General features: G+C 29.7%; 1 protein-coding gene across 1 annotated transcript; it reads left to right on the forward strand.

Moving 5' to 3' along the window:
• The first annotated feature begins 35,646 nt into the window (after nucleotides 1–35,646).
• LOC129963905 (uncharacterized) lies at nucleotides 35,647–118,160 on the forward strand. Its single transcript, XM_056078494.1, has 3 exons — nucleotides 35,647–36,183; nucleotides 103,927–104,071; nucleotides 117,187–118,160. Exons 1-3 carry the CDS (start codon nucleotides 36,045–36,047, stop codon nucleotides 117,545–117,547), a joined length of 645 nt encoding a protein of 214 aa, XP_055934469.1. The 5' UTR covers nucleotides 35,647–36,044; the 3' UTR covers nucleotides 117,548–118,160.
• Nucleotides 118,161–121,896: the final 3,736 nt, after the last annotated feature.

Genomic DNA, 121,896 nt, shown 5'->3' on the forward strand with positions numbered 1-121,896 from the left:
GATTGTTTGTAATTGTCAGACAAAATAGGAATAGAATGTTCTCGGTTACAAGCGTAATAAAGAGAACCTTCATAATCGTTGTATTCGTATTCATCTTCACCTTCCGGCTCTTCACTTGAAACATTTATTTCGACTTCAGCTTCAGTTATTTCTCTATGTTTATATAACACATCAGTAACTGCTAAGTGGATGGCATGTGAAATGCATATTTGATTAATTATATATGATAATTTGCCAAATTTTTTCATTACGGCAGCACCATTATTTGTTGCTGCAACTATATCAGTTCTAGATTCAAGTTACGTCATTTTTACCAAATATAACAACTTTATCTTTTTGTTTCCACTTTTCACTGTAAGAGAACCTGTCGTGACTCGTGACGGATTGCACATATATATATATATATGTGCTAACATAACATAAATATGTTAAGAATATCTTTTCCGCATATCTTTAAGCATATCTTTTCCATTGTGCCCAAGCACTGGCCAACAAAACTCGCAACGTTGAAAAAAATGTGTTTACTACCCTTTGAATAGAACGAATAGCAAATCAAATAAGTTAAAAATTATTTTTTACAAAATAATATGAATTATTTAAACCGGTTTTCTTAATTTAAAATCGGTTTCCAAATGTGACAAATTTACTTTAAAAACCGTTTAAATTTAAAACCGGGTTTGAAAAACCGTCAAACCCTAATACTAATTAAGAATAATATTTTATTAAACAGATTTTGCTTTAGGATTTAGATATAGATTTGAATAAGATATTGGATGGTCAGAATTTTATCCTTTTTTTTTATCCTAACTTATAGGAATTATATCTTGATTAATAAAAAATCTTGCGAAACTTACTAAAGTTATATGCCCTTTATTTTCGGTTAGTAGATGAAAGAGTAAGGGCGATTTTTCTAATAATATTATTCCTGAACAAGAGAATGGGACTTTCATTCGAGAGTACGCAAGAAACGCCCAAGAAGGCTACTCCTGTCGGTGTATATCGGTCTTGTTGATGTAAAAATTTAAAAACATGAAAACAATTTATTTATTTATTTTACATTATTCCTTACCATTAAAAAAATAACTTTGCGCCTTTTTTTCTAATTTTTTTCAAATCTTTCTTTAAAATTTTCTTAAATATTGAACCAATTCCTGAAAATCTCGCAAATTTCGAACATTTAAATTAAAATGCTCTTGTTATTCATATAAACAATGATTAAAAAAATATATATACATCCTTAAAACACATTATATTTAACTGAAATATTCCTGCCTCGACTTGTTATTATTACTCAAGGGAATTATGCAATTACTTGTTTAATTTACTTCCCAATTAACTCAAACAAAAAACTAATTGTGATTTCATATTTTCTTTTCTTATGGTTCTCGTTATGATATTATAAAAGCAAATTAATGATACATGTACCAAACTGACTTAAAAACTAGACAAAATTTATTTGATTGTCAAGTTAGTTAAAACAAATTGCATTCATTTCTAGCAAGTTAGTAATTAAAGTACTGCAATTAAAACGAATCTCAGGAGAGTTAAATACCAAAATATTATTTTGTGTTACTTTTTTTCTTGCAATTCCGTGCTAGAAAACTTTTCTTTTTAATATATTTTTCTTTCAAATACAGAGCATCAATTTTGCAAAAAAATCGTTTGAAATATTTTTTTACTCATTTAGAAATTAAAAATAATCCTCTTGTATCGTTGTCCTAATGATTTTGAAAATAATGTTTAAATTCTCATTGGCCTTTATCAAAGTTTATACAAGCGATGTATTGTTATTTAATACATTTATTGGTTTCTTTGTCTTGCATTTAAAGTTGCAGTTAATTACCTGTTTCGAAATATATTGATTTTATTATCATGTGCAAACATGATGTTGTTTTGCTTGGGGGGTGAAGCTCTAAATCATGTAGGCAATGAATATTGAAGCTTGAAATCTCGTAGGCAATGAATAAAGAATAAATGGCAATTTTCATCATCTTTATCGCATATATTTTTACCTGCTTTTACTAGTACAGTAGACTCCCGATTATCCGCGGGCGGTTTATCCGCGGTGCGCATTAACCGCGCCTGCCGCACGAAGTTTTTTTTTTTTTTTGACTGATTTTTTCAAAAAGGTGCAGTATTGCAGTTATGCTTTTGTAATTACATAATACATTACAGTATTAAAACAGTACATATGTATTAATTTTTCTGTGTATCCTTGACGCCTCTCGTAAATACAAAGCACTTTTCTGTTTTCATTAACAAAATGCAATTTAGGTTATTTTTGAGTGATATACTAAAATATTAAGCGTTAGTGAAACATTTCCTGCTGTTTATTATACGTTTTATTGTACATAAAACGATTTTTCAAAGTTGGAATGACTGTTTTCTCTTTTGCTATACCCGTTTTTAGCTTTTTTTTTCGGATTATCCGCGATTTTTGTTATCCGCGGCGGCCGCGCCACCCAATTCCGCGGATAATCGGGAGTGTACTGTATTGCATTATTATTATGTATGCTTCTTTGAAAGCAGATGCGTTTTTAAAAGGTTGACGAAGAACTAGGACATCATAGCTCTTATAAATATATATATATATATATATATATATATATATATATATATATATATATATATATATATATATATATATATATATATATATATATATATATATATATATATATATATATATATATATATATATATATATACGAGGGCAATTCAGAAACTAACCTCCGATTGGTCACAGTGCGGGTAGTGGGGGGAGTAGCGCGCCATCTGTGCATTCACACGCTCAGCAGGTCAGTCGGCATCAAGCCGTAGTCGAGTGAACATCGTACCTGCGCTAGTTTAGTTTTTGTGGCAGTTTGAAATGTGTGCTGCAATAGAAAATCCCGCCAAATGTGAAGTGCGTGCTGTTATAAGGTTTTTTACAGCCAAAGGATACTCTGCAGCAGCTATTCATCGTGAGCTTTGTGCCGTGTACGGACCAAAAGTTATGAGTGAAGGAGTTGTCCGTGAATGGGTACGTTTATTTAAAAGTGGACGAGAAAACGTTCATGATGAAGAGAGGAGTGGTAGACCATCCTTGGTGACTGACGAACTCGTTCAGACAGTTGATGCAAAAGTTCGTGAAAATCGACGTTTCACAATGGCGGAGTTGTCTACTGATTTTCCACAGATTTCTAAGACTCTTTTGTACGAGATAGTGACAGCAAGATTGGGTTACCGTAAGTTCTGTGCACGATGGGTGCCCAAAATTCTTACCGACCACCACAAAAGTCAAAGAATGGCCTCTGCATTAGACTTTCTGTCACGTTATGAGGACGAAGGAGAACCATTGTTAAACAGAATCGTGACCGGTGACGAAACCTGGATTAAGTACGTGAACCCTGAGACAAAAGAACAATCAAAGATGTGGGCACATTCAGATTCGCCTACCAAACCAAAAAAAGCCCGGCAAGATTTTTCTGCCAGAAAACTGATGGCAACGGTGTTTTGGGATGCCAAAGGGGTGTTGTTGGTTGAATTCATGGAACGTGGGACGACCATTAATCAAGACGTGTACTGTGAAAAACTAAAAACATTACGACGGGCTATACAGAACAAACGCCGTGGTATGCTGACTTCCGGTATCGTTTTTTTGCACGATAACGCCCGTCCTCACTCTGCTCGCAGAACAACAGCCCTTCTTGAGTCCTTCAAGTGGGACGTTTTCAACCATCCACCTTACAGCCCAGATCTGGCGCCAAGCGATTATCACCTCTTCATGCGTATGAAGAAATGGCTCGGGTCCCAGCGGTTTGATGACGACGAAGAGCTCAAAGATGCGGTCACAGGCTGGCTCAAGGCACAAGCGGGTGATTTTTATGCAGAAGGAATTTCAAAGCTTGTGAAGAGATACGATAAGTGCCTCAATCGTTATGGAGACTATGTCGAAAAATAGTGCAAAGATGTAGTTGTAAGATGTATATATTAAAATATTTTTACTTAACTTGGTGTATTTTTTTCAATCAACCGGAGGTTAGTTTCTGAATTGCCCTCGTATATATATATATATATATATATATATATATATACAGAGAGAGCGAAATAGAGACCGATAATGAAGTCTCGTGATTGTTTCTAACCGGTTTAAAGTGGTTAATGATTTAAATTAATTAAGACAAATAATGACTTAAGAATTATAATGTTCTCACATGATAATAAAAAATTTACGATCGTAGGTTTTATTTTAATTTTTTACATTTTAACTTCATAATGATGGAATAAGATTTGAAAGTGAAATGAAGATTATTTCTAACGTTGCATTCACTGTTTTTTTTAATTACTTATTTAAGTCAGGATTAATCAACTTCCTGTTTTAAATAAGCATTAGGATTTTTTTTTGTTGCTAAGTTCTTCATAAGGCATAGTAACATATCACTAACAGATCAATTAACTCAGTTTTCAATGACATTATTTTGAGACTTAAGTCATAAATTTCATAGGTTGTCATATGGCATCATTATTTGATTAGCGAAGCGTTTTTAAAACTAATCTCATAAATATAATGGCATAAAATATCTCATTTTAAAACTAAAAGAAGATAGATTTTCTATTTATTTCTTACGCCTTTATCATATAGCAAAATATCTGCTTTTCTGTGTGACATATATTGTCCATTAAAACCCGAATTTTATATGCGTACGTTCCATTAAACGAAACATGGACATGTTGGCATTCATTAGTTATTTATTTTGCTGAAACAGTTTAATTTTCTAATGAACCTTAATTATCTAGGAAAAATATTAGAGGATATTCATTACAAAGACAGGAAATTTATTCTATGACGAAGCGATCAATAGAATTTCTAGATTTACAGCAATTTTAATAATTTAAATATCTTTTCCAATGAAAATTTCAATATATTCTTAAAATATACAACATCATTTGTATTTTAACCTAAAATCCATATAAACTTTCAAACAATTTGAATGATTACAAATTATGATTACAAATTCATTACCGGAAATTAATCTCGTAGAATTGTTCTTCATGTTTACAGACGTATAATCTCAGAAATATGAAGCTAACTAAAAGACCATCTTTTGGTATTTCATATTTCAAAATTCCTTTATAGTATGCAAAAATAATTTATTTATTTTAAACTATGTAATCATTCTCAAATTGGCAGAAAATAGTTTACTGAAAAAATACAAAGTATATTATATGCGTCTGGAAAGCTTGTTAAATATGTGGACAGTTTATTTTTGAATAACTCAAAAATCTTTAGTTAATGATGGAAAATGGATTTTAAATTAAAACTTTTTTGGATTTCTTGGAATTGTTGTTCAATGTCTAGACTATAATTGCTTCAACAGAAGCACAGATCAGAATATAATTATTTAGTGATTCGTTTTCTATACTAGTCTTAAAGAATTTAAATTTAAATGTAATTAGTTTAAACGTCAAAAAATTAATCTTATTTCCTTCCTTACTTAAAGCAATAATTTAAGACGTATTTTCAAATTCTAGATTGAAATATTTCCCTAATAATTGTTGAAAAATGATTTATCTAGTTGCTTACTTATGAGATGTCTTTTTTCTGTTTCCATCAAGTATTTGCTTCGATTTCTGCTAATCAGTAAATAACTAAAGGGCCTGAACAACTTTGATAATTACTAAGAAAATATCAAGATCTCCTAAGAATTTACTGTTGTTTGGCTACTGAATTTAAAATTAATATTTTTATTATTTAATTGGGATCAATTTTCGCTTATTTTTAATGCACTTCATTTTACATTATTTAATTACTCTTATTTATATTGTTTAATTTAATGTGAGACTTTTCTCACTTACTTGTCTCAATTAGTCTCGCTTGTTTATCAGTTTATTTGCGTTTACGTATTATTTTGTGAAATCACTTTCTGTTGTATATAATTGGTAAAATTAAAAACATTCTGATTATAAAAGAATGTTGACTCTTAACTTTTATTAATATTCAGTAATTGCTGTGCCGAGCTCCTGAAGTAGTGGTAGATTAAGACAATTTCCGACCTAAAAGAATGTTTATTATAAGAACCATCTTTAAATAAACCGATAATTTTAGAAGTTAATCGACATGTTAATGATTTATTTAGAATTTCTATTGTTATTTTATTAGTTTCGCAAAAATGCATTTTCTTTTTTATTTATAAGGAATATCGATTGCACGGCATTCACATATCTACCTTATATATTATTTAAACAGATGTTCGTTTTCAATAAAAAATTCTAATATATTAAAAAAGTGAACGAAACGGAACAGATATAAATTCGATCAATTATACAAGACAAAGTATAAATATTATCCTAATATTTAATAATCCATAGCATTTGTAGTTTTAACAAATGTATTTGCTTGGCAACGAGGTTAACAACATCTTTTGATCGAACTGCCAGGTGCTCGATTCATCCTAAGTAATTGCTTAGTCTACTTAGTCAAAAATTCGTCCCTGGCCTGGTGACACTTTCTGGCATTCATTTCTCTACATCTCAGGGGTGAATTAGAACTTTAAGTATTTAGAACAGGAGATAATTTTTATTTTATTTTCTAAGACAGAAGAATAGTTCATAATACATAATCTTAATACCCTTTTCCTTAAGGTTAAGAAGCAAAGACTAGAGCTTTTAAATTTGTCAACTGTAAAACGAAACTCTCATATAATAACAGTCTTTAATTACTTTTCAGACAGTTCATAGTTCTCTTTGGGGGGGGGGAGAAGGGTATATTTTCTAGTGTCTCCTATTTCCACTTATGGAGTTTGATTAGTGGTTGTAAATCTGAAATCAGATCTTCCATTTGTTTGTCACTTTTAAAGCGCTTATGTGCAATTTTAGCTAGAGTTTTGAGTTTAAAAAAAATATTATCTCATGAAAAATAGCTTTTTTAAAGTGATTGATAATACCTAATTAAGTGATGATAATACCTAAATTTTTTATTTAAGTAAAAAAATCATAAAATACGTTCACAAAGACTTGATTTTCTTTTGTTCTAATCAGTAAGCTGATTCTAAGTGCAAAGTAAGATTGTAAAAGACGCTTAACTGAAATGCATGCCAGGAAATATTTTCCCGATTTCATGAAGGTAAAAGCTAAAAAAAAGATGCGAAATTTTTTTTACACAAATAAAAAGCCTCAATTTATTTGCAATCAATGCTTATTTTAAATCAGTAATTCTTAGAAAAAAAGAGGGAGTGTGTTTTTAGGATATTTCATGCATTTCTCTAATAAAATTATAAAATCTCTAATAAAATCACATATTCTCCAATAAAATTGTCATTCCGCGGCATAGAAACTTTGAACATTTGTCATGACCACAAGTCCTCATATTTTAATTTTCACATACCATGTATGAGAGTTTTGTAATTCTTAGTATGATGCTACGATAATTATAATTTAGATTCATATATTTTCCTTATTTGATTTTTTAAAATATATTCTGTAAATTTTGATTTAACAGTACACAACAATTACTATGCTACCATGTTCTATGTTTTTATTAAATTTCTTTTTACAAAATAATTATTATTGGACACCATTTAATGTGTAGTTAAAGGTTTACTTAGGACTTTTATACAAATTTTGAAATATTCACACATTTTATGAATTTAACTAATATTCAATTGATTTATTTAAAATAGTAGGAAAGAAAATCCAATACACATTTTCGAAGCTTTCACTGTTTAAGATTAAAACTAAAATTGGACACAAAACTAAAGCTTGTGAAAACCATATCAAATTTCATTTACCTAAATTACTGAGTTTTTTAACTATCGCATTTACATACTTTCGATTGCACAGAGCGGCAGGCTGTCAACTCGTTGATTGATTTCATTGAAAGATTCATAGGTGTGCCACCGTCCTTGCATAAGGGTAGCGCATCTTCCCCGTGATCTGGGCGTCCCGAGTTCGAATCCCATTTCGGGCATAGTTGTTCTTCATTTGTATTTTATCTGTGAGGTGTGTGAATGTGCCCCCCTGTAAAAATGGATTGTGCAAGCGAATGTGTGTGTTTCATCTTCATATAAGCTAGAAGTCAGACTTCTGTCCTCGGGTGCTCAGAGGCCTTTACCCTCAGAAGCTATTGCACCCCCTTTCCGTGGTAACGCGGACAAGACATCATCATCATCATTCATAAAGGTTTACATTTTAAATGATAAAATTATATACCAAAGTTTTCCATATAACTTTTTATGTTTAATAGATATCCTGTTAACCTGTTCTCAGACAAATTTTAAATGGATTTAGTTTAAAATTTAACATAAATTTACAATATCGGTACATAAACCACATTCGAAATTTCAACCATTTAGCTCAAAGCATTTTAGAATTATCTTTTTCACATACAGACGGATTTATTTTTAAAAATACATCAATTCATCTTCCCATCTCCAGGATGTCTGAAAAGTGTAGATTGTCAAAACCTAAAAATCAAATATATTGATGATAACAATATTTTTCCTTTGTTTCTTCTATTAAAAAATGATGTGTGTAACAAATTGAAATCACTTTGTCATATTATTGTTAAGTAGTTTTTCTGTTTAAATTATTTTTTTTAAATTGCCCATTTCTCTTTATTGCACAGTTCTCTGCTATCAATAAAACTAAATCATACTTTTTTTCTTCACTGTCAAAGTAACGAAAGTAACATAAACTTCCGTGAATTTAAATGCCTTTGAAAACTGTTTAGAATGCATATTTATGCTGCCTCTAAATTTATCGAAAAACAACCGACAAAACTTTCATATTATTCTCCCCTCTCGGCATTAAGCAACGCGTGAAAGAAATGTTTGCTGACACTTTAGAAGGTTCACTGTTGAAATAAAGTGAAAACAAATTCAGTGCTTTTTTTATTTCTCTTCTGCAAGTAATAAATTATTTTGTATATGTAGAAAATACCTGTTCTGCTTGTTTTATTTTATGGGAATAAACCCTTGAATATTTTAAAAGTTGATGTTTGTTTTAAGTGAAAAAATAATGTTATTTTATGTGTATGGATGTTTTTACCTGCTTTTGAAATGTTTTTTTCCTTGGAATGTAAAAGAAATTGTAGAAATAATCATTCGGACGATAAGACAAAAAAGAAGAAATCGAGATTTATTCAATACATAGTTTCATAGAGCTGCCACCTATATTACAAAAATAAGACAAAAAAATTATTATTATTAAAACTGAAAGACAAATAAATACAGAGTAATAAATCTGAGGAAGTAGTCTCACCAATTTTTTCTCTCACACTCATTAATAAAGGTGCTGCCCCAGACAATACCTTGCATAGCATTGTTGTATAATAGTTACGAAATATTTTTGGTAGTGAATTAAGTATTTTTACTGAATATATAGTATCATCCTTGGCGAGATTCTTGGCAATTAATCCCTGACATGCGGTTAATAGTATCCGAAAATAGAATGTGTGTTTTAGATGTATTTTTACCATCCGTTCGAAATAAAAATTTGACACAAAATTACACTTATAGTCACAAAATCTCGAGCCAAATTTTATATATTTAAGTCACTGAGTTTTTGAGTTATCGCGTTTAAGCAGAGACCGACAGACAATCAACACCTTGTAGGATTTTGCTTAAAATTTGATAGGTATAGATGTTAATTCTATGTACTGAATTTAATTCATCTAGTTCTTTTCGTTTTGTAGTTATCATGTTAATTTATATTCGAACGGCCGTATAGAAAGAGTTGCTCTGAAGGACTTTGCTCAAATTTTGACAGCATTCTTCAAATTTGATGTAAAGATCGTATACCAAATTTCGTCCATCCAGCCCAAAGCGTTTTTAAGTTACCTTTGTCACAGATAAACGCATGGACATTTTTCACAAATATATTTTTCGAACTCAAGGAGATCTGAAACATGGAGATTCGTAGAAATGTTCAGTTCAAATATTTTGACTATTTCTACACTTTCTCTATACTAGGTATAAGAGAGAGTAAAAGTTCAAAGATTTCAATATTAATTTGATAAATAATTTACCTCCTTTGGAAAATGAAAAATTATTCTGCATATAGAAATATACATTTACTTTCTCGCCTACGATTATTAATTTCCATACTTTTCATGTGATTAGAAATTCAAGAGATTTTCTCTATGTTATGGTCTTATATGACTATTCCACCTTTGTTATTCAAAGGTATTTTAAATATCTAATTTCGAAATAAATATCTTTTTTATTTACAAAACTGAATAAAATTTCTGTTACTTAATTTCGTTAAATTAAATATAACCATTGTGATAAAAATGATAATTCAATTACTATTTCCATTAATACAAAGAGCATTGTTTTCCGTTTTACTAATTAACCTTCCCTTTATAATTTTATAACTACATTTAAATCTCTTATATTGACAGACTAAAACAATGTTGTTTTCAGAAGATAAATAATAAATGTAAATAAACATAAATAATGCAGTGTTCTTTGTTTAGCTATTTACTGAACATGGCTGAAATTAAATGCTTCAATAAACATTAAACATATATGTATAATAACTGTAAATATAAAGTCTTGTAATTCAATTATAAGATAATAATCTTATAATTGAATTACAATACTTTATATTTACGGAAAATTTCTTCTAAATATTCTCATATAGATATCATTCAAAGCAGGCTTTAAATTGAGTAAACGACCTTGCACTCTTTTAAATCGTGTAAATTATGCCTTAGCAGAATATTAAGATTTAAGGTTTTAGTTACATTAACGTTCCGTTTTAAAGCAACACTAGAGCTATTTGGGGACTGACCTCGTAATTTTGAACCCCGGTCAGTTAACAAGGACGATGTCTGAGGTGGCACCCTCCTCTTCACACCACACCTGTGGGAGGACGTTTGGCCCGGACGGTTTAACTTGCACCAGACCCGCTTACACGACGGTTCTTCGGTGGAATCGGGTATCGAAGCTGAAACCCTTCGGTTCCGAAGCCGAGACCTTATCACTAAGCCACCGCGCCCGAGCAGAATATTAATCGGATTAAATTAGAGTACGGCAACAATATATAGTAATAGAAATTGATGAAAAACCTAATTTATTTTCTATTTAACTATATTATTTCACAACATAATTGTGAAAGAGAAGAAAATTCTGTAAAAGGCAATACTAGAGATGGAAAACTCATTTCTCTCATAGACATTAAATAAAAAAAATCGAACTACTCCAAACATTTTTTTTTTCATTTTTTGGAGCAACATTTTTTGATACTAATACAAGTACTCCTTCCCTTTAATTTTCCTATAGACACCAGAGAAGGGACTTTGGACCTCAAACGATTTCATTTGTCTCACGCCCTAACATATGGCAGTGTTCTGAAAATCGTCCGATGATTGTATATTGACAAAACCAACAAGCTCATTAATGAATAATAACGCTTTTTTCCACCAGAAAACACCAATTTTATAATAATCGCTTATTATATAATATGCTGCACAAGAAATTCTGCATAAAATAACTGGAGAGATCGCTGTGCGAACAACACTCTAGACTACATTGACTCGCTGAAGCCATTCGAATTTACAAGATATCAGGTTCTCTGACAAGGCTTAGAATATCGAATCTTAATAGAAATACAACCATAATTATTGAGTTTTCGGAAATCTTCATTTTTTAATCAAATTTTTCGCCAAAGTCGAGAATCGTTAACCTGGCATAGAATCGATTTCATAAAATACTAGTAGGGCTTAAATACACAATCATTCGGTACTCACGAGGACACTTTAGTATCTTCCAATGTAAGTAAGAGAGCATATTTTTATACTGAAAGAATACAATTATTTGATTTCTTGAATCATTATACCTAAATTTTTAACTCCCAACTCTTTACTAGATTATATCAACGCTATGAAATCTTCATATTCCATAACTTTCTCATGGCGCAGCAAAGAGTTGAGGAGAATTTCAACTTTTCACAACTACAGCTTCTCACAATCCGAAGCAGTGTTAAAGTGATATTTATCATATTACTTTACTCCAAAGAGACACATTGAATTTTACGCCGAGTTTCACTTCAACGTATCATTACTCAGTTGTCTTTCAACACGACGTGGTCGCTGCAAGATACATGGGCGAGCAGCAGATCGTTTCGTGATCTTGCAAGGCAAAGTAACAATGCATTTACTAAAAATAACTAAGAACGCATTAGTTGCTCCGGCTCCATTGAATCTGTGATATTCGTGTTTCATTTATGTACTAACGACACCTGTAGGTAAGCGAATAGATATAAATGGCTTGTGGGCTTGAGGATTAAGTGGCATTGATGGGAGAGGATTAGATGGCGAACAAGGATTTTGTTTGGTACAATGCGTTAGACATTAATACTGGAAGATGAAAACATATTTCGACTTCTTTGATAATTTTGAAGTCAATTGCAGAATTGCAAATTTAAGTTTCTAATAATTTTAAGAAGCTTACATCTTTTTCGGCGAATAATTCGAAAAATATTTATTTTCATATTCATCTTTTTCATTTTATACGATTTCAAGCATACTGTTAATTGGAAAGATGGCTGAATATACTTGTCAGAGTAATTTTTTTTTTGCTATGCAAGATATAATCGCAGCCCTTTTATTAGCAAAAGTTGTCAACTTTCATTCGCCAGTAGATAGTTTGCTGTGGCCTGATGCTAAGGTCTCTACTTATGGGCCGCAATGTGCCTTGTTCGAATACTGATTCTGCCGGAAGAAGGCTACATAAGAGGTTGTGGCCTTTTCTAAATTCGTCGGACCAAAGGTACACACCTTGCGGTTTTGCTTAAATTTGGGAAGTCGCACCGGCTCAAACATTGCCCTCGTTTTTTTATGCTTTTAATTACCAGGATAAAACTTATGTATTGAAATAACAGAAAATTCATTTTATTGAATCTTGGGAAAACTAATAACAGCAGTTGAGCATTTGTTGAATACTTGCAATGAGCATTAAAACAATTGAATTCTTGAACATTTTCTTTCAAATGTTCAAAAACTATTTACTGGTGAATGTGACAATTTTTAAACCTTTACTTTCTATAAGAATATATTTTAAAATAATCATATAATATTTGATAGCCTGATACATCTGACTGAAAAATGCATTTTTTAATCCAATAGTTTTTATAGTAATTCTGGAAATTTGTTTTCTTGTCTTTGCTTGAAATAAATTTGCCTTTGACAGATAATTTCCATAAATTAATGATTTAAAATTAGATCAATATTCCAAATACTCTGGAATTCCCTACATTGTGAAGAACTTTTGTATGTTTATTTCATTGACGAATGCTTCCCGATATGTAACCATAGAAGCAATTCGTGATTCCTCCCTTCATGAAGTATCAGGCTTTCCAAATAAATTACATTACTAGCTCCCAAACACCGCAAACATTACATTCTTGTCCAGCTATGACGTAAATACACAATTGCTCCGCACGTAGCATGTTCAACCGAGAATTAATTCTGATCCGACAAACAGCACGTTATGTGATTCCGCAGGTCAAATGCGGAATGAACAACAGGGAATGCATTAGTTACCGATGCGTCGTTGCGCTGAGGACATAAGGCTGTCATTTATGTATTAGCACCCAGAGGTGAACAGACAAATACGAGCAAAGATTAAATAACCGGGATTGTCAGTGCCTTTCCAATTCGGTGGCATGTATTCTGAAAATTGTATAAGGTGATTATAAATTCAATGCGAGGCATGAATAGGAACAAGCTTATAAAGCAATGGAAATTCATTCCGATATTTTTTTAGTTGTTAATTAAAGTAAAACCAGAGAAATTTACATTTGTTTGTATTTATAATTTTTGAATTTTAGAAATATTTTTGGAATTATTTCATACCTTTTCAATCTATGCATAAAGTTGAAAAATGTGTCTAAAGATTGCAGAAACAAAAGAAAAGGAAATAACAGTAGTCATCAAGGATACGTATTAGTTGCAGATGAATTTGGGTTCTCAATCCTCTCATTTATACAACAAAGAGAGGTATTAAAGTGGCACAGTAGTTCATCCTTCAATAAAGAGGGGATGGGAAATGAAGAAACAAATGTATGATAGATGTCTTTTGCACCACAGAAATGCTTTAAAAAATAATCAAAGGGGTTGTCATAGACTTCGCTGCTTAGCCCACACTAGTAAAGAAGGGTCTTTTTCTCTCTTTAGACGATCTTTCATGTGTGTTAGATTTTGGCACCAATAATTAGAGTTTTTGTATTGGAATATTCAGCAGAATCCAGAGATTTTTCATAGTTCATTGCAGTATGTATATATAAAAGAATAATCAAAAGTTTGGTTCAAATTTGGGATCTTGGAGATTATGCTAAAAGGTAATCATCTTCAATATCCCTAAAAGATTCTGCCGAGTTTAAAAATTATCAAACGAGAAAAATGAAAAGTGCATGTGTTCCCATTACAGATAAGCAAAGTATCAGAATTCCATAATGCTCACTCCATCCTTAAGGATATACCGTATTTTCAAAGAATCACTATAAAAGAGTTCGAGATTCAATTTTTTCTGAAACCGTATGTTATATTTTGTGGTTAGTACGATACGAATCGAGAAATATAATTTTGTAATAGATATTATTCACGAAATGGAACAAAATGTGAGATCCTACCATCCAACCACCGACAATTGTTAGATTTTCACTCTAATAGAATTACTTAAGAATGTATTTCATGTTCATGTAATCAAAATTGGATTAAAACATGGATTTCTTTGCCGAATATATTTTTGCGCAATTTTTATTTTAATTTACTATGTACAATTATTTTTCCCTTTTAAATCGAAAAGTTCACAGACAGCTTAAGTTTAAAAATTCCTTTCGAATCTCAAAGAGTTAAGAGTTATTTAACAACAAATGTGTTTTAATACACTGATATTAATTAACAATGTATGGTTTTAAAACTTTGTTCAGTTTTTATTGCAATCAATCGGTGCTTTTCTTATAAAGAAAGAATAAAACGGTTCTAACACATCAGTCATGAGAGATTAAAAGAAAAATATTGAAAATTGATCAAATCCTCATTGAAAATATGTCTTAAAAGTTTTAATTCAAAATCGAAAATTCATCTGAAATATTCACAAAAAAATTAACACTGATAAAGATCTTTTTTATAAACTATAATTTTGATATAAATATGGTAAAATTGATAACATGGGGCACCAAATTTCAGCATTTTTTTTGTTTAACAGAAATAGTAAAAATATTTTTGTTACTTTTTAGAGTCAAAGTTTATTTTCAAAAGTTAAAATGTATCTACCTTTCTTCTTTTATATTAATATTTCACACTTAAAGAAAGCTTTTCGATAGCCTTATTTCCTTACTAAGTATTTCTGAATTATTCACTACATTATACACAACAGCAACAACTCACCTGACGCGAAGCAATGGCTAACGCAATTTATCTCATTACCTCCCTCCAAATACATTCACGTTCGGAATGTGATTTAAATACATAATTCTCTGTTGCTGTGCTGTACGAAACATGTTCAGATAGGTATTAATGCTGAGTCGAAGAGCAGCCCGTTCATGATCCTGTAAGGCCAATTGCAGATTGCAGAGTGTGCTTTCTAGAAACAACAGACAATGCATTAGTTACTCGAGCTTCATTGCACCCCCGACATTCGGGTCTCATTTATGTATTAGCACCCGCAGGTAAACAGACGGACACGAGCGGTTGGTGTGCCTCGGAGATTAAATGACTCAGAAGGGAGAGGATTAGATGATGAGTGAGTGTTTAGTTTGCTAGGATATTGTTAGGAAATCGGAGTGAAAAATGAATAATTGTGTGCTTCTGCTGCTTCTGACATATTTGCACGGAATCGCTGCAATGTGCAGTATATTTTGTCTTAAGTGTTTTCTTTTTATACGATACCTTGATAGTGAATAAAATAAATCTACAATATTCTATGAAAAGAAATTATTTAAAAATATTAATCATAAATTAATTACTCCGATCCGCCATAAGGGACACGGAAAAAAATGAATGGCCGGATCGCCGCGATAGAAACATTGGCTGGAACTACTTCTGAAACCTAAAGGCTATCACCGGCCCGGTATAATCCTTCCCGTAATAAGTACGTCTCGTCATCGATAAGAGGTAGCTAACCATCCACCATTTCTGTACCCACCAGGGTGGTATACCGGAAGCTTCTCATTCTGATGTCTGAGGTGCCCCCTGGTGGAAAATTTTGAAATGTTGAGAAATAATTTGGTTTCTAAATAAAATTACTTTTTGATGTGGTTGCACTGTTAAATCGAAGTAAAAGAAACTGTGATAATGGGTAGCATTTAAAAAGGCTCTTTATATTAGCATAGTGTTCGTATGATTTTTATATTTTATTATTGTTAAGAAAATCTAAAACAGAAGTTATATCTTCTGTAAATTTGCATATCTCTATTTGTATATCCTTTCCTTAGCTGTTGCGGGACCAGGTAGCTATGTTAAATAATACAACTATCGTTAGTTTCATTTTTCGTTTGCATATTTTAAAACATACGTCTCATAAAACAAATCAATACTCCACATTTGTTCAGACAATTTCAAAATCAAACTTATAAAATAAATTTGTTTTTTTTTGGGGGGGGAGGGGGTATAGTAGAGAGTTGAAACGGATACAAAACCAGACATTATGAATCTTTCAAATAAAACTTCAACAACTATATATAATAAGCAGGACAATCATTCTTAACATGCAAATATTCTAGATTTCTTAGATTTATAACAAATTCAAGTCCACTATATAATGTCAAATCTTTTTTTTTTTCAAATCTTTTCTTTTTTAATTTACATAAAGTTTCACTGCTGGTTAAACACCGTATATGAAACAACATCAATGAATAGATGAATTTCGGTTTCAGCTTATGTTAAGAACAAATTAAGTTAAGAAGCACCTTTAGTGACATACCTTGCCAATTACAGAAATATTTACACGTTTCTAGAATGATTTATAGGCCTTTTAATTAAAGTTTAAATTGTAAATACTATTTTTAAAATGTTTGCTCTCATGACCTTTTATCTGGACTATGAGTCTGAATCGTCATTTTTACGGTAGATATGTTTTTCAGGTCATTTCTAGAGATATTGATTCTCATTCCTTTCCTGTTACTTTCCAAAATCCACCTATTGGGGTGACGTTGGGATTAGAAAGAGCTCTTTTCACTTGACCAAAGACACAACAGTTCATAGTTGAAACATCAAGAGACTTTGCAAGATTATATTCAAAAGGAATATATGAAATACATTTATCAATCTTTTTAAAACATGAGAAATATTGTTCAAAATTTGATTTGTATATTCGTCTTGATGAAGTTTCGCTCTTTCAAAATTATTGTGATAATGAAGTGAAATATTTCATGTGATTATCGGACTTAAATTTTCCTCTTGATGGTTTGTTAATTGATTTCAACATTTTTTCTCGCTTTTCTTGCTTTTCATTTCCCATTGCTTTCCCATGTGATATTAACAAATCTTTTACTAAAATGTCCTTTACTTTAAAGGAACCAAATTAGTACATTTTTTCCTCTTCATTTTCAATGATAAATAGATCGCTTTTCTCACAGTCATGTAGGTAAACTCATACTTCATCAAGTGTTACAATTAATTTATATTCTTATTCTGTTAAATAGTTTTCATATACAGTCATACAAGCTGTTCCTGTGGAATCACAGGCCTTGGTAAGAGCTGGTAAACATTAAGCTTTTAAAGTTTAAGTATAAAGCTTGATATATTATTCTATTTATTGTTTTGACACATTTGTTTAAAGACTGCACTTTATTTCCGCGTCTGCGGTTTTTCTCTTGTTTCTCCTGTTCCATTTTTCATTAAAACTGAAATAATACCTTTTCGGATATTCGTCTAGAATTTTCTTTCCTAGAACAAATAATGATTCACGCCTTTTCCCTTTCTGATTAATAATACTGTTTAGATTGCAATTAAACATTTTAATTCCAAGCATTTCATAAGATATTTGAATTATAGAATAATAGAATAGAGAAGTATCTATATTCCAAAGAGAATACAGATATTTCTCTTCCGAAAGGTCCAAAACATATCTTCAATCCACAGTTTGTTTACATGCGACAATATCATGAAAGAAGAATCACTTTAAAAGCAACAGACGATATTTTTCCTTTCAAATAATGAGATATTGCCAGAACTTTTATGTTTCAAAGAATTTGCTTTTTTAAATTTTTCTGAGTGTTCAAAAAGTCAGTAAATTTCTTCTATATAGAGATTTATGAAATATGAGATTAAAGCCTAAAATACATTATTCTGGGATACATATGTTGCTAAAACTCTAAAAAAACTAAATCAATTGATTAATTATTTTTTTAAATAATTAATAAATTTATTATACTCTTGCAGAAATAACATATCTGCAAGGATATATTTTAGTAATTATTAACTTATTTAAATATATTTTTCGGGATATGAAGTTGAGATTACTACTTACTACTTACGAATGTTTAATCAAATATAAAAGCCGTCTTCAAAATTATTAGAATGCTTTTAACCCTCATTCCATCAGATTATTTTATTACACGATGCTAAATAAATTTTTCTGATATCGACTTTGCTGTTAATGATTCAATATATTTCTTATAGTAACTAAATATTTTTATAAACAAAATAGTCAATAAGAAGAAAATCAGTCATATTGGTGATTCTGCTTAAGAAAGCGACTGGTATAAAAGTGGCTTGTCTTTCATTCATTCGGTTTTCAAAGTTTTATCATAATATTGATAAAACTTATAAAAACCATTATGAATTGTTTTGAATAAAAATATCATACACTTTTCGGCAAGAAAGTTTTCATTTATAAAACATACCGTAAATTTAATCAGATCCGTTTGAAAGGAATAAGTTACATGTCTTATTATGTAGATAAGATATTTTAAATACTTTCGAATGAAAGAAATTTTCACAGAACATGCTTTTTTGCAAAATAGTATAATTCGTCGCCTCAAGATATCTCTTTACTATAACTATCTTAAGGTTAGAGCACCTGTTCGTGACAACCAGATCTACAAGTGAGTAGTTCTACCCATGTATTATGTATAAATTCGATTTCGGCGCACGATGTTTGCATTCAAATTACGATAAGAAAAGTTATGCATAATACATGATTCTACTGTAAGAAACTTCAAATTGTAAATAAGGGCAAACGAGATGTATAAGATGGAAAAGTGAGATGCATGCTTGATGATATACAAGTTAAAAGTCGTTGATAGTTTTGATATCTTACCTTTTTTCAAGTGAAATAGATGCGAAGTACAAATATTTAACTTGTGAAATTCAATTTGAGAAAATCAAGAAAATATCTGATATTTGCAAGAAATGATTTGTGTGAAGAAGTGCATATGCGCCTGAAGATAATTTTCAATTCTCAGCAACATGTGAATATGTCACTACCTGAACACATTATTATATAACACCTGGAAGACCATTTTTAATTTCAAATTCATAAACCTTTTCGCTTTTCCGAATACGGATTGTAGAAATAAAAATACAGTAATAGAAAAATTCGACTTGATATGTAATGAGTCCCTCCGTTTTAGACTGTCCTGTCTCCGAAAAAAACCAGTTTATGAAACTAAATTTGTGATTTAATTATGAACATGTTAAATCAGGAATGCACCACGTTTCATATAAGGATGGAATTTAACATTTGATTTTGTCGCCAGACTTGTCGATCTGCGTCTCCACAAAAGGTTTATTGGCTGATTGACTGCCTCTCTGCTCAAAAGAGGTTATTAAACACATCAAATTAGAGAAAAAAAGTAGCTATGTAATCTTTCTTATTGGCGCAAGATGTGCTATTTATCCACAGTACTGTTTGATATTTTGAATGCCATACAATATTGTTACGGAAAAATCCATCCGTCCAGCGGATGTATAGTCCAACAAATTCAGTTACGAATAATAGATTATTCTATACGAAAACACAAATAATAAATCATAAAACAGATACGAAGAATACATTTGGAAACCATAAACAGTTACTCCTATCCGCTACTAAGGCACACATATAAATCTGATTGATTGGATCACCGTGGCAGCATTACTGGCGAGAACTATGGTTGAATTCTAAGTTTTATCACCGGCCACGGTACAACCTTTCCCATGGAAAGTACACTCCGTCATCAGCAGAAAGTAGCTGTTGTTGTTGTTGTTGTTTATAATGGCACTTGCCATGGACAAGCTCGCTGACGAAGTCAGTGATTTTAAGCCAAGGGAGCGCCTCTTGTTTTAGTAGCGCCAACTAGGGTCAAGAGTACGTCTTAGCTACTCACGCATCACATTCGCTTGCACAACCCCTTTTTACAAGGGGGGCACATTCACACCTCTCACAGATAGAACAGGAAGAACAACCATGCCCGAACCGGGACTCGAACCCAGGACGCCCAGGAAGACGCGCTACCCCTATGCCAGGACGCCGGCAGAAAGTAGCTAACTCCCACTATGTCTCTACCCATCCGGGTTGTGAGAACCAAAGGCCATATAGGAAGCTTCTCATCCTCATCAATATATTCTCATCCGGTGGGAAGAATGCATTTGGAAAACTAAACGATGAACACTCAGAAAATTGTTTTAAACAACCGCAAACAGCACGAAATTTTCAGAGATAATTCACGGGAATTCAACTCTTCAGAGAAAGACTTCGTTCAAATACTCTGTTTCCATTACTTTCTCACTACTGACTCACTCACGTGCAAATGAGGTTGACAGAGCATTTAGCCGAGAAACAACGGTTTATTTCCAATAAATTGCAAGTGAGTAATTGGACTTTGCAGTCAATACAATGGTTTCAGTATTATTATCTTCCTAGGATCCAATTAAGTATCACAGAGTTCATGTCTTCAGTAATGAATCTTGGCAAGTGGGAAACTCCAAACAGATCAGCTGTAGTGTTGAAGGTACAATAAGTAGAAGCAGGGCGAATTGGTATGTTATGCCTGTGCTTTTTACATCACACGTGACAGGACATCGAATGTTTTTGAATACGACAGATGCACTTGAGACTTAATGGAATTATCTCAAAAAAATTTAGGATCTTTCATTTTCATCACCAAGTTCCCATATGGTCACCACAAATTAATTTTTCACCAAGGGCGAGGTCATTGACACGACATCCATCTTAAGCGCTATACGAAAAACTCTCTTCCTTACCATGAAAATAACTGCGTAGAGAAGCAATATTACAGAATTGTTACAGTATTGAAGAAAATAACTTAGCTATTAAGATTAGCACTGAAATAATAAATTAACATCAAGTCTTGGGCGCAATCCACTAAAAGAAAGAGCAATAAAATGTATATTTGATTTTTTTTTAATATTCTACCAACAAAGAGATAACATCATGTTGTATACAAGAATTTAGAGAACAAATTTTTTTTAATTATAATTATTCGAAAAAAAATCATGGTTAATTCATACAGAAATTAAATGCCTATTTTTTTATATTAATGAAGTTTGAGAGACTAAGATAGAATATTTCTCAGTTCCTTAAAAGGTATCTTCTACTACTGATTCAATTACCATTTTCTATTAAGATTTCATTTTCTTAAGCAATAAATATTTTCAAAACTCCACTCACTTTTTATATGAAAAATTAAGAAATTGAAAAAAAAATATTATTTACATATTAAAACATACGGAAAAGAGAAGACAAACGCCAAAATGATTTATTGCGCGTGTATAATGGCGCATTCCGGCATTTTGCGACCATAGCAGCACGCATTATGAGATCCCAAGTTAAAGAAACTAATCAATTCAGTTTCATATTTCAACGCATCTTGTTTCAACAATTCGAGTAAGTATTTTAGAATAATTTTTCATTATTGCAACTTTTAAAAATGTGTATATTTTTATCAATTCATTATTACCCCGTTTTTATCGAACAGTAGATTCGTCAGGCAGAATAGGTGCAGAAAATTTAAATTGAATATTTTGTTTTACTTGATCTTAATTGCTTCCACTAGGGATTGCAATACCGGTATACCGGGATACCGAATACCGGTATTTTGAGCCATTTGTACAATTTTGTAATACCGGTATTCACAAGTTTAAAAACCGGTTTTTTCGGTATTTACTAGAAATTTTTAAAATTGTCTCCACTATATGTTCAGGGATCGCCAACATAGCAAAATAGTATACATTTTTGTTTTTATGTCTCCCTAACGGGCGAAATTAATTAACTAATTAATGGCTTAATTAATTTCTTAAATCTAAATTAGGTAAACATGGATTATCCCTGAAAGAAGAAATTGTATCCATAATGACTGATGGAGCAACAGTTATGAAAAAAAGTTGGAAAGTTGATTGGTGCAAATCAACAATTGTGCTATGCTCATGGAATGCAGTTAGGAATAATAGATGTATTATACCAAAAAAATAAAGCACAGAAGAATCCAAATACTGTGGATATAGAAACTTCGGATTCCAACTTTGAAGAGAATAAGAGTGAGAGTGATATTGACAATGAAGATAATAACAATGTTATTGTTGAAGAAGTTATTACTAATGAGGATGAAATATTAACCCATCAAGAATTGCTTCCTATAATTTATAAAGTTCGAAAAATTGTTAAGATATTTAAACATTTCTCCATAAAAGATGACATATTACTAAAATACATACTAACTGAAAATAAAACAGAATATATGTTAATATTAGATTTTAAAACACGTTGGCACCGTTTATTCCTAACAGCACACATCACTATCTGAAGATTATATATTACATTCAAAAATCGCACAGAAGAAAGGCATATCGAAATAGAAAATGTCAAATGGTATTTACATAATTATAATGATTTTAAAAATGAAAATGAAAAACTAGAAAAGAAGATAACCAATTCAAATCTGTTTAAGTTTATAGTAAATTTTCTTAAAATTTTTTACACACAAACCTATCCACATTCAAAAGAATTCTGTTCAGTTATCGAAGATGATGATGACACTAATGTCGATAGTGAAAAGGAATTGTCTCTTGAACAAAAATTGGAATTAGCGATAAATAAGAAAATTTCAACGAACCAAAATACAATACAGAAATCAACTATATAGAAAAACCATCCGATAAGAAATCGATTTATTTGAAGATGAGGGATTTAGAGGTAAATACTTGGAAAAAGTATATCGCGCATTGCTAACAGTACCACTAACTATTCGTTTAGCGTTTTCGACAGCTAGTAATTTTTGCACAAAATTACTTTTCAAGCTTATGAGAGAACAATCGATGCATTATGTTTTTGATATCGATATTATTTCAAAAATTTGACTTAGTACCACGGACTGAATAATGATAGCTACAATTTTTTTTTGTGATTTAAATAAATAAGTTGTTCCTTTACTTTTTCGTGATTCTTTATATACTGTTATAATTTATAAGTTACAAATTATTTTTTGTCATATTTATTTACCCTTTCTAATAAAACTGGAAAATAAAACAAAGAAACACCTGTGTTTTCTTTCTTTTTCTAAAATTTCTAATACCGGTATTAAAACCGGTATCCCGGTATTAAGGTCTAAAAAATACCGAATACCGGTATTGTGATTTTTGTCCGGTATTGCAATCCCTAGCTTCCACGGAAACATACCTTTTAAACATTAAATTTTTCAGGAAATATAACTCAATCTCAGAAGTCTTACGACATTACATGCATTGTCCTGTATAATAATTCCCTGTTTATATCTTTTTGCATCCAATATCATATAAAAAGCAAAACTGTTTAAAAATGTGCATAATTTAAAAATTAAAGCTTACTTAAAATAAAAATGAGCAGAATCTTCATATCTTGCTATCAACAATGGAAAAAAACCAGGTTTAGATATTAGTACCGAAAATCAAATTAATCTGAGTTTAATTTTGATGGTGAAATATATTGTTGTAAAATAAGCTTAAAAGATTTTTTAATTAATTAAAAATAAAAAATAATAAAGCAAACAATTTAAAAGATATATATATATATTTAATTTTAAGATGATGTATAAATTATTTTCTGCTATAATATTATTTGCAATTATCGCGGGAAAATGCAAAAATTTCGCTCACTGTTTAGTTAACTAAATTCTAATTAGTATCTCAAAAACTTTTTCCGTTGTACATATCCATGGCATAAATTATATATATGGGTCAAATGACCTGTAGAACGCCTGCACGTACAGATACGGGCAAAAACTTAAAAACACACACATTTATCTTTATTATGAGAAAATACGTTTGCTCACAACAACAACAGACCTTTGGTATTTATAAATACTGTAGCAGCTAAGCGAACGTAATAAAATAGGGAATTCGCCAAATAGAAGAACTAAAATAGTTGGCGCCGATACAGCTCAAGGCAGGTGTTTAACCATCTGTTATTTATTTTTCGTTATTTCTCCTCTGGATTGGTTTTGCAAGTTCTTGTTTTTAAGCTTTCCGTTTCAGTATTAGTCAAAAAGAAATAATGCCAATTAAATGTTATAATTTTCTTATTTCCTTTTTATTTTTGTCAGAAAATTGACGTGTAAATTAAGTCTGCGGTTAATATAAAAAAATAATTCCAATAAAGGCTATTACAAGAAAAAAATACATCGCTAATATTAAAGGAATATTGATGGAAACTTTTAATGGTTCAAGCGAAGGAATGTTGCAGTATTCAAAGTATTTCAGTATATAATAATTAAACATTCTATTATATGTCAGTTTTTATGTTTTTTGAACTTTATAAATTTCTTAAATAAATTATTAATTAATTAAAATTAAATTAATTATTAAATTATAAACTAATTAATCTTAAATAAATCATTAAAAAATTCAAAAATAATGTCATAGTTCTTCTAAAAAAAAACTAATATACATAAATATATATTAGTTTTATATTATTATATTCTTCTAAAATACTAACATATATAAATATCTATTAGTTTTATATTATTATATTAGTATGTGATATACATAAATATCACATTTTAACTATTAAAAATTTTGAAAATTTAACGGTTGAAATTGAAATTTTGCAGTTTAAACAAAGTTAATTATAAGTTGCAAATTTTATCTTTTAAATAATAATTTTTTTATCATTTCTCGTTAATGAGCTAATAAATTTCCTAAGATCCAGTCTTTAAGCAATTGAAATATAAGTTAACTCTACTATATAGGCATTGTTACTGAAGAAAGTGTTGAGAATTGAGAAAGCGTTTACGTTTTTAAAAAAATGGTATGAGTGCTTAGGGCCAGTCATTTTGACATTTGATTCACTAATCGCATTATCCGTAAATCAGATTTGAACTAACATCTTTGTCCTCCATTTAGAATTTAAAACCCATACATCTTAGCATTAAAAAGATGTATGAGTACTAAATGAAAATGATCCTTCATTTCATACAGTCAGTTAAACTCTTATCAGAATAAAAATTATATTAAAAATCTAAATAAATGGCTATAATACGCGATTCCCTTCGGCAGCTAAGAAATATCTAGCAATAAAATAGATTTCTTGCATTTGCTCTTTTAAAAAAGTTTGAGCTCAGCCAAGAATAGATCAAATGTTCTCTTTTGAAATAAAGATTCATTTTTCTGAATGCTATATAAAGACAGAATAAACTAGTGCCATTATAGGAATTGTTTCTATTTCTTAGTGGAAATCAAAAAAATTTGGAAGATCAGATTTGTGAATTTATAATGAATTATGAATCGCCTCTAGAAAATGTTCGGTACTTTGCTGAGATAAAGATATAGATCAAGTATTATATATCTTGATACAACATGTGATATTTTAGAGTAAAAAAAATATTACTTCATGGGACATTTGGTATTTGTAATTTTCATAATATATCTTCTTAACTATAAAAAAATTTGCTTTACATTCGGTTTGGAAACTGAACATTGGCGAATATATAAAAACATCTTATTCAGCACAGGTACTAATTTCTTAAATTAGCCATCAGCCTTCTGTACAATTTGTTTCCAGAGATATAATATTAGAATATCTGACTCATTACATGATCTGCTGGTGTCTCAAATGGAATACCAGCAGATCAACATAATCATCTATCGATATAGGAATATCTGAAGAAATTCTGAATGCCATGAAATAAATAGTATCTTCTTTCTTGTTTCAAATCATAATTAGAAAGGCTCAAATCTAAGTACACCGAATTCCATCCTAGTGAGGAAACAATTCAATAAAAACAATTCTTTGGTACCACCAAAGTAGCAGCAGAACTGGTACTGATTCAGATATTCCGCGTCCTTGGAAACAAGCTGTAAAGAACGCTAATGTCTTCATTGAAATACAATAGGAATTATTGGCGAATATTTGTGAATGTTAAGATATTACTAACCACTATTAAATTAAACTAACTAAAAATCAATAATAATCAATGTAGTGAGTGAACAATTCCCAAAGTATCAGCAGAACTGGTACTGATTCAGATATTCCGCAACCTTGGAAACAAGCTGTAAAGAACATTAATGTCTTCATTGAAATACAATAGGAATTATTGGCGAATATTTGTGAATGTTAAGATATTACTAACCACTATTAAATTAAACTAACTAAAAATCAATAATAATCAATGTAGTGAGTGAACAATTCCCAAAGTATCAGCACAACTAGTACTGATTCAGATATTCCGCGTCCTTGGAAACAAGCTGTAAAGAACATTAATGTATTCATTGAAATACAATAGGAATTATTGGCGAATATTTGTGATATGTTAAGATATTACTAGCCACTATTAAATTAAATTAATTAAAAATCAATAATAATCAATATAATGAGTGAACAATTCAATAAAAACAATTCTTTGATATCATCCAAAGTATCAGCAGAACTGGTGCTGATTAAGATGTACCATGTCACTGGAAACAAGTTGTAAAGAACTCTGATGTCTATGCTGAAGTCCCATAGGCTTTACTGACCTGACGAGTATTTGTGATATATCAGATCTTACCACACATTATTAAAATTTTAAAAATCAGTAATAATCAATCCAGTGAGTAAACAATTTGATAAAAAAAAAATATTTGGTATCAAATAAAGAATAAGCAGAATTGGTACTGATTGAGAAATGCCATTTCACTGGAAACAAGTTATAAAGAAGTCTGATATCTATGCCGAAGTACTATAGGCTTTACTGTCATTTGTGATATATTAAATCTTAGCAAATACTATTAATTTTTTTAAATCAGTAGTAATCAAATTATTAAAAATCAGTAGTAATCAAATTATTAAAAATCAGTAGTAATCAAATTAGTAAAAACAATGGTAATCAAATTACTAAATATCAATAGCCACTATTAAACTTTTAGACCTTGTATAAAGCAATATTATACAATTTATATATAATAACATATAATTTATCCCAAAAATTGCAGATAAGCAACTTTATTTCTACAAAATAATTTTCTGTAAAGTGAAAATTTAACCTACAAAGAATTTTAAAAAATATTTATAAAAATGCCCATACCCAAATTTTATGTCTTGTACAGAAAACAATCATATCCAAATCTTATCCTCTCAACAAAACTGAATATCAGTGCAAAAATAACTTCCTAAGATTATGCATAAAATGGTTACATAAAAACACAGGAGTTCAAACGCAATTTCGGTAGCAAGAAAATCTGCAGCATCTGACTTTCTATCGATTCAACGAGTATGGGTCAGTAACGCGAAGTAATCGTTTCGGCTCAAAATAAAATAAAAGAAGAAAGAAGTACGGCCCCTACCCTTCGATAAATGACGCCTCTGTCACGTCCCAGCTGGGGAGCACATTAATAACGTTTTTGCCTTAAACTTTGTTTCATATTTAGGAATTTTAACCCTTATATCTGACAGATCGCTATAATACTACGGTCCCTTTTATTTGGGTGAGACTTTTTATCAAATGTTCAAAAATTGGCTTGAAGTCAAAAAGGGAGTGTATTGCATTATATAAAAATAAAAATGCCAATATAAATAAATTAATAAAACTCTAAAAGTAGAAGTTTTTGAATTGTGAATACTTGAATTCCGATATTTTCTACGAACTTCTGGTTATCCTGGGAATCTGGTGATTCCGTAAAAGCACGGATAGAAAAATATATAGAAAAAGAAGCACGTCATTGCGAAAAGGCTTTTAAATACGGTAGGGAGTTCACACAACCGCAAGAAACAATGGATTTCTGTACTTACAGGTGTGTGTGTTTTTTACATTTTTAGATAAAAATATCGAGCATTAGTTCCTACTTTTTGTGTATCTATGAATCAAAATATCTCTTTTGTTTGTTGTTGATGTTTTCTAAAGGATCTTGATTATGGTTTACTGCTTTTAATTGAGATTACCTCTCAATCACTTTTAGTGAATTTTCGATATTTAGCTAATCTATAAGTTTGAATGGCAACATTTACCAGGATAAATCCTTCCTTTCGTATTTTTTCGTTCCTTATTTGCTGTTTCGCTAGATTTTTTTTCATTTTTCAGAAGCTATAAGGCCTTACAGTTACAGTTTGACTATTGATGAAGCGAGAAATGAAATAAACGACATGTGTGGAAAACGTATATATACATATAGATATCCTAGTTTGAAGGAACATAAGATTTGTTTAGGGACACATGACATAATTTTTAATTTAATCAGTTGCGAATCTATACGTAAACAAAACTATTCCCAGAATCTTTCTCATTGCATTAAGACAACAAATGTGTAAATAAAATGTAAATAAAATATGAAATATTAGCTTTCAAAAAGAATAAATAGATGTCATGCAAACAATGTATGTAACCTTTTTGATGTCAAAGCATAATTATTGTTGCTTGCTATTCAATTCATAAAAAAATGTATTTCTTAACCTTTAAAAATTTTTGAACTTTACCTTAAATTTATAAAGGAAATGAAAGATTGATAAAGTAGCCGCTTGCTTCTGTAACTCAATGCCTTGCTGTTAATTCAGTGGACCTTTTTACTAACAAAAAAGGCCCAATTACACTGTTGCGACATCTTTACGACATTATCCGACATTCAGTGAATATATGATATTGTGTAATACGTATGATAACGCAAATGAGTGAAAACATACAGGTAAGCAAATATATATAAAATTAAAAATTAAATTAATAGTAACTTTCAAATATACTTAGCAACGCGTATATGGAATCATCTATGCAAATATTACGTTTATATTAGAGCTTCATAAAATTGTATGAAAATAAATTAGTGTTTTCTAAAGTGTCTCTTCCGATTGTCTTATTAAGTTCAATATGTCACATGAGTTAACAAGTTTTTTGCAAAAGCCACATAGCAAATTTAATTTATCGGATATGTTGCTTTTTTGAGCTATCGTTTTTAATATCCAGATTGTGAGCATAGCTACCAAAATCAATATCTTCCTTTCAGAATCCTTACAAATCTCTCAAGAATATTTTTTTTCTGGATTATCATGCTTTTTCAATTATTACTTCGTATATGGAAAAAAAAATCTATGTCTGCATGAAAATGAATGCAAGATGCCAAACCGCAAATGGAAACTTATTACCACATACGTAAAGAATGATTACCTTTCTATATTTATTTAAGTAGAATAATGCATTCATTTTCACAGAACGGCAAACATATAATAAAAAAAACCTGTCTAATTTTTTATGTCATATACAATCCATGAATAAAGCATAAAGATGACAAAAAAAACCAAACTCACTGCTAAACAAAATTTATATCCAATTCACCGCTAGAAAGATATCTTTCAACACAATAAATAAATGAAATAACTAAATAAATAAAACCAGAAGCGGCGAAAGGCATGGTGTTATAGGTCATGCGATAAGGTCGTCCGAAAAATTATGAGTAGGATCGATATGAATTCAGAAAGAAAGCTATAAGTCACTCCGAATCAATAAGAGGAGACAAGGAAAAAAAAACGCCACCATCTTCTGTAATTAAGTTCGACAGAAATACTGCTGTCTTTGTCCGGATCGTTTAGATCATTTATTGGATAGCCTCCGTATAAATTTCGAGGTAATCGATCAATATATTTTGCTTTCGCTACACTCTTAAAACTGTAATCCTACTCGATGCAATAAAATTTGCATGATCGAGGTATGAGTTATGGGCAATAAAAGGGTTAATCTTTAAGTGCAGTTTTCGAAGCGGTTTTAATATGTTCTACGGTTTTGGTTCTGAATGTTTGCATTCCTAAGGATCATAAAACGCGAATAAATTCTATTGATTTTAATATCAGCGGTTGCAAACAAATCAGAGAATAGGAATATAATGGAGATCAATAATTTATATTTAGGCCTTTATTAATAATCTTAATTTCGGGATCTTTACGGTTTGGCAATTGAATAAGGTCGATTTCATAATACGTATTGAAAAATAGCGATTTTCTTGGCCACCGGATTCCAATGGCAACGAACTCAGATCCGCCACTCCTTTTACGAATTATGATCTAATCAATGAATGGACTTTTTCTCCTAGGTACTCCATCACGTAATGCTGGGAATATCTTATTTCTAGCCACTTAATAAAATTATGATTAATATAACAAGAATATTTAAGTTTTATACTCTCAGAAAATAAATATAAAAATATAGTAAAAATCCCACCGAACTCCATTTGTTACGAATAAAAATAAAATCTTCACGAAAATAAGAAAAATGTAATTAATCTTAACTCATGCAATAAAACCTAAAAGTAAAGACGGCTCTCGCTCTACAGAACATTCTGACATTCTTTCCTCATTACAATAACAGCACAATTTAACTACAGATCAATTTATCGTGTTTTTTACAATTATTACATACTACAATTCATCATATTGTGTGGCCATGGAGACCGGGTATTAAGGTCTCGTCTTTGGGAACCCAGAGTTCCAGATTTAAGACCTGATTCCACCGAAGAATGGTCAAATAAGAGAGCCTGGTGCACGTTAAAACCGTCGGCCCGCTGGTGTGGTGTGGAAGTTTTGAGAGGTGAGGCATTAGCTCAGGTCTCATCTTCGTCATCTGACCGCTATTCAAGCTTACGAGGTCCGTCCCCAAATAGCCCTCGTATTGCTTTAAAACGGGATGTTAAAAAAACTAAACTAAAATAGTCATCTTATTGTAGATGGGTTAATATATATTTACAAATATTATTAAAGATAATTTTCTCTTAATTTTTTTTTTTCGAACGGTTCGGTTTGTTTGCAAAATGGTACGAATTTATGATAAATGTGGTATAATCGTATAGAACGATTATACCACATCGTTGGTATCGTATAGAACGACATCACTATAACACTGTAACGAAAGGACGATAACTTTCTTACCACACGTTCTTGTACTACATCCGTCAATATAACGGCTTCCATTCTGACACGGAATGATTTGATTATGTTCGAGAAGAGTATTTACAAATAACTTGTATGTATGTAGAAATACCTTGTATGATTGTAAATATTATTTGCATTAAATTCTCATCTGCTTTTTGCATTACAAATTATTCTTGCATAATTTTTAATAGATAATTACTTATGTCCCAAGTCAAATATTCAAGATCATTCCTCATTAATTGAGTGACAGAACTCAAAAATCTATCATCAACGTGAAAAACAGATCAGAATTGGTATTGTTACGAATCTGTAATGCTGCTTCCCAGCATAGTTGGTTCCATCGTCAGAAAGACCGTTTTACAGTCATCTGTATTGGACGGAGTCCGGGTGTCGCGTCGGAGATCCCAGAACTTGGCGACAAACTTGGCGACCATTTGGCGACTTGGCGACGAATTTGGCGACTTTGGCGCCAAAATAGATTATACCCGAAACATCGAGAATTTTCCCGATCCGTCTATTGGGAACCGAGATACGCCTCGAAAGTTCCTGATTGGTTGAGAGGCTTCTAGCCCCGCCTCCTGAGACCTATAAAAGGAGGCAGTCTGCTGCTGCCAGAGGAGATTATTAATGATATCCCCAAGCAATTTAACACTATGTTGTGCATGTACGCTGATGACACTGCAATACTAGCTAGAAACAAAAATCAAAATTTCATTACCATAGCTTTAAACCGACATATTAAATCTCTTGAGGACTGGTTCGTCGAATGGAAAATTGAAATAAATGCTAGTAAAACTGAAGCTATAGTTTTTAATAAAAATAACTGTAAAAAGAATTTCTCCCCAGTTAAAATTAAAAATCAAACTGTCCCGTGGTCTAAGGAATGCAAATATTTAGGCGTTATTCTAGATAGTAAATTAACTTGGAAACCCCACTTTATTTACACAGCTAAAAAGTTTCGAGACCTAACTCGTAAATTTTATCCCTTAATTTCTCGAAACTCCAAAATGAGTAGACAAAATAAAATGCTTATTTACTCTGCCTACTTGCGTCCAGTATTAACTTATGCCTGCCCTGTGTGGGGATATGCTGCCAAGACTAATCTTAGACTTATTGAACGCCAGCAAAATAACTTAATTAGAAATTTCTGCAATATGAAATACTACATGCCCAATACAAATATGTACTTATGCCTAGACTATCCCCCTCTTAAAAAATTCATTCAAAATCTAGCCACTAACTTCTTTAAAAACATGGATAAGAATGAAAATGAAGCAATAGCTAAAATCCCTAAATATAAACCATCTACAAACTCTAGAAGACCCCGTAATATACTACTTTAATTTATCTCAGCCCTTTAGTTTTTCTTCCTTTTATTTTTTCAAACTCAAATTAAACAGTATCTCAATAGCCAATTCTAGCTCACAAGCAGTAAAAACTTACTAAGCCCAACGGCAGCGTACCCCCTCCCCCCCCCCCTCACCCTAATATCAGACAATCACAATGAGTCCTGACACTCGTCATCTCCAAATTTCGTCGAAGACGGCCACGGCAAAGTATAGACAGCAAAGCACTGTGAAGTCTCTCCTTACCGGGGATAAGCCCCTGCCGGGGCTAGGCGCCCCGTCAACCCAACCATCAAGCTGCCAGAGGAGAGTAGTCGGAACCGATGGTGAAGAACGAGTCTTCCAGAGATTAGCAGAGCAGCGACGGAGTCAAGTTAGTGCTGAACTAAGGTGTGCGCTACTGTCTGCAGTAGAGTCTTGTTGTGTGCACGTCTCGGCTGAAAATAATTGTCTTCTCTATGCTGTATATAGTTGTCGTCTTTGTGCTGTCCTGTGTGCTTTCGTGTAAATAGTCGTTGTTTTTTTTCTACTGCCGCCTGCTGATTGAGCTTTCTCCACACCATACAACTTCCACTATCCAAACGAACCCGGAAATTTCGAAACAGTATGTTACAGAATGGAAGGTTCGGCAAAAAAAACATTTTTTCTCGATTTTGATCCATTTAATCATCTGGATTGTGTGCTTTGTTGAATGAGGATGATGAAACAGAAGCTTAGGATATGTAGTCGAAGAACTTATGTGTATTCTAAAAAATATTTCTTGAAAGGAATTGTATTGAAGCTTGCATAGGATAATCATAATTGTCATGTCTATATGTATGAGTGATAAAATAGAATGATGTGACGTGCCAGCCCTCCCTTCTTTGGAATGGCTTGTAGGCATTGTGGATGTTGAGTCCACATGGATAAAGAAAAAATAGAATGATGTGATGTGCCATCACTCCATTGACATGGTTTGGAGTAATAGCAAATGTTCGACCTATATGGATGAGTGGTAAAGTAGAATGATGTGATGTGCCAGCACTCCCTTTGTTTGGCCTGAAGTAATCACAAATGTTCTACCTATATAGATGAGCGAAAGAACGGAATGACGTGATGCGTTGTCCTTGCACTGGCATGGCGCGTGATGATCGTGAATGTCTGGTTATATGAATGAGCCAGAAAATGGTATATGGAATGATGATCGTGTTAACATTCCATTTACGCAGCTTGAAATAAGATTGAGTAACCGGCCTATAGAGACAGAGGAGAAATATATTGCCTTGATAAGCCGCCAAATTAGTGGTCCTGAGTACAGTGATCGTGACAGCCGTCTCGAGAATGAGTGTTCCTTAAATAATGGTCATCACTTTAATTAAAAATAAACGTTATTCTGCTTAGGATACCAATTCGGATGAGTGTTTTCTAGAAATTCAATTCTAAAGGAATCATATGAAATCTTTAATAAAGTTTCCAAATATTTTTAAAAATTCAGAAAATAACATTTAGAAGATAATGTGCGTAAACTCACGATTGTTCATTTAGACTGATATATGGAGCTACAGGAACTTCATAGTAAGTTCTCGGATTCAATAATAATAGCTTTCAAATGCGAAATATGATACTATTGAATATCCACCATGTGTATCAATTCAATAGACAGTGTATTATATGTAACTTCAAATTGTTTTCCATTTCTGTATACAGGAAATTAGGAGTGAAAAGAGGAATATCTTAAATGTCATCTTTTTTTTTTCTTGAATAAATCTAAAATTTATATCTCTCTAAAGCTTTTGTATTATATATTTCTTTTTCCATATAACTGTCATACTGCAAAAGGATTCTAATTTCGGAAAAATTTCCTGGAAGAATATAAATAACATTTACATGATCCAAGAAACTCGTTTCCAAAGTTATGATAAATAGAAACCTACCTATAATATTTCTTTTTTTTTTCAGATTCTGAATTGCAAATATTCACCATGATTTCCGCAACAACCTTCCCGTGAAAGTGTGTCAATCTCTGACAGAAGCAAATCTTCTCCAAGATTACTTTGGATCTTCCATCTACTCTGCTGCGATGATAAAAGCGTAAGAAGAGACATCCAAAAAAACTCCTTGAGTTGAGGAAACTTGAGTCCGATTTCACGAGGAAAAAAATTCTGCAACTAGCATCAAGCAGCACTCGGATAAATCGCTTTTTCTTCTTTTTATGGAATGTCAGTGACGGATATGGAAAAAGTTACTTCTACTTTCCAGAAATGTCACTTCCAATAGTAATAGATCTTTCCGCCATTGAATACACAGGCGTTCCTTTATTGTTGCCATAAAAAGAAAAGAAATTGTCACTGGTATTTTTTTGCACGAAAGGAAAACAAAGTTCTCTGCTAAGCTGATATTTTTTCTTGGTTTAGATACTGGTGATGTGATTAAAGTTTATAAGGCATTCAAGCACGTGGATAAAAAATCTGTCATTTTTTGGAAAATAATCGAATGTCAAAACTATCAAAAAATATGAAAACAATGATACTGCTATTTCTGGCAGTTTAATATTTCTGGTATCAAAGTATGAAGACATAAACTTAAGGTGGCATCGTATTTATTTTCTGAAATTATACTTTTTGGTGTTGTTTGAAAGCTATTCAGACTTGAGAACTCTAAAAGAAACTTGATTTTCTTCATTCAAATTTTAAATTTTCTGCAGTGTTTTCACAATCTGAAGCGTTCATCTCATGTGGGTTAAAAGTTTGAAAATAACTACATTTTCATTAACGCTGAAAAAAGAAATATAATTTCGCAATCTCTTTCACTTTTGAGTTAGGAAATAGTTTTGACTAAAACAATAAGTATTGAAGATCATTTGAAAAATATTAAAATTCTTTGGATGCTAGAAATGAAAACAATGATACTGCCTTTTTTAAATTAAATTTTGTAAGCATAAATTTGTCTTTTTTCTCTTTGATAAGTTGCTAGTTCGAATCTGCTATGAATCAAAATTTTCTAGAATTTACCCATTTTGAAAAAAATTATGGAGGGAAATAATATTTTCTCTATATAATTTTAGTTTTGAAGACATTAAAGAATCTCGATTGATAGCTAAAAACTAAAAGTGGAAAAGGAATTTGAACTTCTGCAGATATAAACATAATCAAGATTCTAGAAATAATCTAGATTCCTAAATAAAGCACAGGATTCTGAAACTAGAGTCTTATACTTCCTGTCTTCCGAGAACTAGTGAATCAGGAAATAAAAATGTGACAGAATTAAGAAATACGAAGAATTTTCAGCAACCCAATACATCGAATACAGTCATCGTATTGATTAATTCATATCCATATCTATGAAAATATAACTCATAAATGCAATCATGTATAGAACTTATAAAAGAGCCAAAGAGAAGAGCGCTCTATGCTAGCGCTAAACTCTATCGACAGAAATGAGTTCCACACCGATTGGCTTCAACGAAAGCACTACGGCGATGACGTATCTGCCCAGTCCTGTTACTATTGGACCATTTGTTCGATACAATAGATCCATGATTCTGGGTGGCAGATTGCTACCACCCAAGCCTACAGGTATGTAAACTTTGCATTAATAGAAATTTTGGTGATTATAATTTTTTTTAAATATTTGTGACAACAAAAGAAAAGCCCTCAATCATGTCTTTTTCAGTAGAATTTTTTAGTTAACAGATATCATGGTACAACTGCTGTACCAGTAAAATGTTTCCTCTATCTATGGTGTGATACAGATGCTGAAATAGTATATGTTTCCTCTACATGTGGACTGATGCAAATGTTCCATCAATAGAGTTTTTTTTAATTGATTGTGTTCTAGAACATTTTAGTTAGTTCTGATGCTGCTATTTTACTCTTTGCAATTATTAGTAGATTGACTGATTTAGTGGCTCAAAAACTATTCTTGATTATGCTACGCCAAACGTATGATATAAGCAATTATCAGTAGAACTATTACTATATATATGGGTTGATATACATGTTATGCTAACTGATAATACCCTTCAATAGTAAGGTAATATTTCAGTAATTATACTTTAAAATGTATAATAAAATCAAATATGATTAATGAACCCTATAGAACTGATCTCTCTATTCTCTAATAATATTATCCTTTATCTAAAGACATCAAAATATCTATAAATAGGGAAGAAGTCGTAAGAGATTTTTGCTTGTTGCATATTTAGTTGATAAAATCTATACGTTTTTAGCTTTTCGAAATCTGATATCTTCTCTTTGTCACTATTCAAAATGGTACCTCATTTTGACGTTTGATTCATTTTTTTCCGTAATTTCGATTATTAAAAATAACTGCCAAAGTTAAGTATAATTACGTGGTTTATAGTTTCTTGCAAAATACAAATTGATTAACTTTTCAAAAAAATTCAACATAAAATAAGTATATATATTACTTTTCGGAGTAATAAACAAGCCCCTGTATTAGGCGAATAATTCTGTATCAAATCACTTATCTAATAACTATACTTTTATTCCTTTCTCATGTTGTCTTACCTCACGTATGATGGTTGTATTTATTTTTATCAACAGAAGGAAAGAATTATGGATATGTAAGCAGGTATATAGGGTTTATTAGTGTAAGATCTATGTTAGACCATGCTGAGACAAGCATAAGGTTTAATCTAAAAGCACATGGATAAAAACCCATTCAATCATAAATAAAATCAACTGAGATAAAAATGCATAAATTATAAGAGGTACAATAATCATTTCACAAAATTCTAAAATTTCGGGATCATATAAGAAAAAAAATTAAAACAATGTAAAATGTGAGATTAATGAAACAACCAGACAACATTTACAGCGACAAACATAAAAAAGTTAACAACAGCTAGATGCAAGTAAAAAGGTGAATATATTTTTTGAATTTAAAAATATTCGGGTTGTATTTCTCACTTACCAGGTCCTGGAAATAATAAGAATGGCACTTGTTTAAAACATGCTTAATGACATATTCGACATTCGATGTTGGTGCTTTTACTCCAACAATCACATGCCTATGACTATGTGAATATGATCAAATGCCTATGAATGTTCTTTATGAAGGCGTATCAACTTGTTATCAACCTCATATATAGGAACTGTGGGCGACATAGAAATTGTCGGCATGGCAGAACTCAATTTATTGTGTATTTAAAAATCTCATGCTTCTTTCCAAGTAGAACGAAAAAAACGCACCAAGGATCACTTGACATCGCAATATTGGACTCCTTATTTTAGGAAAGATTATACAGATTTAGTAGAAAACTCCGTCATTTCATTTCCGCAGATACCATAAAATTTAGCACCCAGAAAGGAAGGAAATATGGATTCCTTGAGTTGTTATAAGAGATAAGAGTGTGTGTGTTTTATCCATTTTTTCTATGTCATGAGAATTTTTTTTCCAACTCTTCGTTAAAAAAGGATATGTTTGCCCATCTGAAAAATATTTCTGTTTCAATATTCAACTTAATTCATTCAGAGTTAAAAATTCAAAAGAAAGTTTTTATGGTGTCTTCAATAAGAAATCCCTCAAAAGGAGTCGAAAGAGTGAAACTTTTACAATTTTTCAAGTAATTATCATAATGAATTCGAATTAATTAATATAGTTGCATAATATTTGTGTCGAAATTTTTAGTTTTCAAAAAAATCACCGAATTTATTCGAATGATTAAAGACATTTTCCGATGGAGATTTCCTATTTCAATCAAAATTCCTTTTAGTTTTTAAGTAAAGATTCAGTCTTTTAAAGCAAAATATTGTCACTCGTGAGAATGATACACGTTGTATGGAAATACTTTTTTCCCAATTCTATTACGCCCAGTTACAATTGCGTGAAATCATCTAAAATAGAATTTCCTACTCTTGATGCAATAGCGGCCAGCTTTAATTGTTATGTCGATAACTTTTCTTCCATTTGGCATTGTATCAGTATGTCTATAAATATTCGATTTTTAATTCATAATATGAAAAAATTAGGCTGTTTTGCAGGCAGAATTTTTAATCATCTATAACAGTAGGAAAGTGGGTTTTTTTTGTTGTTGTTATTTGTTTGTCTTTTTTAAAGGTTGTTTTGTAAAGATATATCTTAAAGAAACGCAAATTAATGAGCACTATAATATTCAATGTCTGGAGAGTTTTTTAAAGATAATTTAAAGAGGGATGATTAAGACATTTCTGTCTATATCCTTTAACATTCGGGGCTGTTAAACCTTAAAAATAATTCTAAATTTAATATTTTTACCAGTAGACAATCATCTATCAAAACTATAAAACTGCTAATCCAGAATCCGAATCTGTTAATAAAATCAAAAATAGTGTTCGTTCATTTGAGTAGATCATGGATATTTACTAGGTAAAATAAATGCCTGCATTTCGAAAATGACCACTTCGCCAAAATAACGAATAGTGCAGGAGAGGAAATAGACATTCTGATTCTATAGTCTTATATCAAATTCAAATTTTAAAGTAATATCAAAGAACGCAGTTAAAATTTGGTGAGGCAGAATTGGGTAAACGGATTAGAGGATTCATTGAGCATATGGATAAGTCTTCACTTCAAAATAAATTTCTTGTATATTTTTTAACAGAACATGGACCATTTTTACAATTTCTGCTTTTATTTTCTTTGATTTATCAATATGTAATTTACAGATCATTGTTTTCCCTACAAAAAAAAAGTCATTGTAATAAATATTCAGTTAATTTTAAGAAAAGCTTAAATACTTGTAAAATCTTACCATATAATAAAACTGCAATTTTTAAACACGAAATCATTAATTCCATATACAAGGGGTATTTTAGTGACTACCACATTTATATTTCATATTTTTCAGAATTTTATCATATACATAGATGTTCTACTTTTCAGAGTTGTATTATATTGTTTTCTATTTTTTAATTATCATATTACTAGCTTCTTTCATCTGTAGGTAAATTTTATTTACAACTTTTATTGTTAAACTTTTAATTTCACTCTCTCGTTACAAACATTACAGTTGTTTCATAAATTTCATTTATTTTATTTAATATGTTATACCATAATGTTTATTTATTATATATAAGTGATGTAGCGTTATGCTTCTTTATTATTATTATTACATATAATTGCTTCAATGTTTATTTATTTTATTATTTATCATTTTCCACAAATGATGGGAAGTGGAGAATGCGTGATTTAAACTTTTTCTTGAAATTCTCAAACTTTGTAGAAAAATGCCGTGCTCTATACCTTTAGGATAAGCTATTTCATCATGTGAAATGAAAAGAAATCGAGCTATAAAAAGTTCTATAATGAAAAAGCTGAAGGGAATTTTCCAAATAATGAAAACAAAAGAACTTTTAACGATTGATATTACAAATATTTATAGGTTTCAAAAATTAAGAATTTCAATTAAAAAAATTAATAGTAACACATTCTAAACAATTTAAATACTTATTTTCTCCTTAAGGTGTATGTATACACTTGAAACTTCGAAAATTGTTCAAAATATTGAATATTTTTTTATTGCTTAATAATGTTGTCTGATCCTTTAGCTTTCAAACGATACCAAGATGTTCTCAATATTCGAAATATTTCTCGAGTTATAATTATTTTTCTTGCGGAGCTTTTATTAAAAACTCTAGTTACGGTGTTTTTAAAACTCATTTTATGAAGAATGGTATTTTTCCACTATGTTGCTTCATTCAAACAATCATAACTCAACAAGAAATGAACCAAATACAGTTATTTATATATCAAAATAATTTGTATGAAATAACGGATGTTTTGTGCCTCAATCAAAGTTATATTTATAGAAATACATTTTTTATAGCTATTTGAAAGTTAAAATGACAGAAAAAATCTCGTTTTTTCTATTTATTGTTGATGACAAAATTGTTTTAAAAAAAACTGTACATTTTTATAACTTGATTGAGGCAGACAACATGAAGACTAATATTAGGCATCATTTCCAACTAGAATTGTGTGTCTGTAATAATTAGAATTTAAGATATCATGTTTAAAAAAATAGGCTATTTAGCTCATTAAATATTAATTAATTAATTAATAATGAGTGTAATATGGTTTTTTCACACTGAAATGAGTTTAAACATATATTAATGACCTACTGTGAAAAAACTGGACTTTTAAAGTTAAAATTAAAAAAAAAATCTTCAAGTGTTTACGTACACCTTAACAAAAAATAATAATAATATCTATTGAAAGCTTTTATTTTCTGACTGAATAAATCTCCCTCCATAAATTATTTCCTCAGACATATATTTAAATAGACATCAACCGCATTCAGTATTATGCTTATTGGGCGAGCATAAACGTGCAGTGCTGGCATTGACAATAAAAGAATGGTTCTGGATTCCCTTAAAAGTTTACGGGGCTGATTCAAGTTCAACGAGGCCCAGATGTTAAGGATCCAGCAAATTAGATGTCGAATTATAATGGAAATTATCCAAGCTTCTTCAGTGTTTTGTCTAATGATTTACTCTTTATGTATAAGCGGCTTTAATTAAAACTTCCGGATTAGAAGAATACTGAAATAATTAAACGCATTGTTGTAAGCATATTTAATTAAAGCAATTTATTTCGTTTATATGAATGAATCAAGTGTGTAAATAGGTTTTCATTGAAAATGGGAATTTTAAATTGCGGATGAGTTGTTGCTTTTAAAATGTGAGATTTCTGTTCTGAAGTAGAAAGAAAAATTCTGAAAAAATAAAAATAAAAAATTAAGCAAACCTAGAATGGGTTTTATTAAATATACATCTGCACATTCTGAACCGGTTGATAAATAATTTGATACAGATACATTTACCCATGTTCATTGCTCTTGAATATTTTGATACAAAATCAACCAGCAACATTCTATATCTTGCATCAAATATTCAAGGATATTTTATGAAGCATAACTCGTCAAGATTTAAGTTAAGGGCTCGTGATATGTACAGCACCTTCTGTTGGTGAAGAGAAATTCGTATATATAGGTTTGCACTAGAGCGAAAAGTCTCAGGTACAAACCCCAGTTCCTTACATTTGAGATAGGTTTCCTTCCTGAATATCTTTCCAGGGAACTGTACCCAATGTGTTTCGTTGGGAACAAAATCAGTAAAATCAGCGCAGATGCTTACCTGGTCAAGGAAGTGCTCGCCGTTGAACCAGTGTTTGAACATATATAATAATAGGTGTAAGGAGAGATAAAATTGAAATCTGCTATCGCAAATTTCAAGATGTCATGTGAGAACATTATTATTTTTATGGGTCATTTTTTGTCTTAATTAATTTAATTCCTTAGCCAGTTTCAACAGGTTTGAAATAATCACGTGTCTATTGTATTGGGCAATCGTCAGCTTTTAGAAAAGCGATCATTTATTTTTTTTATATCAAAATCATTCGCGCTCCAAAACTTTTTTTGCCAGCTAGAAATATTGAATATATATATATATATAGCTTTTGATACCTCCTTTCGCTGTTTTGCGTTCATTTCCATTTTCTTCTCGGTGCTTCTTTGGGAGATAACTTCTTACAATCCTTCCCTTCATTGGCCAGGCAGAAGAATCATGCATGGTGTACATCACGCCAAGTTGTAATTTTTGTTGGCAATAAGTCACCAAATTTGATAACCTTCGTTATCATTTTCTAATAACCCTAGAAGCTCAAAATTCATGCCAAAATTTAAATCTCCAGTTTTCTAAAAGTGCATTTTGTAGCTTCAAACCAAAACAAGTCTGATTCCACCAATGTGTACATGTGTTTAATATATGACCTTGGGGATCTGAGGATCACCAGATGGTATAGTGTAGTAACTATTAGAGGAATGCATGCTTAAGTAGCTATCTGACTTTTATTCGAAATAGTGATCTATTTTAATATAATTTTCGCATTGTTTCAAAATGGTACATTAATACAACCACTTTAAACCTATAAATTTACTTTCTCCGTTCAAAACTTCTCTTCACAAATATACAATGTATCTATATGATTAAATGGATATAAGAAAAGATGTTAAAATATTTTTTTTTTTGAAATGAGAAATTTTTAAAATTTAAGTTAAATATTTCCGTTATGTCAGTTTACCTTTTATATACTTTAGAAGATACATAAAATTCTACTTCTAAGAAAATTAGATGATCCGATTTCAATATTTTTTGCATATTTTTATTTCTATATAAATACTTGCTGAAATATTTGGTTGTGTATCGAAGTTACAGTTTTAAGGTGATTCAAAATATTTATCTCGAATCTAAAGGCAAGTAGAGATGAAGGAAATAAGTGGATTTTATTATATAATAAATGAGTGATAATGATGCTTTAAAGTGGTAGAGAGTGAAGTCGTAAATAATCTTTCATGTTTCTCGTTTCATTCCAAGTGTGAATTTCGAATATTACAAGAACCTTAACTGACATTTTGTGAATGGGATATGTGTTATATTGAAAGATGTTGTACGCGCGGTTATACAGCCAGTGAAACCTTACTCCCACAAGATACTGTACAATATTTTAACTATGTTATTAGATACTTTGAAAGTCATAATTTTTTTTTGAAATAGTAGAACGATAATTTTCTGCGTTTTGTGGCAAAAGAGGATAGAATGTATCAAATATTTTTGTACCACTTCCTTAAGTAAACTCAAAGGCAGGATACTTCCTGTTATGCCTTTGATTTTGTGATACACTAATAATTACAAAATGTGTTTGTTTTAGTCTGCTTTACGTGTTTTAAACCCGTGTTAGATATTTTAGAATCTCTCTGCATTGACAACAATGGCGGGAAGTTATTTAATAAGAATTACAATTTAGAATGTGTATGTCTTTTCTCTTTTGAAAAATTAGTTACCTCAATTTTTTTATTTGATATACTTAAAAAACTTTGAAAATTAATCTATTATTTAAAAGAAATTTCTAGATTTCTCAACAGCAGTTTAATTAACATTTTTGTTTCTTCTGCGTATTCCTTGTTAACATCAGTCTTACTTTACTTAAGAAGGACTTTATAGAATCATACAACATTCAAAATTTTAAACTTACTTAGAGTTCTTTAGACAATTTTCTATGTAAAGCCATGTTTTAAATACGTATCAAATCAACAGGCTCATTTTATCGCTTGCTGTTTGGCTTAAAATGCAAAAAGAGGAATTTTATATCATCCAAAGTTAAATCAATCATTATTTCAAATATCCTTAATGTCTCGGTATCGGTGAAAGGCCTTTCGTTTTGATAAAGAAGTTGCCGAAAACTATCTTCTCCCCGAGCCGCTTTACGACCATCTCGTAGATTATAGGCATAAATCTATGCTCTACTCCTTTACATGATTTCTTAGTGTGCCTGCAAATGGAAAACCCATACCTTTTTATTCTCCATTGCACTCCGGACTGAACCAACATATTTTTATGATATAAATTCTTTGTCTAAATCTTGATTTGTACAAGAAACTAGCAGCCTTTGGTGACTAGTTTGCTCCCTGGGGAAATTGACCTCCTTTTGCTGTTAAACTATTAGTTCATTGATCCAAAATTTCAGTTTGTTTTCCGACAAGACTAAAAAATGAGAATTTGGTGAAACTGTTACAAATTATTGCAAATACAAATTCAAAGGTGTAAATAATTCAAAATAGAACATAAAATGAAAATTCTACTTCGAAGTTAATATCTAAATAAACATTTCTTAAAAAAAAAACTTATTTCTAACGTTTTTAAATGTACCTCATTTAAAGCGTTGTTAGAATAATAAAATTAGTTCAAATTTCATCTGAACAACAAAACCGTTATTTTAGATTTTGCATCAAATTAAACATAGAATAATTATTCAAATCAATGAGAAAATTTTACATAAATAAAATAGTGGTCATTATAAAAGTCTCATTTTGAGTTTTAAGTGCAAAAAGCAAATTGATGAAAAAAAATTTCTGAAAGATAGAACTGAGAAACACCAAGTACTTACTGAATTTTTAATATATATTTTTTTCTTACATTCTTTTTTTTTTTTTGGAAAGTTGAACTACACAATATTTTTATATTTAATAATAATAATATTTCTGCAAAATGGCAGTAGCCTCCATTTTGTTTTGAAGAGAATGTGTGACAAATTTCTTCATGATTTGACAAAACCTATAGATTTTTTGTCCAAAGACTTCAGTTCATTTATCTTTATATAAGAAAACTCAATTAAGCGCATAGTTCGCTTCCCCAAAAATATAGCTTGACCAAGGATAATTCGGGAAAATAATTCTTCGTCAAAATCGGAGCAATTCTTTTCATCTGGAAGACTTAGAAAATTTTGAGGATAATAATAATAACAATCTATAAAGAAAGGAAGTCCTGAAATTGATTCTGAGAATGTCCTATGCAATTATTTTGAACTTAATTTAAAGTATCAGTAAATTTGAGCGATTGTATTAACCCTTATTTATAACTTTAGTCTTTATTTACCTAAACCTAATTATCGCTAGTAAGTGCTACTATGTATATCATTAAATATATAGTTTCAGTTAGATAATATTGTTACAAATTTGTAATTTTGCTACCCGGTACGAATAGTGTCATCCTGGGAAAAACCGTTAAAACCCTTTGTAAGATCTGTCCTGTGCGTCAATGACCTGAGAACTTGGCGGCTATTTGGCGACGAATTTGGCGACTAAATGGATCATACCGGAAAGTTTGAGAAGTTTCATGATCCATCCAGTAGGAACCGAGATACACACAGATACGCCCTGATTGGTCTGAAGATTCTAGTCCCGCCTCCCGGAACTATAAAAGACGGATACTCTGAAGCTGAAGAAATCGTGTGGATCGTCAGAAGTTGTGTGTGAGAGGAGTCGGAGTCGCCGACAAGTAAAGAAACTGGAGGATTAGACAGCAAGCAAGCTGCTGAGCTATAGCGATTAAATGCGTTACATTATTATGATTGATCGATGGTATTTTGCAGAAGAAACGTTTTGTAACAATATTTTTTTGGAGATGAATGTTTTATACGAAAAAAGTATTCATACTAAAAGAGATATCAGGTAAAATCAGACATCTTTTCTAAAAAAAAAAATAATATCTCTTGAAACGTATTCATATTTGGAATGATAAAATAAATGTTGAATTTTCGTCATCATTATCTCGAATCTGCTGCATTAAATATATCAAATACTTAGAGACATAGTTTTTACATCGGAAAAATTTTCCACTTGAGAGTATCCAATCAATAACCCAATAATCTTCATGCAATCAAGGAAACAGATTTAATTTTAATACATTTACTCGCAAGTGCATTGCAAAGAAACCCATCCTCAATCCTTAATAGATGATGATTACTTTTGAGTTCCTTCTTGAGAAGTTACTTAAGAGATTAGAGCACAACTTCAATATTCACAGACGAAAGCTCTCACTGCAATCGACATCCTAAAATATTGATCCGTGTCGCAACTCTTTTCATAGTTTTGTTCTTTTTTTGAAACAGAAACACCGCAGACAATTTCTTAAATAAAGCTGTGGGCAAAATAAATAGATTCTATTGCTTTTTCTCCAGAACGTGATGACTAAATCAATAGATTCTGTGGAAAATACTAAGGGAGTAAGCAGAAACTTAAATTGGCCAAATTTCGTTACAGATATCAAATAAGATCGAGTAGCAGCGTTTTGAACCAATTTTGTAATGCTTTAATTTCGAGTGATTTTAACTGATTTGGATTTCTCTTGAGTGTAATACTAGGTGACATTTCATGGAAAGTATTTCAATTTAAACCCAAACGATTTATGGGAACTTTAAACTTTTTTTCGGTATCATTCTGATTCTTCTTATTTCTATAAAATATTTTTTAGTTTTTAGTCCAAACTTTAATAGCAAAATCGTCTTCAACAATTAAAAAAATAAGCAACATTTCAAAAATTTAATATAATATTTGTGTTGAGATGCCTTTTATCCAGAAAAATTTAGTAAATTTTACTAGTATTTTTATTTAATTTTACCTGCGCAAATTTATTTTTATTTTTGATGTATGTAAAGGGGTATGTAAGAAAGTTATTTTTTTGTAAGAAATGCAAAAAAAAAAATGACATGAAAATTTATTTTCAAAATTAATTTTTAAATTCCCATATCATTTCATCAAAAAGTATTCATTTTTTTTCAAGTATTTTTAATGAAAATTATTTTATATCAAAAATGATTAAGCAATTTATTTTATTAATTATCGATCAAACCATTTGAAATTAAATTAAAACAATCAAACGGTAATGATATAAAATAAAATCGCTAAAATAAATAACATAGAAGCCTCGACTACAAATTTCTATTAACTTAAAAATGAATTCCAATAAATAATATATTTAAGAAATAATCACTGTCGATGTATATGCCAAAATATTTAAAGACTTATAAAAATCTGCAAAAATATCTTTTATTTGAAATAATTAATATTTATTAAATGAATAAATTTAGTTGCAAAATATATCGTATTATTTTCTTTAGAATCTTCATTTACGAAATCAATAGAAAATTTACATTTTTTGACAAAAAGAAAATTTAAAAAAATACACTTACTGATATTTTAATCATGCACACAATTTTAAATATTTATTTTTCATTAGAAGTTTTTTCTAAAACTGATCTTTAGAATTTTTAAAACTTGAAACGATTTTATTAAAAAATTTATCGTTATGTTCTTAGTATCTAAATCTTCGAATAGCAGCTATTGAGTTTTTTTTTTTTAAATGACTCATCTTACAAAGAGGAAGAGCGAAAAATGGCAACAGCAAATATATTCATGCAGTAATTTATTATCTTTTATTTTTTTTCTTCTTCTTTTTTTCAAATTTATTTCTGACTAAATCCTCACAAAGCTCGCATTGTCTTCACTGCAGTGAGCGATAGTGAAAAAAAAAAAGTTTTTAAGTTTTTCTAGCTCTGCATTTCATGAGGTTTTATATCACCTTTCCGTATCCATAAAAAAGGAGTACTTAGAATTTTTACATTATTTTTTCATTTTAGTTTTCGTTGGCACATTTAAAATAGAAACTTCCTTAACATTTAATGAATGTTTTTTAGCGTCCATAATGTAGTGTGTCTATTTTGTCTACATAGTCACAAACATGAAATCTGAATTTGGTTATAGAAACAAGGATGGTACCATTTTAACTGTGGTGTAGTGCAGTATTTTTATCTTTGGTGTATCAACTAGTATATCATATTTAATGTGGAAAAAAATACTGATGACTTATGTCTGAATGTCATGTAGTTGCAAAACTAGTCGTCTATAAAAACTGAAAATTCTTGGTGGTAAAAGTAGATTTTTCGGAGAGATAAATTTTTAAAAAAGAGTAAATAGCCTGTCTAGACACTAGAATTTTTACTATGATTTGATTGTTACCATTTTAACATAAATTTATGTTAAAAGGTTAATATATCTTTTAAAAGTATTATCAATAGCGAACCACGGTGGGAATATGCATGAAATGACATTTGCAGGAATGCGTATTTTATTTGAAGCTTTTTATTTACAGCTTATTTTACAGCTGATAGTTTAAAATGAGTAAACATTTTTAAAAAAGAGTATATATATAAAATATGCAAAATATTTATGGTAATGAAGCAGGAAAAAAGAGTAGTTCTTTGTATGATGTTTTGAAGATTGTCAGGTTTGCAACAATATGTAACTAAATAATTATATCACATTTTATAGATAATGGGAGGTATAAAAATTTGGAAAATCGTAGTAAAAATAAGAGACATATTTTTTTACCATAATTTATAATCCAAATATAAACAAAATCCATTTCTCATAGTCACATCTTCTTCTCCCACAAAATATTTTTTGAGTGACCTGTGTATTTCCTTCTCACCCTTCTTGTCCAAGACCTACTGATTGTAAATGTATCTGTGACGAATCATTTTATAAAAGCTCTTTTTTATTTGGTCCAAAATGCGTTTTAAGTCACTTTTGTACATAACGATGTTTCAAAAAGTTGCAAGTAGCATCCATCAACTCTTAGTTTACTGGTCGTGCTATTTTTTCCTTCCTTCACAAATGATTTGATTTTTCTGTCATCATTCTCGATCGATAAAATGTCTCTTTTTTCGCCAATATTTTATTATTTTGTTTCGTAATGAGAAAGGACTCTTTTTCTGGATGGATTTGAAAGGTCAGCTTCAAGTAGGTATTCTATATCCTGCGAAATAAGATATAGAATACGATTCTTGAAACCTTTTGGGTATTCGTCCTTCCCCAGATGTCTATGAATACATTATTACGAACCAAGTAATTTTTTAATCAATAAGAAAAACCATATAGCTGTCTATTATAATACATCGATAGGTATAAACTTTGTTAACAAATGAAATTTCTTTGGCAGTCGATTTTATTTTTCATTATTTTATTTCGTAGTCGAAAAAAAACGAGACGACGTGATGTTGATATACTATACAAGGTGAAACAAAGATTAATCAATTTCATTGAAGCCAAATAGGCATTTGCTCCTCCTTCAGATGTCTGTGAATATATTACTATTAGTCAAGGAATCTTTTGATCGGAAGGAAAGTTATATAAGTATAGCTATCTTCTATAATGCATTCGCCAGATTTGGAATTCGTCAACAAGTCAAAATCTTTTTTGGCAGTCAAAGTTTAAGGTAAAATAAGTTTTTCTTCTTTTCTTCATGGAAAATAGAGGGAAAAGGTAGCTTGCTTTGTATCTAGTTTGATTCAGTCATAAATGTTCACTTCTTTTTGTCAGGTTTTTTTTTTTCTACTTTTATCTTCTCATTCATTTTCAGAAATTTAGAACAAATATAAACATTAATAAACTGATGCCAATAATGAATGTGGTTTAGAATTTGGTTCTTATATGTCAGAAACTAACTGTGGGTGATTCATTTTGGGTATGAAATTATACATGCATCTCATGCTCTCTATGTTTCGCTCTTAATTGAGGTAACTTCTCAATTGAATTTTAATCCGACATTCAAAAAAATTCTGAATACTTGAACACTTTTATAAAATATAACTACTTTTTTTGTGTGTATGTGTGTGAGGCAGGGTAAAATTTGATTGATCATCAGTTCCTATTGCCCTTTCACTTTTCTGAAGTCAACGGTCTTTCAATAGTAAAATTTTCAGACGCTAGGAAATTTGAAAAATTTTATAAGAATATTTTCTCCTTTTCAGTGTATTTCAAAACTCTTTTAGTATTTATAATATATTTACAGTAATGAAAATCAAATGTATTTCTCATTATTATCATCAATCCATTTCATAATATAATCAAACACATTGATAAATTTAGAATTCATCTTTTTGTTTTTATTGTATCGCATAGTATGATAAAATATTCAGTAGCTTATGAATAATTTCCCAAAGGATTTTTTATAATATATCAAGTGACGTGATATCCTAATTAATATTTTATGTAAAACTTTATGTTTATAATATTTATTTTTAATAGAATCTTGGAAATATTATTATAGATTATATAATGTACTATACTCAGCATTCCGTGGTATTAATAACAATATATAATATCATGCAATTATATAATATTTCTATGTTGCTGAGTTTAGTTTCCATTCCCAGTAGAGTTTTATCTGCATTTCTTGTATTCTACATAACTCAATCTACATTATTCTCAATGACTTTGTGTCTTTTAGTGTACTCATTTTAGTGTAACAATGTACTCATGAAGTTAATGTTTATAAATATGGTTGTTGAGTTATACAAATAATTTGAGGATTGTTCAGTAAAAGTCAGTATCAGTGCAGTTAAGAGAAAGGGTCAGTATACAAACATTTTTTTTTTAATAACATCCAAAGAATCTGCTTTGTTTTGTTGTAGTTAAACGTAAACTATTTTGAAATTTAAATTTTCAAAAGATTTTCCTGTTAAGAATTTAATAGAATTAGGTTTCGGATTTTGGAAATCTTTTTTTTTTTTTTCGAAAATAACAGATTTTTTCATTATTGGTATTTTTTAAAATTCTTCTAAACAATATTTATTAAAATCGATGCCTAATTTTATTTAGGTGATTTTTATGAGTTCATAGAAATAATTGTATATTGTATTAAATTAAATACATTTAACTTTTAGCATTTTATAATAGACACGATCTCAGGAAAAGAAAACTGGGAAAATCGAATTTTCAACCATTTGGATTAAAATTTAGAAATAACATCATAAAAATAATTCGATGAAAATAGTTATTTATTATCTCTCTTTAGTTTACTTTACAGTTTTTCCTACTAATTCAGGATTAGGGTTTAAAAAAATCTAGAAAGGGATGGAGACGGAATTGCAAATATGCAGAACACCCCTTTATATTGTCTTCTTGAAAGTAGTGCCAACTCATTTATAAAAGGTGATGGCAAAAGGCAAATGGAACAAAAAAAATCAATATAGTAAAAAATAGGTCATAAACAAAACGGTGCAAAAAGTTAATAAGATATTTATCACCAACCAAACTTTTTAAAAACTTCTCCTAAAATCTTATATTGATTTCTGAACAGTGGCGACTAGACGATGGAATTTGAGTATGAATAGTTCTCTAAAACGTCATTTATCAAGTAATAAAATTCTAGAAAAAAATGTACTAAAAAGCAATTACTTACTTCTCTGATTAATGGCGTTTCTTGACTATTTTTTGATTAATGGTACTTCCTAAATGGTTTTTCTCTCTTTTATTTGATTCAAGGTCAGTTTTTAACAAAATTCCTTTCAGGAACATGTCCAGGTCCTGAACGAAAAATATAATTTTTGTTTTGAAGTTAACCCCCTTTTACAAGCAGCTTTCTGACCATCTAGAAAGGGATGGAGACGGAATTGCAAATATGCAGAACACCCCTTTATGTTGTCTTCTTCTTCTCACAAATATTGAAATTATGTACAAAAATTTATTTGATTTTAGATTTGTACTAAAAAAGATAATAAAATTCATTCCAATGTACAAAAAAAAAACAAAGAAGAAATGTACAAGTTTTTTTCTTTATAAATCTTTATTTATTTGCAGATTGGAATGCGGCTGCCTGTTTAAAATTGAATGATTTATTTCATTTCATTAATTTCAATACTGAAATGGTAATCACCAAGATTCTCTAAAAAATATCATATTTAATGATGATTGAAGATATATATAAATATTAAACTGTAAAAAAATTCGACAACGAAACGATTTTTTTTACTACAATAAATGAAGGTAGTATTGCCAACATTATTTAAAAATTAAGAATTTGTTAAAATTAGAGAATAAAGGTCGTAACCATAAAACTAACAACATTAGAAAGATAATAATCTGGTTTGAAGTTAGTATGCTAATATTTGGGAAATGCTTTGTTGCAAATATGCAAATTAAAGAAAGTGAAGTTGGTGTGATTTTTCGGCAAAAAAGAAAAGCCTTATTTATCTATACATTCAGTTGTTAATGCCACCAAAATCACTTTTAAAAATATAAAAATATTTTTAAGTAGTCTGATTTATAGTTTTATATGACATCATCTCTGATTTCAAGTAAATACTAAAAACGATAAAAAAATAAAATGCAAGGAATTTTCATAAATCTTATTTGTAGTTCTCAAATTTAGAGAATACAATTTAATGTTTCTAAACTTAATATTTTTTCCTGTAAAGCTTTTTCAGCGGAAACTACAGACATTTCGATATTGCTTAGAAAGACTAAAAAGAAATAATTCTCATATTACAGATAAGACGACGAAGTTTTATTTCAAGGTCCTGAAGGCTTAGAAAAGAATGTAGAAAATAATTCAATATTCAGTCTGCTATCAATTTAATCCAGATGAAAAGAAATCCTAGATTCTTAATATAAATTCTTATTCGAAAATCTGCTCTATCATATAAAATATTTTTCGGAAGCAAAGGAAATCATTTTGATAAATTTAAAAATAATAGATGTAATATAGAATCAAATTTAAAACCTTTCTGAGTTTCAATTTATATGCGCTAACATAATGTTTAGCTCGATGCATCGTTCCATGAAAAAATATGTAACAGCAAGAAATGAAAAAAAAATCTAAAGCATTTTCAGAATGAATGCATCGATATGCCTTCTAAGATATCTAAGAAGATAAGATTTCTAAAAAGATATTTTACAAAAAAGACATCCTATTGGAGAAGCAGTTCCTGTTTATGTATTTCTTATGAAATAGAATTTCCACAACTCCGATATAATTAGTTTAATTAGAGATTTTAATGAATGTTACTGATTCATTTAAAAAGCGAAATATTTTGTTTGGGGAGTTGATGTTTATCAGTTGTGATAACTAAATTAATTTCATTTCAATTAGTTTGACACTACAATTATGAAATGAATGAAAATTAATTTTGCATCACCAATTAATTTCAGATCCCACACTTTTGCAGTAAAAATTTGTCTGACAAAACAAGTTCTGTAAAGCTCTTCGCAAAGCTGTTTTAAATTGAAATCATTTACTACTAATTAATTACTGCTTAATTTTATTATTAAATTTCTAAAATTTGTATCGCAAAAAGTCTTTGAAAGACACAACTAAAAAGTTTAAAGAGTCCTGTTATGCAGTAAATAGATATCAAATATCACTTTTTTAACTCAGTTAACTAATAATAAGTAGTAAGTTAATGTAATAATTTCTGTCTAATAAAATTAAATAGCTTTCAACAGATATGAAAGATATTTCCTGTTATTAATTAATAAAAAATTGAATCCCTAAAACTGGAATTAAAAACAGTTTTTCGCGTCTCCTTTTCTTCCCGTATAAAGTATGTATTATAAGCCTCATTAATTATCGAAATTCACGAAGCTGTAATCTAATTAGGTGCTTCGTCATTTTCTACTGATTTATTACGGCATTCTTCAAAGCAGCAAGGAAATCCGATACTCTTACATTATTCAGTGGAAATATTAAGCTCCTTATATGTATTAAGCATAAAATGCATGATTGGATAAGAAATTGCCTGTCTAGACACTAAAATTTTTACTATGATTTGATTCTTACCATTTTAACATAAACTTATGTTAAAAGGTTAATAGATCTTTTAAAAGTATTATCAATAGCGAACCACAGTGGGAATATGCATAAAATGATATATGCAGGAATGCATATTTTATTTGAAGCTTCTTATTTACAGCTTATTTTACAGCTGATAGTTTAAAATTAGTAAAAATGTAGCTTAAGGTTATGTATGAAATAGCACAAAGGGCAAATGGCCTCCACGGCTTTGCTGGCACATATACACTCTTTTGGCAAAATTTTCCATGACCATTTTACGTAAATGTGGCTGGATTTCATTGAAGCAGCTTTTAATTTCCTCCTTCAAAGCACACGTGCTTGTGGGTTTTTTTGGCATAGATCATTGACTTTAAATAACCCCATAAAAAGAAATCCAATAGTGTCAAATCATTCGATGTAGGGAGCCAATTCTCCAATTTTCGAGCTGTTGCCTCCAGACTTTCATTATTTTTGAAATATTGTTCAACAATGTAAGGACGTCCTTCTATCGCGTAACAATCCATTTTTACTAACCTTAAGCCATTAGTTGCCCAATGTTTTTTTAATAAGGTTGCCAACATTTTACTGCACGAACAATGGCAAATTTAAATCTTGCTTTAATTTTGGGACACTCTTTATTTCAATGCTTTTACGATGCGTAGACAAATCAAAATGAGGGATAGCATTATCAATCGAAATTATTAAAATTGAAATGATTGTAAGTTTTGAGTGAATTGTGGCCCTTGGCCTAAAATATAATAAATGCTCAATTTCAAATGTATTTTATAGTTGCCATCTCTCCATTTGTTTAACTTATGCTCGCTCTGAAAATAAAAATTCTAAGGATATACCCAACGTCCTTTCTTTTTTTTTTTTCAATATACATCGTTGACATTTTCCATTGTCGTAAGAATAGTTTTTCCCTTGGTCAAATCCGTCCTCTCTGTTTTCGGATAGAAGTTATTCCATTCTATCTTTTCAATGCAACATTTCGTTGCATTTTATGTTTTACGATCGCAAATGTCTTTTGACGAGTATTCCTCTAAAAAAGAATTTTAAAGCAGTATTTCCTTCTATATTTCGCCCCATTTGTTTCTTTATTCAGGTACGACTGTTGAAAGAATGCCATTTCTACTGTTTGCTAAACCAGTGCTCTGCAATAAGCCAACTGAGAAAGTGCCAGCGCTCGTAAATGTTCGAAAGAAAACCTTTCATTCTAATAAAACCGATATTGCTGGAAATTGTCCCTCAGTAAAATACCGAATGATTGCCATTAAGTTCCTTTCTACTGTGGATCGAATAATATTAGTAAATTTGATGCCTTGTAAAAAAAATGCATATAAACTGTTATATACGATTTCTACTTTTTTTATATTGAAATATTTTGAAACGGAAAAAAGATAACGGCTTTGTAAACTTTATAATGGGACATAGTATCTTTTGAAATATACAGATAACTTCTGAAATAGGTACATTTTGCTGACAAAAGGAAAATATGTTCAAGAAATCTTGTATTCTTTTCCTTTCCTTGAATATCCTGAGTAACCCAGTGTATAAAGAGAAAAATTGTAGTCGCCAAAAAGCTCGAATTCTAGGTTTTGATAAATCTCTACATTTAAGATTTTTCTTTAAATTCTTTTTAAAATTATCTACACTTATATAAAGCTCAATGTGTATGGGTGTTGGTGCTCTACAGGCCAGACCGTTCGACCTACAGCTACCAAATTTGGGCATATATACCTTGGAGATCGGGAGTGTGCACCTGAAGTCACTTTTTTTGAATTTTTAATTAGAATTTTAATTATTAATTAAAAACTAACTTTCCCGCCAAAAAATCTTTTCATTTCCCCACCGCCAAATGGCTTCAGTTTTTTCTTTCCAAACTAAAGAGGCTTAACAAATTTTCGGCCTCTTATTTCAAACGATTCTGTTTATTTTCTTTATGTTTGATGCATTTAAAATTAAACATTGTTAATTCGTCGATCTTTCAGATTCCTTCTGAAGTACTTTTGAATAAAAATAAAACAGAACAAAGGAAATTAAAAATTTCTTATCTGCATAACGTTACACCAACTGGAGTAGAAAACTCACGCATTTGCGTTACCATAATTGGAGTTGAAAATTCACGCATGCGCATTAAGTTCTGATTGTTGACAACTATTTTCAACGGATAAGGACTTGGTTTTGAAGGCTTAGTATGTTTTCGACAGATTATTTCAAACGATTTCTGTTTATTGTTTTAGTGTTTGATGCATTTAAAACTAAACATTGTTAATGAATCGATCTGTCCATGATGAATCTGAGAAAATTTTGTTGAAAACTTTTTCAGATATTATATAAATTAAGGAAAACATTCTTTAGTGCCCATAAGGTTTAAATACTCAGCGACCCTGTTTTCAGTACTATTTAAAAAAAAATGCTTCGTTTCAGTAAAAAAATTATTATTATATTAATTGCAGTTTAATCATTTCCACTTTAATTTAAAGCATAAATTCTACTTGAGCTAACAGAAAATTAGAATGATACATTATGGCTGAAGGCCTTTATAATATTAAGAGTGAATTATATGACTATTAAAATTTGAAGTTTTAAAATATTTTAATGAAGAAGCAATTAAAATGGGAGTTCCATAAAATATTTAATTATTAAAATTTTAACGTGCATTGAGATTGACGAACCGGCTGGTCGCCAAAGGCGGCTAGTCTTTAATAAAACATTTCAAAACATGAAATAAATTTTACCAAATGTTAATTGCGTTAAATGTTAAATGATATCACTTTATGAAAAATATATTTTTGAAAAGCTGTGAGCTATATGGGTGAAATTCAGTTTATGATTCCATCTCCTAAATAGTATATCTATATCAAATTTTGTGTTCCATGGGTAAAATGATGAACTGATTATTCTTTTGCATATACACATCATAACTAATCAAATGGAACCGGCTACATAAATGAATTTGAGATGTGATTTTGGTACCAAAGTTGCAATTCTTTATCAATATTTCTTCTTACTTTGTCAGCAAATAGATTTTCTGATTATCTTTCCGTGTGTATATTAATGTCATTACAGCTTTGCATACGATAGATAAAATTTGAGATATTATTCTAATATCAAAATTGATTAAGACCAAAATTAGTCAAAAAAATTTGCTATATAATGAAGCTTACCATAAAATATACCAAACTGCATGAGAGATTGTCGAATGTCGAACTCTTCTGTTAGATGAAACCATCATAAAATATTAAACCATGTTAGTATACAAACTATATTAGCATAGTATACGAAATTTTATTTTTAAGGGAAAAAAAGAAATATTTAAATTTAGTATAAAAGTATTTTTTTGTTAATTTCTTGAAACATTTTTTATAAATGAAGTAGTTTGAAACATGTTTATTCATTTATATATTTTATCTAGTTAATTATTTTGAAAGATTTTTCAGATTACTGCACTCGTCGTTAATTAGATCGGGTAATATCTTTCTTATTAAAAGTAATTTTGGTCACAAAATGGCCTTTTTAATTAATTGCACACTGTATAATATTTTATTACCTACATATATTTTCTAGATTGCTTCCAGCATAATTATCATACCAACAGGGGGTTATTTTTTTTTAAAAAGAATATCCCTTTTCCTTTTGTCTTGAATATATTACTTAACGCCGAAAATTAATTTTAAAAAATGGAATTAATTTTCGCAAATTTTAACTATTATTTAATATAAATTTTGAGTAAATGAATATGAAATGTTTAACTACATTTTAGACATTTCCGTGGTAATATATAATAATTATGAGTAAAATCACTAATATGTGCAAAATCACCGATGACCATCAGAAACATTTAACTCAAACAAATCCTTATAAGCCGAACGTATTTTCTCTATAACAAAATTAAGCTTTCTTCTTAACTAGATGTTTTTTTAATATAATCTGTGCCCTTTAACTTCTTTGATACGAAAATGTTACAAAGTGACAGATTTAGCTAATCTATAACATCATTTAATACAGCATTTGTATTCGAAATATTTTTTTCATTCAATTCTTATACTTTTTATTCTAACTTAGAAAATCTATTCTAGCTATAAATAATCCATCATCTTTTCTGCAATATCCATCCTTGACATTTCCCTACATTGAAATAATAGAAGCTCTATCTGCTCAAATTCCACTCTTTTTTTTTTTTTTTTTTTTCAAAATGCGTTTTGCAATTCGATATTTTCCAGAAACTTCTCAGAACATTTTCTGCTTTTGCGATCGCAAATACCTTTCGACAAATGTTTCTCAAAATGGATAAAAAGAGCTTCAAAGTAACATTTCCATCTATTTCTTTCTATTCTAAGAATTTGCTGTAGAAAGAATTTGATTCCTATGTTTTTGTGAACCACTCATTTAATAATCATTCTTACTGGCCCCAAACGGGGACAATAAGAGTGATCATAAAAGATCAGAAGAAAACTTTATCTCCAACAAAATTGATATTGTTAGAAAACTATCTTTCTTCGATGAATTACAAAGAGAGGCCTCTCAGTTCGTAGTAGCAATTCGTCCCAAGTCGATATTAAATTGGTTATACTGATAAACTAGTATACTTGCCTTACGTTCTTTTACGTCATAACTTTTGAATTATAAGGTATCTTATCTTTATTACTATTAACTGTGTGTCCGTTAACTCTTTGTATATCAGTATATTGGCCTATATAGGTATACTGTCTCATTTGATATACTTTTCCCAATTGAGATAGTATTCTATTGGAAAAAGAATTACTAAATTTGGCATAAATATATATTGGAAGGTGAGAAAAATATATTTTCTGGCGCTAAAAGTTTTTCAAAATTCCAATCAGAATCTGCATTGCTTAAAATTAAGCGAAATTTAAAACTTTTCAGCAATTACTGTCGAATTTATAACAACACAACAATAATATTTAAATAAATAATTTTAATTCAGTGATAAAAATTTAATTTCCTTACATTTTTTTTTAATTTGAATACACTTTACTTTCAAGTATACATAGTATACAGAAAGTATAGTAATCGTCAAAAATTTCGAACTCAAGATTTTGACGAATCTTCACCTTTTTAGACCTCTCTGAGTTCAAAAAGCACTTTTTTGGAAAACGCCAGTCCGTCTGTATGTCTGTGCCAAAGATAACTCAAAAGTGCTTTGATCTTGACGTTTGAAATTTGGTACACAGTCTTTACATCAAATTGAAGATTTTTAGCAAATTTTGAGTAAAATCAGATGAAGTCCGTCTGTTCAGTTGTATGAATATATGTTAAAAAGATAATTACTAAATGAATAGAGCTAAATAGATAAAATTCGGTACACAGACATCTGTTTTGAAGACACCTTTCAAATTTTGAACCAAATCCAACAAAGGATTGATCATCTGTCGGTCTGTACTTTCAAAGATAGTAAACTCGATAATTCAAACACACAATGACTTAAATATAGAAAATTTTGTATAGGAATTTATGACTAAAAATGCAGTTCTATGTCAAATTTTTGTTTCAATCAGTTAAGAAAAATGTGTATAAAACAAAAATTCGATTTTCCGATATTGTTAACACATGCCGGGGTTTAATCGCCAAAACACTCGCCAAAGATCATACAATAGATTCATTAAAAATATTAAATTCACGTCAAAAGTTAATATTCCGTAGCTATTTAGGACCAACGCCATGTAAGGCGTTCTCTGGCATAATAAGTTTATTAGAAAATTTAAGAAAATGCTTTGGGGTTAAGAAAATGCCACTCCCGTTGATTCAATATATTTTCTAATCATATTTTTTATCTTTTTATGAAATTCAAGTCTTTTTCATTGTGATTAAATATATTTTCCCACCGTCTTCTTTCATTGCTGAAAGTCAAGTTATAAAAATTTCTCTTATTTTTTCGCATTTTAGTAGATTTCGTATTAAAACATGCTTTTATTAAACGTTTCGTTCATATTGTCTTTTCAGTTTTATCTGGGGGCACGGCAGTGCCCCCGCCAAGTCGAGCAAACCCAAGCGGCACAGCCGTACTATCCTTTTCTCGAAGCAGTTCAGGCAATTTTCGATCCCCTATAACTTCGTTGTGGGTGAAACTAGAAGCCAGAATTTTCAGTAACTACGCAGGCATTATATAAACACGATATATTTCAAATTTCATTAAATTTGAATAAATAGTTTAAGAATTATAATTAGTCAAAGTTCGTGAATTTTGTCACTGACTGACTGACTGACTGACCGATCATCAAAACTCTAAGGCACTTCTAGCAGACATAGAAGCTTCAAATTTAGAATACAACTAGTGTTTAGTGTATAAATCAAGGAAAAACTAAAATATGCGTGTAATAATGGACGGATTGATAAATTTCTCGAAGTTTCGAGCATTATCCATTTTGTCGGAAAATTCATCGCCAAGTCGCCAAATGGTCGCCAAGTTTGTCACCAAGCTCTGGGATCACTGGCTCGGCATCCGACAGCATCCAATACAGATTACTGTAAAACGGTCTTTCTCATGATGACAGAGTTGAAGCAAAATTACAGGTTTGTAACAATATCTAATTTGAAATAATTCAATTTGAAGCTGTGGAAGCTGCAAACGTAATGGGTGAATTTCAGAGGATCAATCTGGCAGAAGAATATAAATATAACTTGTAATATAAATATATATTACAAAATATGTAATATAAATATATATGCAAGTTATAATATATATGTTAGAAGAATATAAATATAAAGTCTGGACGGCTTACATCGAATAAATGTCGATTTTGGAAGTATTAAAGCTCAGGAATCCTCAATTTGTGAATACAACAGACTAAGAAGCATTTACCGTCCAGACTTGTCAGAAATTGTAACATCAAAGCTTACGAGAAAAACCCATAGAGACAGGGAGTGGGCTTTGAGAAAAACTGTAGATGAAGCTCAAGAAGTAGTACCGGAAAAGAGAAAGAGGAATGCTACATACAAAAATAAGAAAAGGACTATTTACAAAAAGAAATGAGATGCCATGAAAAACATAACTTGAAAAAAAAACCAAGTCTCGCAACTCAGTTCTTCTGTCGTAAAAAGTTGTGAGATCCATGTAATACCAAGTCGGTCCATTTATTCATTCCCTACTTAAGGGTCCTTCTGCCTTAAGTTATTACGTAATTAGCTAACCTAACAACATCTTATAGTGACCATATCAATATTAAAAATCTTTTATGGTTTAAATAAATAGATTGACTTGGTAATCGCACTAAACAATCTGATTTAATATAATATGTTAATGTAATCTAATTTAATGTAAAGATACATAGTGTTTTCATGCGATGGCCAAGTCAATCTATTTATTTAAACCATAAAATATTTTTAATATTGATATGGTCACTATAAGATGTTGTTAGGTTAGCTAATTACGTAATAACTTAAGGCAGAAGGGCCCTTAAGTAGGGAATGAATAAATGGACCGACTTGGTATTACATGGATCTCACAACTTTTTACGACAGAAGAACTGAGTTGCGAGACTTGGTTTTTTTTTCAAGTTTTGTTTTTGATGGCATATTATTTACAGTTGAAGCTTAACATCAGATATAACTGATAATGAAAAAAATTTATAATTTGGCCATCCTTAATCTTTGTTTTTTTTTTCTGTAATATATGTCCTAGTAATAAAATTGGGTGATTGTATCGTTTAGTGTGAGGCAGTGTATTACACTGAACATTGGAAAAAGTAGCCATATAAGTTCAGTTGTATGTTCTTGCCCTTCGAGCATAAACACTGATTTAATATCAAATCTTGATATTAAATCAGTCTTAATTTCAATTTTAATTATTCTAAAAAATGATTCTGTAAATCAATTTTCATGAATCTTAATTTTAAATGATATTATATATTAGAAGAAATTTGCGAACAATACATCTTTAATAAACTAATATTTTTTTTAATAAATGCTAACTTAAGCAATAATGAGTAATGGTGTAATTTAATTTAAGAAAAGAAAAATTCCCAATATTCCTATACATAGATTTTGCGATGAGAAAAACGGAGCCGATTTCAAAACAGAACCTTTGAAGGGAAACTTTTTGAAATCAAATAATATGATAACCCTTAACTGGGGACGTACGGTCTATGAGACCGCTAGCGATGGATTTTCGGTCACCCCTATTCTATTTTTAGCTCAATTGAATGGATTGACCCTGTAGCTTTCTGTTTTGTGACCTTCAATACATGTGCACTTTTTCAACCGATTTCAGCGGATGCTTTATAAAATAATTCAATTATTTCTTTGAGTGAGGTTTCTAAGACCGCATCTCCCTGTTAGTGTCCCAGTGATAAGCAAGGCGTAGCAGATGGCGCTAATACTTCGGCCCCGAAATATCATCCAATTTACTGCCCTATTATGAAGCAGTATTCCAGACACTTTTAAATGAAGCAGAAAGTGATTTTAATGATAAGCTTAATTGTACAGAAGAGTTTTTCGATGAAAGTTCGCATTCAACTGATTCTGATATGTATGTTCAAACATAATTAATTTTTCTAGTGGTAATGTATTTTGAAAAATTTATGAAATATGTTAATATACCAAGATATATATATATATACACAATTTATAGGTTGATTTTTATACTAGTTCTTAACCTGTATGTTTAAAATGCCCTAGAAAACCGTTCTATGAAAGTCACACAAGCCGATAAAAAAAGTGTCAATTTTAGCCATTACCAATTTTTTTAGTTTTCATATAATTGTTGAATTTTTCATTATATTGTCTTCTACATACCTTCATATACTGTAAAAATAAGTATGATTTAAAAAGTAAAAAGTAATGTATTTTTTCAAGAATATTATTTATTGTAACATGTAATTTGAGAAGAAAATGCAAGTTCCAACGCGTTTACATTTTTCTATGATAATATATTTTGAAAAAATTCTAAAACATATCTGTATATCAAGAAAAATATCTTCAAAATATATTGGCTGTCTTTCATACTAATATATTCATTACAAAATTTAATTTGAGTGTAAATAAAATACGGTCTCGTAGACAGCACCTCCCCAGTTAAGTCCTAAAATTTCACCACCTTAGTTAAGGGATAATTAATACAAAAAAATAAGCGATAAACAAAGTAGAATATTTTTTTTATTTGTAGGCCTTTTTTATAGTTTTCTTCTATGATATTACTAAAATAATGAATTATTTCATAAAATTTTTCATACTCAAATGTAAAACTAAAAATACGTAAAAATATATGTTCCATTTAGCCTTTCGAAATATCAATGACAGATGTGTCTTGCATATGACTTTGCATTTTTCTTTCAGATCCTCATAAATTACGAACACGTTGCTCCTTTTTTAGGAAAAATAAATATTTCTTCAGAAAAAAAAAGCAGTATAGAAGCAATCGTATAAAATTATTAAAAATACGTGTTTCCAAAATTCCTCTCCCAATAACAAATTGATGACAAATAAGATATTTTTTGTATACTTTTGCTATCGCCATTTTTTGATTTATCATTTTCTTTCAATATCGATTATTTAAAATTTTTTATTTCTGACGATATGGAGTTATAGCACTTTATCTTAATGCATTTCGTCATTGCTTTTTATATAAAAAAATAAAACATTATGCTCTTCCTTGTAATAGCGAAAAGTTTTCAATTAGTTTAAAATGAATGAGTGCGTGTTCTAGAACAATTAATCATGTCTGGGAACTCTGCATGTCATGCACACCTTTAGATTCATTTATATGAAATGATACCTTCATTTCATATAAAGGGGTATTTCATAATTCAATGCTTTATAGCAAAAGTAACACTTAGGAGAATTTAAATCTTTAACAAATGATTTTATTCCAAACTAACAAGAGACTGTCTCGTTAAAATGAAATCACAGATTTAAGTTTATCAATTAAAAAAACGTCTAAAAATCATTTTTGTGTGGTTTTTCTTTTAGTTTAGTTAAATTAACATCCAATTTTCAATTCATTCGAGAGATATTTCAAGATGACTCGGTTGACGTCATTTTGGCCGAATTACAACGAAGACACCTGAATAGGCACTCCACTTATGAAATCTACAATCATCCAATTCTGAAAATGTTCATTACATGACGTCCCATTTAATATGCATTTATATGACGTCATATGAGCATTTATATGACATCACATATAAATGCTCAGTGTAAGTAGTAATTCGAACCTGATGTCTTTCTATCACTCTCATAGGGCCCATTCAAGGAGTTCATAAAATTATCAAATTATTCTTACTATCCTAAACCGCTTTTGATTGTTATTGAATTTCCAATAAGTCTCATCATTTAAAGTGTGCTCAAAACTGTACATTAAAGTTATGCATTTGGTAATTATATTTAGATACTATTAGCCTCTTTTTGCGACCAACTGCTTCGGAAGGTATACTGATTGTATGAAATCCCAATTCTATTCTTAATTCATAACGATATTCAAGATTTCGCTGACAGAATATTTTTAAATATCAGATTGTGATAAATATTTAAGATAGTCATCTATTTCCTGCCATACGGCTAATTGCACCCGAAAATCAAACTTTAGTTTTGGCGCGTTTTTTTTTTAATTGATTAAAACCAAAATTTGGTACTACATACTAAAGAAACCAATTGACAACTACAGCATCATGATTATGTTGACAACTACAGCATCATTATTTCACATAATATAAATTTTTACCTGATCAGATTATGAGTGTACTGAATGCTTTTCTTTAAAACATCTTACTTGAGTTATTGATGAAATCATTCCCATGTTGTCGAAGTGGACTAATGAACTAATTTTGCAATTTCTGCTTAGATCGAGCAGTGAATTTGCATCAACTACTCTTTTAAGGAAATAATAAATGGTTGGCAGTTGTTACAGAAACCGTTTGGCACATTTATTATTTCAAAATATTTTCGCTTAAATTGAAATCCGTATTGTCTGTATTCAATTCATTCTCATTTAAAAAACAACGTTCCTGGAGATTTATGTATCCCAGATTTTGAAAGGAGCAACATATTGATATGAAATAAATGAGGAAGAATTTTTTTTGTTAGAAATATATGTAATCCGTTAAAATGCCAATTACTCTAAATTCGTTAAAATATTACTATATCGCTATGTCTTTATATATTTCATTTCATGGAATTACATTCGTTACATGTTCTTTTAATATAACTTAAGCATAGATTCTAAGGCAAAAATAGGAATTCTTAGGCAATAGATAGATTCTTAGATAAAAAAAAGGGCAATTCTTAGGCAATAGATAGATTCTTAGGGAAAAAGATTTTCTAAGCAAAATCGGATCATATACAGGATCTTTATATCAGATTCCCTTTGCTAAATAAATCTAAAAATTCAATGTTAATTTAACAAGGAGTGATGCAGTATAGTAAAGCAATGCAAAAAATGCGCCGTTACATACTGGATAGCATTCCAATTGCGTTTGTCGTGTAATTGTGGTTTCAGATGAATCGTATCTCTTATGATTACTATAGAATTAAATCTTTAGTTTTGAGATATCTTTTACCAAAGTTATTTCTATTTGATTTAATTTTAAATTTGACAATTAATAATGTAAGGAAAATAAATGATAAAGGAATACAAAAATATATCATAATAAATTATAGAGGAGACGCAATAAAATGCTGAAATTTTTAAACATATTATCAATGCGGTAATTAGCATTTAGCTAATGTGAAATTCTTGATTAAATTGTGAAAATCTTCCATCCCAATTTATAAAAGTCTATTCTAATACTTAAGCATATTCCGTGTTAGTAATACTGTGTCAGTATCAATATTGGAATAATGAAAACGTTACTGATAATCGAAGATCAGGGATTTAATAATTCTCATTCTCTAGATTTTTAATATATGTATGCCTACAAAAAATTATTCAAAAACTTTGAAACGTTAAGAAATGACCTTTCCGATATTATATACCATTTTTTTAATGTATTTCTATATAATATTTCCTCTTTTGTAATCGACCTTTTACTGCCTTCTTGATGTCTAGAGCTTTCAAATTTTGCTAATTTATGTATTCTTGATGAAAAGCACTTTTTCAATATTTTCAAAGCTCGAATATCAATCAATCGAGAAATTGAAATTAATTTTTGTTCCTTAAAAGTGGTGCCACCTGCTAATGAGTTATAGAAGAAAATTTGAAAAATTCCAAACTAATGAATCACAAATTATATATATATATATATATATATACTAGCCGCCTTTGGCGAAAAGCTGGTTCGCCAATCTTAATGTTCGTTAAAATTTTAATAATTAAATATTTTATGCAATTCCTACTTTAATAGCTTCTTCATCAAAATATTTTAAAACTTCAAATTTTGATAGTCATATAATTCTCTCATAATATTATCAACGGCTTCAGTCATAACGTAATATGTATTTCTGTAATTTTCTGTTAGTTCCTTGTTAGTTAGTTAGTGCTAGTTAGTTAGTTAATTTATACTATAAATTAAAGTGGAAAGGATTCATCTGCAATTAATATAATAATATTTTTTACTGAAACAAAAAAAATTTATAATATGATTACCGAAAATAGAGTCACTGAGCATTTAAACTTTATGGGCACTAAAGAATATCTTTCCTAATTTATGTAATATTTCAAGAATTTGTAAACAAAATATTCTCAGATTCATTATGACCAGAACGATTAATTAACAATGTTTAATTTTAAATGCATCAAACACTAAGAAAATAAAACGAATCGTTTAAAATAATCGATTGAAAACAGGTTAAAAAAAACTAAAAAACCGATGTACTTAAAATTATAAGCGTATACAAAAAATATATAACTAACATAAATACAATTTAATTACAAAAACATGCAACTAACCTAAAAATAATTTAAATCATCCGTTGATAATGGTTGTCATGTCAACAATCAGAACACAATGCGCATGCGTGAATTTTCAACGCCAGTTATGGTAACGCAAATGCGTGAGTTTTTCTACGCCAGTTGGGGTAACGCTATGCAGATTAGAAATTTTTAATTTCCTTCATTCTGTTTTATTTTAATTCATAAGTACTTAAGAATGAATCTGAAAGATCGATTAATTAACAATGTTTAATTTTAAATGCATCAAACATTAAGAAAATAAATAGAATCGTTTCAAATAATCAGCCGAAAAATCTTAAGCCTAGCCTCATGACTGTTGGGAAAAAAAAACTGAAGCCTTACTTACTCATTTGGCGGTGGGGAAAATGAAAAGATTTTTTTGGCGGGAAAGTTAGTTTTTAATTAATAATTAAAATTCTAATTAAAAATTCAAAAAAAGGGCTATCCTATCTTTTAAGTTAGATCAAACTGCACACGGTGTGCAAATTTGATTAAAATCGGTTAAGTAGTTTAGGAGTCCATCGAGGACAAACAACGTGACACGTAATTTATATATATTAAGATATATATATAATTGAAACAAAAAAAATATATTTTTTTAAATGTATTCATAAATTTACATTTTAAGACAATTTTCATTAAATTCATTTTTGTTTAATTTTATAATATTCTATTCATCTTCAATAAATAATTAAATAAAATTATAATTAAAATAAATTGATAGGCTCTTTCCCACAAATTGCCTTCTGTAAGGCAATTATTTACTATCTTAAGATTAAAGTATATGTATACGGTTCGACTCTGGCAAAAGCCCGCATAGTCAAAAAGAAAAAGTGCAAACAAAAGCAAGTTTTAAACAAATCAAAATTTTTATAGTAGGGAAATTAAAGAAGTTTCAATTAAATCCCAAGATATTTAAGTCCCAAGATATATTTTGCTCTATTGGTAACGAATATACAGCATTTTAAATCTGCAATGTATGTTACTATCTTTTTATATTATTTATTTAATTTGGCATATATATGTTTGAAATATCCGTTTGATATCACATAACGTCTACCAAACTTTAAAAAGTCCTAGGTGATGTAAGATCCTAAAAACTTAAATTATAGTCAACCATTATAATATATAATTGCTGTAAGATTGAAAATTATTATCCAGTTCGTCGTCGTGCATGATAAAATAGTATCTATTTTTCAAAAAGTGACCTAATTCAGGCACTTTTAGATATGATAAGAATCAGTGTTTAAGGTTGCTATAAAAATTACCAGGATTACATGTGGCTAAAAGTTTACACCAAAAATTTAAATTTGGCGAAAGGTGATTCATCTTTAGTCTGCCCATAATTCATTTCGCTTAAAATAAGATTTTAAACTCATTTTAATAGATCTTTTTATTTCGTTTAGCTGCAAACTAATGTTAATGTCATTATCATTTGCTGGGTGCAATTTTGTCACACTTGGCTTTTGCTGAATTAAACCCTAATCGTATCTTATATGAATATTCTTTCATTTTAATCAGTGAAAGAATTATTCTTTGCATTTTAAATTTGATTGCATTCAACTATTTTGGAAAAGCATCAATAATACATTATCAGTTATTCAATGTGTCACGTGTATAGGAAGCAAAGTTAACGATGAGATTCAATATATAATATTTTCCAAAATTAGAATTTTTCTGTGGCGAAAATCATTTACAAATATGGTAAGTGTTGGGGGGGGGGGGTTGACGTCTAAAACTCCTCTGTCATTTTTTTTTGTTACTTTCTCGTATACGTAGTATGGAGATTTAGAGACTGCGAAGTTGAATCAAGTGTTACAATATATAGGCATTAAATTGAATTTGCAACTGCCACTATTCAGTACAGGAGATTTTTCAAGGATTTGCGATTGTGAACTGAACTCTTGAGGATATTCATCTGGTAGTAAAGTCTAATATACATAGCAGAGGTGTTTCTGGTCAGTGATCAAATCATTGAAATCAGCCTCTGGAAAAATTCCAGGTATTTTATTGCATTCAACAACTGACAAATCTTGACTATTTTTTAAACATTTTCCTATTGTACCATTAAAAGAAATATATTCAGATCCTGGACAACTGATTACAACCATAAACTCTCTAAGAGATCATTCGAAAATAGATTCAATAATTCGCAAACAAATCACTTATATCTAGGATTTTAAAATATTTTCGAGCAATAAAATTGATCATTTAGAATCTCCAATATTTGTTGTGGTACTATTATAGCATTAGTGACGAATGTATAAATCATAAGTTTTAATGTTAATGATCCTATGTATTTCTTAGGCTACTTTGAGGGATACCTAGATATTTTTCCAATTGACTTTTTTTTATAAATATATGAACGCTTTGAGAACATTTTATCGACATCAAATTGTGAATTTAAAAAAATGTTTTTAGGGATACACCCAAGTGTTCATTAATTACAAGCTGTTGGTGAACATTAGGCTTAACCACACACCTCTTTTTGTGTACACCCGACCACACCACCACCACCACTGAACGAAGCAATATCAACAGGATTTGTTGTGATCGACTGCTGGCTTTTATATAATCCTCCATAACACCGTCCGATTCACTAAACTAATATCCACTTCGAGGCGATTGACCCCTAGCCACAAAGTGATCAGTCTCTGACCTTCTTTCTCGTCTTCGCGCAAACCTATCATTCTATTAAAGAAGGAGCAGGCATCTGCTTTTAGATAATTTCCTCAAAATTCTCAATATTTTCCTAAAATCTTGTTCTACAACAAAAGAAATTCAAACAATTAATAACTTTCAAATAGTTAATAAAATTGATATTTTAACATTATTATTTTTAACATTATGGCTTAACCCCACACCATTGCCGAACATAGTCAACAGATTAGCAAGGCATTGTTGGCGAAAAATATCTTAATGCAAGAAACAAGACATATTTCGCGATTAATCGATGGCATGCAATTAATGAACTAGTCCCAAAAATATCAAAGCACTGGAAGGCAAAATGTCATATATTTATTCGAAGTAAAACAAAGCATACATAAAATACTAGATGAATGAATCACTTTGCATACCTAATATCCATAATGACACAATTTTAAAAAACAGAAAATGACTTCAACTTTGAAAATGTTACTGAAGAGAGTGGTTTCAAAGATGAAAAAAAAAAAAAAGAAAACCTTTTATAAAGACAATAAGACAAAAATTCTGCAAAATTACACTACTGATTTCCGTTGAAATATTAATAGATAATAATCGTATATTTGCAGATTTAGCAAATCCTTTCAGACATGTCGGCTTGTGGTAATCATGCATTATGGATAGAAAATTTGCGAAAACAAGATCGTATTTACAGACAACATAGGTACGGTACAAAGAAACCAGACGTTCTACGGTAATAATATTTCTGTTTTAATTTTCATCTTAATCCTTAAGAAACTTCAGCCTATAGATATGATCACAATGTGATCAGATACATCTAAAATGTATACACTAAAACAATTTCAGTGCATTGAGCTTTCGGACGCGGCTTTCACTCTTATTTTTAAAATAAACATGAAACATAAAATAAAACAAATGTGACAAAAATCAAAATATAAAATTATTATAAACATAAATTTATCTCGATTAAAAAATGATCTTTCTGTTTTCCCTTATTAAAACCAGAACAGCATCAGTTTTAGTTATGAACGTTGAGATTAGATATAAGGGTAAAATCTAGCTGAAAATAGAAAGAAAATTCGGATTAGCGAAAATGATTCGAGATTCAAGAAAAGTGTCGTTTAGAATGTTATAGAACCTTAATGAATTTGTAGGAAAAATATCTAGTGCACATTTATATCTAGAATTGAAAGCTTAACAGGTTCATTTACTTAGTCAGTCACGATTCCGAAAATGTGTCTTCCCGAAACGAGGGGGAAAAAAGAGTACTTGCTTCTCGCTTGGCTCATTTATTTTCCTGAACAAGTCACTTCGACTTGTCCAGGACTTCTATTCATGCTGCACTTCGTTCATAGTTACAGGTGACTCGTTCACACAAGTATCAGCGCTACTTCGTCAAATATCTTGAAATGTTAGTAGATTCAACTGGATCCATTTGTAATTGATTCATGACAAAGTTGTATAATGTATATTGACTCTGAGCATTTGCAAACAAAGTTTATAGTTATCGCCCGGTAAAGATAAGCATCTTATTATTCAACAATGGCATAGAAAGGTTTTTCTGTCTTTTAATTGATACTTAAGATGATTACCATCTACTGGTTTGACAGCTAGAAATCATCTGTCACGCAGACAGTCATCGTAAATGTTTTACAACACACATTTATAATGTATTCATAAAGAAATTGATCTCCAGAGACATGTACAATAGAACTGTTCTTCCATTCTTTGCCTTGAGATCATGTTTACCAAAAATTTTATTCATTTTATGTGCTGTTTTTTCTCAATCATGCTTTTTATGAAACATTTTTGTAGATTGATAAGAAATATGCTCGTGACATCACAGCTTTGGAATCAAAACCAAATCTGCGTATTTTGCTCGTTCTGTTCTTAGTTTTAATGTACTCTAGATATATTTTTCGTACAAAATCCGTAATTTTCTACAACGTTTATTATTATATTATTATTTTCTCTTATTCAATTCCTTTTCAAAAAATGAATGGTAATTCAATAGTTTTCTGATAGACGATGCTATAAAAGTTTTCATCATATTGCGGATAACCTCTTTGCAATGTACTAAGATTCCATTATTATGATTATAGCAAATGCAGTATTGAATTTAAAAGAGCGAGATTACGCATGTGCATAATTCTGAATCTAAAATTCTAAATAGATTTTTTCATGAAAACCAACTATTCCATAATAGAATTTGCAATGAAAATAAAAATCAAACTTTAATATTGATGTAGAAAATATAGAGACGATTGTATGAACAATAAAATATACATTTATCTAAAAAAGGGTTTGTGGTTTTCTCCAAAGTAGCGACGTGGCTTTAAAGGCAAAAGATATCGCTCACACTTTGAATAATTTATAGTACACAACTGCATGGTCAATTAAAACTGCCTTTTATTCAGAAAAAGAAGAATTAAATACAAATAAGAGAAACGTAGGAACCAATCAAAAAAGTCTGAATTTGAATAAACATTTATTGTTCACGAATGTTTGCATTTAATTCCAACACAAAATATTCAACAAAAACATTTTTAATTTTAAGATTATATAATATAAAAATACATTTATTTCAGTACAGAAAAAAATGAAGAAATGTATACATAAATATTTAACTTTTTAAAATAAGCAAGTACTTTCATTTTTAAAGAAAAGCCTAAAATAGCATGATAACTAAAAAAAAATAACCAAAAAAAAAAGAGTAATTCAAACATCTTCGCACTGTTGGACATCATTTCAGAAACAGTGCAGCTGACTTTAATAAAACTGAAGCGTGTTAATTACTGAAGGATGGAACTCTGTTTGCAAATTATGATGACTGTACAGCGTCACATGGCAGAAAAGTTTCTTTTTCTTTTTAATTAAATGTTATTATCTTGCCTGAGGTCGAGAGAACTTCAAGTAAATTATCATTATCTCATCTGAGTCAAAAGAAGACTGATTCAGATAAGATTTTTATATTTTTTTAAATAAAGAGACAAGTTTTTCTCGTTAAAGTACAGCATAATTCACAGTGTTGTAAGAATCATGTTTCAAGACAGGCTAGATAATTTTTGCGTAAAATTTTTAAATAGGAAAATAAAAAAAAACTATTTAACTATTTTTAAATTAGCTTAATTTTACATAAATGAATCAAAAATCATAGGCATCTCTGTATTCCGAATTTTATGGTGAATTTTTCATTATTTTTTGATTACATAATGTATTTATATTTGGAAGAAAAATGTGAAAAACCACCACAGATTTTTTTAACTTTTTATAAACGTTCTATAGAATTATTACTTAAAAATATATGACCTTATTTTTCAAAGGAATTTTAATTGTTATTCGGTAAAAAAAAAATCTCAAAATCAAAGATGTATATTTAGTGTAATTTTATTTTTTTCAAGTGTTCTTAGTTTATATACGTTGTTAACCGATTTTTTCCCCGGTATCTTGGATTTTTTTATTAACAATTAAAAATTCCTTATTATTCGAATTTATTTTAGATACATTTGCGATTAACTTTTATGGTCCACTATTCATTTAAATGCATTACTGCTGCACAATATATTAAATAAAAAATGAGCATCTTATATGTGGTTGTTTGTACTATTAATGTTAATATTTTGTTCTATAATTGCTATATTCAAGATGTATACCATTATACTAGATGTTTGCTAAAAGTTGTAGTTATTTATTAGAATTATTATTTTGTATTCAAAAGGTTTCATCATTAAAATTTCTTGCAATTTGTTACGTTTTAAAATTAGTTTTAAGTATATAATTGTTATTAATATAACTATATTATATATATTCTTATTAATATTGTTATTTTAACTATATTATAATTCTTATTAATATAGTTAAAATTGTTATTAATATATTATTCTTATATATATTAATATATATTATATCTTATTGATATCTATTAAAATTGTTTAAATAAAGCTAAAAAGTATTCATTTTTCTTCTCAATTCCCAATTAGAGACCAAATTAAATTTTTAATCCAAAATTTTCGATAAATCTTATTATTTTGCGATACAATGACCAAATTCCATTGTATTAAGAAATATATAAACTAAATCTCTCGCCACAATTTTAAATAAACTAACATAAAATTCAGAATTGCTGTCTAAATCAGTTTTTACAACACTTAAAAAAAATTTTATAGAATTCTTTACGGAACTTTTCTAATCTGGAAATATACGACTGAATTTATTTGCTCAAATAGCCATAAAGGAAAGACAGATTTTGTAGCCATAAAATAATCTCTCGCCCACAATTTGGAAAATATTAAAATAAAATTTGGAATTTCTATCTAAATCCATTTTTATCTTAAGAATTCTATATGAACCTTTACAGAATTTTTCTACATGGAAATATTTCTGAATTTATTATGTCGGTTATCCAGGGGAAAAAAAGAGTAAATTTTGTCATAAAATATTTAGTACCAACTTAAAATACATCGTCATTTTTATATCTACCATGTGTAGAAGATACTTATTTTCCTCCATTTTTGTATTTTAAACTTCGACTTATCGTTTATTGCAAAGGTAATATTGCCATTTCTCAAGCGCATTTTATATCTAATCAAACTGTATTGCGGATTTCATAGCAAACGATATTATATTATTTTTTTTTCTTTGAACCATCAGAGAAGAATTTCAATGAACAATAAAAGAGTATAGTAAAGTCAGTGAATTGTATGGTTATGGTTCTATAAAATTTTAAAGGAAAGGCCCTTTAATCCCTTCATTTAAAATTTCCTAACTCTTTATAAAAACCGAGTTTGATAAAAAGGAAATTTTTATATCAAAATACTGTTTATGAAAAAAAGTTAAAACTTCTTACTTCTAATAATTTGTAAACTAGAAACAATTTTCAGATGTAAGAATTATTGGTAGTGAAGTTATATAGTTATAGTTAGTATAGTTATAAGTATAGTTAGTATAGTTACAAAACAAGCGTTAAACATTTTAAACATTTAAAATATTTTGTGTTGCATTAATAAAAGTCATTACAAAATACTATAATTCTGATAGAAAAATTTATATTTTTATGCGGGAATTATACATAATATTTGCTTTAAAAAGCTATGAGATTTTTGAGAGCTCTTATACAAACAGGTAATCTTAAAAATAAAATTTTATACAGTGTTGAAAGAACTTTGATATTCTTTACAGATGTTTTCATCAGCATTGATAGATTAATAAAAACAATAAGATATAACGTTTTTGTAATGTTTAATGTATTCTACTAAAAATTCAGACAGTTTTCTTAAATTTTTAAAAAATAATTGAATAGATAGATTAAAAATTTTATTTTAATAGCTAAAGTCAAAATATTTTAAACCAATCACCCATCCTCAATGACTGATCCGATTTCACCACTTTTTGTTTCATATGAAATCTCATGACTCTAAGGTATATCATGCCTTTCATTAGCCTCCACTTCTGGGAGAAATCTAAAAAATAAAGCTTCCCTGTACTATCTCTATGGAAAAATCTTATGGCAGAGTTCGGCCTAATGACCAGCCTTTAGACTGAACTTTCAAAACATTTATCTCATATAAAGGCTCGTAGCCCCTAGATAGGCCATCAAGAATAGTTTGCCTTCACTACCCTCTATTTTCTGGAGAAATGGAAGAAAATCAATATTTCACTGTGTTTTGACTTTGGAAAAAAATCCCAACAATGGTGAGCTACAACCATTGTATCGACTTCGGAACTTTTGATTAAAGCTCTTGACTCTTAGATTATCTATGGTCGTCTATATACCCTTCATCTCGATTTTGAAGGGTAAAACTTGAACAGAAGGAAAACTTGATGAATCCTTCAATCTAAACAATTGAACCGATTTCGACTTTTTCGTCGCCAACTTGATAATTTCGCCATTTAATTAATAAAAGTAACTTACCATTATTATGCAATCTTAATTTAAAACAATAGCAAAATTTTCTCCATTGGGAAGTTGTGTTTTTAAGGTTCTCAAAAATATATGATAGAGAAGAAGGGGCGATTGATGAACTACCAATGTGTGATTGACTTTCATATGGCGTACTAATGGCGAACTCGGTGGAAGGGCTTTGGCTTCAGGAGTAGATTTTCAGCTTTGCCAAACGAAACGCTAACATAATGGCACAGAAATTGATCTTATAACTTATTGCCAAATATCAATAATCAAATATAAACAAACCATCATATGAATTTCTGTTGCATAGAAACTGCATTGAATTCAACGCTTGGATTAGCTAATAAATGGAGCTGCAAAGTATTATTAGAAATATTCTGGAGATGATTCACTGTATTACCAAAAGGTACATTCAGTTAACGTAAAGCAGATATTTAAAAAAATCAAAAATTAGGCTTCAAATAGAAAGTTTAACTGAGTTCAAATATATATTTATAGCCATATAGATAATCGTTATGATTTGCTTACGGAAATTGATATTCCTATCTTCCATAACAATTATCTTACAAAAAGTAGTCTATTATTTTAAAGCTCAAAGCATTACCTTTCCAATGATATCAATTTTACTTCTATAGAATTTTTCCTTTAATTTTAATAATATTTTTTAATTCAGTTTTATATACAATTGATTTGTGCAATGTTTTTAACGATGGAATTCAAAGACATTCATTAAAACATTCAATCAATTTTGCCAAACATTAACTCCGTAGTAGGATTTTCTCTTCCATTTTTATTTCGAAATATATATATGCTTTTTTAATTTACATTTAACTGCTTCAACTGAATTCATGTTTAATTCATGTTTTTATGTCACATCAAATAACAAGATGAAATGTTTTCTTTAAACATTGTATTCAAGATTAATACATTAACAGCCTAAAATGTAAAAAATATGAGCGAATAAATGGATCGCCAAAGGTGACCACTTATTATAAATATATCGATTTCAGATGAGCAGCAATTATTTAATATTTTCCAAAAAAATTTGAATATCAGGAATAATTTTTAAACTAATATGTATATTTGAAGAGAATTTACTACTATTATTTCAAATTCTTCATTAATTCACTTCCCAGAACATTTTTAAGTTGATACTCAGTCAAAATTTCTTAACGATTCTTCTTAAGAACGGTAATGAATAGTAAAGATGTTGCCATTTCAGAACTACAAATTCATTCCAGAAATATATTTCACGAATACTTCTTATTCGCGTACACAATTTCTCTTACAATATCTTCCCCCACATCTAATAACACATCTATTACACAATTTTAGAGAAATTCGTTTCAACATTTTTTTACTCCTTAGGCAAACGATGGCGGAGCCTAAGCCGTCTATACAACCCATGCAAACTCCCGAAACTTCATTTAAAGAAACACATCATTACCCACACATCGATTGCATGCCTCCAGAACAACGCCAAGTCAAACGCTGCTCCAACTGCAATTCCATTCCCACCGTGTTCTGTTACACTTGCTGTCAATGCGGCTGTCGACCATCCATTCCGTCAGACGTAAAACTAGGTTTACCGGCATTTCGTGAGTTTAATCAACTGGGCTGCTGTAAGCAGTGCCAGTGCTCCGTCTGTCCATCAGACACAGAGCGACGCTTCAGCTGCAAGAACTGCCGTTGTTCAAATTGTCCCACAGATGCCGATCCATCCTGCAAGTGCAAATGTCGGCCGAAGAGTAAGTTGATGAATGCGTTTTTAACCAATCGTATCATTTCGTAATTAGATACGTTATTACGTTAATAACTTTAATTAATACATCGTCATTACTTTAATAATACATCATCCAAATTGGAATTGGTCCGCTGTGTTTGCTGCCGGCTACTGGACCGGATGTAGGAGAGCGTGTGTGGGAAAGATGCGATATCGGTTTTGTTTGTTTAATTAAAAATCTATCAATTTGAGAGGAAAAGTTCAAAATTAAAAATTGCTTTGATTAAAAAAAACACTGTAAAATAATCAGCTGACCGCCTTTATAGTTTAATTACGGCAGATATAAACTGTAAAAAACACTTAAAGTTTAAAAATATATTAATTATTTTCCCCGATTTAAAGCGAAATTTTTGTGATTTAATATACTAGTGTGCTACACAGAATGAAATACCTAATAAAAATTTAAAACCGATGCTTATTTTTTTTTTATCTTTCTGAACTATCATACAGAAAAATTGCTGTTCTAAAACTGTTGTATTGCAATTTTAAAAGTTTGATTTGAAAAAAAGATAGTTGGTGAAAATTTAAATTGAAATTTTTAAAAAAGCCTTCTGGGGGCAGGCTCTACAAAAAAATTTAATACTATTCTCAGGCATAATGATAATCTTAAACTGCCTTTGGGTTTGATAATTAATCTATAAGAAATAAAAGAGGTGCCTCATAATATGTAATGCCTAAAGCTACTGAATTTCCAAATCCACCATTGTATCCTGAAGAAATTTTGGCATTAGTTACATCAAACACAATTTTTGTCATATTCTAAAAACAAAGCATATACGATAGCTGTGAAGTCTGTGTGCAATGTCAATATATACCATATCTTAAAGTACGTATGTACATTTCAAATAAATACATCACTTACTTTTTTCCTTATTATAAGGATTTAAAGTCAATGCATTGATTTTAACTTACATAGTTTTATCAAGATCAGTTTTTACTATCTCATATCTCGAGATTTTAGCAAATTTGCATGTTTTAGACCATCCTGAGTTTGTCTTTCTGTCTGTGGCAAAGATAACTCATAAATGCTTTTAGTTAGATGGACTAAAATTTGGTATATTGTATTTAACTAAGTTTGCAAATTTCAATCAAATACTGAGCGAACTCCGTTCGCAGGAACTCTGTCTGTCCAGCTGCTCGAATATAAATTAATACGATGACTAGACAATGAAGACAGCTGAATACATAAAGAGAAAGCTAGCTATACTCGGTTTACAGATTTTAAATTAATAGTGAAGAGGGAATTTTTATCTAAATCCAACAAGCGGTTGATCGTCTGTCGGTCTGTACTTCCAGAAACATGTAATAACTGAAAAACACGATGATTTTAATTTATCAAATTTGGTATGGGATTTTGGGACTACAAGTGAAGTTCTATGTCAAATTTTTATTTCAATCAGTTGGAGAAAACGCTTCCAAAACTTAAGTTTGATTTTCGGATACTATTAACCGCACGTCTAGGATTAATAGCCGAAACTCTAGCCAAGGACGGACGACACGACAAATTCAGTAAAAATGTTAAATTCACGCCAAAAGTTAATATTTCGTAACTATTGTGCACCAGTGCCATGCAAAGACAGTATAATTGCTTCAGCATATTATAAAGATGTTTATAAAGTTTTAATAAACTACTTATTTCTGCAGATTTCAATCTCACCACTCTTGATAACAGGAAGTAAGTTTTCAGATGCCATATTAGGCACAAGATCTGAGATCTTAACTTCTAGTATAGCAATATCTTTAGCAGGCGTGCTCTGTCCTTTTACGTAATTGAAAAATTTACATTAAACAGAAATTGTCAATTTGAATTCATACAACCAAAGAACACACATTGAACTTTTTTCTTCGTTGACGCTGCTTTGTTAACAATGGAATATAAATTCATTATTTTCGCATTTATTGGACTAAAAAATTAAGAACACGATTATTCCAGAGAAAATTTTTTATTGCATTACATTCGTGTGTGTGTGTGTGTGTGTGTGTGTGTGTGTGTGTGTGTGTGTGTGTGTGTGTGTGTGTGTGTGTGTGTGTGTGTGTGTGTGTGTGTGTGTGTGTGTGTGTGTGTGTGTGTGTGTGTGTGTGTGTGTGTGTAATAATTTAAAAACTTAGTATTGTGAATTAAGGACCTCTTCAGACAATGGTTTACTTAGTTTAGTTATAGTGATTTGTGTTCTTTGGATATTTCACTTTAGCCCTAACCTCGTCATGCTCGTAAGTTATGATTTGAAAACTGACGGTGTGGAATTCTATTCATTTTTAGTAATTCTTTTTTTTTGGTTCTCTTTAAAATTACGAGCCGTCCTAAAGCAGTTCGGATGCAGTTACAAAATGAGTGATAATTATTCTAACTCTTTTATTCTCTTGTTCACTTTTCTATAAATCAAATGTTGCGCCGACTAACAATTTGGATAAACTGAAAGTTACTAAAAATTGGCTAGTTTTAAAACATTTCTGTTCTATAACTTAGCTATTAATTAAATAATAATTTTGTTTATCGCTTATTTATTCAGGTCCTCAAAAGAAACGAATGTCTAGGAAGAATCAATGCCCTTGCTGCAGGAGTTGCAGTTGTAGTTAAAATATATTTTTTGAAGAATGAGTATAATAAATTTCCTTTTATTCAATTTATATGTATCATCTTATTTAGTTTAATAATCTATACAAAGTCATCATGGCTTTTATTTGATAAATAGTTAAAATAAATAATATTTATACTAGAATTTTGATGAATAATGCCAATGAATCATGCATTCGTTCTGAATTCTTATATTAACTAGAGAGAAGAAGAATTTAATAATTTTACAATCACTCTTAATTCCTTACATTTTTGTTACAGACTATTTTTTATAAAAATAAACCGTTAATGTTCGTCTAATTCTTCAGAATTTTTTCAAATTTTAAATCGAACACTCTATTAATAATTGGAGAAAAGTCAGAAACTCCAAACTCATTCAAATTTAATTTGAAATGAGAAAACAAGTAATATTTGCTTTTGATGAATGTTTCAATGAATATGATATTTCGAATATATTTTTTCTTTGAATACATATAGAATTTGAAAATGTGTTATTTTATTAGAAACATCTAGATAAAAATTTGCCCGTACTAAATTTATTGGTTTTCTGTCAAAGCTATCTGTGCTATAGAATTTCATTAATTTAATCTGCAAATATTATTTTGGTTCGCAGATAAAGTGGAGAAAGAAGAAAAAAAATTACTAATGTATTTTCCTACAATTATTTCTATTTTTAAAATTATTTTACAATAATCAACATGCAGCTGAAATAATTTATGGTGAATTTTATTTGTTGTAAAATGAATCTCATTTGCTGAGTCATTTTATCAAAGTAAAACATCACAAGAGATAATTTTCTGCTTAAAACAAACTTCTTTTTTATCATCTTGAATCATGTGGATGATCTCTTGATGGTTCTATTGATAATTGATTCATAAACATTATATCTTAGATATATTAAATACGTTATATAGATTTGGGCGGCTAAAGCTCAAAAATTAACCGTTTTTTATTGTTAATGGAAATCTTTTAAATGTTAGCGCAATAGCCATCAGAACAATATCATCATCAACCTTCTTTTACCTTTTATAACTTTCTTTACATTCTTTCTTTATTATTCTAATCTATTCAGGATATTCATTCTTATCAGGGCCCAACAGCTAATTTTTAAAATTTAATTCATTATCATATATATATCTAAAAATTATTAATATTATCAAATTAGCTAAATAAATTATATATCAAACAAATTACCTAATATATCAACAAATCAATTGCCTAAATGAAAATGTTGTTTGAATCAATAAATGTTCTGTTGATTTACAAATTTTTAATTTTATAATGATTTTCTATTCTGTGAGTCATATTTAACAAAATATTTTTGAAATACTAATATTTTAAATTTAAAAAAAAATCCTTCCTTTTACAACTGATTGAGTCATAAAAATTTGAATGTCTCTATTCTATAAAAACGAGCTGTATTAGACCTCTGTATCAAACGTCTTGAAGAAAATACGCCAATTAATGCTTGTGCTTACCCCAAGACTAATTGTCTAAAATAGTAAAATTGTTGATTGTCCTATAATAATGATATTCTAAGATTTATAACTCGGTCAAGATTGATTGCAGGAGAAAGAAACGTTAGATGGTCAATATAATTTTAATGAATATGATTTATAGAAACGAAATACTAATAAAATTTAGACTTCATAATTGTTTTCAAAACTACATTTATTGAATAAAGTAAAATAAAATTTTATTTAACGCATTTAAATCTTTTTGAAGATAACACTAAATTTTAAAATTAATTAGAGAAATTTTTGTAGAATAATACTTATATAAATTATTAAAAAAATACACAAATTATTAAAAAAATCTAATATATAAAAATCTCATGTCACGGTATTTGTGTTCGAACTCCTCCGAAACAGATCGACCGATTTTTATGAAATTTTTTATGTGTATTTGGTAGATATGAGAATAGGTCGTAAAGTATATTTCATAACGCTAGGTAATTAGGGTGTTCCTATCCACGTTCACCGTACGATGAGGAGATCAACGCTTGCTTGAAATCATCGCCACTGTGACGTACTGCTGAGAAAGTCCAGCTAAAAATAAACACGAGCGTCCAAATGCTACAAGATGGAAAATCCATCTGCTGCTAGTTATTATACATAAATTATTTTTAAAAAATTTCGATGTTACACAGAAGATTACAAGGCTGAAGGATCCATCTGCTGACACATTATCGGACCAATTGTTAGATATCGGTGATGGAAAATCCATCTGCTGCTAGTTATTATACATAAATTATTTTTAAAAAATTTCGATGTTACACAGAAGATTACAAGGCTGAAGGATTCGATTTTCTATAGTCATATTTTTTTAATGTGTTTGGTTCCAAAAAAAAAATTTGTATTTATTTAAATTTTATCTCTTCAACTTCAAATTCAAATTTATATCTTACTGCAGCTGACAGCAAATTAGAGTGATAAGCAGAACAATGAACAAAATATTGTAACGCTTCTATAATAATACGAGTTATTTGACTATTGAAATTCGAAGCTTAAAATTATTTTGTTTAAGAAGTTATTAAAAGACCAAGGTACCCAATATTAAATTGAAAATTTTAGAGACCATTAATCCTAGCGGACTAGCTGGTGGCTGCCAAAACCGTCTAGTTAAAAACGTTTTTTTTTTTTTTTTTTTGTGTGTGTGTGTGTGTGTGTGTGTGTGTGTGTGTGTGTGTGTGTGTGTGTGTGTGTGTGTGTGTGTGTGTGTGTGTGTGTGTGTGTGTGTGTGTGAAAATAAGAGAGAGAAAACAATTTACACTCAATTGATATTTTTTTTAAATATTGGAATAAAAATCATTTTTAAAATAACGGCATCTGGAAAACATCAAAATGTTAAAAAAAAATAGTTCTTTAAGGGAACTTTTATTTTGGGTATTTAGAACATTTTGTTGTGTCACAATTAGAATTAATCTTCTTTGATTATGTAATCAATAATATGTACTCATTATCGATGATATTTACATGCTACAGCAAACGAGATCTTTAAAGAAAGAAGACTCTAGATGTTTTTTAAATAAAAAAAGGTGCTAGAGTGTCAATTAAACGCATCTCCTCTACTGACGCGTCAAGGACGCTTATTTCTGCATTCATCCAATAAATATGACATAATGGATTCAAAATTACAGCGAATTTTCCGATCGCTATCATATTTCCTAATTGTTAAACTGTCTTCTTTTTGTTGCCATTTCCTTTTTTTGAAAGATCATTATAGAAGAAAATGATGAGAAAGTGACAGAAAATTAGAGCTAATATTCATTGTGCCATGTATCAAATTTTCTTACCAAATTTCGGTGGATATAAAAAGCGAGGTTAGAATAAAAGCGCAACTTAAAATTGAATAAATTTCATTATAAAGCTAAAGATGTGACTTTTAATCGACATATGAAATGATTTTTTTTATTTGCATTGGTTATGGATGGATGCTATACATTTACAAAAGTTTAGTTTAATTTCAAAAATTTTATTTGTAAATATTTGATATATATAATCTAATATACAGAGTGATTATAAATAAAATACTATACTGATATATGCGACTGCAACTATCATGCCATTCACAGGAGCGGATAAAATTTTGTTTCAAGACATTTTGAAATATGCGCTCAAGAATCATATGAAAAATAAAAAAAATAACTAATAACAGCACAGAAACAACAGGAAAAAAACATTGTATCTCACAAATGTTCTGCTTGCCACGATGATACTTTGCATACGGCAGATGGTGCCTAGAATCAAAGCACATGCCATGCCGAAGAGAATCTGTTGAACTTCACGACTCTATTAGACGCGCTACAGTTGTTTTCTCTTCTCTTTTTTATCTGTCAAGCGCTGGTGATATTTGTGCTACAGGTACCGTTCCAGGGTTATTTAGTGTTTTTTGCTATGGAAAATACTTTCCAATAAAGAAAAGTTGATGTTGCTTTTGAAAATTTTGTCACTGTAACCGTAATTGATAACGTTTAATTCTTATTTTTCATATGATTCTTGAGCGCATACCTCAAAATACCTTGAGCCAAAATTTAATTCCGTTCCTGTGAATGGTATGATAGTTAGATCTCACCTATCGGATTATTGTTTTATAATCACCCAGACGCCGTACTTTTACATGGGAATATGAAATCGTAAATGCCATCTGTGGCAGCTTGAAAGGCTGTAATGTAAATCAAGAAAGAAGAAAAGTAATTTACAATATGCAGACAGTATTTTCACATTTTTAGAAAGATTTCAGTACAGAATTCTAAGAACAAACGATTTTGGAAAAATTATGTAATACGCCTATCATTGAAGTGAGATATATGTACTACTTTTTAATTTATTCTTCTTCTAAAATGTTGCATTTAAATAAGCTGTTATTGGCATAATATGTTTTAGTACTTTCCGATAAGAAATATTCCTATTCCATAATTCAAAAGCGCTGTGAAATGCATAAATATTCAAAGTGCAACATTAACAGCATTACAAATTGGAAAGAAAAAATCTTCAAGCATTGATTTTACTTTGAAAGGAAACACCGAAAAAATTCCAAATAAAAACTATTTCTATTATTTCATATGTTTCTAAATTAAAAGAGTAAATCTACCAGCGTTAGAATTTGATATAAAGACTTTAAATTTTAGCCAGATCAACTTTTAACCGATCAGGCTAAATAATAAACCAACATTTAAAATTTAAAGAAGTTAAAGTACATAATATTCACCTGCTTCTTTCTAAATATGTGGATCAAAACAAAACAGTTTATAAAATCTTATACGAAATCTGTTTAACTGTAATTAAATGAAAAATCATTGTCACCCTTGATGAAGCTTGGATTTAACTAAATGACGGCAACAAAAATAAGTTATTTACTATCGAAAACTAAGGGAAAAAAATGTACAAATCTTATTCCGTCAATACAAAAAAAAAAATTAATAAGTTATTTATGATTGTTACAAGAATCTTTCTCTCTTTGTTTGTTAAATGAATTTATTCATATCTCAAATTAAAATTGTGTAACGTTACTGACATACAAATTAACAGAAATGAATCATGAAAATTTAGCCACATAAAAACGCATTTCAGATAAAATTTTGATAATTTTTATTGCGCGCAATTTCGTTTCTCAATATTTATTAATCACATATAAGACAAAAATATCTTTGAGAATTCGTATATTGTATTTATAGTATGGCGTGTATCGCTGATATACACTGAATGGCCAAATTATTATGACCACCTGAGACTTTTATGCAAAATGAGATATTGTGTCACAGTGTTGCGAGAAGGCGAGATATCTACAAAAAGGGAATGCAAGGGAAGTGAACCATCAAGTGCACTGTGTTACGCGAGGAGATATAGGGAAAAAATGTGACTTGACTGAGTTTGAAGGCGAGATGATTGTAGGCGCTCGAAGCGTCGGAACCAATATCAGCAAAACGACAGCTCTTGTGAAGTGATCGAGAGCAGAAGTTATTCATGTGTACAGAGAATGGATTACCAAGCAGAAAACCGGATCTCAACGTCAGGCTTGTGGTCGTCACAGGCTACCTACTGAATGTTCGAGCTAAAAGGAGACTTGCCAGAGTTGTACACTCCAAAAGCAGAACAGCAGTACGTCAAATAAAGGGGAATATTAATGAAGGAGCAACTGCGAACATCTCTAAAAGAACTGTGCGGCGCACATTACACTGGATAGGCTATGGGAGCCGACGACCTGTTCGATAACCTCTGCTGTCAGCCTTGAACAGTATGCAAAGGCGCATAAAGATTGGACAGTAGATGACTGGAAAAAGGTCATCTTTTCTGATGAATCGTATTTTCAATTACATTATGCAGATGGCAGGGTACGAATAAGGCGAAAACAGCACGAAAGCATGGACCCCAACTGCATTTCCACAACACTTCAAGCTGGTGGAGGCAATATTATGATTTGGGGAATATTTTCTTGGCATTTCATGGGTCCTTTGATTACTATGGAACAACGTCTGAATGCCCGAGGGTATTTAAATGTTCCCGCAAATAAAATAGATCCTGTTAAGTTAATGGTGTACCCTCGCGGAAATGGATACTTTCAGCAAGGCAATGCTCCTTGTCATACAGCTGTTATTGTCGTCAGATGGTTCGAAGAACATGACGCTGAATTTACCTACCTTCGTTGACCCGCACAATCACTAAATCTCCATCCAATTGAGAATTTGTGGGATGAGATCGAACGGAGCATCAGACAGTTAGTGTCATCCAATCTGAAGGAACTGGAAAGTGTAGTTCATCGGATATGGGGTCAAATTCCTCTTACCACCTAACAACAGAATCTATGCCAAGAATAATACGAGCAGTATCACGGGCTAAAGGTATCCCAACACTGTACTGAGAGGATAGTCATAATAATTTGGCCATTCATTGTAAATTCAATTATATCCGCCTTTTTTCGCTAGTGGCACCGCCATCCAAGTCGAAAATGATGCGTCAGTTTTTGAGGAGGGAAAACTTCTGTCAGAAGCTTCTGCCATGCTTCAAAATTCATTTGATCCATTTTGGCAGTCACAAACATGTTTTTGAGGAGCAAAACTCAAATTTGCTATTGATGGTGTGCTAGGAACTTTAAAGAGTATATAGAAAGCTTCTGGGAGACAATTCATGCAGGCTTTACCAAAAATTCTTTTATTTTCTGTAAATCGATTAACAAAATTAAATAAGTATTACAAACTTTAATTGCGAATTTGCACTTTTTACAGATGCAAATCAAAAATAATTTAATTTTCTTAGATTAATTAAGCAATTAAAGTTGATATCATATGAAAGCAACCTTTAATTCTTAAAATATTTTAAATAACCAAAATTACAGAAATAAAACCGTGGCTTATACTATTTACAAATCATATTCATACATGTAATCAATAATTATTAAATATAGTTAGTTTTCAAATAAATTCTTAAGCAGATTATTGAAATTTAACCATCTGTATCTATTGATTCAGCATTATATCAGAAATCAGTTCTTGGTCTACTTAATGCACGAGTGGACTCTTCGTGCAAATAATATGTTTCTCGCTTATAGTCTATTGATTGTATTTCTATTTAACCAACATTTTATTTTTAGAGGCTTTTAAAATTTCAGGAGATTTTCAACGACTTTGGTATTTTATAATAATCTGTTTCTATTTAAAATTTTGCCGAAACATCATTTTACCAGACTCTATCTAAAACTCCGCCTTTTCCAATTGCATGCTGACAATGGCACACAAACGCCCTGCTATTTCGCTCTCGCAGAATTTATTACGACGGGAAAGAAAACTATTTCCCTGCTCAAAGAGCGAGAACGAAAGTAATGAAACTTGATAACTCGAGTACCCCTGGAAATATTACAATACGAAAAGCATCATCTTCTGCTTCGTTTCTTCTCTTTTAAGTAATAGGAAAGGATCTTCTTCCAAAGTAATCTCGCAGGACTCCAGATTCCCCTACAATTCGTAGCCATGACAACCAAAATCAGCTATCCTATGACATTTTCCAGTAATGACTCTTTTAAAAAGCAAAGATTTTAATTGTGGCGGAATTTATTCGTCTCAGGGGAAGAGATATAAGAGACACGATAGTTCAATCTTCCGTTGTTTTGGGAAATAAGAAGCAAAAGAAATATTTCTTAGATGCCGCAGGGAGGGTGGATCAGCGAGGGAACTTAAAGGGAATTAGTAATTTTTCTGAGATGAATTGCTTAATCAAGCATTCTAATGAAAAGGTTGCTGTTAATAATAATAAAAATGTAAGGATATTGGGGTTTTTTTTAAACATTTGCTTTGAATGCTTAATTGCCTGTTTATAATTGGACGCAGTTATGCAATCAGGGATAAGCTTCAATGAGCAAGTTTGAGGATACAACTCTTTTTTTCTAAATTATTACACGAAAATGCAAATATTGAATAGCTTTAAAACTATTTTTTTCTTTTATAAGTAATCAGCTGTGGAGCTTATGAAACTTATTCGCTTTTGAATAACAAACTTCTAAAACTTTTGCAGCTCAAAAGAATGAGTCTAAAATCCACAAGATGGTAGATGACACCTGATTCATCGCGGTGCCCAGTTTTCTTTTTTCATTTAAAGCAGTAATTTTATTCAAATCTTAAACATTATTATTTGTTTTAATTTTCTCATATACGTTGCATAGGGAAAGTACAGTAATCGTCAAAAAATTCGAAATCGAAATCTTGTCGAATTTCTACGTTTCAGACATCCCTAAATTCGAAAAGCACATTTTTGGAAAATTTCCGTCTATATGTGACAAAGATAACTAAAAAAAGGCTTTGAGCAAGGTGATTGATATTTGAAAATAGTCTTTTAAACAAATTTGCAGATTTCTAAGAAATTTTGAATAAAATTTGTTCATAGGAAGTCCGAATAGGTACTTCCTTTAGCAGGGTTCAAGCGAAAAATCGCCAAATTTCTTCCGCCAAATTCGCGCTTGGTTCACAATTCGTTAGCCGGGCGCAAGCGAAAAATTGCCAAATAATGTAGAATTCTGCCAAATTCGCGTTTGTTTCACAATTGGCGACATTTGCGCCCGGCTAACGGAAAAGTACCTTCGAAAATATGACAGGATAGTTACAAAACAAAGAAATCTAGAGATAGATAAAATTTAATACACAGATTTAACATCTATAGTGTAGATTCCTGTCAAATTTTAAGCCAAATCCAACTACGGCTTAACTGTTTAGCGATCTGCCCTTTCAGAAACATGTAAATGTTATAATTTAAAAGCGGAATGACATCAAATTACAATAATGCATCAAATTTGGTATGGTATTTGAGACTACAAATACACTAAAACACGAATATTATTAACGCATACCAGGGATTAATCGTCAAATAACTCGTCAAGGATGACATGATAGATTAAAATGGTAAAGTGCAAATGGTAAATTCAGATCAGAAGCTAATAATTCGTAATTATTGTACGCCAATGCCATGTAAGGCGTTATGAGGCATGACGAGTTTATTAGAGAGTATACGATAAAGTATTGGCGAGATCACTGCCGCTAATAAAACGTGAAATAAAAATTTATATGTATCATTTATGATTGCATGGATGAACTGTTTCTTTGGCGCATTCACTGAATTAATACATTCTTTTTACTTTTGTTTCTATAATTGTCTTAAGTTCGAAATGTTATTCTTATTTTGTAGCTGGTTATTGAGAAATCGCTTCTTTTATTAATATAGTGATTTAAACTCGAAAAGCACTTTTTCTTCAATCTATGATTTAAATATACTAGCTTGATACTTGTATTTAAACATACAATATACTAGCTTGTTGGTTGTATATTGTATCCACAAAATGTTGGTGCAGCAACCTTTTCCCAAAATATTTCAATGTCACATCATTATAGGGGTTGTAAACATGCCAATCTTTTAACTGGAAAAGTGACTGAATATTGATTTATTCCCCATTTCTATGGAAAATGCTGGTAAAATTGATTTTCTGTAAGTGTAATTAGCTTTTATCTATTTTCTACGATAGATGTCAATAAGCCAATATCGGATGGCTGCTAAAGACATTTTTGGACAACTATTGAATTGATAGAAAGCTTTTCTTGCTTCAAAAGCTTTATTTGTAAATGCAAATTATCTTCCCATAATAGCAGTTTGCTAAATTAAAAGGTTAAATAAATGGAAACGATTAATTATACTGTTCATTTTATTTCTTATATCTTCTCATTAAAAAATAAGAGAAAGTAACAAATTGCGTCTCCGAATCCAAAACAAAAAAAGAATGAAATCTTATCCCTATGATGATGATACTTTTTGCATTTCATAAGCACGATCCATATGCATTTTATCGTATAGTGGTGGTAGTAAAAGAGATAATTCACTTCATCTGTTTTTTAAGATAATTCACTTTCACTAATCTGTGAAAAGCAAGTTCTTGGACGCAAAATAGGTGTAAATAATTCCAGCATAATTCATTACATTTACGCAGAAACTAGCTCTCATAGGATGTACAATATATTGTAATAATAAAACTCCGTGTTCACCTTCTAAATATAGAGAATTTTAGCTTTGATTTGTGATATCCCAGATATTGGGATTGGCTTCCTGTGTCCATGCCATTGCCATCTCCACGCAACACATCTCTTATATAATAGAGATGTGTTGCGTGTCCAAACCTATTGCAAGCCAATTCAGCTATATGTGACATCATAAACAGACCCTGTTTCCTTTTATGTTTAGCAGTTCATGTATTTTATTTGTCTACTTTCTCTGATAAAAAGGAAAAAACAAATTATGTGATTGAAAATAAGACTGGTAGTTCCTATTTGGTCCTTATCTCTGTCTTGTTTTATTTTTAGTTTTCCCATGCTAAATGTTTAGTATGCCTTTGTTTTACAATATTAACTTGCTTATTAAAATAGAGAAAAATAATATCTAATGGCATACATACACACACACACACACCATTGCAAAAGGGTTCTAGATTTCCAAGCGAAAGAGAAAATTGAGAGTAATAAGAGCTACACAAAATCTTCTCAAGAAACCGATTTTTACTTTGATTTTTCCATAACAAATTCTAAATTTTATTTTTTCAACGCGACTTTCTCATATGTTCTCACAATATTGCGTGCTTCATCGTATAGTGCAAAAAATCAAACTGAATAATAAATTTTAGAAATTTATCTTCATGTCATTGGATCAAAATTTGAAATAGATTTACAATTTTAATGGCGAGTCCATATATAAAATTACAATTATCTAACTTTTTATAATTTGATTAATCATGTTTAATCAAATAGGAAGGTCAACGGACGTTCACCACAATAGTAAATATCGATGCACAATTTGATACATAATTTTTGATTTTTAAAATTTTGATAAAATAAACTAACATTAAATTTCATGCATTTATATATATATATATATATATATATATATATATATATATATATATATATATATATATATATACGCAATTTCATTTTCAATTATTGATTATTATCCTATTTCACGACAACAAACCACAAAAGAAGATCCAGTTGAATGAATGAAAGAGAGAGAGAGAGAGAGATTCCAGTATAAAGAGGAGAAAAGATACGTTATCTAGTTGAAAATACCTACACAGTTTCTCACAAGGCAAAGATAAGACGTGGCATTTTCTGTGATTGAGTTTTTAACACTCGGCTACCTTCTCCAATTGGCGGAAAAAAGGTCACCAGTTTTATTCATTTATCAGATTAACTCGCTTAGCGGAAACCGCCGTTCTCGGGAAATAAATAACTTTGAAAGGTTAAAAGCAAGCAATCGAGTGATCACATATTTCTTAGCTAACAATTGTATTTTACAACCTTCCAGACTGACAATTTGGAAAGTGTTTTCGTCAAATAAATCATTTAAATTTAACATTGAAAAAGGTAATTTTTCTCTTTTCTTCTGAATTCTTAATGTTACATAAATATTTTTAAATTACTCTTTGTTTTTGTAAGTTTTAAAAGCATTTATCATTGAGAATCTGCAAGGTTAAGTGGGGAACAAAGTTATTATAAAAAAAGAATTAAGAAAGCTCTCTGAATATTTTGCAGCAGCATCCTCATTTTCTGCTCAGCTATTATCTTAAAACGGTAACTAATTTTCTGCTTTCACCTCTTATGAAATTTTTATCAAGTCCATCACGATTCTCTGACTACCTATGAATAGTACTTTTACTGATCACAAACATCAATTTTTTGAGATAAAAATCGATTTTTACAGTAGTTTATAGCAGTTTCTCAATAATAAAGTTGCTGCCAAACTACTGGAAAGCAACTTTTTCTTTTCAAAATTAAAAATATGCAGTCGCTATTAAACAGAAATTGCTTCAATGGTTGTTTTAAAACATGAGTATCATCACTCGCGCATATAAAAACACAAATTAATTTTTTTTTAAATATGCATATAAATATTTTGGGTTATAGCCGGTCAAAAAATTTTTAGATATTTTTTAACTTAAGATATAATTTTATATCGTTAAATTTTACCGGGTCGTTCTTATCAGGTTAGAAAAAAGTAATTAAATTATAATTCTCTAAAAATTAATCGAAAATTTAAAGTTTTTCTTTAGTAATTTCGAAGCATATTATAGCGTAAAACTCATATTTACGCCATATTAATATTCAAAAAATCAATTTTCAATGATACCAATTCCCACCGCTAGCTCTTTCATTCTAATAACTTTTTCAAAATTAGTTTCATTCAATTTTTTTTCCAATGCTTTTTTCGTTATATGACCAAGTTCAATAAGTTAGCAAAATTTTATATAATCATTGTGAATGTTTTAATAACTCCCATCCTAATATACTAATAATTAGATTATAGTTTATTACCATCTGATGCTTTAACATATTTCACAACACTGGGTACTTTTAGCAGGATAGTGTTTTAAGACTGACATTATATCTACAAATTGCAAAATGTTACTCCAAAATTGTAAAAGGGGTATAATCAAGCCAGAGGAATGCAAGGAAATAAATCAAACCTCATTTTTTTGTACTAGAAGACAGAACCACCGTCATATTTTCCCCATTAATGTTTTAGCGCATTTTCTGATGAGAAAGATAATATTGCATACTATCTATCTATCAGAAACGTTTTAAATTGTGAGTTTTACCCAATTGGTAGCACAATCACTTTACCTGTTCTAACTTGAAAACACTAACAGATAAAACAGGATTACCATAATGGTTTTAAGATCTACATGGACTCTTTTATCGCCCTCTTTCATTTGGTAAACTCGGTCAAACTCACCCTTTATGCATACATATATAGATAACTAGCCCTCTTTGGCGAACAATTGTTCGAATAGATTATTGATTTTTTAGGCTGTTAAATTATTAATATGGGATGCAATTCTTTAAAAAAAGCATTTTATCTTACAATTTGATACGACTAAAACACGTGAATTAAATTAAAATAGTTTACTGCAATTTACAAAGTCTATATATTAAGAATTAAAAATGAAAATGAAAATCTTCATACGGATTTAATAATTGGCAAAAACACGTGTTTGAATATTTCGATTGAAAATTTGAATTCTATTATAGCATTTAAAAACACTGGTTCAGGTAATTTATCAAATTGAATTAAAAATATTATTAAAGTTACATGAAAAATTGTATAAAAATGAAGTTTACATCATTAAAAAGGTAATTTTTTTTAATCTTAAGATAATACAAAAAGCACTTTTTATATGATAATTGTTTAGAAAGATATGAGTATCTTTTTCCGTAAGCAAGTCACGACGATTAAGGCTAGACTGAAAATTTATATAGAGGCGCCAAAATTGAAACATTTTGGAGCGATTTTTGTTAAATAGAGTCGTGACAATTTTTTATAATATTTTTAAAAGTATTACTAGTATTTCTGGAATACATCAGGATAGACGACTTTTAGAGAGTTTTTGGATGATTGATACGATTTTGACGGGTTTGACGAGAAACCGTGCACTAATATTAAGTCTTATTTTGATTACTTATCTGGCAATGTTAAACCTATTTTTGCACTTGATTGAATTTTTTGTTGATGCCAATTTCTTGATTTCTTTTATATCATCTTTACTGTGATTGAATGTCCTCTTTGCTGATATGGGGAACTATCTCCGTAACACATCTTATAATATTCTGCAACTCCGTCAATAAGCATTTGATTCAGTACAGCTGTAAAAATGCTCAATGAATGAAGCAGTCTGCAATTCGCATGATGATTTGTTTATATTTGGATGCTGCCATTCGACCATTAGTAATAAGCTCCATTTCTGTGCCACGTACGTTAACGTTTTATATGCATAGATCCTTTTGGCCGGAAACATAAAAATAAACTAAATTAATTAAACATCATGTCTCAGCAAAAATGGAGTCAGATATTAAATATTAGGTTCGATGTTCACTTTTTGAGCAAGGAAAAAATGCCTAGTGTGAAGAACCGTTTGTACCGTTTGTCAGGTTTCATCAATAATATTTATTAGCTACATGCCACTTAATTGAAAAAAGAGTAGTAGAAGTATTCATGAAAATATGCTATTTCATTAATGATCGCGAGTTCGCAAATTGTACAGACTAAGTCTATGGCAAAGGATACCGACTTGCTCTGATTGGCTTAAGCCTTGACATCTTTTTGGCAATGTTTTGCACTCATAATAGTGTAGTTTTCGCTTATTTGGCTCAAACCTTGTACCTTTCAATAGTTTTATGGAAGATACGAGTAAATATCCACACGGTCTAATTTTTATTAATATAATTGTTTTCTCTAAATATTACTAGTAATACTACTAATGCTCATTAATAATAAAAAAATATTAGTAATAATACTAGTAATACAAGTAACTAATGTTGTTTATGCACAGAAGTATAAAAACTGTATGAAAGTAATTACTCAACATATGATGCAGCAATTAAATATTTTTCTATGATTTTCGTGCCTTTATTAGATAATTTATGCAGTCATTGAAACTTGTTGCTGAACGTTTGTTACTTTCCCATCAACTACATATGGGGAGATGATTACTTAATGCCCAAAACGTATAAATATGTAAGCTTTAACGGAATATGTGATTTCGTAGCAATTTTTTTTTAGCTATATCAAAATAATATTAAGAAGATACACACAAAAAAAATATTTTTAATAAATTACAATTTTTATATTTCCTGAATTTAGGTTTCAGGATTTCATCTTTTCTGCTGTATATGTGTTCCAGATTAATATTACATGTAAGCCGTAATAAATAGGGGGGAGAGGATAAATTCACAAAGTTTATTTATTTTTATAAAAATATATTTCGGTATGGCATCTTTTTGGCAAAACATTGGCAAAAGGATGCCAAGGCTTAAACCAATCAGAGCACGTCGATATCCTTTGCCATAGACTTAGTCTGTACAATTTGCGAACTCGCTTAATGATCTATTGATTCATATTAAAAGAGTTTGATCATGTTTAAGCAAATGATTCCTTCAAGTATCACAGTTAATATCAACAATTTTTTTATAAAATTAAAAAATTACTTTTGTACTAAAAGTTTAAAAAAATAATGTGTGTCTATGTGTTTTCAAACTAGTGCTGATAAAAATTGTGAAAGTGTGATTTGTTGTTGGAAAAATTTGAAGAAAGTTAAGACGTTTTAATCCCATACATATTTTTTTTTAAATATTCAACGTAAAATAAGGGAATTTCTTTATTTTTATATTATTTTTTTTTCTTATATCAAGATTTGCAATAATTTACGGGTTTTTTCCGATTTTCATTTGAATTTCCAAATTCTGATCTTTAAAAAGGAAACTCATTTTTGATAGAATATTTAAAGTATATCCTATTAAGATGTTTTCTCTTTCACCTCATTTTTTTGCGATCATTTTTTTTTCTATTTCCCGTAATCTATTTCATAATTTATTATGATCATTATGGAATTTTGTAATTAATTATTATTTCAATTTTCAAGGAAATGACCATCTCAAATGGTATAAAAATCAATCTGTTTATTGATAATAATGCTTTGATACTATCAAAATATTATACTGTCATTGTGAGCACAAGATTGCACTAAATTTTAGAACCGAATCACGTTCAGTAGCCAATTAAAAAATACACTACGTAACACCATATTAAGAAACATAAAGTAAGTTAATTTAAATAAAATCGTTTAAAAACTACTCTGTAAAAAGATTAAAAGTTCAAGTATTTGAGTCGCATCATCATTTGACATGCATAATTAATCTAGTTTCATTTTTTGGAGCGTTTATTTTTGAAATCCTAAGTAAAAGACGTGAATTAAAAATGCATCAAACGACATTAAAATTCCACTTCTAGAAGCGTTAACTTTCTCTCTAAAAATGAGGACATCATTAAATTTAAATTAATGTAGTAAACATTAATAAAAACGCTTATTCTCAAAGCATCTGTGATTGCCCAAAGCAGTTTTGATCGTAAATTATTCTCAAAGTAAAGCCTCTTGTGAAGAAAAAGACTTTTTCCTTTCTATTTCCAGGTTTCTAAGAAAGCTGTAAAATCTCCTGATTTTTCTGTTAACAAAGCAATCTCGCTTCGCCTTTCCGTAAGCAAACATCACTAAAAACTGCATAAAAATTCAAATTTCATCCGAGACCTAGTTTTGGAATCTAAACATCTGGGACCTCATTTATAGGTAGCTGGAATTTCGCCAAAATTCCCGGAGGTAAATATGTTTTTTTGCGTCCGAAGACATCCGACGAAAATGGCGCGGAATTTTATTTTTCATCGTAGTCATGATGGTGTGAGGCAGCTCGGCATTTTTTTTAATGCACAGATTTTTTTAAGTTTATGATGAATAGGACTGGAAGAGTTAAGCATAATTTCCAAGAATATTCAAAATGAATTTACCTAGTCAACTAGACAAATAATTTTATTTAATTAAATTTGTTTTGCTACAGTTTTAGTTAATGTCGTTTCTTGTGTTTGCTAGCGTTTTACATTTTTGTTACAATATTTTAATTTGCTTTACAGATCACTTTATCTTATGAATCTAATTTTGATATCGTGTTTCATTTAATATTTTAAATTAACTGTTTACTAGAAATTTTCATGGAAATAACCAATAATGCAAAGATAAAAGTAGATTCCTTTTTTCGCATTGCCCAAATGTTTTAAATTCCGTTACAATTAAAAAGTATACATTCTTAGTTTATTCATTTTTGTTAGCAAAAATTAATTCATACTTTGTTACTATTTTTTTTTTTTTGAAGAAAGAATTTTTTCTATGCCTTTTCTAAAGTTTCATTAAAAACAGAAATATATGCCAAAATCAAGTTATATCATAATATTAAAAATGCGAAAGACAATTAACGATATTTAATAAAAATAACAAATATATTTACTGGTTCATAATATGATTAGAATTAAAACTTACAATGCATTTATGATATTTACCTTTAGTTGAATTTTCCTATTCTGAAAAATAAAGTGCAATGAAAACAATAAGACATTTTAATTATCTGACTTTAATATATAAACTCCAGCGATAATGAACAACAAAAGGTTATTTCTATTCAAAAGTTTTATTTAGAGAATGTAACACTTTGCAGTCCGTATTCAAGTAATTGACAATAGATCTGAGAAATATCTGAAGACTAACAGCTGTAAACATTGGAGTGCTAATATAAAGTGAGAAACTGCAAAACATTGTTTCATAAACTAATATTTACGATTAATAATGATGAAATTAATAAATAAAATTATATAAACAGCAAGTGTTATAAATTACGAGGAAATAAAAACACAGAGATAATAATTCCAGTAATTTTGTAGAATAATTTTCTTTAAATAAAAGAGAAATTCATAAATGATTTGAATGCTCTGGAAATATAAATTACTGCATCATTTTTAAAAATTTTACTCACAAATATTATAAAGCTTTAGAAACAGTATAATGACGGTGTCATGAGAATTAATTATATTGTAAGTTTTGATGAATTAAAAACTATGATTCAATTTATAGAAAAGAATATTTTACCTTTAATATTGCTTTTCCTATTTATCAAAATAGATAGGTATATGAATTCATTGTTGATATATCAAAACAGTGAAGATGTCAAAATGCTGTTTGTATTTTTTTGATAATTTGCCACGGATTAAAGTTCACTGTTTAATAAATTTCATATCATTCTTTGAAAATTATCAATGATTTATAGGAAAAAGTAATTTTCGGTGGTTTCTGTGACAATTTATATAGTATGTAGTTTTTCGAATATCTGGCTTAAAAAATTTGAAGATTAAAAAATTGCTGTGAGCCATTTATAATCTGCTTTTAATTTTAAAAAAAATGTTTAAAACGAAGAGAGGCGTTTGTGCATTTAATGATTCATATAAAAGTATTTTTAAAGTGTATATTATGCTGCCTCTATCGACTAATGGATAGAAGATGGAGGGGGGGTACTTTTATTGTCTTTTATTTTCTCGTATATGAAATATACAAAGAGAAAGAATTCTAATCATCAAAAAATTCAAACATGAGATTTTGACAAATCGTTGAATAGGAGTAAGCTTTAGACCTCGTTGAATACAAAAAATGCCTTTTTGGAATTATGTTTATCTGTATATGAGCACGATAACTGAAAAACACTTTGAACCAGAAGAAAGAATTTTATTTTCTGCTCATTAAATCATAAACAAACAAATTTCTGACAGATGACTCCCATTCACCAGAAATCTATCTATCTGGCAGTCCAAGTTTAAGGGAATGTAATAACTACAGATCATAAAGATCCAGATAAATAAACTTTGGCTACCAGATTTATCATCTATATTATAGATCTGTGTCAAATTCTTGAACGAAAGCTGTCAAATTATTCGCCATCCATCTGCCTGCAATATCGCATTCATGAAAAACAATAACTCAGAAATGCATCAATTTAGATAAATTAAATTTTATGTATAGTTTTAGTAATGATTTTTCTATCAACTGTCGAACTAAATGTGTCCAGAAATTTGTTGAAATCACTCTGTAAGCAGTGTTAATATAAAAGCAGTAAATAAACACGCATACAAACATATACTTCGATAAATTAAAAGAGGGATATATTTTTAAAATCTAATATTGTTACGGATTTTCCTCACCGCCGGGTTCTTTTGATAGTGTTAGTGATATGATGTGAGAACACAATCAGCAGGCCTCAGTAGAAAACAACAATGTTTATTTACACGAAGACACTAATACAAAGACGACGAGTACACATACGACAAATATTTACAGAAGAGACTACATAGGACAGCATACAGTTGCATACTATAGACGACAGTAGCACACTAGTAATCGTCCACAGCACACGAAGCGGCTAAACAGAATCCAGCAAGAGAAATGATCGTGGGAGCTTCGCTCTGCGGTCTCTCCAATGGCTGAACTTCTCACTGTCTGCTCTCGCTTTAGCTGCCGACTCGCTACTTCTCACAACTGGCTACTACACACAATATACGACACTGCTTCTACAGTAGACAACAGAATTCGATGCTCACAGTTCAGCTCAGCACTCTCTCCACGCAACGTTTGGCACTCCGCTGTTTCTTCGCTATCCTCTCGAAGACTCGTTCTTAATGGTGACTCCGACTACAATTCACAATGACGACTCTCGATGATCCCACAGCTTGAGAGTGCCGGCCTTTTATAGTTCCCGAGTGGCGGGGCTAGAATCTTCTAGACCAATCAGGCGTATATCGGTTCCTAATGGACGGATCGGCAAAATTCTCGAAGTTTCAAGCATTATCCATTTTGTTGCAAATTCGTCGCCAAATGGTCGCCAAGTTTGTCGCCAAGCTTTGGGATCACTGGCTCGTCATCCGACAGTATCCAATACAGATGACTGTAAAACGGTCTCTCTTATAATGACACTATTCGTGCTGAGTAGCAAAATTACAGTTTTGTAATAATATGAATATTTTTATTAAATTTTGAAACAAATCCTTCCAAGGATTCGCCGTCTGACAGTCTGCACATTTTCCTGCATCTCTCTGTATATTTTTACTATCTCAAAAATGCAAGGATTTAGATAAATGAATTTGGTATATTATCTTGTTACTAAAATTATAGACCAGTGTCAAATTTTTATTTTCTATTGTTTAAAAAAATGAATATTCGTATTTTTCCCCCCTTCTTTTTTTTTTTTTTTTTTTTTTTTTTTTGTATTAGGGAACACAAAATTCTCATATGCGAGACAAAAGATAAAATCTTAGCTTTCACATCCTTCTCTAGAATCTGTAACTCTGGTCCAAGAGGATACCACTTTTATTAGGTATTATGTGAGAAAATTTTTGGGACATCACACCTATTAATTAACTGAATGGGTTGCTTAAAAATAAGTAATCCTATTTTTAAACGCCAAATATAAATATATTTAATCTTAACGTGTTATCAATTTTAAATTCGATGTGAAATTTTTTTATACCGAACAACCTCGAGTGTATCAGCTGTTTTAAATATTTTCAACAACTATGAAAACAGAATAATTAAATAGACAAAAACTAAAAAATAGATATTTTCTGGATAGATAAATATTTTATTAGGTAATATGTGAGAAAGTTTTGTGGACATCACTACTGATTAACTGAATAGGTTGCTTAAAATCTAAGCAATACAAAGAAAATAAGTGCACCTATTTTTATACGCTAAATATAATCTTGGCGAGTCATCAATTTTAAATCCGATAAAAAATTATTTTTGTACCAAACAATCTCGAGTATATCAGCTAGTTTTAAACTTACCAACAACAATAAGAATAGAATATTTAAAAATAAGAAAGAATATCTAAAAATAGATATTTTCTGGGTAGATAAATGATTAAATGATTTAACTTAAGCAATACGGAACTCATTTTCTCTAGCTGAAAAGACTGGTATCACGCTAGCGCACTTATTAGAATTTTTCCTCGGGGAATCTCACTGCATATCTAAAATTTGCTTATCGTTGATCCCCGATTTTTCTTCTTAAACAAAAGTTTCCTACTTCCCTCTGTTTCTTTTCTCCCAAAAACGCCTTCTGCAGAACTCATTAATCACAATTTCGAGAAGAGAGGAGTTTACGATCCACTGGTGGGTGTGCTGCACTCCGTTTTACGGCTTGGATGAGTTCTTTCCTTTTTTATTATCTGTATCCAAGTGGCAGCAGTTGCAAAGGCGGGTAATTTCCTAAAGCAGGAGCCTGCAAGCTGTGTAATTAAATGTAGGCCGTTTCAACCGTGGAATGCATTTGTGTCGTTATTTGTGGCGTGTAACGAGATTCCTCCGTTTAGTTAGCAACAAGCGGAGAAATTGCTTTCAAATAAAGAACAAAGCGGCGAACTCACCAAAATTACCTTGGGAAGATGCCGGTTTATTCCTTGTTCAATGCCCTTTTTATTTGTTTTTCAGAGATAAGACTTTCTTTAAATTTCTTTGTCTTATTTAGCGTTTTCTAAAATAAAAACGGTTCCCAATATTTGCCGCTTATAGAGATCAATAAAAGAATTTGAAAGTTTATCTGTTATAACATTTGTTTAAATATATTTTTTAAATATTCGGTTTAATATGTTTATTTTAAGATTAAATATTTCTCTTCGTTTATTTTAAGATTAAATGTCCAGTTTTAACAATTTGGTGTCCCTTTTTCGTCATTGCAAATGCTATTTTAAAATAAATATTATTTTTTTTTTTTCATTTTCATAGAAGCGTTGCCCATACATACGCATTCTATTTATAAAAAATTAAATTCAGAATTTAACCGAAAGGGGAAGAATCGCTGCACCTTTCTACAAATGTATTTATGCATCTTTGAGTAAAAGATATCAATAGTTTAATAAATGATAAACTTGTCTTAATAATTTTTAACAAGGTTTTGATAATCTGTCTTAAAATTTGTTCTAATTGCCTTATTGCATAATTAAGTTTTTATTGAAACATTTTAAATTTAATATAAAGTGTTGCTCAAGTTGTGAGTAGGATTTTTTTTTTAATTTATATCATTCAAAAATAGTATTCTATTCATTTCCTGCCCATTAACCTCATTTGACATCACATAAAAATTCCGCTTTTAAAAATATTTCTACTTTTAATTTGGACTGAAGAGTGTTTATGGTGTTGAAAAGTGTTAAATAGTTTTGAAAGAATATTGGAATCTGTTAATAGTTGAGGCTTGTATTACCTATATTTCCCAAATGTTAACAGCATAACCTAAAATTATCTTGAAGATGTGCTTTGAAACATTCATTAATATACAAAAATAAGATTAATCCCTTTAAAGGATTAAATCCAGCGTTAGAGTAAACAGTCATAACAAATGTCAGGACATTATCAATATATTAGTGATTTTGAAAAGATTTTTTCTCCGATTTCAAAGCAGATATTTTGCTATATTCCTGTAAAAAGTGTAAAAATACATGTACAAAATATTTTTGATGAATATCAATTAGATTTCTTTTATATTTTATAAGGATTGCATTTGAATAACGGCAGTAGAATGTTTCGTTGACATCTTCGAAGAAACTGGGATGAGGCAATAACTTTATTATCGAAATGACTGCGTTTCCATTTCAAACGAGATTTAAAGCACACTATAAGCCGCAACCATATATACATGCTACAGCGTTTTATATCTATTTCAGTGCACAATTCCCATTTTTAAGACCATATACAACAAAACGTTTTGAGAAACTGAATTAATACAAATTATTACAGAAAAAAGAACTATTTATTTGAATGGATGCTGCAAGCCAGGTGGTACGTGATTTCATAAATTTTTTTGCTTACTCTATTTATTATTGCTACGAATTTTTAAATTATATGTTTGAATCAAATCCCTCAGTAGCATAGTCCTTGTTCAACATTTTTCGAGAATTTTTAACATATATTATTTTTGCGCTCTTCCAAGAAATAAACAATTTTCAAAAACTGGACAATATTCTAACTCGAGAAAAAAAATTATTTGGCACGTATAACATGACTATACTACCAAACTTTAATGCGTAATTACTCGGATGGCTAAATGGAGGCATGGGAAAATATCGGTCAAACAGATTTGTCCAAACTCTTGATGGATTGCTTCATTAATTCTAAACTGATATCTAAGCATACTAAAATAAGTTTTTGGATCATTGGGGCTTTGAAGAGTAACAGCTTTCACTCTTATATCTGCATTTATTTTTTATTTGCAAAATTTACTTAAAAGATTCTGCTTGTTAATGCGTAAAAATAATCCCAGATAACCAACCTCTAAAGTTTGCCAGAAAAAAAAGGAATATATAAATAAATAAATACTTCGAACATTTTTTTTTTTTTTTTTTTTTTTTGCTTTCATAGATGCTTAAATTTGTTTTTGGTAAATATTAACCTCATATTCATTTGTTAATTATAATTAATTTTGAAAATCTACTAAACTCTTTTATTTCAAATATCGTTTAAAAATAATGTTGGTAATTTATTAGAAACAAACATAAAATTCAGTTTGTTTTATGAAGGTCTTAAAAATCAGTAATTTTTTATATTTACAGAAGTGCTCTTTTACTAATTAATTTATAAAGTATGAATTACTTATTTTATAAATAAGTAATAATTAATTCTTATATATAAGTAATTATCAAGAGAAATGTTTTCTGCTCTATTATCCTCTTCTTTCTCATTGAATTTAAAAATTCTAATATTTTTTTTTAATTGAACTGTTTTGAATATGCAAAAGTAGTTTAATATATTATCAAAATCATACATAAAAATAAAATATGTATGTATAGTACAAGCTTATGTTGACAAGTTGGTGTTTGATTTTTCTACATAAAATAAATGAATGCGTTGGTGAGAAATTGACAAGTTTGAAATACAGAAAGCTCCCATTTAAATAATAAGTTTGTGATAAAAGAGATTGTGATAAACAGTGCTCAATCCCTCCCCATTAATTTCACATTATTTATATATCTTGAGCGCGTGTAATAAAAAACGAAACACAATCAGAACTTCCAAACTTTGATTCGTGCTTGCTTGCTTATTTATCCAAACAAACCCTTCTAAAGCCATGCAATTCTTAAGATATCTGCCAGCTCGTCAAACCCAATCTGCATATGTACATAAGAAAAAAGAAAATGAAATCAGCATATTATCACTACAATACAGAAATTACATCCATTGATTCAAATATATTATTTTTGATTTTAATCAGCATAGACAGATTTTTAAAAATGTTAAGTTTAAACAATATTTTTTAAAAATTATGTAATAATAAAAGTATCAATATCTTTAGTATTTATATTAAATCCATTAATTAACTACTATTTTTATCATCAGTGACTGATAACATTGTTGTAAAAAGAAGTTTCCAATATCACTTACTGCATTTAAACATTGGAAGCATGAACCTGCCCTGACTGCTTTAAAATTAATTAATGGCTTCCTTGTCATTGTATAAGGAATAATAGAGCAAATATATTGTTTCCAGATTCACCGCTATTCCTAATATTTCATAAATATTGTTCTCATCGTTATTAGTACCTTAAAACTTTATACATATGCTTGAATATTCATTCTTTCTCTATATATCGAAACCTTACTTAATATATGTATCATTAAGTATTTAAATGTGGTAATTTCTGTGTTTAATGATTCATTTTCCTATTTCGTTTTTGTTTTTCTCATTTTTAATGTTTCTCGTTACAAACGTGTGGTACTCATTTATATTTTATAATTTGTCATATCATTTAAAGAGAATATTGTATATAATTTCATTTTTTATGTTATATATCAATGAGGATACTAAGATTTCTTTTACTTTTTCATTTGTTCTGTATTACCACTTTAAGATACGGAAAGATAAGTCAAAACAACAATACTGTGTTTTTTTTTTACAATTTAGAAAAATTCTCGGCTCATCGCTTTTTAATTCAAAAAGAATTTTGAACAAAATGATGAATTTTTGTGATTCTATTCAAATAAGAAGAATATGGAGGAACTTCATACGATAAAAATATAATTTACAAGTTCTTTTCTAATTTTAAGACAATATTTATTATTTCCATGCTTTTATTTTCAGATTTAAATTAGTTATGTTTAAATTATTTCTACTGTTACCTGTATTCCTGTCTGAGTATTACTTTTATCTTTTCTTTTCAGTGTCTCTAGACGCTCGACCGATTGTGATTCCAATATTGTCCTGTGTCCTGTGCTTTCCTGTTCTGGCTTTTGCCATTATATGCGCCCTCAGGTACAGAGCAATACGACTAAGAAAGAAAGACAGACTCAAGCGAGTGCAGTCTGGGTAAGATTTGCTTTATTAGTTTTTTTCTATTTAGATAATTCAGTCAAAAATATATCTTACATTTTTCTAGAGAATCGAAAATTGTCAAATAATTGCCTTAATAAAGCATGTCGCAGAATTTTTAGAAACTTATGATTTATCTTTAAGAAAAGTTGGCGTTGTCATAATATGATAAATGTCCAACTCTTTGTTCATTGAACTTTACAAGCCAAACAGCCGAAAAAAACCGATTTGAAATAATTTATACACACTCGGAATTCTATTCGTGAAATGCCAATTTGGTTCACATAAAAAAATTGCGAATTCAAAGCAATTCGGATCATAAATTGTGTGTCTAGTTTCTAACATTCCATTCTATGAAAACAAGCATAATCATTCATGAGAATCTAAAGCCTATTTTCATTCATTGTTTATGATGTATATATAATGTAAATATTGATAATTCTTTTTCCTAATAATAAAATTTCACTTCTCTCACTCTTCAATTTACACTTTCAGTTGTTCGTAATACAGATACAATAAAACTAATTTAAATTTTAAATATTTTAAATTTATTCTTTAAATTAAATTAAATTATTACTTATTAAATTTATTAATGTTTATTCTTTTTGTGACAGATTTAAGGATTTTCCTTTATTTTATCCTAAAGACTTCAAAAGGGATCGCAGTTATTGCAGTAATTGTTTAAATAAAAATTTTAATTCTAAGTTTGAATGAGTAGAATATAGTTTGGAAATCTAGGAAATATACCAAACATATTCAAAGAGGTTCTTTCTATCTCTTCCTCTCTTTTTCTTTTTTGTGTGCATTCGATTTAAAGGCCAAAGACATAATGAATAGAGCTCATTATCTCCTTTAAACAACATCCTTGAATTGAAAATTCTAATATTAAAACATAAAAATATGTATAAAAATTTGATACTCCCCATAAGCAGCAGAAAAGGAAGAGAAAGAGCAATTATCTCCATGACTGACCCGTTCTTTTTACCCTTCTTAGTTCGTATAATTTGTATTCGTATTCAAGTGTTATATGTCTGATATTTTTTAAGTCAAAAGGAGGAAGTAAAATGGGTGAATGCATCTATTTATTTTAAGATGTCATTTCTGTCACAAAAACAATGCGCATATCAATATATAAATATTATCTATATGTATTGTTACGAATCTGTAATGCGGCTTCCCAGCATAGTTGGTTTCATAGGAGGTCTCAGAGCTTGGCGACAAACTTGGCAAACATTTGGCGACTTGGCGATGAATTTGGCGACTTTGGCGCCAAAATAGATCCGTAGAATAGAATTTTCCCGATCCGTCCAGTAGGAACCGAGATACGCCTCGAACGTTCCTGATTGGTTGAGAGGCTTCTAGCCCCTCCTCCTGAGACCTATAAAAGGAGGCAGACGCAGCTGCCAGGGTAGTCGTAGTCGGAAGCGACAGAGTAGAGTAGTCGGGATCGACGGGGAAGAACTGATCATCCATGGATTAGCAGAGCAGCGACGGAGTCAAGCTAGTGCTGAACTGAGCTGGGCGCTACTGTCTGCAGTACAGTCTTGTTGTATGCTGCACGTCTCGGCTGAAGATAATCGTCTTCTATGCTGTATATAGTTGTCGTTTTTGTGCTTTCCTGCGTGTCTTCGTGTAAATAAACGTCGTTGTTTTATTTTCTACTGACGCCTGCTGATTGAGCTTTCTCCACACCATATAACTTCCACTATCCAAACGAACCCCCGGAAATTTCGTAACAGTATCAATTGTTTCTGTTGCAGAGGTAAATGGTATTTTAAAGCAAAAAAAGCTTATTACTTCACTTCCACGCTAATTTTTTTCTTATCAGTTTCTTTGTCCTTGTGCGTACACGCGCCGCGCTCTCGTGCGTGTGTGTGTGTGTGTGTGTAAATATTTATTGAACTGTATTTTTTCCCCGAATTTTGTTTCCACTGAATGTTACGTTTTTGATAAAGTAAAAAGAAGACCATATGTTCAAAATAAACAATGTAATAGATAGTATTTTCAAAGAAGAAGACAATAATAAATTAGTAGAGAAGTGTCTTCCCAAAAATTTTAAGCATAATCTGTAATAAATCAAATTGAATTTTATTAGCCGCATGCTACTGGCGAATAGTAGTTACGAAAGAATGTGTATTCCTGGCGCCTTTCTTTCGACCAAAATTAGATATAGAGCTACAATTGTAGTCAAAAGTTGTATTTTTGAGTTACCAAGCCTTTATGCTTGTGAAAGTGCAGACCGATAGATGGTCAACCCCTTAAAGTATTTGGTTCCAAAATTGATACTAATCTGCAATTAAGATTTTAAATCTGTGTGCTAAATTTTATCTATTCAGATCTTTTTGTTTTGTATTTATCGAGTTCACTTGTTGTCGAACAATTGGACAGACAAACGACCTGCGAATGGATTTCGTTCCAATTTTAATAGAAATCCAAAAAATTGATTTCAAGACATACCAGATTTCATCTCTCCAACTCAAAGCATTTTTGTGTGATCGGGTTCACAGACAGACAGGGAAATTTCAAAAATGTATTTTCAGATTTTGAGAGATCTGAAACGTGAAGATTTGTCAAAATCTCGTTATCAAATTTTTTGAAGATTACAATTTTCTCTTTTTACTCTTAAAACACTTATAATAAGTAAAACTAACCCAAAAACATTTAACAAATATTCAGTTTTCTATAAATTAAGTTAGATATTTGGTACTAAAAGCCTGGCTATTTTTAAAATTAAAATTATCCTTTTTTGTAAATGATATGCACCCGGAAAATGATTACTTTACATGGCAAGCAAACACACAAAATTTTTTAGATAGTTTTAAGACGTAGCTCAATTTTTCCAAAGTATGTCTTTAAAATAAAACTGCATTTAAACTTATGATATTAACGGGTTTGTTTTCCTTTAATAGTTAATACGTTTTTTGAAAAGTGAAATGCAAATATCTCATTCATGAAATGCTGACTTCATCTCCATTTAGTTAATTAAAAGGACTTATACTTTTAAAAAAGTCTGGGCTTAATATCGCATGTGGATAAATTGAGTTCCATTAAACCAAAATAAAAAAAAAGTTTTCCCAGTTCTTTTTTCCGCTGTTCGTATTTCTATAACTTTTTAATCAAAATTAAAAACAAATCGCGTTAACTAATAAATGTAGCAATATTTGAGTAAATGAGTTTTATTTTATTTTCATGTCTATACATTTTATTTTATTTTAATCTTTTTACATCACTTTCATTTAAGAAAAGTTTTGGAAAATATAAGGTCCTCAGTTTTATATTTCTAAAGTGTTTTCACGTCTGAGTATAATAAGTTTTGTTAAATTTCATCAAAGACCAAGTTTTTATGAAAAATTACATTATTAGAAGTTTTTAGATGATGCAAAATAATCAAATAACTTCATATAGAGAAGAAAAGAAAATTTAAAAATAGGGAAAGGAAATAGCAATATTAGTTAAAAATACAGTTGAAATAATGCTCATAAATATATGCAAGTTCCTTGCATTTCTTTGAACCCAAATCTTTATTTCAGAACGCCGATAGCTATAATCATAAAAGAGTGAGCTAAATAGAGTAAAGAAACTGTGCACTATGTGATTACATCTCCAAACAATAGCATTTAGAAAGAAAATTTTGAATTGTATATTCCTACGTCGAAAACTTATAAAAAGGAAAAACTCAATTACAAAGTTATGAAGCAATATCAGTTTTAAATATAAAAAAGTACTTTTCCTTGCAGATACAATATTAAGGCATGCCTTTCATGAATTGATGTGCCCAATAGTCAGAACGCCCATTACTTTTACTTTGTAGCAGGAAACTCTAAATCGAAGTTTTGAAATCGAAACTCAGTCGAAGATTTATATGCTCATCGGTTAATCCTTGGTCTGAAATTTTCGCTTTGAATACCAATTAAGACTTGCAATCCAGATGTATTTTGCCTCAACAAAAAGGGTAAATAATTTTTTTTACAAGCAAGTAATCAAATCTTCTCCTCTCCGTAGTGACACAAAGAGTTTTTGGTGCATTTTACTTTTAACAATAATATAAATGAGCTGCCTTATTTTTTAATATATTGATCAAGGTCTACAGCTTCATAAATTTTATTCCAGTTCTGTGACAAAGATAAAAAGTATTATAAAGAGTGAGAACGAACATCTTTGAATCTGTAGGTGGGCTTTCATGTAGCGTTTATCACGTAGCGTCACGTAAAAACACCTTTCCTACACTAGACACTTTTTTTGAATTCGCCTTTTTAGCCGCATTCATAAAAAAAAAAAATATTTATATTTAAAAAAACAATAATTACATAAAATAATAACTAAATACATAAAATAAATAAAAATTAAAAAATTAAATAATAAAACAATAAAAACATTAAATGCATTCACTTGAGTAAGAGCAAATCACATACAGGGAAATTATTATGTATATTTTAAAATATTTAATCTTTTTCCCTGCGCATTTTAGATCACGTTCATGAAAATATTTTTTATATTTTAATTAATATATTCTTTATACTTTAGTTATTGTGTTTATTTACACTCGCACTGTCACACCACTGAGAAAAATTTTAAATAGACATAGGCACTAGCATGATTAAGATTAAAAACAAAATAAAATTATTGGAATTTTACTACTGCTTAATTACATCGCTTTCTTTTTTTAATGTGGTAATGAGTATCCTTTATTAATATAACTATCAAAATTTATTAATATAGCTGTCAACAACAACAACTGAAGCTAAGAAACAGAATTGCATGTAAGAGGCAATTGTTACTTGCCTTCATTACTTCAACTGAAGAAATAATTTTAAATTATTCTCTAAAGATTATTATATATAAAGTTATATTTTAATGTTAGTAAATTGAAACATTTTTATCGTTTTTGTCGTTTGATCTTCTTCAACAAATAAATCTGTGGTAACTCATTAAATATCACTTTCTAATAGCATTTCTCAATGCTCTGCATGCAAAGTTAGAATCACTGCCTTTCAAAACATTTTCATTTCATTCAGAAATTTCATTAATTATTAAGAATCAAACGGAGTTCTCCCCGAAGTTTAATGATTAATCTTTTGACTGAAGTTTTAAGTCAAACATTGAGATTCGAGTTTGAATAAAGTGCTATTCAGACGAATAGGAAAGCAATATTGAATAAAGTTTGGAACTGCAGTACTGCATTGGATGTTTTCCAAGATAAATAGAATTGAAATAAGTAACAGCCATTATATTTTTTGCCTTGTAAATATAGTGTAATTTTTATACTATTTTTTCTACTATTTACTGTATTACGTTTTATAAATAAGTCAGCTACTTGAATTTTACTTTAAATATAAGTTGCAGTTTTCAAATATTCAGTCGCATGGTATGTACCTTTAATTTAGGTTAATGCATTTAAAATCCCAAACTGATTTGAAAAATTAAATCTTTTGATAATTATATTTTTCCCCGGATTAGAAACAAAAAGTTTCAGCAAAAAAAATTAAGATAATCTTTTGATGGTTATATTTTTTTCCTGCATTATAAAGAAAGAGTTTCTGAAAAATTTATCTTTGTTTTAGCCCTGCGATTGCCTTTTAACTAAGATCCTTTCGACGTTATCTTCTTTCTAGTTTTTAAAATCGTTTTTTTCTTTTCTTTCTTCAAACTAAGTTGCAAAAGTAAAATGTTTGTGTTGTAATTTTGTTGTCTTTCTTGAATTATTAGTCATAAAGTACCAAGTTAAATCAATCAGATAATATCGTTAACATAGACATGCTATTAGAAAATTACGATACTATGAACGAGAAGCTAAATATATTTACATACAATGATATTCTTTCCTGGATTATAAAATATAAAGTTGATGCAAAAATTTTCTTCGTTTTAGTCTTGTGATTGCCTTTTAAAAGACATCATTTCCCCATTATGTTGCAGTTAAAATTCTTTCTAGATAAACTGTTGTGTAACAAACTCTTTTAATCCAGTTTTGAAATCGGAGATGACTTAAGCATCATACATTTTTGATAAATGAAATTCTAAAACTGGGCATTATATTAAGATTTTTTTTTTTTTTCATTTCTGGATTTATTGAAAAACTTTTCGAATCGAATGTTTGTTTTTTTAATCCTTTGCAAGAATAATGAGTTTTTTTTTACCTTTTTTTTCCACCGGACACCTTTTCCACCGGATAATTGTATATTATGTTATTAACGATAATTTTAAGATTATTTATGTCTTTATGGTTCTCATATTAGAAATCTCAATTTTCAATTTCTCTAAATGCTACTTTTAAAATATATATTGATTAATATGCAAAAAAGAGATTAAAAGATATGTTTGAATTAATTCCTAATTTTCGAAAAAATATCACTTCATTTATTTTCAAAATTACATTGTTTTTTCCTTATTTTTCACATAAAAATGTGAAAATATATACAATTAGGAACTATGAAATACAATTATGATATGCAATTATGATCTATGAAATTCTTAGATGTATTCGAAATCACAGAAACTATAAATTCAAATTTCTGTTAAACTATTACTGTTTTTATTATTTTTTTTAAAAAATTATGAAGTTCTGAGAATGATATGCTTATATAATAAATTTCTTAATTACTTCTTTGAGTTCAAAAGAAAACACTTTTCTTAATAAATCATTAAATTTCTTTAAATATTTTCACGAATGAGAAATTTAATTTTGAAAAAAATACCTTATGAGAATTAATATGTTAAGTACATTATCAAAATTATATCTACTTCGGTTTATGAAATCTTCTGAAGTCTCGGAGTAGAGGAAAATTTAAGTAAAAAGTAAATGAACTTTAACAAAAAAAAAAAAAAAAAGGCTAGGAAACTCATCAGAATTTGTACCTCCAAAATTCGCTTAATGTTAAAACAGAATTTAAAAAATAACGCTCGTTCAATACACTTCAGTGCATAACTTTCATTTAACCATCTTGGATAAAATGTTTGAATGAATTACATCTCATATTGAACGAATCATGTTGAACGTAGCATTCACGATAGCTTTCATTCATTATCCATTATGAGCAACTCGACAAATGCCTCTCATTCCAAAAGGCATTAAAGCAAATTTCCAGACGTAACGGAATGAAATTTACGGAATGAATGTGCCAATATCGAAAGAGCTATGAATGCGGTGTTACAGGAAACGAAACAAACTATTGTCTAATAACTATTGATTGTCACATTTCTATTTTCAGCTGCATACTTTAGAGGATTAAATGTAATTGAAAATGCACAAATTCCTTCTCAGAACTCGTACTACTATTAAAATTCTATATCTTTAAGCTCTGTACGATATATCTAAAATAAATACTTATAGTATTTATAATATCATAAGTTCTATTTCTCTCATTATATTTATAACTTATAATTTGTTATGCTTTCTAATATTATCCCTTGATATAATTTAGATAAAATAATACAGAATCAATATGTTTGCTATAGTTCAAGATAGCTAAAAAGATAATAACGCCATGTTCGGAAATGGAAAAATATAAACTTAATAATTGCCTACATTTAATAACTAAGAATTACTTAATTTCTTTTTTTAAATTTCAGATAATATCTAAAAGAAAATTGCAATAGAAATTCTAAATGTGAATTCAATTGTTTATACGAGAAAAAAATCAGATGGGAAGGAAGTCACATCTTAAATTACAAAATTTATAAATGATTTTATTCTGGAATGACTCAAAAATTCTGCAAGAGTTTTAATAAAGATCAAAATATGTAAAAAAATTTATTTCGGGAAGTCGATTGTTTTTTACCAAGAAGCATAATTTTATTTTAATAAAGTTAAATCCATATTCGATTGCTTAAAATGTGTAATTTTTGAAACTTTCTGATGCATTAATAAAGGATTCGATTGCTGAAATAAAGGATCGATAACACTAATAAATTAATGATTTTATATATTTTACCTCATATCACAATCGCAGAGAAAAGGCTTCGTATTGATATCAGTATTCTTCCTAACAAGCTTTCATCACAAAAATTTTCACAATCTAATTTTAGAATAATTTACAATTATTTTTATTTTTATTATAAAACTTTATAAGAGTTAACAGATAAGCATACATCAAAAATATCCATTATTAATTTTAGGAAAAATAAAAAAATAGATTTGGGAAATTAAATATTCTTCCGAAATATATCTATTTTAATCATATTAACAGATTAATTTTAAATATACAAAGCTTTCACTTCTGAAACGGATAACCTTTTAAAGGAAAGCGGGATGATATTTCGCAAGGATAAATTATTGTAAAAGGCAGTTGCTGCTACTTCACTAGCAAAATTCCAGTGTTCAATAAAGTGTATGCACATTTTATCGAAGGAAAATGCCATTATGAATGGGTCTAGACGATAAGTCAGACAAAACTCGAATAGCTCAGACTCTTCAAATACCATTATAACGACGGAATGGTTCAACGTTTAAAAAAAAAGTTTTCTAAGAAAACAACTACTAACGCATTCCTTTTAAAATGCTTTGCTTCGCACTATCAACTAGAAAATGCAACTGAAACTTCTTCTTATTTTATTTAAATATTCGGCTAGAAATATAGATGACAGTATATTTATCTTACTGAGATAAAATGCTCAGATTTTCTGAAAAATGCTAAGCACAAAGATTTATTCAAAGTCCATTGGAACGAAAAGTTATTCATATTTTAAATTCTTCTACATATTCTGATATAAGAGGATATTCTGCCAAATTATTTATTTTCATTTATTAAGATGAGTGCAACTAAATTAAACGTATACTTTGGCTTTAACCAAACTCTTACTGTCAAACTCAACTCTGATTATCAAAATTCTCTCACACATACACAATAGAATACATAAAAATTTCCTTTGTGTCTTTCCAAAGAACTGCGTTTCTATGACCAAGAGTTTTCAAGAAAAATGAGTAAGAAATATATGACGTCATATCCAGTATAAGGAAAACCTTTAATGGTATTTAAATATATTTAAGTAGGAAGATGCCCAAAATGTTTTCTGTATACATCGGAGCATACATCGGTGCGTTATGCAATGGCTGACTGTACGCGTCTGTACATGTTGAACCAGCGAGGCTTCCACAAGAGTACATGCAGCCTGAAGACGAACAGCTAAGTCGTTTTCTGTAGTAAGTTTGTCTCGATATACCGATTATTTTAGATGGCCCCGTAGGAAGAAATTCAAAAATTTGCTGTACAGTGGCCCCGTCTGAAATGTGCCATAGCTCCATGTATTGCCACTAAAGATAGGGTATCTAGGAAATCTAGAAGTACGAAACAGATATTGGAGAAATATAATCACGAAGAAATATTATGTATGAGTATGCCATGAGCCATTCAAGAAATGAGTATGTTCCAATCATGTGATTGCCTTGAATGCCGCCATACACATATAGATCAACAGACTTGATGTCTCTGCAGGCGGACTGTATAATAATTGAATTTTAATCATATATGGCTATCCTGACTTTTATCTTCGTCCGTTTACAAGATTTGTGCAAAGGAATAATTATAGGTTTCATGTTGTTGCAATAACCATAACAATGCATCACTGATGTAGACTGTACAGCGATGCATAGCAAACTGGTTATAGATGACCTCTTGTCCCTCAATAGCCTGTACACAGTATTGCTATTCACATTCAGCTTCCTGGCTAGTGTATGTGTGGACTCAACTAGGGAGTTTTTTACACTCTTCGACAAATATCATCTTTAACGCTCGCATCAGTGAGCCGCGAGCTCTTAAACTAACCTCATGGAGATGGGTGTCGAGTCCCCACTCCAGCATTTTTCAGTCTGTGTCCAAACTGCGGATTATTGTTGGAATCGGGAAAGCAGTGTGGTGAATAGAAATGAGCATACTTCCTAATAGATCAAAGAATATTGTAATTAATGGAAGATAAAGAAAGTATGAACGAATGAAATAGATTATCTCCATGTCAAAACTACAGGTCATTATAAGATGTGTCCTTTGAAATGCCTTTATTGAATGCATCTTTTCTGAAACAGGAAATTTCAATTTCACATCGGATGTATAAATATACGAATGTTTGCTCCAATACTGTTGAAAAATATAAATATATTAGCAAAAATTTTAAATTCTAGCATCAAAACGGACCTGTATTGCCTAAACGTATGTTGGATATTCCGAAGAAAGTGGAAGCGAGATTATGTGCAGTTGAAAAAGTGTGTTCAAGAATTATATAGTAGCGAAAAGGAATATTCGTATAAAAAAAGAATCGTATAAAAAAAGAAAAAAGAAATAAATTTCGCAACTGCGTGTAATTGTTACATGCAGTAAGGTAAGAGTATTAAAAAATAAAAAAAATATATCAACAATATAGAGGTGTTTTTTTATTAGAATAATTTAGAAGATAATTAGAAATAATTTAGATTTTTCCCCCTTGCATTCGTTTGAAAAAAATTGCTACTTATGGAGAAGGGGGTTATATTTCTGTCTATAATTAGTTTTAAAAAAAAACACTATTTTCAAATTGTAATACCACTTAAATATTTCCAGTTGCATCAAAGAAATTTCGAGAAACATATTTCCGAAACATGAAATAATTCCATTGAAGAAATGAAAATGCAGAAGAAAAAAGAATTTTCTTATCTTTACTTTAACGACTCAGCTCATTCTCTTCCAGCTTCTAAAATGTAATCAATGTTCTTCCATTTGTGAAATTTATGAAACACTAGGGGAATTTTTTTCACAGCTTTTAACACAAAATAGACGATAAAAATGTTAAGTAGAGATCAGATTAATTATTTTAATATAGTTAGATATCAAATTACTTGAAATGTAATTAAAATTACAGTTATTTTTATTAAAAAATTAAGGAAAAGTAGAAGAATCCATATGCAATTTTGTTCCTTTTATATTATTAATTTCTCTTCGGCGACTTTGAAAAATGCAGTGTCTAGACAGAACGTCACCATATGCCTAAGTATAAAGCGTTTCATAAAATATTTCCACTGTTTCATTCCATCATAGATGTCATTTACAAATGTCTTTCTCTCTGTCTGCTACAAAGAATAAAAGTAGTAGCAATAATAAATGGAATCGCAAAACTGGAAAATAACAAAGAAATTAATATAACCTCATTCGTATTGCTACAAAAATGCATTTAATTGCATTGCCAGTGACTTAATCATCGAAAATTGTTGCATTTGGTATTTTGAAAAATATCTCCAACTATTAATAATCGACTATAATCGACTAATATTTTATTTTAATATAAGATTATACTATAAAGAATTCTGTATCTTCATATTAGCGTGAACATATTTAATTTGATTGAATTTTGTCTGTAAAATGTTGTTTTAATTTATTAAATAAAAAAAGTATTTTTAATTTAAAACAATGAAAGATTATCACATTTGCTTTATCTTATTTTTCATTATTTTTTATAAAAAAAGTTTCATTTTGTTACACACACGAAAAATATTAAAAAAACACTTTTTATTTTAACTGAACTATACTGAATGTTTAAGCTTTTTCAGTTAGTTTTTATTAATTAGATTTAATATGTAGTAGCTATGTGACTGCCGTGACGCAATTATCACAACTATTAAAAGTAAAGTTATAGAATTCTTGCTTTCAATTTTAGTTGTGATAGAAAATACTATATTTATTTCAAATTCTAACATTTTAAAAATAAAATATTTTTCTAAATGATTTGTTTTCTGATAATACATATCTAACCGCTATAGCTCAAATAAAGCCATAGAGGAATTTAATTAATTGCTAAATCGAGGCCATTACTTTTGTTTCAAAAGTTTTGGATTTTCATCTTCAACCCAATTACTAATTACATATATGTCTTTAACAAGTACTTATATTAAATGTAAGATCGGTAAGATGATGAAATAAATGAGATATATCAAAGTAATGACTTGTAGGGTGTTTCAGAATTAATCCTAAATATACAACTGCAATAAAGATTGTGAGCATCCTGATATTGATTGGAATTATTAAGTATGCAGCTGTGTAAAACCTCGCAATTTTGAGGGCCCGAAGAATTAATTTTATGCCGCTTCAAAAAATTATTTAAAAAATTGTTTTTTTAATGATTTTTTTTATTCAAATTCATTGATTTTACTAAATTTACTGCAACATTTTCATTCATAGGGCAAATTTTTCGCTCATTTTGACAATTAAAAAAACATTTTTCTTTTTTGCCTAATTTCCAAAAATGGATTACATTATTACTCAGAGTTCAAACCATTTTCATTGCTTTACCAAATAATTAACAGCGTGATTTTCTTCCTGAAGCTGAAGAAGAAGGATTCTGTTAATTTACATAACGAATAAAAAGAAATGAGACTGACATTTACATCTTCAACAGTTTCAGGAGATTTCTATTAGTTATTCCATTAGAAAGGTTCATGTACAAAATGAATAAATTATATATTAGATTAAATAACATAATTCTAATATCTACGACAATTTTTTACTTAAAAACTATTTTTGACATATGTTTTGTCTAAGAGATTTAATTGAAATTAAATGCACTTAAATTTTATTCCGCAGGTTAAAATTTTGGAGAGTAAAGTTAAGGAAGGAATTTGAATTGATAAAAGGGCACTGATCTAATCTTTATCCAAACGAACTGATAGAGGTAACGAAAACTTCGATCCGCTCGAAGGTACCCAGAAAATTTCAATGATCGGAATGCCGCGGAACTATTCTGGATAACTAAGAACTGTCCTAAATACCATTACCGGCCATGATGCAACCCCTCACGTAAGAAGCACATGCCATCATCGGTAGGGGATAGCCAATCCCATACCATTTCTATACTCCATACCGGAAACTTTTCTTCCCCATATCTGAAGTGGCCTCCACGGAGTTTGAACTGATAGACGTGAAGCCCCTATATCATAATTTCTATTTTCGTCTAGCATAAAATGGAGTTTCCCAAATATTTTTTTTTTCTTTTCTGCTATTTTAATCACAATTTGTTCGTTCACTTGTTATGAAAGATTAATGAGAAGAAAATCAAAGTTATCTTACATTGCTTGTACGCTCCCTCCAATACTACGATAACACAAATGAAAAAATATTGCAATTCTGCCAACTTTTTTTCTTCTTTCATTTTAGATGCCGTTCAGTGACTCTGGAAATCCCCGCTCGTGACAAATCGTCTTTCTACTCCAAAGACTCTTCTTCTGATCCGAGTCTCAAGGGGATGGGCGAGGTGTCTCAAGCAGTACCGGAGAGCCCCCCTCTCCTGATGGCCCCCAGCACCTCTGGGACAAGCAGCCGCAGGAGTTCAAAGACCAATCAGCACGTCAAGTTCATGACAACCACAGCCGTGTTCCACGGAAGGACGATCACAGGACTTAATGGTCGATTCAAATCGACCGGTAAAAAACAGAAAATATTCTGGGACGAACACTCATCGCACGTGGAGTGTGCGCAAGAACTAGAAAAAGAATTGAGTCTCGCCTTGAACAGCTAGCCCATGGAGTACTTAGGACCATTTAATAAAAGGAAATCAATTGACAAGAGAGTGTAGTGGTCGTGGAGGCGTCGGTGAAAGATGGCAGCATTAGGATTCTTCTTTCGGATTAAGGAAGGATCATCGGTTTCTTGATGGCTTTTCAATTGACATTAAACCTACCATAAACCGGTCGAATGATCACTTATAAACATGATTAAAATAACATAGATGAAAGTTGGAAGCTTTTTTGTTAAGAAACCAAAGATAAAAGAAATCATAGTTAATGTACACTTCGATTTAAGCCGAGAAGGATTCTTCGGTATTGTGTCATAATATGCAAAAATAACAAAGGATTTTTGGTTACCAACTAGGCATCGATTGGTTCTAATTAGTTTGGTTACAATTACTAGGAGTGTAATAGAATTGCATTGATCCTTTTTCATACATCGAAGAAAAATAAATAAATAACATTATAAAATACTACTTTAATGCAGTACAATCTTCAATCCTTACTCTATTAAATATATTGGGTTTTAAAATTAATAAAAGTTATACGGTCCTGTTAAATAGAGGTTGGAAGAGGTTTAAACCATTATGATAAGAAATATGTAAATATTATTTTTTATGTTTCATTCTGAAGATCCACGAAACTTTCTATATCTTATCCATGTCATTATTTGACATTAGAATTACTTAATTTTGATATGCCTTGAAGTTTACTTATATTCTTAAAAATTATTATTTAGTATTTTCTTATATCCATATTCCGAACTGCTGTGCAGATTATTTTAATGTTTCATTTAAAATAAAATATATCAAATAATAGCTTCAAAATATGAATTATTTCATTGTTGGCATTTTACTTTTCATGTCTTTCAATTCCCATATAAAATAATTACAGGTTTTAAAAGTGAAGATATATATATATATATAATCATAAAGCTATCTTCTGTTTATCCTGTCATTTATCCGCTCCGTTTTGCCCTTCAACCAACTTCTCACCAATAATATTAGCTCCTCTCTCAAAAAAGGGTGGTTTGACATTTCTTAATTTCTGATTGAACAATTGACGGTATTATCCATTAATTAAACTTCAATTAAAATAATAATGAATTTAAATGACTATAACATTCAAAAAAATTTCTTTATTTCTAACTGACTTAAATCTTACATATACAAAAATCCGATACTTAATATAATTTATATTATTTTGTCTTTTAATTAGAACATATCCATTCTAAATTAATAATATTTATAAAAATAACATTCATCCTTCTTTTTTCAGAAAATTTTTATATCTATACATTACAAATATTAATTATTCCTCAAATTTGATTAAATGCACATTAGTTTGTATTCGCGTTAAATACGAAATGTTTCTCTCCAAATGCCTGAATTACAAATATTTATTTTAAAGACTCTTCCAATCCTAAATCAATAAATATACAATCAATCATCTCAGCTTCAATTGGTTAAATCAATTTTCACGTATTCGTTTGTTGTTCCTTCACGCTATTCACGTTTATTTATTATGACGGTTTATGATCAAAGAAGAATATTGATCTATAGCCTTAACTATCCTTTCTTTCACCGGCGCCTTTGATAAAGACTTATTCAAGGCATAGGCATTTTGACATTAATGTTTACTGAATAAGAAAGTGATTGATTACAGACTGTTCGAATATCATGGATTTCTGCTATTGAATAGTATGCATTGAAAAGCATTTTTATAAAGTACATGTTAGAATTACTGAGAGTAATGTGAATGAAAACATTGTAAGAAGGACTGAATTTTACTTCAAATAAGAACTTCTGTATACACCACAGCTAAGATACAATTGAATTTCGATAAAATGGATGATATGCAAGGAATATTGTAGATAATTCATTTAAATACTTCATATTTAATTCAATTAAATGTCACAAAATCTATTTAAAAAGGTTTCGAAGAAATTCATGGACCCAGTCATCTTTATGTAGACATTATGATAATGGGAAAAATCGAAACCACTTAAAAATTCACCTAATTAGTCATTTAGAAGGAATGTCTTATAAGCTAAGAATTATAAAATGTGAATAAGCTTTAATTCGGAAGATTGTTTTGTATATAGATAAAAAAAAAAACAGCAAATAAGTCTTATATCGTAACTGCAATGAAACCAGAAGGGAAAAACATTAACTGTATAGGTTTTAATATGAAGAATTTTAATCGTGAATTGCTCTAATAATTGCTCTAATTGGGAATTTATATTATTTATTAGTTAACCCATTCATTGCCAGAGAAATTTACAGACGCTTAATTTTACAGCAGTTTCCTACGAGATATCTCGTAAATGGCAGTGAATGGGTTAACAAGATAAACAGGATATGCATACATTTGGGCTTTTCAGAACATGAAAAAAAATGTTATTCAAACTTTTTGATCAAAAATAGTTAACATTTCATTTTTTACCAAAAAACCATTTAAAAACTAAATTTATTTGAATCAATACGTTATTAAAATTCTTACTAATGCAAAAAATAACACCCATCTCCTTTTAAAAGATGTTATGAATAGATAGAATAAGGAAGTTCCGCTTGTATTTTGAGCATTTATCCTTGGATTTGTTGACTTTGATAAAAATGAAGTCTTAGAAAAGAAAGAAATCTGTTAACCTTGCGAAAGTGAACGATTTATAAGCGATCTCGGTATTTTGAAACCGCTATCTTTTACCAATGATGTATCTAGACACATTGCTTTTCATTGCTATTTTCATATTGGTAAATGCATCTTTCTGAAATAGCACAAATTATTTTACAATTCCATCACGGCATTTTTACAGTATTGTATAATATTGAGAATACTGTACAGCAATTTCGTGAGATTTAAGGGAAGAATTTTTACTTTTCATAATATGGCTTAAAAAAATAATATAAAATAAAACAAAAAAGTCGTTACGGTCGTTAAAATATTATTTTCGTATTTATTGTATTTCAACTAATTTTGTATTTGAAAATCGTTTAAATACTTTGAAATTTAATACTGTCAACAGCTTGTAACAGACATTAAAGCTTAAAAGTAGAGATCAGAAAGAAAAGTTTTCCGGATTACACAATATCAGTGGTTGGAATCTTCAATATTTGTTGTTGCGGATATCCGTCCCCTAAACTTTATAGAGTCATCGATAAAGATTAATATCAAGAAGGAATTCTAGATTCTTCTCTTTAAAAAATGAACTTATAACTTAGAATAGAGCACTAAATCGAATTAAAAAGAATTGACTCGAAAAAGGAGAGATGGCTAGAGAAATTAGGAGGGGAAATGTGACCCTTTCAGATAGGTATACTAGATGTTGCTATTCCATAATATTTAGAAATATTGAAACATATGTCTTTTCCAAATGGTAAAACTATGTTTTCTCTATAGAAACATGAATTCTAAAATATATGTTTCTGTGAAGAGTATTGTTGTCCTTTTTTGATGTCAGTGCACTTTTGAAATACATTTTCTGTCATAATGTCTTTTTAACATGAAAGAAATTGTAGCCTGGTGCTGACGAGTTGGCGTACGTAATGTAAGCATTACGTGATATCAGATGTGTCTATAAATTAAGTTAGTAGACGACTGAAACTAAAGTGTACCAGATATGTCTATTTTCTTCTCCTTCATAACACGAAAATTGTTTAAAGGGAACTACGAATGCAAAACAATCGTATTCATCATAGCTCTGTTATTTTTGAATCATTCACTTCATAATTTACTCGCTCTCAGCAAAACAATCATTTGTCTGGTTCAGCACCAACTCGACAGAGTCACGCTGTACTTTGAACAATGGATAATTCATTTCGATAAATTCCCTTATGTTGTTTATTGTATTATTTATTGTTTGTTCAATTGTATTATTGTATGTATTATAGTCTCATTGTATATTAACGCCCATTTTCTTATTTATACAGTTACAAAGTTAATTTGATGTTTATCTTTCTATAGTGTTATTGGATTTATGAATTTGGTGTTTACATTAATTTGAAAATTTTTAAAAATTTCTAAGATAATTTCAATTTTATTATGATTTACTGCCCGGAATGCTAAAGGGATGCTCTACTGCGTTAATATATTTTGGTGCATTGTTAGATGTGCATTTTATTTATTCTTTAAGTGATATAAATAATTATTATTTAATCCTTACATGCATATTTATAAAAATGAATAATACAAATCCTTATTTGTTTATACGAAATAATACTTTTCTTCAGAAATGTCACATATAACTGTAGTGTTTATATTCTGGTGTTATTAGTTTTCACTTACTCAACCTAATTTTAAGTGGTTTATTTGAACTGGAAAAGCGTGAAACTGTTTTTTGCAAATGTTTTTTTATAAAAGA

Source organism: Argiope bruennichi, chromosome 3, assembly GCF_947563725.1.
Source record: "Argiope bruennichi chromosome 3, qqArgBrue1.1, whole genome shotgun sequence".
NCBI classification, from domain to species: Eukaryota; Metazoa; Arthropoda; class Arachnida; order Araneae; family Araneidae; genus Argiope; species Argiope bruennichi.

Bases quoted from the DNA above. Each gene is read 5' to 3' on its own strand.
- LOC129963905 (XM_056078494.1), top strand. From the start codon at position 36,045: ATGAGTTCCACACCGATTGGCTTCAACGAAAGCACTACGGCGATGACG. The intron at 36,184-103,926 runs GTATGTAAACTT...TTTTCTTTTCAG, and splicing joins GCTACCACCCAAGCCTACAG to TGTCTCTAGACGCTCGACCG. The intron at 104,072-117,186 runs GTAAGATTTGCT...CTTTCATTTTAG, and splicing joins CTCAAGCGAGTGCAGTCTGG to ATGCCGTTCAGTGACTCTGG.